The sequence below is a fragment of the Artemia franciscana genome, chromosome 14 (genome assembly GCF_032884065.1).
Source record: "Artemia franciscana chromosome 14, ASM3288406v1, whole genome shotgun sequence".
Taxonomy (NCBI): domain Eukaryota; kingdom Metazoa; phylum Arthropoda; class Branchiopoda; order Anostraca; family Artemiidae; genus Artemia; species Artemia franciscana.
The window spans coordinates 39,350,055-39,471,950 of NC_088876.1; the positions used below are offsets into that span (position 1 = coordinate 39,350,055).

General features: G+C 34.9%; 4 protein-coding genes across 6 annotated transcripts; all 4 read right to left on the reverse strand.

Moving 5' to 3' along the window:
- Nucleotides 1–2,419: 2,419 nt before the first annotated feature.
- LOC136035801 (putative ankyrin repeat protein RF_0381) lies at nt 2,420–4,090 on the reverse strand. The gene has a single exon (XM_065717772.1). The coding sequence runs from the start codon at nt 4,088–4,090 to the stop codon at nt 2,420–2,422; it is 1,671 nt and encodes a 556-aa protein (XP_065573844.1).
- A 10,937-nt stretch (nt 4,091–15,027) lies between these two features.
- LOC136035802 (putative ankyrin repeat protein RF_0381) lies at nt 15,028–16,782 on the reverse strand. Its single transcript, XM_065717773.1, has one exon. The coding sequence runs from the start codon at nt 16,780–16,782 to the stop codon at nt 15,028–15,030; it is 1,755 nt and encodes a 584-aa protein (XP_065573845.1).
- A 15,014-nt stretch (nt 16,783–31,796) lies between these two features.
- On the reverse strand, nt 31,797–82,019 carry LOC136035698 (coatomer subunit alpha-like). Its single transcript, XM_065717638.1, has 8 exons — nt 81,857–82,019; nt 65,552–65,716; nt 59,124–59,414; nt 51,669–51,901; nt 43,495–44,965; nt 37,032–37,309; nt 34,690–34,825; nt 31,797–32,966 (listed from the first exon to the last, which is right to left on the reverse strand). Exons 1-8 carry the CDS (start codon nt 81,894–81,896, stop codon nt 31,945–31,947), a joined length of 3,636 nt encoding a protein of 1,211 aa, XP_065573710.1. The 5' UTR covers nt 81,897–82,019; the 3' UTR covers nt 31,797–31,944.
- An 11,576-nt stretch (nt 82,020–93,595) lies between these two features.
- Nucleotides 93,596–113,713, reverse strand: LOC136035699 (zinc finger protein 271-like). Of its 3 annotated transcripts, XM_065717640.1 has the most exons (5): nt 113,644–113,713; nt 105,782–105,861; nt 104,040–104,204; nt 101,527–101,685; nt 93,596–96,973 (listed from the first exon to the last, which is right to left on the reverse strand). In XM_065717640.1, the coding sequence occupies exons 2-5, from the start codon at nt 105,849–105,851 to the stop codon at nt 96,090–96,092; spliced, it is 1,278 nt and encodes a 425-aa protein (XP_065573712.1). In that variant the 5' UTR covers nt 105,852–105,861; nt 113,644–113,713; the 3' UTR covers nt 93,596–96,089. The 3 variants fall into 3 exon arrangements, with proteins under 3 accessions (XP_065573712.1, XP_065573711.1, XP_065573714.1); XM_065717639.1 differs by lacking the exon at nt 113,644–113,713 and having other exon boundaries at nt 105,782–113,573; XM_065717642.1 differs by lacking the exons at nt 101,527–101,685; nt 113,644–113,713 and having other exon boundaries at nt 105,782–113,579.
- Nucleotides 113,714–121,896: the final 8,183 nt, after the last annotated feature.

Consider the following 121,896-nt stretch of genomic DNA (forward strand, 5'->3'; position numbering starts at 1 on the left):
CATTTCCAATATCCAATTCTAAGAAAGGCAATTGCCCATTATTCGAAAATTATTTACCATTTACGGTTAATTACCGTTTCGAATACAACACGTAAAATCACTGCACAAGTCGGGTAAAACCGCTGCATTTACCACACACCCACACGCAGATGACACACAGGCAAAAACACACAGGCAAAAACACACACTAACACGTATACACACGTACGTACACACACCCACAAACACACACACCCAAATATACACACACGCACGATCATGCACACACATCTCCAAAGGCACACACAAAATCGTGCACACACACACACGCGCGCACTCAAACGGTCACACTCACAAATAGGCACAAACACATACACGCACACACACACATGCAAACACACACGTATACACATACAAGCACCTGGCTTAACCTAATTTAACGTAACATAGCTTAATGTAACTTAACTAAACTTAATTTAAGTTGAATTTCTACAGTTACAACTAAGCCAATAGCTACAGGTACAAATCTGTAGGTGCATCTCTAATATGACGATAGATACAAAACTGAAAAGAGAACACATGCAGCAGATATCACAGCCCCAAAAGCTGGGCTTAATCACTACGGCAATATTACACATAAGACAAGTAAGACGACAAATAGTGAAATATAGGGCAAAAATAATAAAAATAGGACAACAAATACAGGTGAGCTTGTAGGGGGTTTAATCAATACAACAATATTACAAATAAAAGTAAGACCACAAACAGTGAAACACAGAACAACAAATAGTACAACAAAGACAACATCTACATGTTAGCTTGTAGGGGGTTTAATCAATACAACAACATTACAAATACAAGTAAGACAACAAACAGTGAAACATAGAACAACAAATAGTACAACAAAGACAACATCTACAGGTTAGCTTGTAGGGGGTTTAATCAATACAAAAACATTACAAATAGCACAACTAACACAAAAAATAATACAACATAAGACAAAAAATAATACAACCAAGACAACATCTACAAATGAGCTTATAGGAGGCTTAATCAACACAGAGCTATTACAAACAAGACAACGACAATAATACGACAACTTAAGACAAATAAGACAACTACGATAACAAATAATACAGCATACATTTTGTACATTTACATACATTTTGTACATTTACACATAGAAATGAAAACTGGTTCACTTACTACAAATAAGACAATACATAAACATTACACATAACATAATGAACAACTCAATGCAGTAAGATTATAAATAGGACAACTACAATACAACTAAGACAACAAATTCAACAACTAAAGCAGCTTAACAAGCAGCTGTGGATAAAATAGCCTACAGCTGGTATTACTAAGTCAATAGCTGCACGTACAACTAAGCTAACAGCCGCAGGAACAACTAATCAAACATCTACAAACACAACCTAATCTTAAACCTAAGCAAAAGCCTTAAACGTAACCTTACCTAGCCTCACCAACAGTGGCACGTAGAGCTAAGCCAACTGCTGCTGGTACAATCTAACATAACCAACTGCTCTAGGTACAACTAAGCCAACAGTTACAGGTAAAACCTAACCTTACTAAAAACCTAACCATAGGCTGCGGATACAACTAAGTAAAAATCTGCAGGTACAGCCTTAGCTAATCTAACCTAACCAACAGCTGCACCACAACGTAACCTTATCCAACCTAACCAACAGCTGTGGCCGCTGTGGGTACAACTGAGCCAAAAGGTAAATCTGATTCGTCTTGTAATAGGGTATCATTAATTCATTCTTTTGTCATTCATCAAAACCCAAAGCTCTTCCTCAAATGCCAAGTAGCTTTTTAAACACTATGGTACGTTAAACTGACCAACAGAGTCACATAATTTGGTCTGGTATATATAATTTACTATAGCATACCGGCATACGATTTCAGCGTATTAGAGTGTTTAAGCCAAAGTTGAACAGTATTGAAAACAAAATCATAGAAATTGCTTTTTTTTAGAAGATATTTTAGCGGTAACGAGGTCCCTCTTGAACAAATCTGTTATTAATGTAAACACGCGTACAATGTAGGAAGTTACATCCATGTCTAGATTATCTTCTCTGGCAACAAAGTGTAAAGTTTTCTTTCCACGATCCTCCCGATTGTTAACCTTCAAATTGAGGTTTGCTCTCTTTTTCAAAAGGAAATTAGTCACGGATATATCCTCTTCTTTTGCGGCCCAATGTAACCGAATGAAACTTCCTTCGTCTAGGGCGTCTAAATGTGCACCCTTTGAAAACAGTAACTGAAAAATGTCTAGCATAACTGCCGCAGCAGCAATGCGTAAAGGTGAAGGAGTGTAACTACTATTGTCTAAGCTGTGCACCTTTTGAAACAAGTAACTGACACATGTCTAGTTTATGTTTTGCAGCAGCATAATGTAAAGAGGTTAGTTTTAGTCCATTTTGTCAGCCTTCAAATTAAGATTTGCTCCCTTTTCTAAAAGATAATTAGCCACAGATATTTGCCCTCTTTTCGCAGCCCAATGTAAAGGAGTAAGCCTTTTATTATCAATAGCGTCAATATGTGCACCCTTTGAGACAAGGAACTGGCAAATGTCTAGTGTACCTTTTGCAGCAGCCAAGTGTAAAGGTGTTATTCCACTACCTTCCCGATTCTCAGCCTTGAAATTGAGGTCTGCTCCCTTTTCTGAAAAATAATAAGCCACAGATATATGCCCATTTTTTGCGGTCCAATGTAAAGGAGTGAAATTATTATTGTCTAATATGTCTATATGTACACCCTTTGAAACAAGTAACTGACAAATATCTAGTTTACCTTCTGCAGCAGCAAAGTGTAAAGGTGTTTTTCCGCCATTACTCCAACCGCTAGCCCTCAAATGTGGGTTGGCTCCCTTTGTTAAAAGATATTCAGCCACAGCCATGTGACCTTTTTTTGCAGCCAAATGTAAAGGAGCTAAAGGGGAGTAAGTGCTATTGATATGTGCACCCTTTGAAACAAGTAACTGACAAATATCTAGCTTACCTTCTTCAGCAGCAAAGTGTAAAGGAGTGTAACAATTATAGTCTAATAAGTTTATATTTGCACCCTTTGAAACAAGTAACTGGCAAATATCTGGTTTACCTTCTTCAGAAGCGAAGTGTAAAGGTGTTTTTCCATGATCTTCCCAATGTTCAGCCCTGAGGTTGGGGTTTGATCCTTTTTCTAAAAGATAACAAACCAAAGATGTATGCCCATTTTTTACGGCCATATGTAAAGGAGTGTAACCTTTATAGTCTAATAAATTTGTTTTTACAAACTTTGAAACAAGTAATTGACAAATACCTATTTTAGCTTCTGCAGCAACGCAGTATAAAGATGTTTTTCTGTGATTATCCCTATTGTCAGTCTTAAAATTGGCATTTGATCCCTTTTCTAAGAGATTACTTTCTACAGCAGCGTGATCTAAAGGTATTAGTCTACAAGACTCCCAAGACTCAAAATTGAGCTTTACTTCTTTTTTCAAATAATCATACTTCATAGTTTTTCTTCTTATTTCAATTTTCTCTTCTTTATTTGCTTCGAACTCTTTTTCGATATATACTGTATCGGGATCTTTAGTTTTTTTCTTTTGCTCGAAGAAAATTTTAAACTTTGTCCAGTATATTTCATCTTTTGTCTTGTCTGCATTTAGTGTATCTTCGGTTCCAACGGGTGAGATCTCACTTTTATCAAGTAATTGACAACTCTTCAGTTTATCTTTTGCAACAGCAAAGCGTTCTTTATTTTTTAAATTATTGGGCTCCGTAGTACTTCCCCTATTTTCAATTTTCATCTCTTTAGGTGCGTCAGGCTCTTTTTCTCCTTCCGCCGTTTTGGGATTGTTATCTTTCTTCATTTGTTTGTAGAAGCCATTAAGCTTTCTCCAGCAGCTTTTATTTTCTACCTGGTCTGCATTTAATGTATCCTTGTTTCCAATTGGTGAGCTTTGACTTTTTTTGGAAGTTCCATTATCTTTCACGTCAGAGTTCCTTTGAAAGCAGCCAATTATTATGGTTTTAAAGGCTGCCCATTTTTCTTTGCATTGGTTTTTTAGAGGAATTTTTGGTTCCTCACGTTTTGACATGTTATTACTTAAGACCATATTCGTTCAATGTTTAAATCTCTACCCATAAAATCTGGTATCGAGTTGTTTAAATAAAAAAAAAAATAAATAAAAAAACTAATCTAAAAATTTTCCGATATATTTCTAACGTGAAAAAAATAATTATTATCATTCCTCAGACGCAATAAATATTCTTGCAGTTTACATAATAACTTTAGTGATTCTGGATGAAAACGAATTAAGCCACAAAATGTTAAATTTCTACCCATGCAATCACACGTCATGATGATGAAATCGAACAAGAAACAGAACTACTTTTAATATGCTCAGGTATTTTTCTAGTGACGTCACAATCTTAGGTTGCATTAACTAGAAAAAAAACAATTTTTTTTCAACTGCAGGTGAGGAGCAACGTTAAAACTTAAAACGAACAGAAATTATTCCATATATGAAAGGGTTCTCCCCTCCTTAACGCCTCGCTCATTACGCTAAAGTTTGACTCTTTGTCACATATCTACTTTTTCAAACAATAAAAAACTTTAGCGTAAAGAGCGAGGAGCTGAGGAGGGTTAACCCCTTTCATATATGGAACAATTTCTGTTTGCTTTAAGTTTTAACGTCACTCCTTACTTACAGTTAAAAAAACTTGTTTTTATTTTATTTCTGGACGTTTTTGAATCAATGCATGTTTTGATTTTGGTTCACCGCACTTGAATATTTAAAAACAAAATTTGAGCTTTAATTTTTTTTTTTTTGCTTAATAGCTTTCTCATAGTTATGAACTGAAGATTTTAATAAAACAAAGGGGTTGGGGAACAGGTTTATTTTCCCTCAAATTGCTGGCTACTTAAAAATGAAACTAGAATTTTTAGTTTTTTTACGAACGTTCTTACGAATTGACTTACGTAATGAACTTCTATATTTGTGTACTTCTATTACGTATCTGAGGGGGTTTGCCCCCTCATCAATACCTCGCTCATTACACTTGAGCATCAATTTTGTCCCAATTCTTTAAGAATGACCCCTGAATCACAGATGCCATAGAATAAATAGTTGTAATTAATAAAAATACTTAATCGAAAAGAGCAAGGTATTGTGGAGGAGAAGAGCTCTTTATATATTTTCAGTTCGTTTCAAGTTTTAATTCTACTCGTTACTTCCAGTTGAAATTTTTTTCTCATTGTTTTTTTTTAATAATGCTAGAAAATCCTGCGCCCCTTTCATGGAAATTCTCTTCCCCCATGATATATTCCTCCATGGAAAAATCTTCCCAGGTAACTTCCTCCCCCACCCAAACGCAAAAACGTCCCCCTGAAAACGTCTGTACACTTCATAATAACCATCACTGTATGTAAAAAATGGCCAAAGTTTGCAACTTACAGCCCCTCCCCAAGGAACTGTGAAGTATGAAGTCGCTCCCAAAGACATAGTTATTAAGTTTTCGACAAATCTGAACAGAATGGCTATCTCAAATTTTTATCCAGTGACTTAGGTGAAAAAATGTGCACGGGAGGGGGCTTAGGTGCCCTCTAATTTTTCGGTAACCTAAAAAGGGCACTAAAACTTCTAGTTTCCGCTAGAACGAGCCCTCTGACGACATTCTAGGACTACTGGGTCGATACAATCACCCTTGGGGATTTTTTGTCTTCTGACAAAAAATGCAAAATTCCACATTTTTGTAGACAAAAATTTTCTGATACACTGAATCTGACGGTGATACACTGAATCTGAATCTGATATATTTCTAACGTGAAAAAAATAATTATTATCATTCCTCAGACGCAATAAATATTCTTGCAGTTTACATAATAACTTTAGTGATTCTGGATGAAAACGAATTAAGCCACAAAATGTTAAATTTCTACCCATGCAATCACACGTCATGATGATGAAATCGAACAAGAAACAGAACTACTTTTAATATGTTCAGGTATTTTTCTAGTGACGTCACAATCTTAGGTTGCATTAACTAGAAAAAAACAATTTTTTTTCAACTGCAGGTGAGGAGCAACGTTAAAACTTAAAACGAACAGAAATTATTCCATATATGAAAGGGTTCTCCCCTCCTTAACGCCTCGCTCATTACGCTAAAGTTTGACTCTTTGTCACATATCTACTTTTTCAAACAATAAAAAACTTTAGCGTAAAGAGCGAGGAGCTGAGGAGGGGTAACCCCTTTCATATATGGAACAATTTCTGTTTGCTTTAAGTTTTAACGTCACTCCTTACTAACAGTTAAAAAAACTTGTTTTTTTTTTATTTCTGGACGTTTTTGAATCAATGCATGTTTTGATTTTGGTTCACCGCACTTGAATACTTAAAAACAAAATTTGAGCTTTAATTTTTTTTTGCTTAATAGCTTTCTCATAGTTATGAACTGAAGATTTTAATAAAACAAAGGGGTTGGGGAACAGGTTTATTTTCCCTCAAATTGCTGGCTACTTAAAAATGAAACTAGAATTTTTAGTTTTTTTACGAACGTTCTTACGAATTGACTTACGTAATGAACTTCTATATTTGTGTACTTCTATTACGTATCTGAGGGGGTTTCCCCCCTCATCAATACCTCGCTCATTACACTTGAGCATCAATTTTGTCCCAATTCTTTAAGAATGACCCCTGAATCACAGGTGCCATAGAATAAATAGTTGTAATTAATAAAAATACTTAATCGAAAAGAGCAAGGTATTGTGGAGGAGAAGAGCTCTTTATATATTTTCAGTTCGTTTCAAGTTTTAATTCTACTCGTTACTTCCAGTTGAAATTTTTTTCTCATTGTTTTTTTTAATAATGCTAGAAAATCCTGCGCCCCTTTCATGGAAATTCTCTTCCCCCATGATATATTCCTCCATGGAAAAATCTTCCCAGGTAACTCCCTCCCCCACCCAAACGCAAAAAAGTCCCCCTGAAAACGTCTGTACACTTCATAATAACCATCACTGTATGTAAAAAATGGTCAAAGTTTGCAACTTACAGCCCCTCCCCAAGGAACTGTGAAGTATGAAGTCGCTCCCAAAGACATAGTTATTAAGTTTTCGACAAATCTGAACAGAATGGCTATCTCAAATTTTTATCCAGTGACTTAGGTGAAAAAATGTGCATGGGAGGGGGCCTAGGTGCCCTCTAATTTTTCGGTAACCTAAAAAGGGCACTAAAACTTCTAGTTTCCGCTAGAACGAGCCCTCTGACGACATTCTAGGACTACTGGGTCGATACAATCACCCTTGGGGAAAAAAAAACACGGATCCATCATCTGTCTTCTGACAAAAAATGCAAAATTCCACATTTTTGTAGACAAAAATTTTCTGATACGCTGAATCTGACGGTGTGATTTTCTTTTAGGGGGTGTTTCCTCCTATTTTGTAAAATCAGGCAAATTTTCTCAGGCTCGTAACTTTTGATGGGTAATACAAAACTTTATGAAATTCATATATTTAAAATTGGCATTGAAATGCAATTCTTTTGATGTAACTATTGGTATCAAAATTCCGTTTTTTTTAGTTTCTTTTACTATTAAGCAGATTCGCTCGTTACTGCAGTTCGTTACCACAGACTGTTTGAACCATATATGGTGTAAAAGTAAATACAATATTCCGGTTGCGGCAATAGCTAACAATGCTTATATAAGCTAGTTCAGGCAAGAGTTTGTTCTTCATTATAACATTTATCGATTTAAAGAAAACTACTATTAATAACTGCTAAATGAGATTCTCTTGACAGACAACACTTATTATGAACTTTATCAATTCTTTATGTAAAATCTTAAAAAAAAACTAATTCCAAAATTCTGAGGTATTTTTCTAGTTTGCATTGCTACTCCTGCTACTACTACTGCTAATAGCTCACCGCAGCATCAAGCTGCATAATACCAACGCAGCTACGCAGAGTCCTCCTTCAGCCTAATCATCTCAAGGCCTCCCTCTTAACACCCTCCCAGGAAGTTACCATTAATATATAAAATTATTGCTCAGGTACTTCAAATACTTTAGCAGTTTCTATGTTTGTACAATAACCTTTGCGATTCTGAACTGAATTTAGAAAAAATTAACTTGCTTGCGTCTTAAAAAGACATTTTTTATACTTAAATTCGTCAAAACCATTTTGATGACACTTATTGACGAGAACAGCTTGGCGTAGTGGAAGTGAACTGGCATTTAACCAAGAGGTAAATGGATCTAACCTCATCGAACCTCCCAGGGCAAAAAAAGTACTCTTTTGTTAGGTTCTCTGAAGCTGCTCTTGATAATAAGCCTTTCAGATATAATGGACTATATTCATATCTTTACTATTAACATGTTGACATTTACAAATGTCTACATGTTAGTAGTGCTATAGAAAAATCTGGTTTTTGGTAAAAACAAGAGCTAAGAGCTCATATGACACTTGTGAGTAGGTCGAAAGAGCCAGAAGCCACGAGCTCATATGGCATGAGCTCTATCAAAATTCAAAGCATCAACAGACTGATTTAAAAGGAAAATCAGAGGCTTAATGCCGGTTGGAATTTCAAATAAGAGCTCTAAGACACTAGGTCTTTCTAAATATCAAAATTCATTAAGATCCGATCACCCACTCGTGAGTTAAAAATACGTCATTTTTCTAATTTTTCTTCTCCCTTCAGCCCCCAGGTTAGTCAGGATGGTTCAGGAATGTCTAGTTAACCAGAGCCATCCCTTATGTGTTTTTTTTAGCGCAGTAACAAATATTTTATCTCCGATGGTACAATGGTAATTATATCCCCTTGTCAAGTGGAAGACCAGGCTTAGACAGGGAGAACCTTTAATGTATACAATTTAAAGTAATATTTTTTAAATTTGAAATTTAAAAAAGCCACAGGGTTCAATTCCTTTGGGCTTGAATTTGCTTCTTACTATAAGTATATGTAACTTGTTTTTCATAAAGTCTCCGATGGTAAAATGGTGAGCTTACCTGTTACCCTTTCACCGTTACTGAGAAAGAGTCATCATATTTTAGTTTTGTTTTGTTTTAAGGTTTAGTTTTTTTTATATAATTTTATCATTTTATTCTGCACTGAGGACGGTCAAGTGGAGTGTATAATTTTCAATGTTTTTCACTGGCTGTTCATTGTCCTCGTTCTTCTTTTCATTGCAATTTTGTCATGATTACCCACTGTCGTCTCAGAAATTATTTTTTAGTTTTCGTTTCTAGTTTTTTTTTTTTTTTTTTTTTTTTTTTTTTTTTTTTTTTTTTTTTTTTTTTTTTTTTACGCTGAAGACGCCTTGATATATACAAGCGAAACATTCGTTGTATTTTGTTGTTGTTGTTCCTCTTCGCTTTCATTTACTATCCATAGACTCGTTAATTGTCTTTAAATTAATTTCTTTTTGTCATGGCTAGTCAGTTCGGCTTTAAATTTTTAATTATTTTTGCTCCCTCCCCTGTAAAACAAGAAAAGGTCAACTTACGCCCTTCTAACAAAACACCACGGTAATTACCTACATCTATCATATTATTTTGGTCTTTCTACAACCTTTCCGTGGTTCAACATAGGAAAGAAAAATCAGCACGTCTTGCTGAAGTCTTTCTTTATGACTGCTTGGAAGACAGTTGGAATCTAAATTTCGGACGAACTATTTCCCAGAAATTTTGTAACACGCCAAAACAAGATCTATTTCTTCTGACAGAATCTTCCGGAGCAACATTATTTTTTATCCTATCAAATTTTTTCACTACTTTTTATGTTTTAGAGGTCAATAGGCTGTAGTTGTTATTTCATGAATATAAAAACTCTCAGTAGTGCCGCGGTTATTCAAGCCCCGACTACCCCAACTTATGCGGGTTTAATCTGCTCGCATAATTGCATGTTCTGAATAATTACAAAGTCAGTTATTTCAACGCTTTGCTAATTCTAAAAAAACAATAGAAAATACAGTACAATATTGAAATGGAAATCTAATATATTGTATTGGTGAGGGTACAGTAAATAAAAATAAAACTCTTTTCCTTGTCTATGGCACTACACAGTGCAGGGTCGCCACCATTGGTGGTAATCTTACAAAGCTACGGATCGTTACTTTTCATTTATAACCCAAAATAGAAGCTAATGGGTAAACAATGGAAAAAATAGCTACAACAATTAATTTTTATTAACTTACTCATTTTCATTCATTCATTAACTTACGAAGAAGGGGATGGAGCTGCTACAATCTCACCTCTTACCCAGAGGTTTCCAAATGGCAACACAATCAGCAATGCGAAGTACGATGACCTCATATATCTTCTTCTCATATCTCAGAGGATATCCATTGGTTTTGTAGAAACCGTCCGCATGACAGGGCACTTTGCGAGTATTTTCAACACGAAGCTGTTTGTATTTTGCTGGATTTTATTTTGTTTTCATGTTGAATTGATGATTTGTAAGTGAAAAGATAAAGTTTGAAATGATTTAAGATCACTTTCTGAATTTGAAAAAATGAAGTTTAAAGATTGTCGTTTTGCATAAAGGGCGTAAGTCCCTTATCTTCAAAGTAACAAAATATTAAGTGATTTGGATATTTCTAGTAATTTCAGTCAAATAAGTTTCATTGTTTTTGCTAAGAAACAAAGAAATGAATATAATCACGACAAACGGGTCTATGACAAGTAAACGAAAGCGAAGGAAAACAACGAAAATCCATCAAATATTTCGCCCGTATATAACAAGGCGTCCTCAGAGTAAGAAAAAAGAAACTAGAAGCTATATCTAAGAAATATAACTAAAAATATATATAAAACTAAAATAGAGTAACATAAAATATATAACATAAAATTACTTACATTTACAATTTGCAACTACCTTCATCAAACCACAAAAGTTACTGGATTAAAAATTTTCAAATAACAAATGAACTAGAAATATATTATTGCAACTTTATTAAAAAAAAAATTGATACTGCTATTCTTTTGGTTTGTTACTTGCACTAATCCCTTGGACTTTTTGCAATACTTTAGTTTTGAATATGGGTTCATTTTTGAAATAGTATCATAAATAGGATCAATTGTTATATTTCCAGCATTTTTGAAGGTTTAACTGATAAACCTGCAAAAATGTTTTTTTTTTTTTATTTCTAATGCTTCAAGCGAGTGAAACCACTTGAAGTCAATTCTATACACTTGCCCCTTGCCAAACTGTTACGTGTTACATCCTTTCCAGGATTTAGAAAGCTACTCAATGGTATGATTTATCAAACAGTTCGTGGTAACGAACTGTAGTAAGGAGCGACCCGGCTCAGTGGTAACCCAAACTCTAAAAAAAAACGAAATTTTGATACCAATAATTGCATCAAAAATTACGCATGAAAAGTTATGAGCCTGAGAAAATTTGCCATGCTTTAGAGAATAGGGGGAAACACCCCCTAAAAGTCATAGAATCTTAACGAAAATCACAAGCTCAGATTCAGCGTATCAGAGAACCCTGCTGTACAAGTTCCAAGCTCCTATCTAGAAAAATGTAACGGAAAGTTCTTGTGCCCTTTTTAAGTGACCAAAAAATTGGAAGGCACCTAGGCCCCCTCCCACGCTCATTTTTCCCAAAGTCGTCAGATCAAGATTCTGAGATAACCATTTTATTCAGCATAGTCGAAAAACCATGTAACATTGTCTTTGGGGACGACTTTCTCCCCCACTGTCCCCGTGGGAGGGGCTGCAAGTTACAAATGGTTATTGGGAAGTATACAGACGTTATCAGAGGGATTTTTGTTGGGAGGAGGGGTTGAGAAGAGGGGTTACGTGGGGGAAACCTTCCATGGAGGGATTTGTCATGGGGGAAGAAGATTTCCATGAAGAGGGCGCAGCATTTTCTAAAATTATTTTAAAAACCAATGAAAAAATAAATATGAAAAAGTTTTTATTCAACTGGAAATAAGGAGTAGCATTAAAACTTAAAACGAACAAACAATATTACGCATATAAGGGGTTCACCTCCTCCTAATACCTCACTCTTTACGCTAAAGTATTTTTAGTAATTTCAAATATTTATTCTACGGCCTTTGTGATTCAGGGGACACAGCTTAAGCTTTAGTGTAAAGAGCGAGGTATTGTTGAGTGGGCAAACCCTACGATAAATAATTTACCATTTATGGAAAATTATTTAGCATAAGCTACATTAGTGTTAAAGAAAATACAGATACAAACATACATACACGCTAAAATATACAAACCTATATACACATACACAAATATGGACATACGCACACACAGCCAAACACATACACTCGCGTTTACACATACACACACCCATATACACACGAACAAGCACACATAGACACACCTACACAATCAGATACACACTAAAACACATATACACACAAAAACACATATACACACACAAAACTCAAATATGCAGACACAAGCACACTTAAACATCGACAAACAGTCAAACACCTACACACACATACACACGCAGAAACGCACACACGTGAACACACACACAAACACAATCAAACACAAAAACAGACGCACACACGCCGTGACGCACACATACGCACGCACACACGGACACAAACACACACACGTGCACATATATGCATACACACACACACGAACACATACACACACAACCACACTCACATACACAAAAGCACAAACACACACACAAACGCAAACACACACACACACACCGACGCACAAACATACACACGTACACAAACACTCGCACACACATCGGCACGCAGATGCACACACACACACACACACACATCAACACGCGAAAACACCAAATGAAACGCAGACACGCCATAACACACACGCACAAACACACACCCACACGTGTAAACACGTACGCACACACACCCACAAGACGCACACAAATACACACACCCAGATATGCACACACGCACGAACATGCACACACATCCCCACAGGAACACACAAAAATACACACAAAATCGTGCACACACATACACGCACACACACACACACGCAAACACCCAAAAACACATGCAAACATACATACGCGCATATACACACATGCAAACACACTCAAACACACACTTATTCACATACAAACCCCTGGCGTAACCTAATTTAACGTAACATAGCTTAATGTAACTTAACTAAACTTAATTTAAGTTGAATTTCTACAGTTACAACTAAGCCAATAACTACAGGTACGTCTAAGTCAACATCTGCGGGTGCAACTCTAATATGACAATAGATACAGAAACGACAAAGAGAACACATCCAGCAGATATCACAGCCCCAAAAGCTGGGCTTAATCACTACGGCAACATTACACATAAGACATGTAAGACGACAAATAGTGAAATATAGGGCGAAAATAATAAAAATAGGACAACAAATACAGGTGAGCTTGTAGGAGGTTTTATCAATACAACAATATTACAAATAAAAGTAAGACAACAAACAGTGAAACACAGAACAACAAATAGTACAAAAACGACAACATCTACAAATTAGCTTGTAGTGGGTTTAATCAATACAACAACATTACAAATACAAGTAAGACAACAAACAGTGAAACGTAGAACAACAAATAGTGCAACAAAGACAACATCTACATGTTAGCTTGTAGGGGGTTTAATCAATACAAAAACATTACAAATAGCACAACTAACACAAAAAATAATACAACATAAGACAAAAAATAATACAACTAAGACAACATATACAAATGAGCTTATAGGAGGCTTAATCAACACAGTGCTATTACAAATAAGACAACTAAGACAATAATACCACAACTTAAGACACAAAAAAGACAACTACGACAACAAATAATACAACATACATTTTGTACATTTACACATAGAAGTGAAAACTGGTTCACTTACTACAAAGGAAGACAATACAGAAACATTACAAATAACATAATGAACAACTCAATGCAGTAGCATTATAAATAGGACAACTACAATACAACTAAGACAACAAATTCAACAGCTAAAGCAGCTTAACAAGCAGCTGTGGATAAAACAAAGCCTACAGCTGGTATTACTAAGTCAATAGCTGCAGGTACAACTAAGCTAACAGCCGCAGGAACAACTAATCAAGCATCTGCAAACAAAACCTAATCTTAAACCTAAGCAAAAGCCTTGGGCACAACGTAACCTTACTTAGCCTCACCAACAGTGGCACGTACAGCTAAGCCAACTGCTGCTGGTACAATCTAACATAACCAACTGCTGTAGGTACAACTAAGCCAACAGTTACAAGTAAAACCTAACCTTACTAAAAAACTAACCATAGGCTGTGCATACAACTGAGTAAAAATCTGCAGGTACAGCTTTACCTAATCTAACCTAACAAACAGCTGCACCACAACGTAACCTTATCTAACCTAACCAACAGCTGTGGCCGCTGTGGGTACAACTGAGCCAAGAGATAAATCTGATTCGTCTTGTAATAGGGTGTCATTCATTCATTCTTTTGTCATTCATCAAAACCTAAAGCTCTTCCTCAAATGCCAAATAGCTTTTTATGGTATGTTAAACTGACTAACAGAGTCACATAATTTGGTCTGGTATATATAATTTACTATAGCATACCGGCATACGATTTCAGTGTATTAGAGTGTTTAAGTCAAAGTTGAACAGTATTGAAAATAAAATCATATAAATTGCTTTTTTTAGAAGATATTTAGCTGTAACAAGGTCCCTCTTGAACATATCTGTTATTAATGTAAACACGCGTACAATGTAGGAAGTTAAATCCATGTCTAGATTATCTTCTCTGGCAACAAAGTGTAAATTTTTTTTCCACGATCCTTCCGATTGTCAACCTTGAAATTGAGGCTTGCTCTGTTTTTTAAAAGGTAATTAGTCACAGATATATCCTCTTCTTTTCGGTCCAATGTAACCGAATAAAACTTCCTTTGTCTAGGGCGTCTAAATGTGCATGCACCCTTTGAAAACAGTAACTGAAAAATGTCTAGCATAACTGCCGCAGCAGCAATGTGTAAAGGTGAAGGAGCGTAACTACTATTGTCTAAGCTGTGCACCCTTTCAAACAAGTAACTGACACATGTCTAGTTTATGTTTTACAGCAGCATAATGTAAAGAGGTTAGTTTTAGTCCATTTTCGTCAGCCTTCAAATTAAGATTTGCTCCCTTTTTTAAAAGATAATTAGCCACAGATATTTGCCCTCTTTTCGCAGCCCAATGTAAAGGAGTAAGCCTTTTATTATCAATAGCGTCAATATGTGCACCCTTTGAGACAAGGAACTGGCAAATGTCTAGTGTACCTTTTGCAGCAGCCAAGTGTAAAGGTGTTATTCCACTACCTTCCCGATTCTCAGCCTTGAAATTGAGGTCTGCTCCCTTTTCTGAAAAATAATAAGCCACAGATATATGCCCATTTTTTGCGGTCCAATGTAAAGGAGTGAAATTATTATTGTCTAATATGTCTATATGTACACCCTTTGAAACAAGTAACTGACAAATATCTAGTTTACCTTCTGCAGCAGCAAAGTGTAAAGGTGTTTTTCCGCCATTACTCCAACCGCTAGCCCTCAAATGTGGGTTGGCTCCCTTTGTTAAAAGATATTCAGCCACAGCCATGTGACCTTTTTTTGCAGCCAAATGTAAAGGAGCTAAAGGGGAGTAAGTGCTATTGATATGTGCACCCTTTGAAACAAGTAACTGACAAATATCTAGCTTGCCTTCTTCAGCAGCAAAGTGTAAAGGAGTGTAACAATTATAGTCTAATAAGTTTATATTTGCACCCTTTGAAACAAGTAACTGGCAAATATCTGGTTTACCTTCTTCAGAAGCGAAGTGTAAAGGTGTTTTTCCATGATCTTCCCAATGTTCAGCCCTGAGGTTGGGGTTTGATCCTTTTTCTAAAAGATAACAAACCAAAGATGTATGCCCATTTTTTACGGCCATATGTAAAGGAGTGTAACCTTTATAGTCTAATAAATTTGTTTTTACAAACTTTGAAACAAGTAATTGACAAATACCTAGTTTAGCTTCTGCAGCAACGCAGTGTAAAGATGTTTTTCTGTGATCATCCCTATTGTTAGTCTTCAAATTGGCATTTGATCCCTTTTCTAAGAGATTACTTTCTACAGCAGCGTGATCTAAAGGTATTAGTCTACAAGACTCCCAAGACTCAAAATTGAGCTTTACTTCTTTTTTCAAATAATCATACTTCATAGTTTTTCTTCTTATTTCAATTTTCTCTTCTTTATTTGCTTCGAACTCTTTTTCGATATATACTGTATCGGGATCTTTAGTTTTTTTCTTTTGCTCGAAGAAAATTTTAAACTTTGTCCAGTATATTTCATCTTTTGTCTTGTCTGCATTTAGTGTATCTTCGGTTCCAACGGGTGAGATCTCACTTTTATCAAGTAATTGACAACTCTTCAGTTTATCTTTTGCAACAGCAAAGTGTTCTTTATTTTTTAAATTATTGGGCTCCGTAGTACTTCCCCTATTTTCAATTTTCATCTCTTTAGGTGCGTCAGGCTCTTTTTCTCCTTCCGCCGTTTTGGGATTGTTATCTTTCTTCATTTGTTTGTAGAAGCCATTAAGCTTTCTCCAGCAGCTTTTATTTTCTACCTGGTCTGCATTTAATGTATCCTTGTTTCCAATTGGTGAGCTTTGACTTTTTTTGGAAGTTCCATTATCTTTCACGTCAGAGTTCCTTTGAAAGCAGCCAATTATTATGGTTTTAAAGGCTGCCCATTTTTCTTTGCATTGGTTTTTTAGAGGAATTTTTGGTTCCTCACGTTTTGACATGTTATTACTTAAGACCATATTCGTTCAATGTTTAAATCTCTACCCATAAAATCTGGTATCGAGTTGTTTAAATAAAAAAAAAATAAATAAAAAAACTAATCTAAAAATTTTCCGATATATTTCTAACGTGAAAAAAATAATTATTATCATTCCTCAGACGCAATAAATATTCTTGCAGTTTACATAATAACTTTAGTGATTCTGGATGAAAACGAATTAAGCCACAAAATGTTAAATTTCTACCCATGCAATCACACGTCATGATGATGAAATCGAACAAGAAACAGAACTACTTTTAATATGTTCAGGTATTTTTCTAGTGACGTCACAATCTTAGGTTGCATTAACTAGAAAAAAACAATTTTTTTTCAACTGCAGGTGAGGAGCAACGTTAAAACTTAAAACGAACAGAAATTATTCCATATATGAAAGGGTTCTCCCCTCCTTAACGCCTCGCTCATTACGCTAAAGTTTGACTCTTTGTCACATATCTACTTTTTCAAACAATAAAAAACTTTAGCGTAAAGAGCGAGGAGCTGAGGAGGGGTAACCCCTTTCATATATGGAACAATTTCTGTTTGCTTTAAGTTTTAACGTCACTCCTTACTTACAGTTAAAAAAACTTGTTTTTTTTTATTTCTGGACGTTTTTGAATCAATGCATGTTTTGATTTTGGTTCACCGCACTTGAATACTTAAAAACAAAATTTGAGCTTTAATTTTTTTTTTTTTGCTTAATAGCTTTCTCATAGTTATGAACTGAAGATTTTAATAAAACAAAGGGGTTGGGGAACAGGTTTATTTTCCCTCAAATTGCTGGCTACTTAAAAATGAAACTAGAATTTTTAGTTTTTTTACGAACGTTCTTACGAATTGACTTACGTAATGAACTTCTATATTTGTGTACTTCTATTACGTATCTGAGGGGGTTTGCCCCCTCATCAATACCTCGCTCATTACACTTGAGCATCAATTTTGTCCCAATTCTTTAAGAATGACCCCTGAATCACAGATGCCATAGAATAAATAGTTGTAATTAATAAAAATACTTAATCGAAAAGAGCAAGGTATTGTGGAGGAGAAGAGCTCTTTATATATTTTCAGTTCGTTTCAAGTTTTAATTCTACTCGTTACTTCCAGTTGAAATTTTTTTCTCATTGTTTTTTTTTAATAATGCTAGAAAATCCTGCGCCCCTTTCATGGAAATTCTCTTCCCCCATGATATATTCCTCCATGGAAAAATCTTCCCAGGTAACTCCCTCCCCCACCCAAACGCAAAAAAGTCCCCCTGAAAACGTCTGTACACTTCATAATAACCATCACTGTATGTAAAAAATGGTCAAAGTTTGCAACTTACAGCCCCTCCCCAAGGAACTGTGAAGTATGAAGTCGCTCCCAAAGACATAGTTATTAAGTTTTCGACAAATCTGAACAGAATGGCTATCTCAAATTTTTATCCAGTGACTTAGGCGAAAAAATGTGCATGGGAGGGGGCCTAGGTGCCCTCTAATTTTTCGGTAACCTAAAAAGGGCACTAAAACTTCTAGTTTCCGCTAGAACGAGCCCTCTGACGACATTCTAGGACTACTGGGTCGATACAATCACCCTTGGGGAAAAAAAACACGGATCCATCATCTGTCTTCTGACAAAAAATGCAAAATTCCACATTTTTGTAGACAAAAATTTTCTGATACGCTGAATCTGACGGTGTGATTTTCTTTTAGGGGGTGTTTCCTCCTATTTTGTAAAATCAGGCAAATTTTCTCAGGCTCGTAACTTTTGATGGGTAATACAAAACTTTATGAAATTCATATATTTAAAATTGGCATTAAAATGCAATTCATTTGATGTAACTATTGGTATCAAAATTCCGTTTTTTTTTTAGTTTCTTTTACTATTAAGCAGATTCGCTCGTTACTGCAGTTCGTTACCACAGACTGTTTGAACAAAAGTAAATACAATATTCCGGTTGCGGCAATAGCTAACAATGCTTATATAAGCTAGTTCAGGCAAGAGTTTGTTCTTCATTATAACATTTATCGATTTAAAGAAAACTACTATTAATAACTGCTAAATGAGATTCTCTTGACAGACAACACTTATTATGAACTTTATCAATTCTTTATGTAAAATCTTAAAAAAAAACTAATTCCAAAATTCTGAGGTATTTTTCTAGTTTGCATTGCTACTCCTGCTACTACTACTGCTAATATCTCACCGCAGCATCAAGCTGCATAATACCAACGCAGCTACGCAGAGTCCTCCTTCAGCCTAATCATCTCAAGGCCTCCCTCTTAACACCCTCCCAGGAAGTTACCATTAATATATAAAATTATTGCTCAGGTACTTCAAATACTTTAGCAGTTTCTATGTTTGTACAATAACCTTTGCGATTCTGAACTGAATTTAGAAAAAATTAACTTGCTTGCGTCTTAAAAAGACATTTTTTATACTTAAATTCGTCAAAACCATTTTGATGACACTTATTGACGAGAACAGCTTGGCGTAGTGGAAGTGAACTGGCATTTAACCAAGAGGTAAATGGATCTAACCTCATCGAACCTCCCAGGGCAAAAAAAGTACTCTTTTGTTAGGTTCTCTGAAGCTGCTCTTGATAATAAGCCTTTCAGATATAATGGACTATATTCATATCTTTACTATTAACATGTTGACATTTACAAATGTCTACATGTTAGTAGTGCTATAGAAAAATCTGGTTTTTGGTAAAAACAAGAGCTAAGAGCTCATATGACACTTGTGAGTAGGTCGAAAGAGCCAGAAGCCACGAGCTCATATGGCATGAGCTCTATCAAAATTCAAAGCATCAACAGACTGATTTAAAAGGAAAATCAGAGGCTTAATGCCGGTTGGAATTTCAAATAAGAGCTCTAAGACACTAGGTCTTTCTAAATATCAAAATTCATTAAGATCCGATCACCCACTCGTGAGTTAAAAATACGTCATTTTTCTAATTTTTCTTCTCCCTTCAGCCCCCAGGTTAGTCAGGATGGTTCAGGAATGTCTAGTTAACCAGAGCCATCCCTTATGTGTTTTTTTTAGCGCAGTAACAAATATTTTATCTCCGATGGTACAATGGTAATTATATCCCCTTGTCAAGTGGAAGACCAGGCTTAGACAGGGAGAACCTTTAATGTATACAATTTAAAGTAATATTTTTTAAATTTGAAATTTAAAAAAGCCACAGGGTTCAATTCCTTTGGGCTTGAATTTGCTTCTTACTATAAGTATATGTAACTTGTTTTTCATAAAGTCTCCGATGGTAAAATGGTGAGCTTACCTGTTACCCTTTCACCGTTACTGAGAAAGAGTCATCATATTTTAGTTTTGTTTTGTTTTAAGGTTTAGTTTTTTTTATATAATTTTATCATTTTATTCTGCACTGAGGACGGTCAAGTGGAGTGTATAATTTTCAATGTTTTTCACTGGCTGTTCATTGTCCTCGTTCTTCTTTTCATTGCAATTTTGTCATGATTACCCACTGTCGTCTCAGAAATTATTTTTTAGTTTTCGTTTCTAGTTTTTTTTTTTTTTTTTTTTTTTTTTTTTTTTTTTTTTTTTTTTTTTTTTTTTTACGCTGAAGACGCCTTGATATATACAAGCGAAACATTCGTTGTATTTTTTTTTGTTGTTCCTCTTCGCTTTCATTTACTATCCATAGACTCGTTAATCGTCTTTAAATTAATTTCTTTTTGTCATGGCTAGTCAGTTCGGCTTTAAATTTTCAATTATTTTTGCTCCCTCCCCTGTAAAACAAGAAAAGGTCAACTTACGCCCTTCTAACAAAACACCACGGTAATTACCTACATCTATCATATTATTTTGGTCTTTCTACAACCTTTCCGTGGTTCAACATAGGAAAGAAAAATCAGCACGTCTTGCTGAAGTCTTTCTTTATGACTGCTTGGAAGACAGCTGGAATCTAAATTTCGGACGAACTATTTCCCAGAAATTTTGTAACACGCCAAAACAAGATCTATTTCTTCTGACAGAATCTTCCGGAGCAACATTGTTTTTTATCCTATCAAATTTTTTCACTACTTTTTATGTTTTAGAGGTCAATAGGCTGTAGTTGTTATTTCATGAATATAAAAACTCTCAGTGTACAGTAGTGCCGCGGTTATTCAAGCCCCGACTAGCTTAAGCCGGTTTAATCTGCTCGCATAATTGCATGTTTTGATTAATTACAAAGCAAGTTATTTCAACGCTTTGCTAATTATAAAAAAAAACAATAGAAAATACAGTACAATATTTAAATGGAAATCTAATATATTGTGTTGGTGAGGGTACAGTAAACAAAAACAAAGCTCTTTTTCCTTGTCTATGGCACTACACAGTCCAGGGTCGCCACCATTGGTGGTAATCTTACAGAGCTACGGATCTTCATTTTTCATTTATAACCCAAAATAGACGCTTATGGGTAAATAAGGAAAAAATTGGCAACAACAATTAATTTTTATTAATTTATTCATTTTCATTCATTTAGTATTATTTATAAGTTCTATTCATTTATTCATTTTCAAGTTTTGATCAAGTTTTATACATTCTACTATATGCTTCCATCTCAATTGTTTTGATGTCCTTCTTGACTTATAGAGCGGCTCTACTGTATTTATTTGTAAAAATCTTTACTCGAGTTTAAAAATTTTAAACTCGATTTTTTTAACTATAATTTTTGGTACAGTAGGAATAATATAAGCGTATAAAGAGCGAAGAGGTGCTATAGAGAGGGAGAGTCTTGATGTCGCTGGTTATTTGGTTGGAACAAGGTCAGTGGCATGACTCTGTAAACTCAGCCAGAGCCAATCCAGCTTAAACAGGTACCCAGAGAACTACGGGGAGGGTTAATATGAAGGGTGTTCGAAAGCACTGGGTGGCTAACCCCCAGCCCCCGTTACACTTCCTGGCTGAATGGCCATGAAACGGAGATCAGCACTCTCGGTAGGAACTGTTTTATACCTTTTTATAGAGAGGGAAAGTTGGATCATTTGACTTAGCCTTTTGAGCATTTTTCCGATTTTAAATTATTCGTGTAAAATTAATTTCAATGTCGAAACAGCGTTCAATAAAACACAATAATTGCACCTACCCAATAAGCAATGAATTACAATCAAGGAGGCACACTCGTGCCTCTTTAAAGAGGCGAACCACGACAATGTTAAGCGATCTTCGGTTCCAGTGGTCGCAGAGGGATGGGGAGGGATGCATTTCGTAGCCCGAGCTCCAACTAAGAAACCTGCCAAATTTCATCCCCCTCCGACTTTTCCTTCATGGGGAAAATCTGGCCGAAAGTTTCGACCACCCAACCCCACCCCCCTTTAACGCTGTCCGATCGGGCTGAAATTCACAAGTTAAGGTCCCCTAGGGCCCAGGACCTTATCCGCGAAATTTCAGCTCGATCCGATAACTCCTTCCCTGTTTTCCAGAAACCACGCATAGCCACTTAATGTTCATATTCTTTTTTTTCTGCCACGCCTACAGGTCACAGCCGACATCGGATCTGGGTGTACGAAGACTCATTCGACGCGGAATTCTCCGAGTAATTTTCCTGGAAAGTTTCGTCGGAAAATCTTAACCCCCCGATTTTCTAGCTTAGAAAAACCCATTTCCCCATAAGAGCCCATGTTAATTTTTGAAATTCTTAAAAGTTATTTAAAAGTTATATTTATACACATGCAGGTATTTCGACTTCAAACATGCCCGGTTAGCTCAGTCGGTAGAGCGTGGGACTTTTAATCCTAAGGTCAAGGGTTCAAGTCCCTTATCGGGCGGTTTTTTGTCATAAAATATGAAAAAAACTTCGTTTTCTTAAAGAGTTAAAGAGGCTGCGTCCCAAAGTCGAACCTTAAAACGTACAGGAATTAGGAGAGGCAGTCCTAATTCCTGTACGAGGAGTACAGGAATTATTAAATTACATCCACCATGGATTGTAGAAAAACGTACAAAAATAATATGAAAAAAACTTCGTTTTCTTAAAGAGTTAAAGAGGCTGCGTCCCAAAGTCGAACCTTAAAACGTACAGGAATTAGGAGAGGCAGTTGGGGGGCTGCCGCCCCCCAAACCCCCCGCTTTTAAAGACTCTTTTGTACAGGTTTTTTGTTGTGGGGGGCTGCCGCCCACCTAACCCCCCGCTCTTGGCTTCGGAAAGGCCCTCTTTTAATTAACAAAAAATTGAAATGAATGAATAATGGAATAACTTCGAAAAATGTTACACAAGAGGACAGGAGAACCATTGCGCCGAAACTAGTAATTAGTAACAATGAAGTTGACCACTCCATTTACATTTTAACATAATTATTGAAACTGTTTCCCAGACACAGAGCACACAAGCTAAGAGCTGGGGGCGGGGGTAGGGTAGCAAACAAAAGCCTGTTTTGTTTTCTTTGTTAATTAAAAGAGGGCCTTTCCGAAGCCAAGAGCGGGGGGTTAGGGGGGCGGCAGCCCCCCACAACAAAAAACCTGTACAAAAGAGTCTTTAAAAGCGGGGGGTTTGGGGAGCGGGAGCCCCCCAACTGCCTCTCCTAATTCCTGTACGTTTTAAGGTTCGACTTTGGGACGCAGCCTCTTTAACTCTTTAAGAAAACGAAGTTTTTTTTCATATTATAAGCTATATGAAATGCAGGGTTGGTAAAATGAGATCTCAGGGCCACTAAACATATCAAAACTTATGAACCTCAGATTAAGCCCCTTGTCTAAGCCACCATTTCCTCCTGTCCAAAACACAGACGCCAAACTAAGGGCTAGATTTTTAAAATTATATTTTCATCTTCCTTGATGTCATCACTTAAAGAGAGTCCTTATGAACTGTCTGCAGTATTATATTTTAAGATGTTCTTCGACAATATGCGTAAAAAAAGACCCTATGCAACTGCCTACATTGCCCTAATTGATAATAAGGTATTAAGTATGTTTTGAAATGCCAACTTCTTCCTTTAAAGCATTAGGACAATTTTGTCACGCAAAAGCTATTTCTGATTCGGCTAATCCATTAGGTCAACCTTTTTCAAACAAAAGACGCCCCTCAATTAGTAATCCGAGTATGAAAATTTGGTCTAAGCATTTTCTCACTTTCTCCCTCTCTTTTTTTCATTGAAAATACCAAAAAGGGATATTCTTCGAAATAAAAGAGGATGGGAAGAATTTTTTGAGGGGTTGTTGGAAAGTTGTTCTCCCATTGAGGAGAATGGGAAATTAAACCAAAAGACAGTATGCTTGCTCATCTAGGTTGTCAAATGGGCGTATGTCCAGAATCTCAGAATGAACAAAAACCTTTTGTTTTGAGAAACAAAAGGATAGTTATAACTTAAAACAGGCTTTTGGTCAGCTAGCATTACTTTTCAGCCAATGAACCCCCTTAACTTTTTCGCATGCTTACCAATTGTATGCAATAAATGTTTTGCAATGTTTTGTTTTTGCAATCTCTTGATTCTCTGCCTTCGACCGGGGTTGCAATGCGTGGTTGGAGATGAGCTGTCCAATACTTCCCATGTTTTCCCCTCAGATTTCTCCAGGTACCCACTTGGAGGGGGTTCGACTTTTGGCTTAGCTTACAGAGTCACACCGCTAAACCCCGATTAAAACCAACTAACCAGCGACACAAGGACTCAAGCCCTGCCCTCATGATCAAAGGGGTTTATCAAAATAAACCCCTTAGCAAAGGCACAATGGTAAGTTACAAGAGCGGAAATTGGCGCTAATGGTCGAAAAAACCTCAACGCCATCAAGATTTTGGCAAAACTTTGTATTTTTTCAGTGTAATAATAAGAATGAATAATTTAATTTGTGGAGTCGGTAAAATTAGCGTTGCAATAAGTGGTTGATCTCAGTCCCTGAGATACAAAGCTTGACAAATGTCGTGTCGCCAAATGGTAGATGGTGTTGGTTTTTCCGACGTTAATGACAGTTTCCACTTTTATAAGTTACCCAAAACTTTTTAAATAAATATTTAAACAAGAAAAATCAATTCATTAACAAAACAATACCAGTAGAAATGAAATCAGATAGTTTGAATTGGATAAGTGCAAACTTACACAGCTATATATATATATATATATATATATATATATATATATATATATATATATATATATATATATATATATATATATATATATATATATATATATATATATATATACATTTTAAAAAATTAGGAAAAAACCGGGAATCCCATTTTTTAAAAGAAATTCCTACATCTGCAGTTACGTAGTTTTTAATAGTAGCGGGCCCCAAATTAAAAAAACAAAAAAGGTGTGTGGAAAATCAGTATGAATAAGTTAGAACTTCCGGCATCAAACGGCGTAAGAAGGTGTGGCTATGGAAATTAACACGTTATTCATGTTTGAATTTCCACTGCCGTAAATTTATTCTCATGGCTTTAGGTGGCAATACTGTAACAAATGAAAAATCCAAAAAAAAATCCTAAAAAATAGCAGTTTTCATGTAGGAATATATATAAGATGAGTCCTGGGGGCAACACACGTATTTTATTTTTATATGCTTGATACTACAAAATTTATTATAAACATAGTGAGAATTTAGGTAAGAATAGTTTGTACCTTTGAATTTTCACTAGTTCTAAAAAAAAAAAATTAAGCTTAGTTAACGCTAAAGATATTAAAATTATAGTATAGTTTGGCCAAGTCCCTCCATTTTTCAGACTACAACATTTGTAATTTCATTAAATTACAAAATTTTTGTACTAAAATTTTGTACAAAGAAAAAAGAAAAAGAGAAGCATAATTTTCCATTCAAAAAGACTTGATTTTCAGAAGTTTCCATGGACAATTGTTGTTAAAAAATTAATAATCAAAGTTAAGTAAGCTGTGATGATGATGATAAGAACACGGACTATTAGAAGTGAATCTTCGGGAAAATTGATCTCGAACGTGGTCAGTTACAACCTGAAGTCTTAAGACCTATTACTATCTAGAAGGGCCGTATCCAATGTGAGGGGATATGGGATTTGACCCCCACCCCCAAAATCTTTGTCCAAAACGTAAAGAAGAGCCAAGAGCTTATTCCCACCAAGTTTCAATACGGTCTCTCCAATCAAAGCGTTTTCCAAAATTTCCGGTTTCCCCTCCAACTCCCCCCAATGTCACCAGATCCGGTCAGGATTTAAAATAAGAGCTCTGAGACACTAGATCCTTCTAAATATCAAATTTCATTAGAATCTGACAACCCACTCGTAAGTTAAAAATATCTCATTTTTTCTAATTTTCCGAATTAACCGTCCTCCACTCTCCCCCATCCCCAAATGGTCAAATTGGGGAAGTGACTATTCCTATTTTAATCTGGTCAGGTCCATGATACGCCCGCCAACTTTCAGCGAGCACTTTATTGATCATGTATCTAGTTTCAGATCTTCTTCACGTAAAAATTGGGGTGGTCCGGGATTCAAATCTGAGACCTCTCGCACCCTAAGCAAGAATCATACCCCTAGACCACAAGCCATACTTAAGAAGAACAATTATTTATTTGATCGTCAAACAAAAATCTTCTCAAATATCTTGTTCCCTCACCCCCCCCCCATTATATGGTTGAATCGGGGAAGAGACTATTTCTAACACAATCTAGTCTTGTCCCTGATAGGCCTGCCAACTTTCATCATCCTTACTTTATCTGGAAGTGCCCAAAATAGCAATTCCCCCAAAGAGAGCGGATTCTGTCCATTTATTTCAGTAGCATAACTAGGAGATATAATTATTCTTCCCACCAAGTTTCATTCCAATCTCTATACTCCAAGCGGTTTCCAAGATTTCCGGTTTCCCGCTCCAACTGCCCCCAATGTCACTGGGTCCGGTCAGAATTTGAAACAAGAGCTATGAGACACTAGGTCCTTCTAAATATCAAATTTCATTTTAAGATCTGATCACCCGTTCGTAAGTTAAAAATACCTCATTTTTTCTAATTCTTCCGTATTAACCCTCTCCCACCTTCTAACTCCACCAAACAGAACTGGTCCGGTCTGGTTATGTCAATCACGTATCTAAGACGTGTGCTTAATCTTCCAACTAAGTATCATCATGGTCTCTCCACTCTACGCGTTTTCCAAGTTTTCCGGTTTCCTCCTCCAAACTCCCCCGATGTCACCAGACCTGGCCAGGATTAAACAAGAGAGCTCTGAGACACAAGGTCCTTCTAGTTATCAAATTTCATTAGGATCCTATCACCCGTTCGTAAGTTAAAATACCTCGTTTTTCTAATTTTTCCGAATTAGGTCCCCCCCAACTCCCCCAAAGAAAGCGGCTCAGATCTGATTATGTCAATCACGTATCTAAGACTAGTGCTTATTATTCCCATCATTTCATCCCGACTTTTCCACTCTAAGTGTTTTCCAAGATTCCTGGTCTCCCCAACTCCCCCCCAATGACACTAGATCTGGTAGGAATTTAAAATAAGAGGTCTGAGTTACGAGGTCCTTCTAAATATAAATATTTTTAAGATCCAAAATCTTAAATATAAAGATCTGATCACTCGTTCGTAAGTTAAAAATACCTCATTTTTCTACTTTTTCCGAATTACCCTCCACCTCCCCAAACTCCCCCAAAGAGAGCAGATCTGTTCTATTTATGTCAATCACATATCTATATCTTTTACTTATTTTTTCCACCAAGTTTCATCCTGATCTCTTCACTCTAAGCGTTTTCAAAGATTTCAGGTTTCCCCCTCCAACTCCCCCCAACGTCACTGGATCTTGTCGGGATCTAAACAGAGAGCTCTGAGACACGATATACTTCTAAATATCAAATTTCATTAAGATCCGACCCTTTCATAAGTTAAAAATACCTCATTTTTTCTAATTCTTTTCAAATTAACCGTCCCCCCACTCCCCTCCAGATGGTCAAATCGGGAAAACCACTATTTCGAATTTAATTTAGTCTGGGCCCGATACACCTGCCAAATTTCGCCATCCTAGCTTATCCACAAGTGGCCAAACTAGCAAAACTGGGACAGACAGACCAATGGAAATTGCGATCGCTATATGTCACTTGGTAAATACCAAGTGCCATAAAAACCGTAACAAAAATAATTTTTTTTTTGATTTGTTCTTTCAAGTTTTTCTTGTAAAATCCCCCCCCCCATAAAAAATCCTGCTATCCAGTAAATCACCACCACTAAGCAAATGCTTAGGGGGCTGACCACTCTCACCCAGTCTATTTTTCTTCAAATCTAAGCTTGGATAAAGACTTAAATTTTTCTAAGATCAATTTCCACAGAAAAAGAATAAAAGATCCTGGATAAAGCAGCACCTCAACACCAAACTCAAGTAAGTCATTTAAAAACAAATAACATTTGGAATGATGATGGAAAAATTCACCGAGACTGAATTTTCAATCCAGAACATTCTTTGCCAACTTCAACCACATTACAAACTTTACAAACAATTCCCTTGAACCTAGGGCAATAACTGGCTTCACAAAGAGAACACTTAACCTCTGACTTTCCTTTATAAATAGGAGTATACGAGGCAGGACATATCGCGAAAGGGTTAAATTCATCATAATCTACTTCGAAGCTATCGACTTCATTCTTCTCACACACTACAAGTATTTTTCGAATTTGTGCGCCAACCTCTGGGGTGGGTCCAAGCTCAATCAGTCGCCTTGCAAAATTGGCAGCAGTTTTGAAATTATTGATTTTGTAAAATAAAGTAAAAAACAGCTGTACGCAGAGTTAGAACTTTATGTGCTAGATGGAGATCACAATGGGTGAAATAAGCAGCCAGTTCGCATACCCTCTTCTATTCCTCCTGGGTAGCTTTGGGTAGTTCCTTTCTATAAGATGTCCATCCTGAGTAGCGTATTTCACGCCACTTTTCTTGTTTTTCAAGCCAACATATTTTCTTTGTTGTTCAAGCCAAGAAGAATTTCGAACATGTTGATTCTAATAGTGTACTTACTGTTTCGGTTTGACACTATATTTAGGAATTATGGGTTATTGTCCTTTTCACCGTTACTGAGAAAGGGTCGTCATATTTTTAGTTTTGTGGATTGTTTTAAGGTTTAGTTTTTTTTTAATATTTTTATCAGTTTATTCTGCACTGAGGACGGTCGAGCGGAGGTCTTGACCAAAATATTTGCATAATTTTCGATTTTTTTTCACTGGCTGTTCATTGTCCTCGTTCTTCTTTTCTTTACGATTTTGTGGTTTTTAATGATTAACCAGTGTGGTCTCAGAAATTATTTTTTAGTTTTCGTTTCTAGTTTCTTTTTTTTTGTTGACGCTTGATATATATAGGCAAAATATTCGTTGGATTGTTTGTTGTTTCTCTTCGCTTTCATTTGCTAGCCAAAGACCCGTTTGTCGTCTTTATGTTTATTTCTTTTTGCCATGGCTGGTCAGTTCGGCTTCAAATTTTTTATTATTTTTTCTCCCTCCCCTGTAAAGCAAGAAAATTTCGACTTACGCCCTTCTTGCAAAACGCCACGGTAATTACCTACATCTTTCATATTATTTTAGATTTTTCTACAACCCTTTCAGGGTGCAACATAGGAAAGAAAAATCAGCACGTCTTGCACAATTTTTTCTTTATCACTACTAGGAAGCCAGTTTGAATCTTAATGTTGCCTAGGTCGGACGAACTATTGCCCAGAAATTTTTTAACAAGCCAAAACAAAATCTATTTTGCCTGACAGAACCTTTCAGAGCAACATTACTTATTACCCAATCAAAGTTTATGTTTTAGAGGTCAATAGGCCACAATTCGTTACTTTCTGAATATAAAAACTCTCAGAGTAAAGTAGTACCACGGTTAATCAAGCCCCGACATGCCTAATCCGGTTTAATATTTATATTAAACCGTACAATTAAATGTTCTGATAAATTACAAAGCCAGTTATTTCAACGCTTTGCTAATTATAAAAAAAAAAACAATAAAAAAAATACAGTACAATATTTAAATGGAAATCTAATATATTGTATTGGTGAGGGTACAGTAAACAAAAATAAAGCTCTTTTTCTTCATCTATGGCACTACACAGTGCAGGGTTGGCACATTGGTGGTAATCTTACAGTGCTACGGATCGTTACTTTTCATTTATAACCCAAAATAGACGCTAATGGGTAAACAATGAAAAAAATAGATACAACAATCAATCTTTATTCATTTTCAATGATTTATTATTTTTAATTATTTATAACTTTTATTCATTTTCTAGTTTTGATCAAGTTTTATTTATTCTACTATATGTTTCCATCTCAATTGTTTGATGTCCTTCTTGACTTATAGAGCGGTTCTACTGTATTTTTTTGTAAAAATCTTTACACGAGTTTAAACTTGATTTTTTTACCTATAATTTTTAGTACAGTAGGAATAATATAAGCGTGTAAAGAGTGAAGAGGTGCTATAGAGAGAGAGAGAGAGTCTTGATGTCGGTGGTTATTTGATTTGGAACGAGGTCAGTGGCATAATTTTGTAAGTTCAGCCAGAGCCAACCCAGCTTAAACAGGTACCTGTAGAACTACTGGGGAGGGTCAATAAGAAGGGTGTGCGAAAGCACAGGGTGGCTAACCCCCAGCCCCCCGTTACACTTCCTGGCTGAAGGGCCATGAAACGAAGATCGGCACCCTCGGTAGGGATTGTTCTATACCTTTCTATAAAGGGAATTTGACTTAGCCTTTTGAGCAGTTTTGTCTAACCTCCCTCCAAAATTGTTCACCCATGAAGAAAAAATTATACAAACACTTCCAAAAAAACACGTGGGCATTCTGAACGCAATACAACACAGTAAATTTTTATGAGAAACTTATTTGTGGTGACCTTATACCAAATATGAATATGGTATATACAGAATCATTATAGCATAGGTAGTATCTTTGTGTGTGCTGAAATTTTGAATTCTGGAAATTTTCTGGTATTTGAATACTGGTATCAATATTTCAAATATATTAATATATTTTTCAAATAGGATTGTTAAATATCTTTCAAATAGGTTTCACATCGATTTTTAAGGTTAAATTTTCAATTTCAAAATCTGAAAAACAGCACATAAGTGGTAACCATACTTTTCGATATTTTGAGAAATATTGGTCTAAAACATTATTTTTAATTAGGATAGTAAATTGAAAATCAGTTTGGCTGACTATGATTATAAATATTTCTGTAAAACAAAATATAAATTAATTATTAAAAACAATATTAAATTTTACAAAAAAATAATATTGCTATAGAAAATCGTGTTTTTAGGAGGAGGAGGGGGCTACCCTTAATCCTGCTACAAAATTTATTCTAGAGCCTCAAAATAAAATTTACCCTCCCCATCATGTTGAAACCCAACTTCTCGAATTCTTGTACTAAGTACAATTTATATTATAATATTATATTTGCTTATATTATATATATTATTATAATATAATATATTTTATATTATTACTATATTATATACCAGATTTATGGCAAGATTTCTATCGCCTAATTTCAGTCATTGGTTTTTGTCAACTTTTGTTTTCCTCTCTCTCTCTCTTTTTGTAATAAATGTTTCAAATAATAAGTGGTTAATTGTTTAATATTACAATGTTCTAATGGTTTAATGTTTCAAACTTTCTTTCCCCCTCCTTTACCGGTCACAGAGTCTTTTTGGGGATTTGTGACTGTGTTTACAGGGTAATTTTGGTTGATTCTCTGGTTGGAATATATCTATCAGTCGCATCATGAACGTGCCGCGAGTTTTTAACCCATTTTCATGACTATGCTAAATACCGCTCGTGAAGCTAAAGTTTGAGGAGTCAATTGATGGATTTGACGAACTAACAGCGAAGGGATATGTAAGGGATATGTAACACTAAAAAAATCTTGCCTGAATAATTGAAAAACAACTTTAACATTTTTCAAGTCAAATACAAGTCAATGCTCCCAGATTAAGAGGAACTTGGCCATGGTAGACTTGTCTTAATTCACGATTTAACATTGCCCTTTTATGGTCAAACATCCCCACTCGTTAGATCGTTATTTTACAAATGCCAAAAGTGTAAGGGGGCTGACCACTCTGACCCATTCTATTTTTCTTCTGATTTCAGCTTAGACAAAGACTTTAATTTTTCTAAGATCAATTTCCACAAAAAAAAAGAATAAAAAGATCCTGGATAAAGCAGTACCTCAACACCAAACTCAAGTAAGTCATTTAAAAACATATAACATTTAGAATGATGATGGAAAAATTCACCGAGACTGAATTTTCAATCCAGAACATTCTTTGCCAACTTCAGCCACATTACAAACTTTACAAACAATTCCCTTGAACCTAGGGCAATAACTGGCTTCACAAAGAGAACACTTAACCTCTGATTTTCCTTTATAAATAGGAGTATACGAGGCAGGACATATGGCGAAAGGGTTAAATTCATCATAGTCAACTTCGACACTATCGACTTCATTCTTCTCACACACTAAAAGTATTTTTCGAATTTGCGCGCCAACCTCTGGAGTGGGTCCAAGCTCAATCAGTCGCCTTGCAAAATTAGCAGCAGTTTTGAAATTATTGATTTTGTAAAATAAAGTAACAGCTGTACGCAGAGTTAGAATTTTGTGTGGTGGCTGAAGATCACAATGGGTGAAATAAGCAGCCAGTTCGCATACCCTCTTCTGTTCCTCCTGGGTAGCTTTGGGTAGTTCCTTTCTATGCATTTCCATTTGACAACCTAAAATATATTCACGGCATAGCCAAAGGATTTCATTTGCTAAACTTGCCTCTTGTTTTGTGTCCACAATAAGCAGCGGAATAGACAGTAGCAAGCTGCGGAACTGTTCTACGGCTTCCAAGAATTTACCTAGGCTTGTTAATTTGTAGCAGACCTTTAACCTTTCTTGCAAATCGACTATGCTTATTGCGACAGCAGGCTTAGGGGTTGCTCCTTTTCTAGATGGGTAAGCAACCATAGAAGGAGTAGATGGCATGGCAGGAAAGGAAACTTTGGACCTAGAAAATGTACTCATAAACAAAGGTTTTAAAGGTTCAAAATTCACAATTCCAACTTGATTGTGAAGAAGTCGGAAAGCAGACTCGAATGAGCCAGCCAGTATGTGTTCAGCTGGTAACTGTGAATTGTTCACCCACGTCTGTGTAATGGAAGTTCCTCGAGCTGGAGCGGCGAAATAACCTTCAACGGTATGTAATGCTGGGCCAATGTCTACATCAACCGGGATATCTATGTCTTCATCGACATCCCATCCAGTGCCTTCGTCTGGAATAAAATATAAACATATACATATTGAAATATAAATATATATATATATATATATATATAAATGTATATATATATATATATATATATATATATATATATATATATATATATATATATAATGTATATATATATATATATATATATATATATATATATATATATATATATATATATATATATATACATAGGATGTAAAACACTAAATATCGTCTGTGGGCTACAGCTGGACAGATCCTCAGCAAGTAATTTCTACATTTTATAGGGAAGAAAAGTTTTAATTTACCCTTTATCCCCCCCCCGTCCCTAATTCTAGAGTCAACAAATGAAAAAAAATGAAAGTTGGTCAGGTGGAAGGATGTGAAATACTAAATACTGTCTGTTGGCAACAACTGGACAGATCCTCAGCAGTTAATTTCTATATTTTATAGGAAAGAAGGGTTTTAATTTACCCTTTACCCCCCTCACTACTTCTAGAGTGAACAAATGAAAAAAACTGATAGTCGGCCAGGTGAAAAGATGTGAAATACTAAATATCATCTGTGGGCTGCAGCTGGACAGATCCTCAGCAGTTAATTTCTACATTTTATAGAGAAGATTTACCCTTTACTCCCTCTCCCCTCTCTACTTCTATAGTGAACAAATGGAAAAAAACGGATAGTCGGTCAGGCGGAAGGATGTAAAATACTAAATATCGTCTGTGGGCTGCAGCTGGACAGATCCTCAGCAGTTAATTTTTACATTTTATAGGAAAGAAAGTTTTTAGTTTACCAGTTATCCCGCCTCCCTACTTCTAGAGTGAACAATTGAAAAAAAACCTGATAGTCAGTCAGTCAGGTGAAAAGATGTGAATTACTAAATATCGTCTGTGGGCTGCAGCTAGACAGATTCTCAGCAGTTAATTTCTACATTTTATAGGGAAGAAAGCTTTTACTTCACCCTTTACCTCCCCCCCCCCCCTTCCCCTCTCTACTTCTAGACTGAAGAAATGAAAAAAAATGATAGTCGGTCATATGGAAGGATGTGAAATACTAAATATTAGTATTTAGAGGGCTACAGGGTTACAGCCACTGTAACAGCCCTGAAATACTATATATCGGGCTACAGCTGAACAGATCTTCAGCAGATACAAGTTGATCTTCAGCATATAACTTAGAGGAGCTCAAATTTCTTTTATAGATGCGCTTTAGCTTACAACCCAATTGAAATCACAACCCCCAAGATCTTGAGGCAATTAGATACTCGTCGCGTTCAAAGAAGCAAAGTCCCGACCGTCGCAGATTGACGGATGCCCCAGCTTATACAGACCTAAAAATTAAAAAGAACCAAAATTCTTTCATTTACCCATTCAAGATTGAAGCCTACTAGAAATCGCTTTCCTAAAGATTTTTCGCCAACCAGAAATTCAGTCATAATGATAAAAATAACACAAATTAGAAAATTAAAATAAATCTCCCAAAAATATAGGATTCCAGAAATGGTAATTCAATAATAAAAACCGACCTCTCGCAAAATCTGGCTGCAATACCACTTACCACTGGCTTACCACTAAAAGTTTCATTCTAATTGGAACTACTATCTTTTATATTTTCAGCCAATCAGAAATTCAGAGTCATAATGATAAAAATAACACAAATTAGAAAAATTTAAATAAATCCCCTGAAAATATAGGATTCCAGAACTAATGGCTTTTACTAATCAAAATCGTTCATTATTGTAATACCTGGTTCAAGAGCATCCTGAAATTCTGTAATCTCAGCCTCATCTCCCACTCCAATAGCATCACTATCCCATCCACCTGCAGCAGGCACTTCTTCCATATCTTCAGCTACTAAAGCTGCATTAAGTTGACTCCTTCCCTACAATCATTAGACTGTGTTAACTAAAAGAATAAATAAACTTATTGGGTGTTGCAAGGCACCCAATTATTTAGCAGATAAATGTCCCCTTTTTCCTTTTCGAAATTTTCTTTTGATTACATGGCAGACTACCTTTAATTACACAGCTGAACCATCTATAGCTTTTTTGAGTAGCTAAAAACCCACATTTTCACTGTAAAAGTATGAGCAGAGCTGAGCCATCTGTACCCCCCCAAAACTTTGTTTTGAAGAATTTGCAGTCGTTTAAAAAAAAACGAGTGCTCTCGTGTAGCTATTACATTTAACACATATTGAATAGTAGCCAGTCAGTACGTTGAGTAGTGTTGATGAGTCGTATTGTCTCTTAACTTGTGTGGGTCTTAGAAAGGTATATGTGACATTTTTCATCTAATGAAATTTCCTAACCCCCCCCCCCACCCTTTAAAATCCAGGATTTTCACTGCAAAAGTATGAGCAAAGGTGAGTCATTTGTACTCCCCCGAGCTTTGCTTCGAAGAATTTGCACTGACATTTTTCATCTAACGAAATTTCCTTACCCCCCCCACCCTTTAAAATCCAGCATTTTCACTGCAAAAGTATTAGCAAAGGTGAGTCATCTGTACTCCCCCGAACTTTGTTTTGAAGGATTTGCACTCGTTAAAAAAAAAACGAGCGCACACGTGTAGCTATTACATTTAATAGAAATTTACATATTGAATTATAGCCAGTCAGAACGTAGAGTAATATCGATGAGTCATACTGTCTCTTAACTTGTGTGGCTCTTAAAAAGGTATAATGTAACATTTTTCATCTAATGAAATTTCCACACCTCCCCCCCTTTTAAAATTTTTGTGTACACTTGAATTCTAACTAAAATCCAGCATTTTCACTGCAAAAGTATTAGCAAAGGTGAGTCATCTGTACTCCCCCGAACTATGTTTTGAAGGATTTGCACTCGTTAAAAAAAACGAGCGCACACGTGTAGCTATTACATTTAATAGAAATTCACATATTGAATTATAGCCAGTCAGAACGTAGAGTAATATCGATGAGTCATACTGTCTCTTAACTTGTGTGGCTCTTAAAAAGGTATAATGTAACATTTTTCATCTAATGAAATTTCCATACCCCCCCCCCCCTTTAAAATTTTTGTGTACACTTGAATTCTAAATAAAATCCAGCATTTTCACTGCAAAAATATGAGTAAAGCTGAGTCATCTATAGCTTTGGTTATATCATTAAAATCAAGCATCTTCACTGCACTCCTTTTCATAGATATTCACACCGAATAGTAATTAGACTCGAACTTCATATAATCTTCTACCAATTAGCTTTTTGGCACGTCATTTAAAAATTCGTGCTCACTCCCTATTGGTCGAAGCTACGAGCATTGAAACTTGTAAGCATTGGATAGTCTTAATTTTATGCTAAAACTCGAAGAGGCCATAATATCTTTTTTTATTTATCACTGCTTACTTTTACCCTATTTTCTGGTCAGGGTGGTTGATACTTTAACATTAAAATTTGGTGTAATTAAGCAGCATTAGACTTGATGTTTTAGTTTGGTATTCTTCGGCAGGAAGAATAACAAGGAGCTATCGTATCGGAATTTAAGGAGTTTCGTCTCTAGGTAAAATTTCTGATTGGCTACACTCACGTATGCACACTCCTACTCCATGCCGACTTCCTGGCGAGGCAGTCAAAGGTAGTTTAAAGTTATGTCAAAATACTCTATTAGCTATTGAGAGCAATAAAAAAATCGAGATTTCCCAGGCAGTTTCAGGCTATATGTACTAGCGCTTATTTACAGCCTAGGACTATTTTCAATTGAACAGTAGGGAAGCCTTCATGTAGTTTGCTACTTTTTTTTCTAAAACTCCCATTATAACTAAAAATGAAAATAGAGAAGAAATGAAAATATAATAATAAATAAAATTTCTAATTAAAACGGTAAACATTGAAAAAAATATATACATACTAACAAAAAGTTGGAATATTTCAGCTTCACATCCGGAAGCCGTGTGAAAAATGGAGAAAAGACAAAAGATAGAAGAAACAACTAATATACAAAAGAAAAAAACAAACAAGGAAAAAGAAAAAAAGAAAACAAACAAAAAAAGAAAATAAGGAATTCACATCTAATAAACTACAGTGTAATACAGCTAAAAAAAAGAGAAAAAAGGAAGCCAGAATAAATGTTAAAAACCTTTGTGGCAATGGTTGCTTCAAAGAATCCTCGCGACATCGACAACATAGGCCAGTTTTCAGTCATTGGTTGGATTGGAGGCATTGGTACAAGCAACTTAGCCTCTGGATTTGGCACAGGCAATTTTTCGGCATCAATTTTGTGCAATAGATGTGCTGCTTCTTCCTCCAAACCATGAGTCCTGGCGGTGTGGTAGGCTAAAACGTTCTGCCCAGTTTGTTCAAGAATCTTTACACGTTCTCTAACATCACCCAGCAAAAGCGCGCTTTGAAATTGACCTAAGAATAAAGACAATATGTTTAATGAAAGTACTTTAAAAGCTGAAGCGATAATACTAGAAAACACTAATATAATTATATAACAACTTTCCTTTTGATTTGTACAGATTAATGGGAATATAAAATTAAATAAATAGAAGTATCCTCCGTGGGAGAAAGTGCTGGCATACTTCTTCTGCGGCACTTTCTTCCACAGAGGATACTTCTAACTATATATTATTCGTTGGTTTATCGATATATCTCCTACGGCTGCCTCCTATGGAGCAGCAACTTCATATCCAACTCATAAAACTTCATTAGCAACTTCATTATCCAACTATAGAAGAGTGCAAATTCTACAAAATAAAGCTTTGAGAACAATAGGTAGATATGTCCAGAATGTGCATGACACCTGTGCTTGCTTTACGTCGCTGAAGCTCCTTAATGTCGGTCAGATAAGAGATTACCAGACTCCTGTATTTGTGTTTCAGTGTATGAATGGCCTAGCCCCGGATGTCTTTAATAGTTTTTACCAACAAATAGTGATCTGCATAATTATGGAACAAGGGATAGTGATGATAAAGTTGTGGATTTACGTCATGGTACCAGGTCTTCATTCTCAATGAAACATCTGGGTCCAAGTGTATGGAATGAACTACCAGTGAGCATTAGGGCGGCGGAACACATACCTCAGATTAAAAAGAAATTAAACGATTATTTTTGGGGGATAAATGTTGAATTTTATTATGAGTGGTAGGGTGATAGGGAAGGAAGGGTGGGTTCGGGAGGTAAGGGTGGGCTAGGGAGCTAAGGGTGGGCAGGGGGGTAAGGTGGGGTTGGGAGGAAGGAAAGAGGGGGGAAGTGGGTATTAATGAGTAAGAGAGATTGGCTTTGTTATTATAGGTAAGTAGATATGTGGACTTTTGCGCGAGTACAAACCCTCATAGGTTTTCCCCAGCGTGAAAGTGTTGTATTTTATTTATTTATTTGTGAATGTTCGAATAAAAACTTGAACTTTAACAAATTTAACTAAGTAAACAAAAGCAAAAAGAAGGGAAAGGAATGAGCACACATAACAAAAAAAAAAGAAAGGAATAAGCACACGTAACGGTGTAAACTGGAGACACAATTAATTAGGCTGGAAACACAATTCAGTATAATAATTAATTATTAAGTAATACAACTAATTATACACAATTAAATATACGAATTCAGGAGGAATTTCAGAGGTCTTCTTCCTACGTCCAAGTCAAGTGTAGGCTATTCTTTTTATTAGAATAGCCTAGTTAAATAGCTATTCTAATTATTAGAAATCTAGTGTAGGCTAGTCTATGGCAAATTAGAATAATTAGACACAGAGATTAGCTTCAACTGAAAAACGCACGCTAGTTTTAATCATAGCTGAAAAGTATACAATGGCTCAATGGAAATTATTAAACAGTTTTGAGCTCCTGTTGTGCCAAAGCGGCTTCGTGCAGCAATGATACGCACATTATTTTTAAATAATCTGAATTATCGCGCTGCTGTTGTGCTCAAGCGGCTTTGTGCAGCAATGAGATGCACATTATTTTTTAACAATATGAACTATCGCGCTGTTAATGTGCTCAAGCAGCTTTTTACAGCAATGATATGTACATTATTTTTAAATAATGTGAATTATCGCGCTGCTGCTGTGCTCAATCGGCTTTGTGCAGCAATGAGATGTACATTATTTTTAAATAATGTGAATTATCGCGCTGCTGTTGTGCTCAAGCGGCTTTGTGCAGAAATGAAATGCGCATTATTTTTAAATAATGTGAAATGTTGCGCTGCTGTTGTGCTCAAGCGGCTTTGTGCAGCAATGAGATGCACATTATTTTTAAATAATGTAAAATATCGCGCTGCTGTTGTGCTCAAGCGGCTTTGTGCAGCAATGAGATGCACATTATTTTTAAATAATGTGAATTATCGCGCTGTTGTTGTGCTCAAGCGGCTTTGTGCAGAAATGAAATGCGCATCATTTCTAAATAATGTGAAATATCGCGCTGCTGTTGTGCTCAAGCAGCTTTGTGCCGCAATGAGATGCACATTATTTTTAAATAATGTGAAATATCGCGCTGCTGTTGTGCTCAAGCGGCTTTGTGCAGCAATGAGATGCACATTATTTTTAAATAATGTGAAATATCGCGCTGCTGTTGTGCTCAAGCGGCTTTGTGCAGCAATGAGATACATATTATTTTTAAATAATGTGAATTATCGCGCTGCTGTTGTGCTCAAGCGGCTTTGTGCAGTAATGAAATGCGCATAATTTTTAAATAATGTGAAATATCGCGCTGCTGTTGTGCTCAAGCGGTTTTGTGCAGCAATGAGATGCATATTATTTTTAAATAATGTGAAATATCGCGCTGCTGTTGTGCTCAAGCGGCTTTGTGCAGCAATGAGATGCACATTATTTTTAAATTATGTGAAATATCGCGCTGCTGTTGTGCTCAAGCGGCTTTGTGCAGAAATGAGATGCACATTATTTTTAATTAATGTGAACTTCGCGCTGCTGTTGTGCTCAAGCGGCTTTTTGCAGCAATGAGATGCACATTATTTTCAAATAATGTGAAATATCGCGCTGCTGTTGTGCTCAAGCGGCTTTGTGCAGCAATGAGATGCACATTATTTTTAAATAATGTGAATTATCGCGCTGCTGTTGTGCTCAAGCGGCTTTATGCAGCAATGAGATGCACATTATTTTCAAATAATGTGAATATCGCGCTGCTGTTGTGCTCAAGCGGCTTTGTGCAGCAATGAAATGCGCACTACTTTTAAATAATTTGAATTATCACGCTGCTGTTGTCCTCAAGCAGCTTTGTGCAGCAATGAGCTGTTATTATTTTTAAATTTAGTGAAGTGATATCAAATTAAATAAAACATTGTTAAGTAACTTAGAACAAACGTTTTCAGCAAAAGATACAACAAGGAAAAATATTTTAAAAGGGTAAGCCATAAACATATAAAGTAGATTTTCAATTTTGAGACATGACAGCAAAGTTTCTCCATAGATTTTATTGGATTCATTCATAGAGTGCATAACTTCAAAAAAGATAATCCAAATGACAGCAGTTTTTTTCTATACTTACACTGCAACGACAGCAAAATTTCGCCTGGATAAAAAAAAGATATTCCGAGAAAAATATATAAAAACAAAGAAAAAAGAACAGAAAAAATACACTCTGGATGAAAGCAAAGTTCTTTTAGCATATTTCATCTGCAATGACATCAAAGTTTCACCTGCATTAAAAAATATACTCCCAAAACAAAATTTAAAAAAAAGAAGAAACTATTAAAAAAAAAGATACTTGAAAAAAAGATGCTCTGGATCACTGTAGAGACATATAAACAGTACGATCATCTCCTATCTCAACCATTAGACAAAGTCGGACCGGGATGGTCCTCTCCCCCGAAAACATATAACCAATAGAAACATAAGCGACATTAGATTTTTGCATCGGTATTAACAGCCTGGAGAACAGGAAAAGAAATAAGACGAACCGATTGTCTAGGAGATAAGGAGGAATAAAATACGATGAAGAGATAAAAAAAAGAAAATAATTGGTAGGGCTGTATAAATGCAAAAAGTAAAGATAATATTGGTTTGAGAATGGAAAGAAACACTAAGAATGAATTTACAAGGATAACCAAGTTAAAAATAAGTTTTATTTGAACAATGCCATAACGTGATGACATTTGACTAGGAAATTTAGCGCTTCGCGCAGTTCCATAGTTTTATCAATTTTCGTTAAAGGGAAATTATGAGGTCTGCATGAAGGCAGACTCACAGATAAATTTAATTTAGTCACTTCCTTTTTTCATAAATGTTTATTGATATTGGGTTGATTTTTATTATCTGTAGTACTGAGAAGCTCATTAAGGAGATCCTCAAATACTAGTTTTTAAACAGCGTCTTTGCTAAAAAAAAGGAAACGAGGGGCCGACCCCCCCCCTTTGGCTCCAAACATGCCCTTGAAAAAACAAAGTTTGATTAGCGGCTGACAATAAACTTGGTAGCTCGAATGATAAAATAGTTTTAAATAATATTAACACAATTCTGAAACATTCCAAGCTTTATACCAAACTTGCAGGTAACCCGAAACTGGAAAGATAATGAAAAGAATCGTGAGGGTTAACTTCATGAGACATAAAAAATGCATTCTGATGAGAAGTTTTACTTAATTTGCAAGTTCGTGTCGGAATATTTACAACAATAATAACAACAAGTATTATTTTATATTCTTCTTATAATACAAGTACAATTCTTTTGATGTCCTTCAGTTTTCTGAAAACTCACTAAGAATTTGACAAAAAACAGTTCTTATAGGAGTTCACACTCCTATAAGGAGTATAGGAGTTATATCCTATAGGAGTTATACAGTCTCATTATAGGAGTTCACACTTTAATAGCTAGCTAAAGACTGTAATTTGAAATACTATGTTATAGGGATCATGTTTAGTGAAGTTCCCGGGATGAAAAGTCTGCAACAATATGGATTACTGCTACTACTGCTATCAACACACTGCGTCACCTAGAGGTTTCGTATTTTCTTGGATAGGGCTATTCCGCCTGTTGTTAGAAGGAAAACAAAGAAGACACATCAAGAGGGAAATAAAAGAGGAAAAATTCAAGGGAGTATTTCTCCTAGCCAAGAAGAAAAAAATTTTGACGCTCAAATGCGCAATATTATTATCTAAAACCATGGATTATTGTCAAACCTAAAAGATAATCTCTGCTAAAACTATTAGGTTACTCCTTTGTGGTAAAACATTTTGTGGCAAATTTCAAATAGTCCCGCCACTTCGTGGATCCCTCTTCTACTATTAATGAAATTCCCGCTATTTCCCTGTCGCAGTGTTGATCAGAAGTTAGCACCCATATCTGCTAAAATTTAATCCACCCTCCTCCTTTACAAATCTTGAATTCGCCACTAAGTAAAGTCATACCTCTGATATGGGAAAGTACCGAAGCCCTTCGTCTCCCCCTTGTTTCTGCTGTCGCAGTCACAAATAATTAAGGTTCGCACCATTTTCCAAAGTTCATCAAGGACCTGAGAAATATACAACGGATAGCTTAAACAAACGAAATGGGAGGAGCTTTCATGCGCACCTACACTGTAGGTGACAGAAATTTTTTAGGATGATCGTACTCTTTATATTTTTAAACACTGCTCTGGATGAAAGCAATTCTTTGTTGCCGTAGGTTTTATCTGCAACGATAGCGAAACTTCACAGACATTAAAAAACACACTCCCCCCCAAAAAATAGAATAATACAAAAAAGGAAAAAAAATTGATACTTGAAAAAAGAAACTCCAGATGAAAGTCCTTTTGTAAATATACATTTAATGCATCTATATATACATTTTATACATATGTAACAACAGCAGAATGTCAGCTGCATGAAAAAAGACATTCCCCAAAAAAATTACAAAAAAGAAGACAGCATTAACAAAGAAAAATAGAAAAAAAACGATACTCCAGATGAAAGTATTTTTTTTGTACATTTATCTGTAACAACAGCAGCATTTCAGCTGCATTAAAAACAGGTCTTTTAGGGTTTTATAAAAAAATCCCTTTAGATTAAAAAAAAAAAGATAAAATCACCTTGATAATCTTAAGACAATTAAGACAATAATAGACAATATTCAGAAAGAAAAATGAAAAAAAGCTACTTAAGATGAAAGTAATTTTTTTTACATTTTATATGCAATAACAGCAGCATTTCACTTGCATTAAAAACAGGTTTTTTAGGGTTTTATACAAGAAACCCCTTCAAATTTTTAAAAAGAAAGATAAAATTACCTTCATAATCTTTAAGCTTCTCAGCAACCAAGCGATTATATTATATTATTTTACTATAACAACAATAGAATAATACAAAAAAAGAAAAAAAATTGATACTTGAAAAAAGATACTCCAGATGAAAGTCATTTTTTAAATATACATTTTATCTGCAACAACAGCCGAATTTCACCTGCATTAAACAAGATATTCCCCACAAAAAAATTACAAAGAAACGAAAACAGTATTAAGAAAGAAAAATAGAAAAAAAAGATACTCCAGATGAAAGTAATTTTTTTGTACATTTTATCTGCAACAGCAGCATTTCACCAGCATTAAAAACAGGTTTTTTAGGGTTTTATACAAAAAATCCCTTCAAATTTCTAAAAAGAAAGATAAAATTACCTTGATAATCTTTAAGCTTCTCAGCAACCAAGCTCATTTTCTTCAGCTTGTCCAATTGACCAGTAACAAAATATAAATGGGACAATTTTGAGAAGTTCTTGGTTCGTCTATAGCACTCAGCAGCCACCTCATGGTTTCCTTGTCCCTTAGCAACCTCAGCCAATTTTTCCCAACAAGCTTTATTGTTGAGAACCATTGCGGCCTCCTTTGCCACTTGAATTTGAGAGCATTCAATAGCCAAAGCAAAGCGTGTTTTCTCATCACTCACAAAATGCAGTGCCACTTCTGGATACCCCTTCTTATGTAAATATGATATAATTGACTGGCCAACAAGTTTGGCGTTACGAACCATCTGCAAAACATCTTCATACTTCCGTTGAACAAGAGCTAGTTTTAATTTATATTCAGTTGGGTCAATGGTCAAAATTCTCGGTTTACATTCGCGATCAAGACAGTAGATTGTCTTTCCAATTACTCTTGTTAAATAGACGGGTAACTCAATTGTACGAATCGTGCCAGAATCCCCATTAGTCAAACAGTACTTAATATGATTCGATGTTGTATATATAAAAACTCCAGAATCGTCCCACGCGCCTGATTTCAATTTAGAATTGTCATGAATTTGACAAATTGTGTCTAGTTTCTTATCACAAATGACTATGTTGTGTTTAGCCATTAGTGCTACAAGATTCATATCAGATGACCAAACAACATAGCGACATTTTGCAAGTTTAACAGTGGCAATGACCTTTCTTTGCTGGATATCATGGAGGCTTACACCTTCAAGATCACGGACTAAAAGCATCCCTGGATTGGCTGGATAAATTTCTTCTGGACTTAGCGAGGAAATCGATACTTTTTTAGATGTTTCATTTTTCTCTGTTTTGATGATGATGCCTTGGCTACGATCCAAAACGGCAAAGCGGTTACGAGCGACCCAATACGCAGTCAACCCTTGCGATCTTTTTGATTCAATAGGTTCTGGAGGATTTTGGCTATCTCCTTCTCTTGGAATAGTATATAAATCGTATGATGAATTCTCCATACTGTCTCGAGTTGAAACTAGTATAGCATTTTCCGATTGGTTAAATGACAAGGACGTTGGATTAGTACGCCCCACTTTTACTTGCATTATCCCAACGTCTTTATCAGTTGTAAAGTCCAATCTTCTCAACAGCTTATCTTTGATGTAATAAAGGAGATTACCATGAACTGTATAAGCAGGCCTTTCTTTTTCCAACTTGAAAATCAGCATTCCTGAATCGTGACCAGCAGCGAAGAGGTTCAGTGTTGGATGAGCTGCCATTACCCAAAAGCGATCTGTATCACGACGAAATGTTTTAAGACATGTTCGCTTCTGCAAGTCCCATACTCGAATAGATCGATCTTCAGAGTTGGATATAATTAAATCTTGACGAGGGTGAAAGAGACAACAGGAGACGTTATTGTAGTGACCACGGCAAGTATCAACCTAAAAAAAAATAGATTAGAGGTCTTTTCCTCAGACAAAGCAGATTATACACTCAAAATCTGGATTGCAGATAAGCCGTTGCTCCGACACTCTAGATCCATGATTCCCAACGTGGGGTGCAGGTTACACTGATGGTGAATGGTACTATTTTGGCGGATCATGGGCAGGACATGTACTCTTTGGCTAACCATACTTTAGAGTCTTAAAAAAAAAAAAAATATATATTCTTCTAAAGACACTCTAAAAAAACACAATATATATATATATATATATATATATATATATATATATATATATATATATATATATATATATATATCTATATATATAAAAATAAGTTGTCTGTGTGTGGATCTGTGGATCAGGTGACGTCACCTGAAAAAACTGGATCAGGTGACGTCAAAACTGAAAAAACTAAAAAAAGGCAAAAACTACAAAAAAAACTAAAAACTAATAAAAAAAATAAAAAAGCTAAAAAACTAAAAAAACTAAAAACAGGCAAAAACTACAAAAAAAACTAAAAACTAATAAAAAAGCTAAAAAAAACTAAAAAAACTAAAAAAAGGCAAAAACTACAAAAAAACTAAAAACTAATAAAAAAAATAAAAAAGCTAAAAAACTAAAAAAACTAAAAAAAGGTAAAAAACTAAAAAAACTAAAAACTAAAAAAAAACTAAAAAAAAGGAAAAAACTGAAAAATAAGCTAAAATAAAGGTAAAAACCAATAAAAAACTAAAAAAAAAAACTGAAAAAACTAAAAAAAGGCAAAAACTACAAAAAAAACTAAAAACTAATAAAAAAAATAAAAAAGCTAAAAAACTAAAAAAACTAAAAAAACTAAAAAAAGGTAAAAAACTAAAAAAAATAAAAAATAAAAAAAAACTAAAAAAAAGGAAAAAACTGAAAAATAAGCTAAAATAAAGGTAAAAACCAATAAAAAACTAAAAAGAAAAAAAGGAAAAGACTAAAAAAAATTTTCATCTAAAAAAACTAAAAAAAACTAAAAAAGGTAAAAACTAAAAGAACTAAAAAAGAAAAAAATAAATGACGACACTCAAAGAGAAAGCGACCAGGACAAAAGGAATGTTCGATTAGCAATCAACAAAGCACCGGGACACAGGGAGTATAAATGACGACCAGGACATAAGTAAAAAAAAAAACTAACTAAACTAAAAAGAAGGTAAAAACTACAAAAAAACTAAAAAGAAAAAAACTAAAAAAAGGCAAAAACTACAAAAAATACTAAAAACTAATAAAAAAGCTAAAAAACTAAAAAAACTAAAAAAAGGCAAAAACTACAAAAAAAACTAAAAACTAATAAAAAAAAAATAAAAAAGCTAAAAAACTAAAAAAACTAAAAAAAGGTAAAAAACTAAAAAAACTAAAAACTAAAAAAAACTAAAAAAAAGGAAAAAACTGAAAAAACTAAAAAAGGCAAAAACTACAAAAAAAAACTAAAAACTAATAAAAAAAAGTAAAAAAGCTAAAAAACTAAAAAAAATAAAAAAAATAAAAAAAGGTAAAAAACTAAAAAAACTAAAAAATAAAAAAAAAACTAAAAAAAAGGAAAAAACTGAAAAATAAGCTAAAATAAAGGTAAAAACCAATAAAAAACTAAAAAGAAAAAAAGGAAAAAACTAAAAAAAAATTTTCATCTAAAAAACTAAAAAAGGTAAAAACTAAAAGAACTAAAAAAGAAAAAAATAAATGACGACACTCAAAGAGAAAGCGACCAGGACAAAAGGAATGTTCGATTAGCAATCAACAAAGCACCGGGACACAGGGAGTATAAATGACGACCAGGACATAAGTAAAAAAAAACAACTAACAAAACTAAAAAGAAGCTAAAAACTACAAAAAAACTAAAAAGAAAAAAAAACTAAAAACTAATAAAAAAACTAAAAAATCTAAAAATCTAAATAAACTAAAAAAGAAAAAAAAGGCAAAAAATAAAGGAGAAAAACAAAACTAAAAAACGAATGTATATACAGACCGGGACACCGGGATACAAATAACGACCGGGACACAGGGAATATAAATGACGACCGGGACACAAGGACACAACTATAACGGGGACACCGGGGGAAACAGGGGGATATAAATGACGACCGGGACACCGGGACAGGGAATGGTCGATTAGCAATCACCATCAACAAAGCTCAAGGGCAATCATTAGAATCATGAGGTATAGATCTGAATACAGATTGTTTTCCCATGGACCATTATATGTTGCATGTTCAAGAGTCGGTAAACCTGACAATCTATTTATATGCAAAGACAATGGGACAGCAAAGAATGTTGTATATTCGCAAGTTTTACGTAGTTAAAACCATATATATATATATATATATATATATATATATATATATATATATATATATATATATATATATATATATATATATATATATATATATATATATATATATATATATATATATATATATGGTTTTAACTACGTAAAACTTATAGAATCATGAGGTATAGATCTGAATACAGATTGTTTTCCCATGGACCATTATATGTTGCATGTTCAAGAGTCGGTAAACCTGACAATCTATTTATATGCAAAGACAATGGGACAGCAAAGAATGTTGTATATTCGCAAGTTTTACGTAGTTAAAACCATATATATATATATATATATATATATATATATATATATATATATATATATATATATATATATATATATATATATATATATATATATATATATATATATATATATATATATGTATATATATATATATCTATCTATATTCACAGGTGGGACATAGGGACACAACTACAATGGCGCGTAACTATTATGGCGCATAACGACTTACGCGCGCGGGGGGGGTTGGGGTGGGGGCGCGAAGCGCCCCCACCAACTAGGTGTTGGGGTGGCGCGAAGCGCCACCCCAACAGCTAGTATATATATATAAATAAGTTGTCTGTGTGTGTGTGTGTGTGTGTCGAGTGACGTCATGTTTGTGTGTCGACTGACGTCATGTTTGTTGACTGACAAAATTACAGACCGGGACATCGGGACACAAATGACGACCGGGACACAAATGACGACCGGGACACCGGGACATAGGGAATATAAACGACGACCGGGACACTCAAAGAGAAAGCGACCGGGACACAAGGAATGTTCGATTAGCAATCACCATCAACAAAGCACCGGGACACAAATGACGACCGGGACACAGGGAATATAAATGACGACCATGACATAAGTAAAAAAAAACTAAAAAAAAAGGTAAAAACTAAAAAAAAACTAAAAAGAAAAAAAAATAAAAACTAATAAAAAAAACTAAAAAAGCTAAAAAACTAAAAAAAAACTAAAAAAGAAAAAAAAATAAAAAAAGGAAAAAAACTGAAAAATAAAGGAGAAAAACAAAACTAAAAAAAATAAAAATAAAAAAAACTAAAAAGGTAAAAACTACAAAAAAAACTAAAAAGAAAAAAAAAACTAAAAAAACTAAAAAAAAAGTAAAAACCCCCAAAAAAAACTAAAATGGAAAAACGGGGGGAAAAACACAAAAATTTATTTCATCATATACCAATTCAAAAACGAAAGTACATACAGACCGGGACACAGGGAATATAAATGACGACCGGGACACAGGGACACAACTACAGCAGGGACGCCGGGGGCACAGGGGGATATATAAATGACGACGGGAACACAGGGAATGTTCGATTAGCAATCACCATCAACAAAGCTCAAGGGCAATCATTAGAATCATGAGGTATAACTAAAAAAACTAGAAAAAAGGTAAAAAACTAAAAACTAAAAAAAAGACCAATTCAAAAACGAATGTATATACAGACCGGGACACCAATGACGACCGGGACACAAGGAATATAAATGACGACCAGGACACTCAAAGAAAAATTACAGACTGGGACACCGGGACACAAATGACGACCGGGACACAGGGAATATAAATTACGACCGGGACACAGGGACACAACTACATCGGGGACGCCGGGGGGCACAGGGGGATATATAAATGACGACGGCGACACAGGGAATCGTCGATTAGCAATCACCATCAACAAAGCTCGAGGGCAATCATTAGAATCATGAGGTATAGATCTGAATACGGATTGTTTTCCCATGGACAGTTATATGTTGAATGTTCAAGAGTAGTTAAACCTGACAATCTATTTATATGCACAGACAATGGGACAGCGAAGAATGTTGTATATTCGCAAGTTTTATGTAGTTAAAAACACACATATATATATATATATATATATATATATATATATATATATATATATATATATATATATATATATATATATATATATATATATATATATATATATACATATATATTCACAGGTGGGACACAAGGACACAACTACAATGGCTCGTAACTAATATGGCGCGTAACGACTTACGCGCGCGGGGGGGGCTTGGGGGGCGCGAAGCGCCCCCACCAACTAAGTGTTGGGGTGGCGCGAAGCGCCACCCCAACAGCTAGTATATATATATCGACCAGCCCTCTACAACGGCCGCTGATCTCCAAAGACAAGCAGACTGTCTCAACGAGGCCACAAAACATTTTGGCATGCAAATTAACGCCAAAAAAACGAAAGCTATGGTCACGTCACGCAAAAAACAAGCAGCTACTTCTTCCATAATGATTGACGACCAGCCAGTTGAAATGGCCGACCAATTTGTCTACCTGGGTAGTCTGCTCACAGCGGACAATTGTCATACCTCCGACATCAAACGCCGCCTAGCTCTTGCTAGCTCCAGTTTTAAAAGGCTCACAAATATCTGGAAATGCCGAAACCTGTCGAACCAGCTGAAAGTTCAACTTTTCAACAGCCTGATTGTGCCAATTGCTATATATGGGTGTGAGATCTGGACCCTGAAAATCGAAAATGAGCGCAACCTACTTGCATTCGAGATGAGATGTCTCCGTCGCATCGCAGGAATCACCTACACTGAACATGTGACCAATGAGGAGGTGCGAAGACGGCTGAAGTCCCCCGACACAATCCTAAATAAAATCAAACGACAACAACTGCGATGGCTCGGGCATGTCAAGAGAATGGACCACGACCGTCTACCAAAAATCTCCCTCGAAGGACCATAGACGGATCTCGACCACGAGGAAGACCTCACAAGGGGTGGGTTGAAAACTTTGACCGAAAGCGCATCGTAAAGTTGACTCGAACTGCACACGATAGAACAACGTACCGAGCCCTAGTTCATGCCCTGTCAAAAGAAGTGGCCCCAAAACGTCCCGCAAGGATGGACGGGACTTAAGTAAGTAAGTAAGTACATTTGGCCTACTTCAATTCTAGCTGAGGTGTTAAACTCATTCTTCATATGTAATTTCTCCCCTAAGAAATTATGTCAATCTTTCACTAAACCGTAGTATTCTTCCATTGCTCTTAAATTCGTTAAAACATTATTCTATACAAAAGCGCACCAACAAATGGTCTAGCAAATTCCAAGCGCTAACCCCCAGTTACCTGCATTTAGAGAAAATTTGAAGTTATTGTTCTTTCTTGCAAAAATTTTTTTCATGGATTTTTTTTTTTGTTTTCGAATGAAGGACTCAACAGAGTAAACGTCTTTAAAACTCCAGAGAGTTCATAGTATGAAATAAACACAGGAGTAAGTTTTTGAAAAATATACTTTGTTTTTGGATACTGGATTAATTCCTGGATGTTCACAGAATATTTAATTTCTTAGCCCATAAATTTTTTCTAACAAACTTATTTCATTTTCGTACAAGAAGAAGTGCGTTTTCTTGGTTCGAATACGACATATAAATATGTTTTTGATATGTTGTTGACAATTTACTTTTTAATCCCTCCCCTGAACAAAAATCCTGGGTACAACCTTGGATGTGAGATCCCAAATATCCAGCAAACAATAGCAAATTCTATTAGTATTTCACATGCAATAGTAAATAGTTCTTATCACGAAAGGTCGTGCATGGCATATTCATACTCTGAGACGGGTATGGCGAGGATTACGACATATGATTTACTGTGCAAGAACAGAGAAACAGAGTTGACTGGTAAAAATTTTTTTGTGGTAAAGGCAAGGCTCACGGTAAATGGTTTTCAGTGAAAGAACAGAGAAACAGAGAGTTAAATTGTAAAAAATGTTTATGGTAATGGCGAGGAATGCGATACATGGCTTACGGAGCAAGAACAGATAAACCGATTTTACACGTATAAAAAATGTTTATGGTAAAGGCAAAGAATACGATAGATGGTTTAAGATGCAAGAACAACAGAGAGTTAACTTGTAAAAAACATTTATGGTGATGGCAATGAACGCGGTATATAGTTTACGGTGCAAGAACAGAAAAAAGAGCGTATTTGTAAGAAAAGTTAATTATAATGGCAAGAATGTAAGTTTAATCACAGAGAGATGAGAGTTAAGTATAAAAATGTCGAATCCAGAACTCTTGTTCTTTTCTAATGTTCAAAATCTAATATTAAAGGAAAAAAACAGGCTTTGCAGTCTTTTTACTGAATAAAAATATGACATACAAAACAACGAGTGGACAAAAAGGCGGGGCTACTTAGTTTCTCTTTCAGCTAAGGAATAACATTATCGGCTGAAAAAGTGACGACTGACGTCAAAAAATTAAAAAATGGCTCCTAGAGGGCAGTTTTTACCAAGGAAGTATGAAACGATAATTTATCTTTCTCTTTTTGGTTCAATGCTCACCTCCCAGGCTTTAGTCTCGTTCATCCTCCACAGCTTTACAATACGGTCATCAGCACCAGAGATAATCAAGGGCAAACTAGGATGGAAAGCAGCCCAATTTACACCACGATCATGGCCTTCAAGAAGATATTTGACAGCTACATCAGCTTGTCCAAACAAGTCTGGAGCAGCAGGGTTTCTCAGATGCTCGTCCATACCTCCCATTGATGGAGCTATGTTTTTCTTCCTCAAGCCTAAAATTTATACAGTCATTTAATAAAAAATGTATTGGGTTCATTAACTGCAGATGACTCGTAACCAAAAAATTGTATCTGCAATCTACAATATGATCATGGCCTTCAAGAAAGTGATTGACAGCTAAGAGCAAAAGTATTCGTCAGATGTTCGACTATTCTTCCCATTAATGGAGCTGTTTTTCTTCCTAAAACCAAAATTTTAAATACTTTAATGGATTAGGTTCGTTAATTATAGTTACTGTTGTTATGTAAAAATTGTGTGTACAATTTACAACACGGTTATGGCCCTCTAACAGGTGTACTTGACACGTTTCTCCGATTCTCGTTCATTCCTCCCAATGATAGAGTTATTCTTTTCTTGGTCAAACCTAAAATCTACACGGTAGTTAAATTGTAATTTAATAGGACTATTAATTGTAGTTGACTCTTGTTATCTACAAGTTGTACATACAGTTGCATTATCTACACAGTTGCATTATCTACAGTTGCATTGTTATCTACAAGTCATACAGTTGCATTATCTACACAGTTGCATTATCTACAGTTGCATTGTTATCTACAAGTTGCATAATTTACAGCACAACTATGGCCTTCATGAAGGTACTTCATAGCTACATTAGCTTGCCCTAACAGGTCAGAAGCAACAGCGTTTCTTAAATCGTTCATTGTTCCCATCAATGGAGCTGCAATTTTTTCTTCCTTAGAGGAGCTGCAATTATAAAAGGCATTGATCAGGCCTAATTTGGAGTCTGGCATGTGTGTTGCTAGCCTCCTCAACAAAGGTGACCAGCAGAAGTTAGAAACAGTTCAGAGACGGGCTACGAAAGCAATCGAGGGATGCAAATACTTAAACTACTCATCCCGTCTGAAGGAACTGAAACTCCCCACTCTTGTCTACAGACGTAAAAGGGGTGATATTATTATGACGCATAAGCTCCTGAATTATAACTCTCCATTAAATAAGCTATTTAAACTTGACCAGTCTGCCAGAACTAGGGGGCATAGTCGGAAACTATATCAGAAGAGAGCTGCCACTAGACTATGCAATAACTTCTTCACTTACAGAATAGTGAGTTTGTGGAATTCTCTCACCGAAGAAGCGGTCACTACCCCCAGTACTGCTGCCTTTAAAAGAGCCGTTGATGGAGAATGGTCATCAAAGCCATGGCGAACTGAGTGGGATGCCGTTGAGACGTCCAACAACCGTCATCACTAACCAGCGATTCTACAGGATTTAATCCTTATTTCGCTGGACAATGCGATTTAAGGTAATTTAAGGTTAAACTTGTTACAGTGATGGAATTGTTCTGTAGTAGGTTTGTTAATTGCAGAAAGCAGTGGTTATCTATTAATTTTATGCACAGTTTTAAACGCAATCATAGCCTTAAAGAAGAAACCTGACAGCTACTTGTCCAAACAGGTTTGCAGCAGCAGCAGCAGCAGTTCAAAAAATTTTCGTCCACTTCTCTTGTCGTTGGAACTAGGCTTTTCTTCCCCAAAAATTAAATCTACATAGTCATTCAATTATAATACCATACGATCATCAGTTGAAACTGACTGTTGTTATCTCAAATTGAATACGTAATTTACACCAAGATCATAATCTCAAAGAAGGTACTTGACAGACACATCAGCTTGACATAAAAGAGGCTTGGAGCAGCAGCTATTCTTAAATTGCAGAACCCTTAAACGCTTGGAAAGCTATACTTGTTTAGTGTATTATGTTTAACAACTAATATTGTAGTAATAGGACATACGAAAGAGTCTCACAAATTTAGAAGGAAAACATAAATCTATTTTTGTGTATCGTAATGATAAAATAAAATCCACGATAATTCTGCGAAAATGTGCACGTGTTCCATTATCACTTGTGTAATGTTTTAGCTTACTGATGTGGCTAAATTTGATTTTTTTTTTTTACTTTTTAGAAAATGGCCTCATTTCCTACCTTAACCGCAGCAATGTTATCCTCGTACATAGCACCAATCACTTTAAAACGTTTATTGGGTATACCCTAGTGATAGGACCTTCGCTAAAAGCTCTTCCGTTCACTAAATCAAACGCTTGCTGATAATCTATAAGGCTAAGGACAAACAGGGTGTGATGATTCACACACTTAAATTATTAGTCTCAGAGTGAAAACTTGGTCGACACATCCTTTATCATTTCTAAAACCGCGCTGTTCTCCTCCAATCACTTCGTCTATAGCATCTCCCAGTCTAAAAAGTACCATATTACTAAGTAATTTGCTACCTAAAGTGACCAGGCTAATGCCTTGATAATTACCATGCTCACTCTTACTACCTTTCTTATACAGAAGCTTAATTAGAGTTTTCACAAAATCGCTAGTTACTTCCCTTTTTTGAAAAATTATATTTTGTCTACATCATCTCTAAGACTAAAAAGTATCATCAAATTAAGTAATTGCTTCCTAGAAAACTGCTAGATACTTTTTCAAAAATCATATTCATAATACTCAGTAACTAATCTCAAACTTCACAACGACCATATTAAAAAAACACTCATTCTCCACACTATCAGGATCAGGCCTTCATCATTTTTAACCCTTTTAAACCTCGAATTCCTTCTCTCAAAATAAATCATGTTTCACTTCCAAGGTGTCACAAAACGTTCTGCCCTTATTACTCTTCCATTATTACTAATTGTGGCTATATTTTACTACAATGTCGTCTCGCTGCATCTTCTAGATCTTCAGCAATTTTATCCATCCATTCATATTTTAATGCTTTCTCTAATTTCCTTGCATCTGGCACGTACGCAGCGGGGAGGGGGGGGGGGGGGCTTCGGGCCAGCCCCCTCCCCCCGAAATTGTGTGAAATGTTTAATTTCCCCATGGTTTCTGGATTTCAGGAAAAAGTAGAACATTTATTAAGAATCTAGATACATGTGTGAACCTTTTTTGGGATTTTACAGCATGCAATTATCTGGTCAAGTCACTGTCCAATTATTAACCCATTTTCTGTCTAGTTTTTTACCATGTAATTGGTGATTGTATTGTTATTATTATTATTTTTTTGTAAAAGGAGTCTGCTTTCCAAATCAAAACAGAATTATCCTTGATATTAGGGCGTTTATCTCCCCTTTTAAGGATAAAATACATCTTTTAATGGATTAATTTTTAAAACTATCATTTTTCATTAACATCTATGTATTCGAAATAGAAGAACTACCCCCCACAGCACCCATATTGCACTGTTAGCCCTAAAATTTTCCTTTCAGTGGGGTATAATAGATCGATCACTGGTTCTAAATCGCTATGAACATAACCTGAGCCTAAAAATACTTTTGAGGCTTCAGTCTTCTTCCCCTTATCCGCTACAATACTACAGATTAATGCTAATCTGTATTTTCAGATATACGTACTCCTTGCATTTATTTAGTTACTAAATAAAAAAGTGCTACTTTATATACATACATACATACATACATATATTTATTTCCCATCAAAAGAAACAGATGGAGTATAAGATAATAAAGCAAAAAAAACAAAAAAAACTCACTACAAAAGAATACACAACACACAAGAAAAATAAAGAACAAATGGGTATCTAACTACAAAAAACAAAACCTATTGCCTCAAAATAATTGCCCAAGGATGAGTAACAATATTAGAGTTATATCTAGCGATCTGGGCTAATATTGCTTCATTAGGGTCGATAATCCCATACCGACTTGTCACAATACGGTTACTTGTCCATGGTGGAAGCCGTAAGAGGTACTTTGCATATTTATAATATGTAGACCGCAATTCTTTCTTATCTTCCTTTTGGAAAATCCTCCAAAAAGGACTTAGATACAGATAATGGGGTAGTGCCATTGCATTATATAGATGGGCCAAAATCCGCCGATCAAACTGACGCTTATAAACTACAACACGGCTATACGCTAAAGAGATCCGCTTCTGCAGATGACTCTGCAAAAGATGACGTGTTTCAAGCATAGACCGACCAATAGGGATCCCCAAATAAACTATGTGTCCGGCAAGCCGAACAGTAGCACCACCCAGCCTAACATCAACAGCAGACCCTTGCTTAGCATTAAACAACAACACATCTGATTTCTTTTCGTTAAACTGAAGGCCAATTTTTCCATATTCTACTTGAAACTGGATAAAATTCTCCTCTAAACCGCGAAGGAGGCGGCTCAAATTAAGTACATCGTCTGCATAGCTTATTAACGATAGATCAATTCCTCTCAGAATGTATGTCAGATTTGACTTAGATTGCGGTTTAACGATGCTGTTATTAAATGCGGTAGGTGATGTCAATGCACCCTGCCTTACACCTTTTTCAACGGGGAGTACCGGGATGTTTGTCAGGTTTGGTGTTATTAGTAGCTTAAGCCTAGCTTTTAAATTTTTATACATATCATATAAAGGGGTTAACATACTTGGATCAACACCTACTAGGCCCATATCTAAAATAATCTGCTCATGAATTAGTGAATCAAAGGTTCTTCTGACATCATGTGCAGCGAGAGCTATGGTCTCACCGCTTTTCTCAGCATCTATCAAAGCCGAAACAAGAGCAGAAAGAGCGTGGCCACAACCAAGACTAGGCTGAAAACCGAATTGATGGTCTGGGACTGTGCATTTTGACCGCAGTTCATCGACAATAAGTGCCTCAAATAACTTACAAAAAAACTGTAGCCACAGTTATAGGTCGGAAAGACGAGCACTGACTAAGTGGCTTTCCCTTTTTAGGCACAGGTGTTAATATTCCTATTGAAAAAGAATCAGGCACTATACCCAGGTTAAAAATCATTTGAAAAAGCAGGGCAAGGTGCTCAAGGAACAACTCGCTGCAAAACAGCAGGTACTGAATTGATATACCATCATAATCGCGCGATTTCTTTTTTTTTAGTTTTCTAATAGCAGAACGGATAGAACACCTCGTAATTATAACACCTGGACTGTTTTCTTCTCGCTTACGTGAGAAGAAATCATCCAGTTTCACACCGAAGCTTTTTTGTAGCTTGATATCAGGAGCCGAAAATTCATTTGTATAATGCTGAACCCAATTATCTCGAGATATTGAGGTCATTGTTACATGAGATCTTTCTTTAAACAATGAAGACCAAAGTTTATTAGGGTGGGTAAGGATAGCCTGAGATGAAGAACGAATAATTGCACTACGGTGTAGTGAAAGTTCTTTCGCGAATTTGCGTTTACTATGAATTCGAAGCTTATTCACCCACCCGTCTCGAGGACACCCAGCCTCACGCCAAACCGAAAGCCAGAATTTTGCCGAACTACACGCGTTTTGAAGATTAACATTTGCAGACCAGCCTGGTACTAATATCTGCTGGTTCGAAGGTTTTGGCCCACCCCCGAAAAAAAAATCCTGCGTATATGCCTGCCTTGCATTGTCGTTATTTTCACATAACATATCACTCAAATACTTCTTTATAAGCTCCTCCTCTTCTCTACTAAGATTAAAGCATTTCCACTACTATTTCTAGCTGTTTATCTAACTCTCTTCCTTAAGACACAACCTGCTACTACTGCTACTTCATAAACTATATCATAAACTTCATATCTACTTCATATTACACTATATCTACCTCATAAACTTCATTGACACTACTGCTACTTCATAAACTATATACCTAAAATCATTCCATTCATCTTGTACATTGCGAAATTCTTTACTCTTTAGTTTAATGTCCAACTGTTCCTTGACAGTTCCTATCAAACTCTCATCCTAGAGTCAACTAACGTAATAACTTCATGGAAGGTTCGTAAAGAAAAAAAAATGTACCCAAGTACAAACCATAAAAACCATTTTTTTTTCTAGCTTATACTTAAAACTTAAGCTTGGTTTGCTTTTTTTTAAGATTTTCCCGGCCGAAATTTTTTTAGCTTATACTTAAAACTTAGCTAATGGTTTACGTAGCACAAGTACCAATCTTCTAACTCTTTGCCTTCGGCCGGGACTGCAATGCGCATTAAGGAGTAAATCATCTGACACTTTCCATGTTTTCCCCCAAGACTTCTCCAGGTACCAATTGGAGCTGGGTCAACTCAGGCTGAGTTCACAACGCTGACACCTGTTCCAAAAAAATAATAGACAACACCAGGATTCGATCCCCAGTCTTTACAGTTACCAGATTTTAAGTATAGTTTGCTAACCACTCTCCTAGTACGGCTTAACTTATTCTGCTACTATTTCTAGCGTATCCTGATAGATAAATACACCAAGAAATTTTCTACCTTTAAAAAGATGGACTGCATCTTATTGATCTTTGAGGCGTAAGGAGTCTGCAAAATGTTACTATAAGTTACTATAAATGTATGTAAGTACTATAAGTTATAAGTACTATAAGTACTATAAGTTACTATAAATGTTACTATATAACGCGCTTTGGGACATTCATCCCATAACTGAAACCATTTCTTACTAACACAAAAAAAATAAAATAAACAAAAAATGGCAATAAGAGATATTCAAAAATAAGATACCACACATGAGAATAGGGCTTCACTATGTTTTTATGGTAAAATTATAGCAGTTCATATAACTGAATTACCAATAAAGTGAACATACCACTCGATGATTTTATTTTATGCTCTTTACAAATATAATAACCGCTTCTACCGTAAATTCAAATTTAAGCACTTTTTGAGCTCTTAAAAATGGCAAATTAAAAAAAAAACGCTGACACTTTTCCAAAAAAAGTGAACATACCACTCGATGCCTTTTTTATGTTCTTTACGAATATAATAATCACTTCTACAGTAAATTCGAATTGAGGCACTTTTTGAGCTCTTAAAAATAACGAATTTTTAAAAAAAATTATGGCAGTTCATATAACTGCCTTACCAACAAAGTGAACATACCACTCGATGCCTTTTTTATGTTCTTTACGAATACAATAATCGCTTCTACAGCAAATTCAAATTTAAGCACTTTTTGAGCTCTCATTTTCCACAAATTAATACTACGTTTTCTCAGCGTCGTCTTTTTTGGTCTTTTTCAAAAAAATAATGCTACGTTTTCTCAGTGCAAAAATTATTTATTATAACGTTAGTTTAGGTTAGGTTAGGAAGTGCTTAAATTTGAATTTACAGTAGAAGCGATTATTAAATTCGTAAAGAGCATAAAAATAGGTATCGAGTGGTATGTTCACTTTACTGGTAAGTCAGTTATATGAACTGCTATGAATTTACTGTTTTATTCAAGACTATGTTAAATCTTACCAGTAAAATCCCAAACCCGGACAGTCTGATCAAGTGAAGCCGATACAATCAGATTCTGAGTTGGATGGAATTGGGCACACATTACATAATGGTTATGGCCAGTCACAACAGAGATACAACTTCTACTCTGCCAATTCCAGATACGGATTGTTTGATCGTCAGAGGCACTCAAAACCCATGGACATTCATTGTGGAAGAAAGTTGTTCTTATGTAGTCTAAATGCCCAACAAGCGTGTATAAACATCTCTTTTGTGTATAGTTCCATACCTTGATCTTATAGTCATCGCCACCTAAAATAAAGAGAACCAAAATTTTGTAAAATGAAGTCTTGTTTTGTTACTCATACTTTGAATTCTGCTAAATCGGATATTAATAACTTATAAAATATCCGTTTATCTGTGATAAATTATTCCTTATAAGCACCAATATTATTTATTTGTCAGCAAGCAGTATTTTATGCAGGGGTTGAGTAAGAAACCTGAAAGGCAACTCAGAGACTTCGTTATCCAATTTGAAAAGAAAAAAAAACACACACAAATACATAAATTTTGCAATTCGAAAATATAAACAGTCTTAGACAATCATTTTGGCTAAAACTGATAAATCAACACATTACCTTATTAAATCGAGCTCTCTCAAAAGATGCTATTTTATATAATGTAGTATACACGAAAAATACACACCTCCTTTTAAGAATACCTTTCTTACTCAAAATAGTTGTGGTCTAAAAGCATTGTTCGTAATTTTTCTACTCAGGGAAAATCCTCAGATCCCACACCATCCCTTAAGGGTTGAATATGTATACATATATATGTTAAAGCCCTGCATCAAAATTGGACGTCTAAACATACCCATAAAATTTCCTTACAACAAAACTCCCATTGCCTATTATAGAATCAGCCTGGGGCTACTTAACTGAGGGCAAACAGATATAATCTGTTTGCTACTTGAAGATATAATCCTCTCAGTTTAATATGTACATTTTTACTTCGAAAACCGCATCCAAACGAATGATTTTGCAAATAATTAGTTTCAATTTTAAAAAACACCTATTTGTCTTTTCTCAAATTCATATTCTTCAAATTCTTTTCTTCAAATTCTATATTTGATACAGGTGTTTCCCAATATCCACTGACGAAGACATGGACGGTATTTAATATTGTGAATATTTGAAATACTGGAACACAGGAAAAACTTATACGGGATGTCCTGGAGTGGCGCAGTGAGTTTGACCTTAGCCTCGTAATATGGGACCTAGATATCAAACCCGGCTGTACCAACACATTGCAGGGCCGAGTAGCAGGGAGCTTAATAGTCAAGAATCGTCATTAATCCAATTCCTTTACATTACAAATATGGTGATAATTATATTAGGGAGGGGGTTACCTGGCAGAATCTTTCCATGGAGGAATTTATCATCAGGGAAGAGAATTTCCATGAAGGGGGCATAGGAATTTCTAGCACTATTTAAAAAAACAATGAAAAATTAAGTAAAAAAAAAGATTTTTCAACTGGAAATAAGGAGCAGCATTAAAACTTAAAACGAAAGGAAAATATTACGTATATAAGGGGGTTCGTCTCCTCCACGATACCTTGCTCTTTACACTAAAGTATTTTTAGTAATTTCAACTATTTATTCTACTGCCTTTGTGATTCAGGGGGTCATTCTTAAAGAATTGGAATGAAATTCAAGCTTTAGTGTAAAGAGCGAGGTACTGACGAGGGGGCAAACACCATCATATGCGTCATAAAAAAAATACAAATATAGAAGTTCGTTATGCAAGTTACGTATATTTATTACTAATAAAGACGTTCGTAAAAAAAAATAAGAAGTTCTAGTTGCATTTCTAAGTAATAAAAAATGGGAGGGCAACTAGGCCTCCTCCCCACCTCTGTAACAACACACTACAGGGCCGAGTAGCAGGGAGATGTAACAGGCTATAGCAGGGAGCTTAATAGTCAAGAAGCGTCATCAATCCAATTACTTTACATTACAAATATGGTGACAATTATATTATATGAAAATATAAGTGAATTAAAGTGTATTGACAATAAAAAAAAAAAATTATTTTTACTCGCTTCATGCTGTGTATTGGAGTTTCACTTGTAGTTTTTCTGGTTTTTTTTTTACGAGTGCACATATTAATAATTTTGCTTGCGTTGCTAAGCTCATACTGCAAATCCTACTAGAACTGACTTTACAAATCCATCAATTAACATCATTGGATGAGTTCTACTACAACTGAAATTATAAATCAGTCACCTATCGTAATAATACAGCGTCATTCAATAAACATATTATGATCATAACACATCAACTGAATTCTGCTAAAACTAACATAGTAAATAAATAAGTTATTTGTTTGATTTATTCAACATACACATAGTTAATTTAGCCTCACCATGTTTATGTCAGACTGTGATCATACCTAACCAGATGAATTCCTTCAAAATTGACATTTAAATCAATCAATTATCTTTATTAGTTTTTTTTTTTCAGAGTTTAAACGCGTTTTTCATAACTGCAACTATATATGTGTTGCAGTACTAATGCATCAGCGTTGAACGTAACAATGAATACCCCGCTTCATTCCACCAGGCGAAGGGCCCACATTTTATTACCTCCCAGGAAGATTTTATGAAGTTTGGGCTGTTTTTAAAGTCCCCTTCTGGTTCAATCTAAGACATCTGGATTTTCTCTTACCTGACGTGAGCTGTTTAGTAAATTGTAAGAAGTACTTACAGTCCGAGGATACCATCTTAGCCTATATTCATGCTGGGGTTTCAGACATCATTAATTCAAAGGCTGGGTTCAAACAAGATTTTTAGGTTTTTTTTAATCAATATTTCATGTCTCTTAGTGGATTAGATCAAACAGAAACATCGGAAGTTTTTTTTTGATAACTTAAAGGTATAGCTTGATAAACATAATTACATCAAACATATACTATTACATCAAATTATTATAAAATATTTAATATTTTCTTAGTCGAAAACCTAATAAATGTGTCTTTGGGGATGACTTATCCCCCCCCCCAGTCACCAGGGGAGGGGCTACAAGTTACAGACTTTGACCATTGTTCACATATAGCAATTGCTAATTATGAAGTGTACAGACGTTTTCAGGGTGACTCTCGCGTTAGGTGGGAGTGGGTCGCAGGGAGGGGGTTATGTGGGAGGATCTTTCCATGGAGGAACTTTTCATGAGGGAAGAGAATTTTTCATGAGGGAAGAGACTTTCCATGAAGGGGGCGCAGGATTTTCTAGCATTATTTAAAAAAAAAAACAATGAGAAAATAAATAATTTTTTTCAACTGTAAGTAATGAGCAGCATTAAAACTTAAAACGAACATGAAATATTACGTATATAAGGGGGTTCGTCTCCTCTACAATACCTTCCTCTTTACGCTAAAGTATTTTTAGTAATTTCAACTATTTATTCTAAGGCCATTGCGATTCAGGGGTCATTCTTAAAAATTTGGGACAAAATTCAAGCTTTAGTGTAAAGAACAAGGTATTGACGAGGGGGCGAACCCCCTCATATACGCAATAAAATTACACAAACATAGAAGTTCGTTACTTAAGTTAATTCGTAAGGTACGTATGTTTATTATTAACAAACACGTTCGTAAAAAAATAAAAAAAAATCTAGTTGCATTTTTAAGCAACCAAAAATTGGAGGGCAACTAGGCCTCTTCACCCACCCCTTTTTTTATCAAAATCGTCCGATCAAAACTATGAGAAAGCCATTTAGCCAGAAAAAAAATATTATGTATATTTCGTTTTAATTATGCATGTGCGGTGAGGCAAAATCAAAATATGCATTAATTAAAAAACGTTCAGAAATTAAATAAACAAAACAAGTTTTTTAAACTGCAACTAAGGAGCGATATTAAAACTTGAAACAAACAAAAATTATTCCGTATATAAAAGGGGTTGACCCCCTCCTCGACGCCTCGCTCTTTACGCTAAAGTTTATTATTGTTTTAAAAAGTAGAGTTGAGAGAAAGGGTCAAACTTAAGAGTAAATATACCAAAAATTAAAGAATGCAATGAATTTGTCAGACAAAACTAATAGTACTAATTGGCAAGAGTGAAATATAAAATGGCAAAATATATGAATTTTCTAAAAAAAATAAAATAAAAATAGGAGCATAATTTCTAAGTATCACCCAGTACACATGCCCAAGCAAAGAGATTGTGGACTAGTTTACTTTGTTCATTAAGACCACAAAAACGGTTGTCAAATCTGATAAATAATCAGATGCGTACCTTTTATGACAGGCAGTGTATGATCCATTCTATTAAGTAAAATCGAATATTTTTATTACATTGTTTAAGTTTCTTCTAAGGTTGATTCTTTTAGAGAATTGACCATAATTTAAGATGAAATAGAATAGTAATACTAATACTAACAACTCACTGCAGCACCAAGCCGCCTGAGGCCAACACAGCTATGCGTTTTCCTCTTCCATCCCAATCTATTCAAAGCCTGCCTCATTATACCCAAAGGAAGTTCCCATTTCCTATAAATCTTTCTTTATGACATCATCCTTGACATCATTCTTTTGACATCATCCCACCTCAACTGTGGATGACCTGCTTTGCACAAATAGACAACTCAATTTTTTGTGCTTGTATATATTAAAAACTAACATGTCAGTTTTTTTGCCTTTTTTTAATGATAGACATAGTTCAAACTAATGTTGAATTTTTTTTTAAACAGTTCATCCTACTGTCAGTAAGGAGCAACCTGGCTCCATAGTAACCGAAATTCTAAAAACAGAATATTGATACCGAAAGATACATCAAAAGAATCGGATTTTTATGCTGACTTCAAAATATACAAATTTCATCAAGTTTTGTCTTACCCATCAAAAGTTACGAGCCTGAGAATATTTGTCTTATTTTAAAAAAAGAGGGGAAACAGCCACTAAAAGTCATAGAATCTGAATGAAAATCACACCATCAACATAGTTAAAAACGTTCCTAAATTAAATTAAAAAAAAGAAGTTTTTTAACTTCAAGTAAGGAGCAACATTAAAAGTTAAAATGAACAGAAATTATTCTATATATGAAAACGGCTGCCCCCTCCTCAATACCTCGCTCTTTATGTTAAAGTTCGACTATTTCTCACCACTGTACTTTACAAAAACAACTTTAGTGCAAAGAGCAGGGCGTTGGAAGGAAGGGACAGCTTATAGGAGGTTATAAGTTATAGGAGGTTTTGAATGCTATGGGTTATAGCATATTTATAGGATGCTAAAAATGTATGGGACCCAACAGCTTAAGAAATGATAAATTTCCTTTGAAGGTAAATTGTCTTTAGAAATCAACAGGTCATTCATATTTGAATTTTAGAGACAAAACAGCATTGCCAACTGTAAATAATAACTTTTGCTTATTTATTTTGACAGTTCAACATTGCAAAACTGACAAAAATGTGATACATCGCCCTATAAATTTTGAAACAAACAAAAAGAAAAACCTTAGAATATTGCAGGTTCCAGGTATGAATAGACTTGAGATCAGCCCAAGAAGGGGGGGGGGGGAAACTATATTTCTATACTTTTGTTTTACTATATTTAATATACTATGTTACTATATTTTTATTTTTGCTATACTTTGCCATATTACATTTTACTAGTATATATATTTTAATTATATGCTTTTGTTTTACTATTTTTATATTACTATATTTTATTTTGGTACCCTTTGATGTCCTATGATAAGACTATGCCTGTTGAAGTAGCAGCTGATAGGTGCAGGCAGAGGCAAGAATTGGGGGACAGGAACTTTGGCTCCCTATATTCAGAATACACCTTTTTTGTATACAGTATTCACTGAAAATGAAATATATCCACCCTTTATTTTCAATAATTTACACCACAGGGCATATGGTTAATTACTTTATAACAAACTAAAATGGGGGAGTTAAAAGTAATCAAACAAGCAACCATATGGATGCCAAATTTTTTTAAAATATTCAAATAAAATAAATGAAATTTAAATAATGTAAAATTAATAGTTTGGCCTATTATAAATAATACAACACTAGTCATGGTACTTACGTATTATATTGGCCAGACTGTTGTTGTTGATCTGTTTAAAACCTGTTTCTCCGTGTCCACTCAAAGATAATCAACTTGCCCTGAGTGAGATAAACTACTATGAAGGCAAATTTTAATTAAATATTTAATATATAGAGCTGGTTAGGTTATGTATTTAGTATAATGTGTTTTGGGCAGCATGCTTACCAAAATTATCTGTTGTAGTTTACTAAAGTTATATACTTCCATCAGATTTTGGTACATTTCATTATGATTAAACCAACTTCACTTCTTGAGTGTGGTTAGTATAATACATTGCAATTTATTATTTTTCGAAAACAACTCAGTCAGTTCATTGGAAAAGTTGTTTGGCATACCTGATACAAAAAGAGGTTGCTGGTTGTGAAAATCAATCCCTCTAACAGGGCCTTCATGTTCTTCAAACTTGTCAAGCATTGCACACATTCTGTAGTCCCAAAGCTGAATAGCACCAGTATGTAAACTTGCAAGGACCCATGGTCGCTTGTGATGGAATGTGATTCCTAAAATATATAAAAAAAAAATAAATAAATGATAGACAATCAATTGTCAGTACAAAACTAGGGAATCCCCCGAAAGTAAAATTTTGGCAATGCTGCAATTGAGTAGCCTACATACCATAAACTACTTACACCTGGTTTGGCTAATATTTGGTAATGTACTGGTAATGTAGTACTGGAGGGTTTTTTGATGGAGGGCCAGAAACGTAATAAATTTGTATTGTTAAACCTGGGTTTAAAAAAAAAATTGCCAAAAACTTGTTTTTGGCAAGCAAAGAAAAGTACAAATTTCTATTTTTTTTTTAAAGATTCAGACAAAAATGTCGACAAATGTGATCCCTGAAGTTAACAACAATATTATTCAGCATAATGTTGGTACTATTTACAGAAGTTCAAATTTCCCTACCTTAAAGAGGTTAATCCTTCAATTAGCAAAGTCTATTGATAGAAAAACAGTACTGAGAGAAACCTTTTGATAGTTAGGGATTTTAACTTACCTTCTGTCCAGTGCCTGTTAGTTTCTATAATTACCTTAAATTGTAGCTTGGAGCAATCTAAGGATTTCCTCCTTGTAGGCTCCGTGAAGAATTAAAGACGAGTTAAAGACTCATAGGCTGCTCAATCATACTTCCACTCTAAATCACTCTATTCAGCATCCACTCTTGATTTGAAAGTTTCAGGACAAGTTGCAGAGACAGCATATTCTGACAGTCTATTCTAAAGGCTGGTGACTGTGTTTGAAAAGATCTGATTTCTCTGGTGGAGTCTGCATGATGTCTTAGACAGTTTCTTTAAGTGACATCTGGTAGAAGAGGTGGTGGCAAACAAAAATAAGTCAGGGACAATGTTTGTTGAGATAAGTTTGAAGGCAGTTATGACATCAGTGTGTTTGCGCTTATATGTTAGGCTTGGTAGTTTGAGGTGACAAAGACGCTCACAATAGGGGACTGTTTCGAATTTGCTAATGAGTTTTGTTGCTCGCCTCTGGACTGCTTCTAGGATGAATTTGCATTTACAGAAATCAATTGTATTATCTCTCACAAGTCAAATTAATTCATTTTACCAAGTAGTAAATTTCCTGACTAGGTCCTGGAATGGCCCGTCCTCATAATTATTGGACCATGTAATGGTTTGTGAGCCCAAAGCACTTCTTGATGTTGATGTTCTGATGAGAAGCACTTCTACTGCCATGCTTCATTCAGGGCAAGCAACTAAACAGCCATACAACACTCCATTAGTATATATTACAAATAGTTCTGAGAGAAGTATATAGTAGTAAAATGGATTTGAAAATCCTAAACACAATTATCCATAAACATGGAATTAAAGGGAGATCCAGAAGGCTATTTGAACAGGATGAGGAAGTCCCTTCTACCTGTTGATATATATCCAAGGATTCTTAAAAATCCATATTTCAAGTATTAGGCCCGCTCACTCCCCATTCTTCAGATATCCCTTGATGAGCAGTGTATCATGCAGGATTGGTATACATCCCAAATAGCATTCATACACAAGGGTGGTAGCAGAGAGGACATAAACAAATATCAGCCAATCAGCATCATCCCTAAAGTTTTCTGGGAATAAGCAAAAACAAGACAGAGGACAAGTTCCTCTCCAATACAGTTATCAGCTTGTGGAAATCCCATAGTAAAAACAAAGTAGCCTCTACAACCATGAACATGTGCAAGTCATTAGTGGACACTTAATGGCTCAACAAATTTCTATTCATTTTCACAGATACTATGGAAAATAAGCTAAAGTAGCACAATCCATGACTAAAGCAGGTACAAATAGGATTCATTCCTGTTATAGGCTACTAGGTGGAATAGTTCAGCTATTGGCCCCTTGAAAACAAGCCTTGACTTCCAATAAAGATAGTTTAACTTACAGGCTACTGAAGTTTCTCCATTATTTTCATTGCTGGGTTTGGTGTATTTCTTCTTTAACAGATATTCGTATTCTTAACTTGCCAACAACATTATCTTGTACAAAAGAATTGAGATCAGTTGGATAAAAATATTATTTAACAAGAGCTAAGAGCTCATATGGCACTTGTGACGAGGCGAGAAGAGCTAAGAGCCAAGAGATCATATGGTATGAGCTCTAACAAAATTCTATGCATCAATAGATTGATTTAAAAAGGAAAATAAGAGGCTTAATGCCGGTCAAGATTTAAAATAAGAGCTCTGAGTCACAAAGTCCTTCTAAATATCAAAATTCATTAAGATCCGATCACCCACTCGTAAGTTATAAATACCTAAATTTTTCTAATTTTTCCTCTCCCTTTTGCCCCCCAGATGGTCGAATCTGGGAAAACGACTTTATCAAGTCAAATTGTGCAGCTCCCTGACACGCCTACCAATTTTCATCGCCCTAGCACGTCCAGAAGCACCGAACTCGCCAAATCACTGAACCCGTCCCCCCAACTCCCCCAAAGAGAGTGAATCCAATACGATTCTGTCAATCACGTATCAAGGACATTTGTTTTTTCTATCCACCAAGCTTCATCTCGATTCCTACACTCCAAGTGTTTTTTCAAGATTTCCCCCTCCAAATCCCCACAGTGTCAAAAGATCTGGTCGGGATTTGAAATAAGAGCTCTGAGACATGGATTCCTTCTAAAATCAAATTTCATTACGATCCGATCATCTATTCGTAAGATATAAATACTCCAATTTTCATGTTTTCCAAGAATTCCGGTTCCCCCCTCCAACTCCCCCGAATGTCACAGGATCTGGTCGGAATTTGAAATTAGAACTTTAAAGCACAAGATCCTTCTAAATATCAAATTTCATTAAGATCTGGTCACCCTTTCGTAAGTTACAAATACCTCAATTTTCAAAATTACCCCCCCCCCAATTCCACCAAAGAGAGCAGATCCGGTCCAGTTATGTCAGTCACGTATCTTAGACAGGTTTCTATTCTTCCCATCCAGTTTCATCCTGATCTCACCGCTTTAAGTATTTTCTAAGATTTCCGGTCCCCCCAACTACCCCCACCCCCCAATTACGCTTGATCCGGTTGAGATTTAAAATAAGATATCGGAGTTACGAGGTCCTTCTAAATATGAAGTTTCATGAAGATCCAATCACTCCTTTGTAAGTTAAAAATACGTCATTTTTCAGAATTCCCCCCCCCCCGCAATTGAGCGGATCCGTTCCAATTATGTAAATCACGTATGCAAGACTTCTGCTTATTTTTCCAACCAAGTTTCATCCCAATCCCTCCACTCTAAGCGTTTCCCATCATTTTAGGTCTCCCCACCCCAAACTTCCCCCAATGTCACCAGATCCGGTCAGGATTTAAAATAAGAGCTCTGAGCCACGATATCCTTCTAAATATCAAATTTCATTGAGATCCGATCACCCGTTCGTAAGTTAAAAATACCTCTTTTTTTCAGAAATACCCCCCCCCAACTACCCAAAAGAGAGCGGATCCGTTCCGTTTATGTCAATCATCTATCTAGGACTTGTGTTTATTTTTCCCACCATGTTTCATCCCAATCCCTCCACTCTAAGTGTTTTCCAAGTTTTAGGTTTCCCCCTCCCAACTCCCGTCCCCATCACCAGATCCGGTCGGGATTTAAAATAAGAGCTCTAAGACCCGATATCCTTCTAAACATCAAATTTCATTGAGATCCGATCACCCGTTCGTAAGTTGAAAATACCTCATTTTTCTAATTTTTAAGAATTACTCCCCCCCCCCCAACTACCCCAAAGAGAGCAAATCAGTTCCGATTATGTCAATCATGTATCTGGGACTTGCGCTTATTTTTCCCATCAAGTTTCATCCCGATCCTCTACTCTAAGTGTTTTCCAAGATTTTAGTTTTCCCCCCTCCAACTCCCCCCAATGTCATCAGACCCAGTCGGGATTTAAAATAAGAGCTCTGAGACACAATATCATTCCAAACATCAAATTTCATTAAGATCCAATCACCCGCTCATAAGTTAAAAATACTTCATTTTTTCTATTTTTTCCGAATTAACTGGTCCCTACTCCCCCCCCCCAGATGGTCAAATCGAGAAAAAGGCTATTTCTAATTTAATCTGGTCCGGTCCCTGATACGCTTGCCAAATTTCATTGTCCTAGCTTACCTGGAAGTGCCTAAAGTAGCAAAACCGGGACTTTAGGTTTTCCCCCTCCAACTCCCTCCAATGTCGTCAGATCAGGTCGGGATTTAAAATAAGAGCTGTGAGACACAATATCATTCCAAACATCAAATTTCATTAAGATCCAATCACCTGCTCATAAGTTAAAAATACTTCATTTTTTCTATTTTTTGCGAATTAACCGGGCCCCCACTCCCCCCCAGATGGTCAAATCGAGAAAACGACTATTTCTAATTTAATCTGGTCCGGTCCCTGATACGCTTGCAAAATTTCATCGTCCTAGCTTACCTGGAAGTGCCTAAAGTAGCAAAACCGGGACCGACAGACCGACAGAATTGGCGACTGCTATATGTCACTTGGTTAATACCAAGTGCCATAAAAATGTGGATAATAATGAAAGGAATCACGAAAATCTTATTAATAGAGCCTTATTACAGGTAAAACTACAGGAGACTAGCTCCTTTGAAGGAAGGAGTATCATAAGAGAAGACTAGTACAATTCAATTCCCTAACTGAAGCAATTTTCAAAAACAATATTTGTAATTCTGACAAAATTCCATCTAACCCCGCATAAAGGTCCCAAATATAGCCCTAGGCTATACACAAAAATAAAACACTGCAAATGACACTCTAGTATGGAGGCCTACAAAGAAGCTGTGGACAAAGATTGGTTGTTTCAAGCCATGGCTACAAGAGTGGGATGCAGCCAACATATTGGATAAAGATAATTCACCTACAAGATAATTCCTTATTTGCTAGACAATGCAATTTAAAGTAATTTTAAAACAAACTTTAGCAAACATACAATACATTCAGCATCTATAGCTATAATCTTTTTGTTTTTTGTCAATGTAGAAAGTACAAACAAGTTTAAAAATGTCTTGAAATATAGATAGTGAATGTATTGTATATTGTGCTGTGACTCAAATTTTACATATTGACATACATGAACTCAAATGACATTATTTTATTTAAAAATTAGTTAAGAGCATAATTTAAAACAGAAAGAGATAAAAGAATGATTAATAGTTGCATGTTAAGTGATGATACATTTTTGTGAACAGGGCTTGATGACTTTTTTGAAAACTGTCTACTATTTCTTACTTATTTGGAATAAGATAAATTGTCAATTTTAAATTTGATTGGTTCCAATTTAGAATTTGACTCATTCTTATTGAAAATATATTAGAAAAAGGCCATCAAAGACACTTCAGGTGGGAAACTTTCTGCTGCATGCCTGGGGGATGCATTCTTAATTGCAAGGAGTGAACTGGTGTCATGCACTATTGCCAGCAGAGCATCACATGGGGTAGAGGGAACTGGCATAATGTATTATATTTGCCAGCAGAACATCTCATGGGGACAGGGGTACTGGTATAACATACTACACTCGCCAGCAGAGCCTCACATGGGGGTAGGGGGAACTGGTATCATTTACTTAATTTACCAGCACATTATATGGAGTATAAGGAACACATTATAAGGAACTCATATCATGTACTATATTTGCCAGCAGAGCATCACATGGGGATAGAGGGAAAATGGTATCATACCTTAAATTACCTTAAGTCACAGCTTGGAGCAATATAAGAATTTTCCATCCTTGTGATGCTCCAGTGATGAAACAAAATTAGTTTGGTGCAGATTATGGTTGTTGGTCTGGAGTATTATCAAAGACTCTGTAGCTTCCCAATTGTAAAGCAACTCCTGGCAAAGCCATTCCTCATCAATGTGAGACTTGAACGAGTTGGTTGAAGTTGCAGAAACTGTTTCCTCAGACAGTTGATTCCACAAATGATGACTCTGGCTGAAGAAATGACTTCTATGTCTACCCATGGAATGCTGCATGGGAAACTTTATTGAATGTCCTCTAGTACCAGAATGCAAGGGTTGTGCAAAGAGACTGGGAAGGGTGTTTTTAGAAAGGATACTTTTTGTTAAAATCACATCACCCCTTTTCCTTTGGTATGTCAGTGTTGGCAGCTTCAAATGATATAGTCTTTCTTCATATGGAAATTTATTCATCCTACTAACCATCTTAGTGGCAAAACGCTGGACATCCCAAAGCAACTTCTTATATTTTTAAAAAAAGGGGCTGCCAGTGACATTCTGACCTCCAAATGCGGTTGTACAAGCACCTTATATACCTTCATAAAAACTCTTGGGTGTCAGCAGGGGATGGTTCTTTTTAAAATACCAAGGGATTTATTTGCAGAAGATGAAACAGACTTAGCATGGTGACTAAACTTTAATTGGTAATCAACAATAACCTGAGGATCTCTTTCATGAGAAACAGCAGAAAGACAGTTGTCTTGAAAGAAATACTTATGATGCTTGTTGTGTTTGCCAAAATAGATGAAATGGCATTTGTCAACATTAAAAGCAAGGAGCCACATGTTGGCCCATCTTCCTAGACTGTCAAGATCTGTTTGAATTGATTGGTGGTCAGAGGGAGTAGCCACTTTTCCAACTAGTTTTGAGTCATCAGAATAAAGGGTAATAAGATTTGAAAGAAGGGTTGGTAGCTCAATGGATCAAAATTTTGAGATAACCATTTTTTTCTGCATAGGCGAAAACCATAATAACTATGTCTTTGGGGATGACTTACTCCCCCACAGTTCCTGGGGGAGGGGCTGCAAGTTACAAACTTTGACCAGTGTTTACATACAGTAATGGTTATTGGGAAATGTGCAGCCGTTTTCAGGGGGATAGCATTAAAACTTAAAACGAACAGAGATTATATTACGCATATGAGGGGGTCTATAAATACTTTAGCATAAAGAGCAAGGTATTTAGTCTCCTCCACAATACCTTGCTCTTTACACTAAAGTATGTTTAGTAATTCCAACTATTTATTCTATGGCCTTTCTGATTCAGGGGTCATTCTTAAAGAATTGGGACAGAACTTAAAGATTTAGCGTAAAGAGCGAGGTATTAACGAGGGGACAAACCCCCTCACATACATAATAAAAATATAAGAATATAAAAGTTTGTTACATAAGTTAATTCTTAAGTTACGTATATTTTTTACTAATAAAAACGTTGGTTGAAAATTAAAAGTTCTAGTTGCCTTTTTAAGTAACCGAAAATTTGGAATTAATTGGAGGGGTTAAAATTGGAAAAATTGGAATTAATTAATAATTCGAAAAATTGGAGGGGTGGCCCCTTATTTCTCAAAATCGTCTGATCAAAACTAAGAGAAAGCCATTTAGCCAAAAAAAAAAGAATTAATATGCAAATTTCATTTTAATAATTTATGTGTGGAGAGCCAAAATCAAACATGCATTAATTCAAAAACGTTCAGAAATTAAATAAAAAAAACTAGTTTTTTTTAATTGAAAGTAAGGAGCAACATTAAAACTTAAAACAAACAGAAATTACTCAATATATGAAATGGGTTGTCCCCTCTGCAATCCCTTGCTCTTTACATAAAGTTTGACTCTTTGCCACAGTTCTACTTTTAAAGCAATTGAAAACTTTAGCGTAAAGAGCAAGGCGCTGAGGAGGGGACAATTCATTTCATATATGGAGTAATTTCTGTTCATTTAAGTTTTAATGTTGCTCCTTACTTTCAATTAAAAAAAACTAATTTTTTTTTTATTTAATTAGAGAAAAGGCACCCCTGCAGCCTAGCCTATTCAAATACAATTATTCTGTTTCATAATGCTTGTTTAAGAAGAAATCTGTCCAAGATTGAGTCTGTCTGTGATTTAGATATGTTGCTCTACTTTTAAGATCATGTGTCCAAGATTGGAGCATTTTTCAAGATTACACTCAAGCTTAATTAGGCTCTTTTGCTGTCTATCAGTATATTTGAAATCGTAACTGTTGTATATGATTAAAATATTCAAGATAATCACATACATATTAAGGAAATTTTGACAAGTCCAATGGTGAAACAATGTACTTTCTAGGAGACACAATAAAGATTTTACAATAATTTAACTTTTGAAGTGGTTATTAGCTATTTGACTACTGGGTATGTTACCCTAAAGACTATTCTACACCGCATATGATGCCTACATTTAGTAGTAAAATAGATTAGCCTATTGCAAAATTTCTTTTTCTCCATAATTTTTATTTGTTATACTTTCTCTGGTACAGTCTAGAATAGCAGCTCTCTTGAAGGAGACATGTAAGAACAAAAAGAGACATCTTTAGATTATTGATTTCACATTCAGTTTTATTGTTTTGTTTACATTTATGACAATTCATTACCAGCCCTCTCTGATGGTCTCATATAGCCAAAAAAAAACTAGCCAAAAATGAATAAATTCTTACTTTTTATTGTACAATAAGTATCAAAGAATCATATCTCTTCCCTTTTCCCTATTTCTTAATCAGTTTTCATCAATTATTATAGACAACTTTGAATACCAAACTTCCTTTCCATAACAAAAATATAAAAGTTCAAAATAGGGATGAAACCTTTTAATTGACAGTGAAACAAAACATAAAATTTTTAACTGAATATTTTGGACACTTATACAGTGTCCAATATATTCAGTTAAATATTTTATATTGTTACACTGTTGACTAAAAGGTTTAATCAATATTTTGAATGGTTATATTTTCATCAATTATTATGTTCTTTTATATAACCTATGAGACCAAAAGGGGGTCTGGAGATTAAGATTGTATAAAGGCAAACAGAACTATAAAAATGAACACAACATTAGCAATCTTGAAGTGTCTCTCTTTGTGTCCTTTTATGTCTCCTTTTAAAGAGCTGCTATTCTAGATCTTTATCTTGCCTTGTTTTTGAACCACTTTTAATTTATTATGAAGTTATTTTTTTTACATTGACTAGGTCTAGTCCCTGTATTGGGGGAGGGCTATTTCTCAAGTATAAGTAAAATCACAAAATTGAGCATAGAATTAGCAGTATAAAATTGCCTCTCTTTTTGTTCAAGCATGACTCCTTTGAAAGAGCCACTATTCTAGACTTTTACTTTTTCTCTTTAGTCCTTAATTTTTAGGTGTGTGTGTAGGCAGACAGAAGGGGGTAATATAACTTTCCTGTGTGGCAGATTTTGGTAGTATACTAGACCCCAGAAAAAAAAATAAAAATATGTAACTTTGGTTAGCCTACCCTATAATGTAAATATTGAGCAGTCCACGTTTTCAATCTACAAATAAAGTGAACATAACACTTGATACCTTTTATTATGTTCTTTCCAAATATAATAATTGCTACTGGTGCAAATTCAATTTTAAGGCTTTTACACAGTGACATCACTTCAGGGGTCTGGCTATACGTTCAGAGTGGGGTTATAGCCCCATCCTGACTTTTGGAGGAACCCCAAATTAGTTGTTACAATTTCTATTGATTTGAAGTGTGAAAAAAATTACATAAGAAAGTGTTGTCAATTAAAACAAGCCTACTTCTAATAGAATTGTACTTCACAACAATATATTGTTATATAAAACACTAGCTGTTGGGGTGGCGCGCCACCCCAACACCTAGTTGGTGGGGGCGCTTTGCGCCCCCCCCCCAAGCCCCCCCGCGCGCGTAAGTCGTTACGCGCCATTGTAGTTGTGTCCCTATGTCCCACCTGTGAATATAGATAGATATATCTATATATATGTTTTTAACTACGTAAAACTTGCGAATATACAACATTCTTTGCTGTCCCATTGTCTGTGCATATAAATAGATTGTCAGGTTTACCGACTCTTGAACATGCAACATATAATGGTCCATAGGAAAACAATCCGTATTCAGATCTATACCTCATGATTCTAATGATTGCCCTTGAGCTTTGTTGATGGTGATTGCTAATCGACCATTCCCTGTCCCAGTCGTCATTTATATCCCCCTGTGCCCCCGGCGTCCCTGTTGTAGTTGTGTCCCTGTGTCCCGGTCGTCATTTATATTCCCTGTGTCCAGGTCGTCATTTGTATCCCGGTGTCCCGGTCTGTATATACATTCGTTTTTTAGTTTTGTTTTTCTCCTTTATTTTTTTCCTTTTTTTTTCTTTTTTAGTTTATTTAGATTTTTAGATTTTTTAGTTTTTTTATTAGTTTTTAGTTTTTTTTTCTTTTTAGTTTTTTTGTAGTTTTTACCTTCTTTTTAGTTTTGTTAGTTTTTTTTTTACTTATGTCCTGGTCGTCATTTATACTCCCTGTGTCCTGGTGCTTTGTTGATTGCTAATCGAACATTCCTTTTGTCCTGGTCGCTTTCTCTTTGAGTGTCGTCATTTATTTTTTTCTTTTTTAGTTCTTTTAGTTTTTACCTTTTTTAGTTTTTTTTAGTTTTTTAGATGAAAATTTTTTTAGTTTTTTCCTTTTTTTCTTTTTAGTTTTTTATTGGTTTTTACCTTTATTTTAGCTTATTTTTCAGTTTTTTCCTTTTTTTTAGTTTTTTTTTAGTTTTTAGTTTTTTTTTGTAGTTTTTGCCTTTTTTTAGTTTTTTAAGTTTTTTTTTTAGTTTTTAGTTTTTTTCCTTTTTTAGCCTAACCAGGATTTGAACCTGGGACCTTCATTCTCCGTTCTGACACCCTCTCTCACCGAGTGACTACTCCAGCATGTTCATCTTGGTGTTTTAAATGGTATATTATTAACCAAATTAATGTGTTTTACAATATACTAAGCATCATCATAACAAAAATGACGACAACTAATTTCATGACGTCAGCCGACATAGAAACATGACGTCACCTGATCCACAGACAGACAACTTATTTTTATATATATAGATATATATAATGTATGTTATACAAACATATTATGTTATATAAAACAATATATATATATATATATATATATTTATATATATATATATATATATATATATATATATATATATATATATATATATATATATATTTGCTGTTTTTTTTCTTTCATAGGCATATATTTTGGGGGTGATACCTGATGCGGGGATGCCATGGATATTCTGTGGTAGCCACAACACTGTGCTGGGTAGAGAATTTAGAGTGGCGAAACCCTATATAGGCCAGCGTATTCTCCTGATGAGCCCTTATGTTGGGTGTTGCCTCTGAATTATTTGTCTATATTATTTTTTCTATTGTTTGGTAAATGACGACTTATACTTATTGACGACATGACTGCCTGTCCATGGATTATTCTTTATGGTTGATTGTGTGTGGCTATGCTGTTTGACCTATGTGATTGTATGGATGAGTAGGGTTAAGGCCTCATTCAAGTGCTGGTCTATATTAATCACTCATTTAGGAAAACAGTCTTCTTTTTTTCCTTCTGTCTCTTTTTTTTTTTGTTTTTTTTTGTGTTTGTGCTATTGCATTGGTGATTTCTCTTTTCATGATATATATATATATATATACATGGGTGTGAAACAGGTGTTCTCTGTTTCTGAGCTTTGTGAATAAAATACCAATTTGTATGACAACATACTTTTGTGTTCCTAGTAGCTATGGACACCAGACCACATGGGTATACTAAACCAGACCACCAGACCACATGGTAGTATGTTAATAGACACCAGACCACATGGGATTTTGCAAATTCCTTGCAATTTTTCATCTTTGCCTCCAGTCAAAATGTTAAATTTAAGATTTGATATCATTCAAAATGAATAAACGATTTGCAGTAACAAATGGTATTCTACTGTGAGCAAACCATGCATTGACATGCAAACCAACAATTCATTCATAACCTAGTTGTACACAGTTGTACACATAACCTGTATATATATATATATATATATATATATATATATATATATATATATATATATATATATATATATATATATATATATATAATATATATATATATAAAATATATATAATATAAAATGTTAAATTTAAGATTTGATATCATTCAAACTGTTTATTTCATTAACATTGTTTTCTTGAATTGTCTTGAAATTTAGCTTCTTGAATTTGGAAAAAATGAAAGTTCAAACTTCAGACCAATCTTTTTTTTTTTATGTCAGGAAATATAAGAAAAATATACTAGATAAACAATTCAAAGAATCAATAAAAAACGTTGAAAAAAGATCTTACACACCAAAGATCATAACAAAATGAGAATAAAATAAAAGTTAAAGATTTGTAATAAGAGACTTGAAAAGAGAATTTAAAAACAATCAAAGCCCACATATTTTGACTTCACAGACAAAGGCTTTATTAACAGGGTGGGGGGAGCTGAGCTTGAACCAACTTATAAAAAAAAGGGTGAGAAAAACATGAAAAAACAAAACAAACAAGAGCTATACAAGAATAACCTAAGCAATAAAAGAGAAACTCAGACCCATCAATTGGTATCAATCCTGGAAAATTTAGGATGGGGGCAATTTTACTGTTCAACATCCATAGAGGGGGATATTTTTTCCAATTCCTCTGTGAAAACACTAAGCAGGTGTCATAAGCAGTCACTTTTCAGGTGCTCAATATGCACAGGTGCCTATATTAAAGCATTTACATCACATGCAATTTAATTAGCTGTCATGCTCTTAGACTCAACTTTGTGTTGGGTAAAGTACACATGGCTTGAGATGAATGGCATCTTTCTTCTCCATTGTTTGAGAGCTGTATTGTTTTACTGCAAATAGCAATACACACTACCAACTGTTTTTTAATGCTCAAAAAGCAACTGGAATAACCATTCTTCAGCTGGAGAAATCATCTTCTACATGATGGGCATACCAGTAGGCCTAGTGATCAGTGGACAAAGTACAGAATATATATAAATGTACTTTGACTGTTTTAACAATTACTAAAACACCTAGCAATGAGGAATTAGATGCTCTGACCCACTGATATGCAACTAGATTTCAGATGTTTGAAATATTTATACTCTATCTAGCTGAAAATTTTTTTGTGCCATGACCTCTGTCTGAGGAGCAGCAGAAGGTAGATCTAGTTTTCTCTAGAGCTACTGGTCTTATTGCATGTGTGCAAGATAAAATTATAGACACACAAACTGACAAAGGTGAAACCTTTCATAAAGAAAAAGAATTTTCAAGTGCAGCCTCACTGAAGACCATATGCAAAATTGTCAGAATTCTGATTCTTCATGTATAAGACCAAAGCATGCACAGCAAGTAGCTTTTTGCTTATGTGATTTTGTAACCATGTCAACTTTGGGGAAAAAGAATCAATTGAATCTTGCTGAAGTGAAATTATCAACTAAAATGCTTTCAGACAGGATGGCAACCTTTAGAACATTTTCATGGAAACCATGTTAACTTTGGGAAAAAGAATCAACTGAATCTTGCTGAAGTGGAAGAATCAAATGAAATGCTTTCAGAAAGGATGACAGCCTTTAGAGCTTTGTCATTAAAACCATGTCAGTTTTGGGGAAAAGAATCAACTGAATCTTGCTGAAGAGAAAGAATCAAATGAAAATGCTTTCAAAAGGGAAAGCAGCCTTTAGAGTTTTGTCATGGAAACCATGTCAACTTTGGGAAAAAGAATCAACTAAATTTTGCTGAAGTGAAAGAATCAAATGAAAATGCTTTCAGAAGGAATGGCAGCCTTTGGAACTTTGTCATGGAAACCATGTCAACTGTGGATAAAAGAATCACCTGAATCTTGCTGAAGTGAAAGAATCAACTGAAAATGCTTCCAGAAGGGATGGCAGCCTTTGGAGCTTTGTCATGGAAACCATGTCAACTTTGGGTAAAAGAATTACTTGAATCTTGCTGAAGTGAAAAAATCAACTGAAAATGCTTCCAGAAGGGATGGCAGCCTTTGGAACTTTGTCATGGAAACCATGTCAACTTTGGGAAAAGAATCACCTAAATCTTGCTGAAGCAAAAAAATAAAATGAAAATGCTTCCAGAAGGGATGGTAGCCAAAGGCTTAGTGATTTTGGGCAACAAAAGGCTTAGTGATCTTATGCTGATATTTAGTGAAAAGGCTCTGGAGAAATTGTTGAATTTTGATCCTATGGTTGATAGGTATTTTTTGAAAAATGAGACCTTGTAAATTCCTAGTGTTACAAAAAAAACTGCAAATTACTTTCCAGCTTATGTTCATGGTTCATACAATTATTAGTTGTTTTTAAGAGAGGCCTGGGTAAAATTCTAGTCAATTGACTTCTTGCTATCTCTGAAAGGGTTTAGGTTAGGAAAATGAAACTTTCAGGGATAGGTCTACAGGCTAAAGTATGTCCCAGGAAGGTATTTTAAAGTACCTATCTCCACTCCTCCCTCTAGAGGGCCCTGGAATTTGCCTACAAGACAGGTCTATACCTATTGAAATTTTGACAAAACAGCATTTCACCTTAATTTTCAGTTACTAGTTGCTTTTTCTCTGCCTTTAGTTCTGAAAATACAATTCCTGTTATTTGAGTAGAATTTTGAGCCATATCAATATTTTTTTTCAAAATTTAGGAAATGCATTTGCATATCTTTAAAACCTTATAAAATGGAATTGATCAAAGATATGAAGCTGAAAACAATTTTGTTGTACTTCAATTAAGCAGGAGATCTATTTTGCCAGGTTTCACTTTTATAACACACATATTTTTAAAGGTCATCAAAGCTCAGGGCCCTCTAGAGGGAGAAGGAGTGGAGGTAGTTGCTTCAAAATACCTTCCCAGGACATACTTTAGCCTGTAGACCCATCCCTAAAAGTTTCATTTTCCTAAACTATACCCTTTTTGAGATGGGAAGAAGTCAATTACCTAGAATTTTACTGAGGCCTGTGCTATCCACTATGAGGGAATAGTCTATTGCTCTTAAAAAACTCTTAGCCAGTCATTTTAGGGGGCTCACAGAGGTTGCTTAACCCTCCTATAGCTCAGAATGAAATGAAACTACTGTCTTAATAGACCCTTAAACATGATACCCTTTACTCTTAAATTAGATATAGTTTATCTATCTCTGTCACCATCAGTCTTGTTAAAACCCAGGTAAAACTGGTGCAAACAGTATTACTTGCTTTCATATAAAGTGAATATACCACTTGATGCCTTTTTTAATGCTGTTTACAAATATAATAATTGCTTCTACCACAAATTCAGATTTAAGCACTTTTTGACCTCTTAAAAATGACCTATATATGGGGTCATTGCAAATCTGTAATAGTTTAGGAACAAATTTGGGCTATATTTATTTATATTTGCACATCAGGGGGGTGGGGGTAAAGCATAGCATGTATTAAATACATAAACTAACCATTGCTGGTTTTTTTTATGTGTTTGTGCTGGTGCAATGGTGATTTCTCTTCTCATTAAAATTCAATGCGCACAAACACAAAAAAAAAAAAAAACAGCAATGGTTAGTTTATGTATTTAATATATGCTATGCTTTACCCCCATCCCCCTGATGTGCAAATATATAGCCCAAATTTGTTTCTAAGCTGTTACAGATTTGTAATGACCCTATATATAGGTCATTTTTAAGAGGTCAAAAGTGCTGAAATCTGAATTTGTGGTAGAAGCAATTATTAAATTTGTAAAGAGCCTAAAAAAAGGCATCAAGTGGTATATTCACTTTATATGAAAGCCAGTAATACTGTTTGCACAAGTTTTACCAAAACCCATTTACCTGTAAATTCAATTGGTGGTTACAGAATTGAGAATCAAATAACATAGCCTATGCAAAATATATTATATGGGCTATATATTTGAGTAAGGTTAGGCTATGCTAAATTGAATTTCAACCAAAAACATTTAGCCTACTATTTTCAGAAAGAACATAAAACAGATGTCTAGTTGTATGTTCACATTATTTGTAGGTCCAAAATGTGGACTGCTCAATATATTAGAGATGGATGGGGTAAAGTATGTTGAAGTGCTTTTAGGACTGATTTTACAATTTTTGTCAGCAGAATTTTAGTGTTTTCTTAGGAGGAGCCATTGTGCTGTGGAGTGAAGATCATAAAATTAACAATCTCAAAATACCTCTCTTTTAGTTTTGAATGGTTCCTTCTAAAGAACCGCTACTGTTCTATGACCTTGAATTCATAGCAAATTGTAAATCAAGCAAGCCTATATTCATTTCATGTCAAAACCCATTTTAAGTTCAAATTGCCACTAGCCAACTGTTAATTTTCCTGCAACATTACAAATAGACAATATAAGAGGCTCACACAAACCTTTCACTCGAGCCGATTTCGTCTCAAATTTTGTTAGCATTATTATCAGGCTAGGCTCATAAATAAAAAATTACAAAAATATGACAGTCCATAGGCTAACTCAAGCAGATTGTTTCTTCCTTTTATTTTATATTAGATGGCATTGTTACATATTAGGCTGTGCCCACAACAAAAGGCATAAGATACAAAAGTATATGCGTAGTATCTTGAAATATTAAGATCATAGATTTATAAATTTGTAATTATATTTCTATAACCCTTAGTTCACACTGCTGCGTCAATCCCGACACGATTTTTGTCTGTCGGAAGAGACGTACGACAGAATCGGATGGAGTGTTCACACTGAAACGCAGACTTTTGCGTCGCTGCGACAAGCTCTATTCCATAGTTCCCACTGCTGCGTCAAATCGGACACGATTTTTCAAATCAGATTTTCAAACTGAAGCAATGAGAGCATTAAGCCAAATCCAGAAGAAGGCTTTTGCACTTTATCTACTGAGTAAACGAAGAAAGCAGGCAAGTTGTTGCTTTTAGGTTTATATAGGATATATAGCTAAAGTTGGATCACCAGTTTTTTGGAGAATCCTGTATGACAGGGATGACTGAAGCTGGAAAATAGAAATATTTCAGCTCTCGACAGTGGGGTCCACAAGTTTTTTGGGGTAACCATTCTCTTGACAGGCCATTATTCTAATGGTTGATGGCCTATTCTTAAAATCTGGGTGATCTCTCTATGGACTGATGACCTAGTTTGGAATGTGGGTGATCAGTCTATAGAGTGATTGCCTATTCTCTAAATCCTCTCTATAGACTGATGCCCCAGGTTGGGTTATCAGCTCACAGAGAGGTCACCTAGTCCAGGCCACCAGTTCTTAGAGAGGTCACCTTAGATTTGGACAATTGAAGGATGGGCTATCAGTCCTTGGAATTATTACCTATCAAAAAAGTGGTCATCGAGAAAGTTTTCCTTCCAAAATAAAATTATCCCAGACAGTAATTATTTAATCCTCTATGGATTTTCCCTGGGCAGACGAATCATCCAAAGAACCTGGTGCACAACTGTTGGTAGATGGATAAGTCAGTTTAACAAGCAAGAGAGAAAAAAAGTGCAGCTATGATCTTAATTCGCTAATATTACTTGCTGTATGCACTTAGTACTGTACTTGTAATTTTCATAGTTTCTTGTTAATCTTCTTCTCAGTTCTTTTTTAACTTAATTTTTGTAATTTTCTTGTTACTTTACCACTGCAATGGAATTTTACGAACCTGTTCTTTGTCTTTGTAATATGCCTTTACTGCATTTTGGATATACCTGTCAGCTTCTCTTTGATACTGTACAATAGCATCCTTATTCAGATCAGGTTGCATGTAGCTTTTTCTAAATGTTAGCAAGTCACTTGTACCTTATGCTGTCTCTGCTGTTTTTACTTGGTTGGAAAAAATCCAAAGAAAGTTCCCATTGAAAAGAGCCCAAAAGTCAGATTGAATTTGTCAAAGCTTCGAGGTTTCCCCCTTCAGTTTCTTTAAAAAAAAAAGATTCATAATTGCAGCTTTGTTCATTTCAATCTTAAGAGTGACCTACATTTGTGACAATTCATTAAATGATTGTAAAGGGATATTTTTATTTATTTCTCGAGTTGTTTTCTGCATGATTTTTTTTTAATCTTTCAATTGATATACATTCCTTACACATTAATTAGTCATATCATTTGCAAGTTTTGACCTAATTTGTAACCCGTGTTCTCAAACTTGCATATAAATTTATTGAAGCTAGGAAACATAGAACTCCTGTCTGTTTAAAGAAAATGGATGGACATAAAAAGGTTTTACTACACTAAAGTCCTAGGGCCATGGCAATAAAAACAAAACAATGAAGATCAACTTGAAAATACTTGACATTACATAAGTATAACAGTCACAAAGAAAAACCATCCACAAAATTTTACTTTTGTGCTCAGTTGCCAACCTGAGCAATGCTCTAAATTTTTAGACCTTGCAAAACACTCACCCCCCATTACATTCACCAGCCATCTCTCATGACCCACACTCTTGTCTACTCATCAACAATTCATTGGAAAGGAAGACCTCTGTACAGGCATTTCTTCCTTTGTACATATATTTAATGGGTTTAAAAGAAAGCTTCTATGGCTAGGTCTGTAGGCCAGTAAAGGACCAGGTGTTCCTTTAGCCAGGAAGTACAATAGGAAGCTAGGTGCCAGCCATTCTATGCTTTTGCATGCCCTTCCTGCTTACTGTCCCCAGATTTCTCTAGGTACCCTTTTAAAGTTGGGCCAATTCTGGCTGAGCTTAGAGAGTCACTGACCCCTGTCCCAAACCAAATAAACTGGTGATGCCAGGAATTCAACATGCGCCCCTTGGACTAAGGATTCTCAAACTAAAGTGCTAGCCACGTTAGGAAGGATCACAAATGTGACCAGAGAACAACAATTATTTGAAAAAAGTAAATATTGAAAAAAAACTCAAATCATGTTTTTCTGCCATTTTCACTGTTGTCCCATAAACAAAGTTTATTTTATTTAGACAAATTAATTTTAAGACAGGTATCAACAAAACTCCATCAGGGATTGTATTTACTTAAGACACAATCAGCAATATCAATGCTTAGTTTTGAGATATTCTAGTCTTGAAATAATAAAAAAAAGAAAAATTTTATGTTCTATCTGTTTTCCACCAGCTCATTTGAGCAAAATTATTTGTGGCAGCAATATGCCCATGGATGGTTTAGAATCTCTCTAAAATGCTTTAAACAGAAGGAATTTAAAAAAAAAAACAATTATAATGATCAGCAAGAAGAATATTAACATAGCTCCTTAGAAGAATTTAAAACTCTAGAAGAATTCAAATCACCAAGCTGAAGCAATGAGAGCGTTAAGCCAAATTCAGAAAAGGCTATTGCACTTTATCTACTGAGTAAACGAAGAAAGCAGGCAAGCTGTTGCTTTTAGGATTACGTAGGATATATAGCTAAAGCTGGGTCACCATTTTTTTTTTTAGAATCTTGTATGACAGGGATGAATGAAGCTGGAAAATAGAAATATTTGTTCTAGACAGTGGGGTCCACAAGTTTTTCTGGGTAACCACTCATTTAACAGGTCATTATTTTAGGGATTGGTGGCTCATTCTTGAAGTCTGGGTGATCTTTCTATAAAGTGTTGACCTAGTCTGGAATATGGGTGATCAGTCTATAGAGTGATGGCCTATTTTCTAAATCTGGGTAACATCTCTATGGACTGATGACCCTGTCTGGGTTATCAGTTCACAGAGAGGTCACCTAGAGCAGGCCATCAGCCCCTGGAATTATCACCTATCAAAAAAGTGGTCATCCAGAAAACCTTCTGGACCCCACTGGTTCTACAGACCTAAGAAAGTATTAACTTGATCAGTGACACCTCCCTGACCTTCTTATAGTTCAATAGAATAGGTAACAGGACTTACAGTTTTCTAGACAGAGATATTCAAAGGTTTTCCTTCCAGAATCAGATTCTCCTAGACAGTAATTATTTACTCCTCTATGGGATTTCCCTGGGCAGAAGAATCATCCAAAGAGCCTGGTGCACAACTGTTGCAAAATGGATGTGTTAGTTTAACAAGCATGAGAGAAAAAAAGTGCAGCTATGATCTCATTAATTTGCTAATATTACTTGCTGTATGTACTTAGTACTGTACTTGCAATTTTCAAAGTTTCTTTTTAATCTTCTTCTTAGTTCTTTATCTTAATTTTTGCAATTTTCTAGTTTCTTTACCACTCCAACGGTATACTATGAACCTGTTCCTGTAGGTTCTTGTTCTTTGTAATGTGCCTTTACTGCAATTGGGATATACTTGTAGGCTTCTCTTTGATACTCTACAATAGCATCTTTATTTAGATCAGGTTGCATGTAGCTTTTTCTAAATGTATGCAAGTCTCTTAAGTCTTGAAAGTAAGTTACTGCTTTACATCCCGGTATAAATCACTAAACAAAGCAGGGTACAGGCTATGCTAAATGTATGAAAGTCTCTTAAGTCTTGAAAGTAAGTTACTGCTTTACATCCCGGTATAAATCACTAAACAAAGCTGGGTACAGGCTACGCTAAATGTATGAAAGTCTCTTAAGTCTTGAAAGTAAGTTACTGCTTTACATCCCGGTATAAATCACTAAACAAAGCTGGGTACAGGCTATGCTACAAAAGGCTCATAATAACCTCATCTTCAAAAAAACAGCTAAGAAAAATAATGGATTTAAAAAAATTGTAGTTTGCCCTTTGCTATTTTGCAACAATTATAAGTGTTTCCTGTTTCACTATGCTTGTCAAGGGCTTGAAAATGTTCACTATCAAAGACCTATTCCAGCTTTCTTTTAATAGAGACCTATGTTTATATTCTTTGTTTCTTATAGGAGCAGCTATATGGAAGTGCAAAATTAGCTACACGGAGGTGGTGGGTCAGACCAGTCCTTAGAAAAAGAGAAACAGATGGTGCCTTCAGCAAATCCCAGGTCAAAAAGGGAGAGGGAGATATGGTTTTAAGTTTTGTTTGATAGCATAGTAGTGAATGGAGTGCCAGATTTAAATGAAACTTGAAACAAAGATGCCTGACACCATTAATAATATTAAACTCTGATATGAAGACCTTAAGTAAAATCAGGCAAACGCTGAGTCTTTCAGTGTGTTTGCATTACTTTTGAAAGGAGTATCAGATTTGAATGAAAGTTGGAAGAAAAATTCCTAGCAAAATGCCACTCCACTGGGTCCAGCTAGAATTTGCCACACTCGTTTAATCAGAAATAACTAAAACAATTTCTCCATGTTTATTATCATGGTAAGAAGTGTAAAGTAGGGCATAATTTTCTACCTTCACATCATATTTACTAATTAACAAACTGCTGAATTTACTTACCCTAATTGGTAACTCAAAGTTTGACTGTGTTGGTCTGAAATATGGTCACTCAGGAAGATCATGTGGTTGTACCATTTCCAGGGCTTCTTCTCCTTCACTGCTGCTGATCCACTCTTTGTCAGCATTTGAGACCGTTTCTCTCTCATATATCCATCTCTTAGAGAACGCCACATTTTTTGACATTCTTGCACTGAAACAAATGATAAAGAATGTCAACTTTAGCAAAAGAAAACCAGCCATACTGCCAGGGGTAAGCTGGCTTTTGTATCATCCATGACACTTATTATTTGAATTACTTACATCCTTGTTAAATATATTTAAATCTTACACTATAACAAACATTTTCCACTAGTTTTTGTGCTATAAGTGTTGTGTATGCAACTTTTTCCTTTCTGCTTTTCAGCAGTTTTCAAGACTTATGATGAAGCAGGAAAGTGTTTCCAGGAATCTTACAAAAACCTGCCTCATGTACAAGGCACAAAAAGAGTATTTTGGGCTAATTCTGTGTACAGGGCAGATATTAGATAGAAAACAAGGAACATGGGTAGGCCTACTTATAGGATAGAAATTAGATAAGGGAAAAATGAGATATTCTTTACATCTACTATTTAATTCCCTAAAATAGTAAGAAATAGAGCTAGGGCTCCTCTGAAGGAAACATATTAATACAAAAAAACTAGTGTCATAAAATTCCTTACTTTATGCTCCTTCCAAATATCATAGCTACTTTTCTAACAATATACCTCACCCCCTGAAGGTTCCAGGTAAGTTTTGTATTTCCCTAAGAAATATACAACTAAAAGAAAACAGTAAAATAGCAAGATTCTTATTTATGATATGCAACAAATTTTCTATTAAATAAATTATAAAATTTCCTTCATTTATTTAAATCCAATATCCAATAGCCTACATAAAAAAATAATAATATGCAATTTGATATAGGTCTAAAGGTTTTGATATGCCAAGAAACCCATTCACAAGAATAGAATTGATTTTGTAGATTTGCTACTTAAGGTTTACTATAGGGCAGAAATCAGTTAGGAGGAAAATCATGTATATTATTAGATTATCTGTTCAGTTCTCTTTTCAAATAAAATAACCACTACCATTGCAATTAAACAACATACTATAGCATACCCTAGAATATGCTACTAACATTGCTGACTTTGTCAATTTGCTAGCTAAGATTTAATATAGGGCAGAAATCAGATAGGAGGAAAAACATGTATATTATTGCTTTATCTATTCTGTTCTCTTCTAAAATATAACAACAAATACCATTACAATTGAACAACAGCACCCTCTAAATGCAGCTAAGTATAGCTCCACACTAGGCATATACAAGGATTAACTGTTCATTTTACCAAATTAAGGCAATGTAACAAAGAAAAAAAAACATACACAAAACCTATGCATTTAATCTCTGGTTAGATCTGGCAGTTAGGGCCAGGGATGGATCTAGAAAAAAATCATGGGGGGGACTGGACCAAGTGCACCAATGTGATGGATATATCTTGCAATTGGAAAACCCTATGCCTAATGAAAAATATGTTAACACAGAAAATTGATAATTTGAGTAACACTTGGAGACCAACTAATCAAAATAAATCTCTAGTGGAGTAGGTCAGGGTCCTGGTGCCAGAAGGCCATCAGCATTTGACATGGAGTATCTAAAGTTGGCAGTGGGGCCCACAACTTTCTTATGACAGCAATAGAGATCAAAGGTTGTCACTAGATTCAAGGGTTGAATTTTCTTTGACCATTAAATCTATAGCAACACCTGGATGGCAGACCCTTTACTGGTATAGCCATTAAAAGCAGGTTAGGCTAGGAGCCAAATAGAAATGGTGGCAATCAACTGATGGTTTGAGGTTTCCTGGGACATCACTCCAAGATCCAGGTAAAGTTACAAATCTACCAATATATAGTCTGAAGATTATCTGGTAAAATTATAGTTGGGTGACTTCTTGTTATCTCAGAAATCAGTTAGGTTAGGAAAATGAAACTTTTGGGGATGAATCTACAGACTAAAGTATGTCCCAGAAAGGTGTTTTGAAGTACCATGCTCTACTCCTTGTCCCTCTAGAGAATTCACTTTACCAACCTAATCACTTTCTAAGATAGCAAAAGTTATGTGAGATAAGCAAAAGTTTCTAAGATAGCAAAAGTTGTGAAGCTGAAAACACTTTCGTTGTACTTCATTCAAGCAGAAGATCTATTTTATAAGATTTCACTTTTATAACATACATATTTTCAAAGGTCAGGGCCCTCTAGAGGGAGAAGGAGTAGAGGTAGGTACTTTAAAATACCTTCTCCAGATATACATTAGCCTGTAGACCCATCCCTGAAAGTTTCATTTTCCTTACCTAACCCCTTTCTGAGATAGCAAGAAGTCACTCAACTGGAATCTTACCAGTGTTTTGTACAAGAAAAGTAAAAGATGACTCACTTAGGGTTCCCCAATGATAATAGCCTACCGAGTATCTCTAGCTACCTATAATAGTAAGACTTGTTAAGGAAATAATTGTATCAATAACTAAGTGTTGATTATTGACTTACATGAATAAAGATAATGACTATACAAGAATTTAAATAAAAGGTTGTAAAATATATGACAGATTTTATTGGTCTAAATACTCAAGACCTATAAACACAACTGCTTTCTAATCTCAATTCTTTGTGTTTCTGATTCTTAGCAGCAGCTTGGCAATGGAAAATCTCAGTTCTATTGGCCTACTAGATATGGTCTGGAGACATTAAAATTTTATTTTCTCTACAGTTAGATTTAGATATAAGGGGATATACATTATGTTACAAATCTAGTGAAATTGAATATACCATCCGTAACTAAAGATAGCTATTTTTTTATGTGCCTGTTCTTCAAAGTGGACCAACGCTGGAGAAAGCTGTTTAAGTTATTACCATCGGGGAGGTCTTTCTCATTTATTAATAACATGAGGAATCTAGTCAAGAATGAACCATGAAAGTTCTCAGCAAATTTTTGATAAACTTGAGCTTGTTAAATGTTCTTTCGGCAGCAGTTACTACAACAGGGGGTGTTACAGCCAATTTGCAAAGGCGATTGGCTTGCTTAAGCTGGTGTTACCGGAAATTTTCTCCACCTAAGACTTCTTTGAAGCAAGTAGCGCCGTGGCAAAACCAAAAGAGTACTTCCACCTCTACTTGAAAAGCGGTAGAATGTGGATGTCTTGATTTGAAAATAAACGCAGGTAATTACTCAAAATCTGCAACAGAAACCGTTTTTTTAAAGCAGGGTAAAGTTGGGATCAAAATTGTTGTAAAAAGTAAAGTGGAGTTGGATAAAAATTGACAAAGCAATCTGTGATATTATCTCCCGCTTTTGAGCAGGATTCTAAAAATGTTGTCTAACTACTACTTTCATGGTTTCAGCCCTTGTAGTTCACCGAGTCCGTGATAGTTTCAGAGAATAAGGCTTTTTCAATCAAAGAAAATGGCAAAATGGTTTTGTAGAAAATGAGAAGAATATATATGTTTTGTAAAGGATCTTGAAAAACTAAAATATGCAAAAAGATGAAAGTCACTACCTTCGGTAACATTACTAAGGTTGTGGGCCTTTCAGAAAATATAGGGCACTAGACGATTATGAAGCTCAGATATTCCTTGCTGGGTTCCTTTAAATTGACGAGACATCGCACTTGCATAATCATAAGACTGGAAAGCTAATTTTTAAGAGAAATTCCTCTCATTGACAGTGTTCGTATTATACATTTTGCCATGCCCTGTCCGGTTTTGTCATTAACCTCTCTAACATCTAATAATATCTTTTTAGGTGTCTCTTCCTAGCTGGTATTCCGGATTACGTCCAAAAGCTTATTAGAATGTGAAGCATTGGGTATCGTATCACAGAATAAAATTCTGAATCCAAAACTTCGTCGATGGTCTTCTCGCCGACTTTTGCTGAAAGAATGTCAGTGAACTCGTTCTGAAGGTAAAGTTACATGGTCTCTATGGAGTATTAAGAGCTGCCACATATCTCTGTGGAAGTTGAATAGTTTGAACAAATTTGCTGCCTTGTTCTTCAGGTATCCCAAGGGCTATGCCCTGTCTCACTAGGGTCCCTGAAGGGGCAAAAAAATGTTCGCAATTTTCCTGTTTGTCTCTTCACGTTTTGATTGCTGCAAAACCTTAGTTAGAGTGTTTAAGATATCCCCATGACTACGGTTATTGACGAACACTCAACAGAGGAGAGAGAGAGAGAGAGAGAGAGAGAGAGAGAGAGAGAGAGAGAGAGAGAGAGAGAGAGAGAGAGAGAGAGAGAGAGAGAGAGAGAGAGAGAGAGAGAGAGAGAGAGAGAGAGAGAGAGAGAGAATGACAATCAATCAATTCAATATAGGCAATCACATATAGAAGTTCACAGGCAATATATTTATAAGGGATACAATATAAGCAACAACCACAAGGAGAAGAAAAAAAAACATAGAGAACATTCCTGAGGCCTGGGAACAAAGTGCAGAGAGGAAAACCACACACCACTAACAAAACACAGGGGCCATCAACTCCTCAGAGGAAAAAAATTAATCTATTTGATTCTTTATTATCCTCTGTACTTTTCTATCATGTCCTTGTCCACTTTGTGGAAGGGAGATGCAATTGACAAGCCAGTTTCTAGCCTTGGTCTGACAAGACTCTTGTATAGCTTGGTGATTTTTCGTTGAGATCTAGTCGTGAATGTCCGTTTAATTGTCCCTAAAGCGCGGTTCGGGTTTTAATTGTCCCTGTTCTTTTTGACCAGTTATTTGGTTTTGCATGGTGTAAATATGCTTTTGATTTTTATTGCCAAATTGTAAAATTTTACATTTACTTGAATTAAATTCAAGTAGCCATTGTCTAGCCCAGTCATCCAGCTTGTTGAGATCGGCTTGGATTGAGCCAGCCTCCGCCCAAGATGATGCTGCCCTGATTAGCTTAGAATCATCTGCATATAGTGTGAGAAGGTTTTGGAGTATTTCAGGAGCATCATTAATATAGATGTTGAAAAGTGATGGCCCAAGCACGGTTCCTTGGTCACATATTCTAGGTCACAATGTTTTCTTTCACTTGGAGGCAATTCCTTGATTATTTTGGAAACCGTATAATTCTTGCAATGATTTTTTCTTCTAAAAAAAGGTAATGTGATTATTTTAAAAAAATATATTGTTTAATTTCGTTTTACGTCTGCTCAAGCTTTCCTGAGAAATAAAACTCAATACCATTCCCAAAAGATTGTCACCAATTAATCATTAAAAGGAGCTATTTAATTTCCTTTCAATTCTGAAATTAATTAGGAAATAAATTCTTGGAAATTAAGAAAAAGTGCTTGATACCTGAACATGCCTTCTTCTTCTTTCTCTATAACTAGCCGGTCACTGGAACATTGTAGGGAGACCTTCGGATGTCTGAAAACCATCTGAGGTTCTCGGAATTAGTGTTTTATTTCCCCAAACCCATAAGGCTGTGCATTAACTTGTGGTGGTTTGGTGTTACATAACATGCTTCACCGGAAATTTCCAAATAAAATGACGGTTAGTTCATTATTCAAACCTGATTACAAATATAATAATCGCTACCGTCACAATATTTTTTTTAGATTTGTTTTTTCTTCAGCAGCAATTTTTGAGCCTTCAAGTTTCTTCCCAATGCCTTTGAATTTTTCCTCAAATTCTTTCTGAACTTTTTTTTTCATAAATTAAACACTATATCCTATTAAAAGTTAAGTCCCCCCATAGTAAAAGCTATTCCTTTTCTTAGAGCTGAGGCCCAGAATCAACAACCCTCCCTGCTCAAAGGAACAAAACAAAATAATCATAATATTTTACCAAGTACGGAAAAAAAAAAATCAAAACTTGTCATTTAGATGGAAACTGGATTAAGTCCTACTTGAATGGAGTAAATGTTAACTTTACCATGCATAAAAAGATACACAAAGGACAACCTGACAGAGAAGCATTTTAATTGGCTACCAATGATTGCAATCACAGCTCTGCTGTTTCTGTCTTTGTTCCAAATTAGTTTAGCTTGCCTAAATGGGTAATATAAGTTAGAAATTCCAACGAAGACAGAAGCATATTTTGAGCTTCTAATCAGTACTACTTCGAACTTATTCTTAGGCATTGGGTTAAGTTCAGTAAAACAAGGCTTAACTTAAAAATGGGTGAATTACATAAGGGTTAAGTCAAAAGAGAGTTGATTTAAATGGGGGTCCAGTTGAATGACGACTTAGTTAAACCGGGTTGAGTTGCAGGGGATCTAGTTGAACGGGGTTCAGTCGAAGGACGACACGCTGCTTGAGTTGCACAGGGGTTTAGCTGCACGAGGATTCAGCTAAATGTCTAGAGTTGAACGTGGGTCAAGTTAAATGAGGATTCAGTTAAATGTGGTTGATTTGTATGGAAGCTCAGTTACATGGTTTCAGATACATGATCACCCATTTTGTCCAAATTATAACGTCATTTGATCACTATCATGTTTTTCTGTGTTCTTTAAATGAATTTGAATGAGACGCCATTTACATGAAAAATGTTTGTTTTTTTTAATAATGGCTCTAAAGTAGTCAGGCGAAGAGTGCACGTCCTTCCCGTGACCAGCCAACATATTGCAATTCCCCATTGGTGGGGCATGTGCTCCACGTTGGGAATCACGGGCCTAGACCATCAAATGTGGCATGATCAATCCAAGCAGCTAAGACAAAGGGTGTTTAAAAAATATCCAAAGCAATAATAAACGATAATGAAGAACAAAGAAATGTGCTGTTAAAAGAAAAGTGAAAATTTCAACGAAACAAAACAGAAACTGAAGAACAAAAAATTATTTAATTACAAGACACATACAACTGGATGTAAAAGTGTCAACATTTTGGATGTGCCCATTTATATAATGTGGGAGGATGGAATTTTTTTGTCTTCATAGAAAACACCAGAAGGGACATGTCTTTTTTCTTTTTTTATCCTGTATTCAAAGATTGTCATATGTTTACTAAAGTTGATTTTTAATTCGCTCTAGCAACTGATCTCGAGAAGATAATCCTAAATTGATGAAACCAATTCAAATTTGGGAATAATGTGCTTTTCAAATTTAACAGACGCCATATTTGTGGCTTACTAGGCTTTGAATAAGTTGAAAATTACATTTTTTTCATCTAAAAAAAAAATTAGAAATGTTATGTAATATACAAAAACTCGTGGCGAAAACGAAAACATTTCCCCCTCCCTCCTTGAGTAAGAAAACAAACAGGCAAATCCTAGCTATACATACTATATACTAGCAGTATATACTATTCTCAGTAAAAAAAATTTCAGTTATTTTTTTTCATAAGATACAAGTGTGATTTGTATGCTAAATACGAAAACCTATGTAAATAGTTGTCCCATTTTGTAAATTTGTTAATGACCAAAGTCCCCTATGGTTGTTAACGAGAAAATAGATGCCATAATCAGCAAAACGACTACTGGACCTCAGAAAATATAATTTGTATTACCCAGTTATGTTGTCTATGGAGTCAGAAGCCCCTATTTTTTTTTCTCTGAAAGGTAAATGTGAAATGTAACGATTAAGATATTTCAATTGAAAAATAAAATGTGACATAGCTATTTTTAAAAATGATATAGAGACTAGATTCATTGATATGAAATTCATGTATTCATGATAATCAGATTCATGATATGAAAAATGTTTGTTTCACAATTTCAGTACAATATATCACAATTTAATCATTTAATCATTTCAGACACATTTTACAATTTAATCATTTCAGACACACCGATTTTATGTTGAAAGATATTAGTAAAATGATGTGCAAACATGCAAATGTGCAGATATATAGCCCAAATTTGTTTCTAAAGTAACGAAGAAATTAACCAAGAAACCGGTTTGTTCTCGAATTTTACGTATTGCAAACTTGAAAGACCGGCGTATAGTATACAAGTACCGGAAATTTTCATGGATAAAGAGCCAGAATTGCTGGTATTTTTCAAAACGATCGCTAGTTAAATTAAGAAAAAACAAGAATTTTCAACTGAAAGTAAGGAGCAACATAAAACTTAAAACGTACAGAAATTATTACGTATATAAAAGGAGTCGTCCCCTCCACTTCGTTTTAAGTTTTGATGTTGCCCAAACCGGTTTCTTCAATAGTTACTTTGTTATTTTAGAAACAAATTTAGGCTTTAGATTTGCAAATTAGGAGGTGGGTAAAGTATAGCGAGTTTGTATGCAAAATGTGTTAAGTACAATTATTCTACATGTTATGAACTAAGAATTGTTATTGACTTCAAACTGTCCAAACACTTTACCTCTCCCCCAAATGTGCAAATATATAGCACAAAGTATATATTTCCCATCTATTCTGTCTAGAGTATGTCTATGCCTAGGGTAAGGTTTTTAAAGTATAACCACAGCCCCTCCCCCCTGCCCATTCAACGAACCAGAGTTTTGAGCTAGTCGAAATGTTAGAACTTTTGGCCAATTTTGGAGAAAAATGAACTGGAATAATGGGTCATAATTTCATCAAATCATCTGGATATTTCTTCACACATCATTTTGTTGCCAAGAAACAAAACAGAACAAATTTGTTTCCAAAGTTCTCACAATAGAATATACAGATTTAGGAGCTTTTGAACCTGATTGTATGGATTAACCAATATTTCTCACTTCTTTATTTTCACAAGATTTTAAAGATTTAATTTTCTAAGTACAAACTTAAACCTACAGAAACCATTACTCACAATGTTTTAGTCCAAAGAATATACAGGAAAACTTTCAAAAAATTGGGAAAACATTAAAAGAAGAATAAAATAGCCTTTACAGGGGTTTTAGCTCAACCAGGCCTACAAATAAAGACTTTACTTGGGGGGGGGGGGGAGAGGAAGTCATAGCCAAATGAAGGAAAAAGTTAAAGCAAACGGCGAAAGAAAAATACATCAAGAAATCAACACAAATATTCCATGAATCAATGGATCCAGAGGATAGGTTAAGAAAATTGGGAAATATATTAAAAGAAGAATAAAATGGACTTTACAGAGATGATTACTCAATAGGCATACATAAACTGGGTTCTTTTTTTGGAGGGGGGATGCATAGCAAAAGGGAATGAAAAAATTAAAACAAAAAGCAAAATAAAGGTTCTAATAGTTCCGGGAATTTCTTTGTTTAGTAAGGTTCCCAGGGATGTAGCCAAATTTGTCCCAACAGCGTTTCTTTTTAGTTTTCTTTTTCTTTTCAATCTTGAACAGAGGATATGTTTAATTTGGCCTAATTGGCAAAATAATACAGGGTTCAGCAAGACCGCAGAAATTGTTATTGTACGAACTTGCCCTTTTTCTAAGAATGGGTTGTTATATGATTATTAAGATTCAATTTAGAAGAATATTTCATCTTGCATATACCACACTGAAACGGTTTCTCCCCAGTGTGCACTCTTTGGTGCTTAGTCAAACTGCTTGAATCAGAAAAAGCTTTCTCACATATATCACACTTATACGGTTTCTCCCCAGTGTGCACTCTTTGGTGCTTAGTCAAACTGCTTGACTTAGAAAAAGTTTTTTCACATATATCACACTTAAACGGTTTCTCACCAGTATGTATTCTTTGGTGATGAATCAAATTGCTTGACTGAGAAAAAGTTTTCTCACATATATCACACTTAAACGGTTTCTCACCAGTATGTAATCTTTGGTGCCTATCCAAACTGCTTGAATCAGAAAAAGTTTTCTCACATATATCACACTTATACGGTTTCTCCCCAGTGTGTACTCTTTGGTGCCTAATGAAGCTGCTTGAATCAGAAAAAGTTTTCTCACATATATCACACTTATACGGTTTCTCCCCAGTGTGCACTCTTTGGTGCTTAGTCAAACTGCTTGACTTAGAAAAAGTTTTTTCACATATATCACACTTAAACGGTTTCTCACCAGTATGTATTCTTTGGTGCGGAATCAAACTGCTTGACTGAGAAAAAGTTTTATCACACGTATCACACTTATACGGTTTCTCACCAGTATGTATTCTTTGGTGCAAAATTAAACTACTTGAATAAGAAAAAGTTTTCTCACAAATGTCACACTTATACGGTTTCTCTGTCAGCTTCTTATGACTTAAGTGACCAGCCTTCTTTGTCAGCTTCTTCACCTTCACAATTGGTTTTGGGCCAAAGAGTTTTGGTTGATCAACACCATCAGAACTGCACACAGTAGAATGAATTATCTCTATAGTAAACAATTATTTTACTAAAATTAAATAAGGTGAAAACGATTCAATAATTAGACATCATAGCAATTACAATGAAAGGCGAACATTCGACAACTGATACCTGTTTGGTATCTAATTGCCAACCAATTTCGAATGAAAAAAAATAATAAAGAACAAAACTTGAAATTAATTTCACTTCATAGACCAATTAGAATTGGAATAATAATACAGAAAATCTTTATCAGCTTTACAACTTGAAAGTCATACGGGATTAAAAAAAATATATAGATTATGATAAATAATTTCCATTTCTACCCCAGTCCCCTAGTTGAACTTACATCCAAATTGTATCATAATTACACTTTGAAAACTAATTTAACAGCAACTTTGCATAAATTAGGAAGGCAATTGTACCAAAAAACTCACAGACAGCCGAAAATAACTATGTAGTTCTATAAATGGAAATCTACAGGGAAAAGCGTCCACCATTACCCCTTTCACCGTGTTTTCCGGACAAAGTTAGGTTTAACAAACTGAAGTTTCGACTAAATAGACGTACAGCTTTCATTTTTAGCCAATAAACATCATTGTAGAGTTGAAATGTATTTTTGGTACTTGTGTATTATTCAGAACACACTCAATAAGTGAAGTTAGGTTCTTTCGTGAAACAAACTACTGCGGATGAAGGATGACAGATTGCCAAAGATTGTCTTTTCCGGTCAACTGTCTAGGGTTAAACGGAAAGCAGCTCGTCCGCGATTGGGGTGGGAGGACCTCATAGAGAGTGAGACTGAGAGAATTTATTTAAAAAACACAAGAAAATACGTAAAAAGAAAAATTTTCCAAAAAGTCTTATGGCTTGTGCGGCCATTCTCGAAACTACAAAACAAATTACTTATCAATGGATTCCCCTAAAAAGCAAAAAAGAAAACATAAAAAAGCAAAAAAAAGTCACCACTTGAGGCCCTGTACTACACTAACCTAATATAACAACACTTTTATCCACTATTTCCCTACTTTATTTATATATAAAAAAAAGAAAATCATAAATCATAAATACCAAAACAATGGTCTCTAAGCAGCCCACAAAAAGTAGGACTATCATAATTAGAACTATATCAAAAGGAAGGGACTCCCTTATAGAAGGAAGAACATGGCGAATCGAGAATGCAGACCTTGTAGACCTTTTAATCGGTTTTCTAATCGCTGACAAATTCCTTGTCTCATATTCAGGCTCATCTCTCAAACACACCAACCAAAAATTCAGGTGCGTGTTCATGCAATATATCAAACATAAATAGAGCCATATAAAAATTAAAAAGACCTGAAACTGGTAAAGTATTAATTTTTGTATAACTATCTCTAACTCATATACGATTATCACAATTAACAAGAACCCGAATCGCCGAATTTTGGAGAACACATAATGACTTCAAATTTGTTCCAAAGGTAGATGACCCCACCGGAAAACAATAGATCAAATAAGGATGGACAATAAAAAATATATCACTCTAAGTATATTAAACAGGAAAATATATTTCAACTTCCTCAGAATCCCTGCATTCCGAGGAAGTTTAGATGATATACATTGTATAAACTTTGAGAAACTAGGAGTCCCATCTATTATTACTCCAAGATATTTCACAGATGGTGCACGCTTCATAAAAAAGACTTAACAGCAGAAAGCATAATAACTGACACCATTTTTTGTTGCCACATTGCACTTTATTTTGGCGCTACCATAGACAAGGTTTGTATAACATTTATATAATAATTTGAATTCAATCGAATAGTTGTGGGCATCAAGTATTGGCTAATTGTAGAAAAAGCCAAGACAGATAGTTCAATTGAGAGAGAGTTCAATTTACAATCCTTATTAGGATTGTATAAAAATTATGTTAGTTCATTTATTAATAGATAGATATGTCTGTCTATTATCCGTCCATGCGTCATACCTAGGGCAGTAGAACTAAGGTAGACAGTCATAGAGCTATGAAAGTCATAGAACTTATAGTTTTCCAAGTGTTTGGTTAAATGGCACGGGTAAACGGTGGGAGTAACTGTGCCTCTTATTGGACCAATACTTCCTTGTTATCTTTTAGCAAGTCACACCTGCCTAGTCTCAGGTAGGTTAACCAAGAATTTAAAATTGATATAGGGCCATTAGATTGCCTGGAATGAGAGGTAAAGGCACGCCTACCTATGGTCATAGGCAGGTTGAACCAAGAATTTAGAATTGACACAGGACCGTTAATTTGCGTGGAATAACATGCAAACAAGCGCCTTAAGTCCAAATTGGGCCATTCTGCAATGAGTTTCAGGCAAGGCGATTCATTCAATTTTTTAAACTTAGACAATTGCAATAATAATAAAAGTTAATATAAACTTGTGTATATATATGATATATATGTTGATGTTATGCTTGTACAATTTACAAAAACTTTTCTGTTTGACAAACTATTTCCTTTTTCAAACTAACTGATGTTAAATTGGTTATTCTGGATGCAGTACCCACACGTAGCAGTTGATGCTCAGATGATGGAGTAGAAATAGAAGTTTCTCTGATCGTTTCAGTTTCTATTGATGAGATACCTCTAGCTTCAACAACAAAAATGTAAAATAAACAAAGAGATAGAAATTAACAAAAGTAGGATTGAATATTCTCAATAATTTACCAATAAATAATGAACCCTAACAATATAAAAAAAACAGACTACAAGCATGAAAAATGACACTAAACATTAGATCTGAATAAATCTAAGCGTTATAGTTTGATGGAACCGTGATAATATAGTGTGATAATAAAAGGTAATTAGATTAATAGAAACCCAATTTTATGATTTGGCACGTTATTCAAAAATATTCATATCCAAATGAGAGCTAATTAATTTATCGAAATAGAAATAACTAGAGCTAACTTATTTATACTTATTGAGAACCAGCCTCTGGGGACTGGAAAGGCATAATAGCAAAGTATCAGCGTTTCTACCTTTGGCTTATTAAAAAAAAAGGTCGTAAAGCTATATAGTTTCAAAATCACCTTTTGAGTTTAAAACTTCGTCTATGCTGCTCTAGTTTCTTAAGGACTCTAGAAAAACTTTCCTGTGGTGTTATAGAGCTAATAAAATCACCCATATTCATAGTAGCGAAGGCACCGTTGCACTAAAATCTAACGTATTTATATCATAAAAGCAGGTATGAGGTTACGACGTTCTTTTTCTTTTTAAACAAGATCCTTTGTCACTAGTCTCTTTGTGATTATTTGTCTGTTTTATAAGCATGGGACTACTCGGATACCAGAGTGGGGTAAAACACACACTTGCAACAACTTATTTTTTGGGGAAAGGGCTAGGATTTGGGGAGCGCAGAAATCAAAACAACATCAAGCTATCAAAATCAACATTTTCACAAATTTTAACCATTATCAAATGTTTTCAATCCCCTTTTGAAATTCACACAAAATAGTTGGTAATAATTTGCAATTTTATATAAAATTTACAATTTCATTTAGTTATGGCTGGTTAAAGTCTATATTATGGGCTCGACCAAGCTCAACTGTTACTTGACTAGCTATGCTGTACCTTATAGCAAAGTACAATAATTTTATTTTGAAAATAATAACAAGAATACAAAACCGAATAAGCACAACTTTCTTACAGTTATAGAGCCGTATTAAGCCAATGACAACCACAATTAAAGTCACACAATATTCCAAACTTAAACGACCTGAAATAACAATCAAAGAAACAAGAAAGGAGGAGACCCAAAACAAATAGGAAACACATACATCTCAAAAGCCATCAAAAGCTCAGACTATCATTTGTGCTTAGGTGGCAACATTTCTTTTTTTGTGTGATGTGTTCTTATTTTTCATTACACCAACTAAAACATAGCAACAAAAATAAAATCTCAAGGCTTTTCAAGTTTAACAAATATTATACTTAAAATATATTAAGTAATTTTAATTTTTATTTTACTTTTTTTTTATCTTGGAAAAAAATAATTCTTTGATTGCCCTTCAAAAGCCCAACAGCATCAACTACTCATTGGTATAAAAAGCAAGGTTACCGTCAGAAGCAGATTCCTTTCTGAGTTTAATGAATGATCACCTTTCCGTGACCTGAATATTTTAACTGACTATTTTATGCCTGACTATTTTAGAAAATGATGGGAATTATGTCTTTTAACTTTATGGATTTTTTGTGAACATAGAACTTAAAACAGAGTTGAACAAATAATAAAACCTGATAAATGATTTTATAACGTCCATGGTGCCCTGGGATGAAGGTAAATCGATTCTATGAGCTCCAGGTTTGTGACTCATATCATGTGGAACCGCAGTTTCGGAGATGTACTATCTATCAGTGTCCTTGCCTGCTACTGGTATCTTCTTTTCTCTTGAAATTTGGCATTAAATATGGCATGTATGGATATAGCATGTAGTAATCAATTTTTCATTGGAATGTGTGGGGTAATGGAAGATAAGTATTTAAGTTGGGTTGGGCGAAGGGTGAATTAGAGAATTTCCCTTTTCAAACTAATTTTAAAACGCTATTATTTTCAAATATACCTTCGTCTTTGCAACCCAAATCCTGTGAGTCCAACACAGATGTTAAATTAAATATTCTGGAAGTATTACTCAAAGGCTGCTGTTGATGTTCACATGATAGAGATGAAATAGAAGTTCCTTTGATCATTTCGACACTGTCTGGTGAAGCATATGCAACTTCTGTAACAAAACAAAGTAAGAGAAAGAAAACAAGCAAAGTATGATCAAACATTCTCAATAAGCAGTACCAAGACATAAAAAACAGACAACAAATGAGAAAAAGAACACAAAATACAAAAATGAACAAAGTAAAGCATGATAATATGATAAATAGAATTTTCACAAACTAGAATTTTATTTGTAGATTAAATTCGGGCACTGAATAAAGTGCAGAATTTGAAGCTTTGAATATGTGTTTTTAAGTATAAATCATTCCAGTGTATTTAGCTAGCTAACACAAAAGCCTTAAGCTTTAGACGCTTCTTAATATAATTCAGAAGTATTACATCGTTAACCGTTTTTTCATTGAAAAAACTTGTTTTTTACTTAATTTCTTTTTTTTCAAATAAAGCTGGTAAAGCTGGCTCACTCTCAATGAAACATTCCCTCCCCTTACAGAAACTCCTCCATGGAAAGTTCCTCCCACAAAAGTGCTACAGTTCCATTTGTGATACACTTGTGTGCTAGTGCATGTAGAGTATAGACACACATTGGTCTGGACCTTAGGGGGAAGACAAGATAAGCTAAATTGGGGGAATAGATCAAACAAACAAACAAAGAAGTGAATATCAAACCCAGTTTCTGTATTTTACAGAGGGGGATTGCTCTGGACCCACTATACCTCATTCTGCTTGTAGTGATGAGAACATGGATGATATGTCTTTTGTATTCAGATTTTTTTGCCAACTGTGTTCTAATCTAGCCTGAATAGGTCAGACTGACTTTTTCTCAACTGGATTGGGAGTGATTTCCTCGTTGTGTATATATCCCCCCCTACTACTTTTCTAAATGGGAAACTGCATTTTCTAAAAATGATAATGCAAGTAAAAATAACGAAAATTTGAGTCACGATACTTTTTACAAGTAAACTCTTTAGGAGACAAGGAAACTTCTAGGAGAGAAAAGCATCTATACTACTCGTTTAACTATCGTTGAATTTAATAAGAATTAAATTCTAAACTAGGGCCCAGGGACTTGTTTTGTACCTGGTTCAGCTGCTTCATGAATGGTAATACTCAGAAATCTGGTATTTCGTTTTCTTTATCTTTTCCTACAAGATAGGGCTATGAAGGGTCAAATAAGCAAATTCTTATTTTAAACCAAAATAGCTTAGGTTCAGTGGAAAAACTACATGGTAGGTATACTTCAGAAGAAACCTGACCTTCCACTTTCTTCTCCTGGTGTCAACACCTGGAGTGCCATCATAAGTTGTCCGCACTGCCAGATTATGCCACTGACATTACTGTGTTTAGGGAGAGTGGCTTAAACGTCTGAAGAAAAATTTCATGTTCCATCATTTTATATTATGAAATATCTTAAAAAAAAAAAAGTTTTTTTTTATATCAAAGATACTATGATAAGAAAAATCTCAAAGCTCATGTGCATGTCATTGCTTTAAGTAGTTTTATTTTTTTCGCACCATTTTTTTCTTACTAATAATATTGTTTTAGACATAACGGAAATATAGTTTTCACTTCTTCCATAGAAAATTCTCTTCCTCTCTGACTTACTCGTATAAATGCTGGACATTCTTTTATAACTGAATATTTATAATAACCATCTCACTATTTAAAATTTTATTTACTTTACTTTTGTTTAAACTGGCTTTTGCTTAAATTGTTTATGGAAGTTTCTACCTACGATATAATCTATATCGTAGATTATCTCTTTAATGATTAATGAGCATATCTCTTTATGATTTGCAAACACCATAAATAGAGTGCTGATTTGCATAATAATTTTGTCTTTCTTTTCAAGAACAGGGGTCTATTTTGGGGGCTTGTTTGACACTGACTGAATTGTTGTGTTTAACACTTAAATTGCTTTGATGAATTTTCCAAAATTCAGAAGGCAAACTGAATCTTACTATAAAAGTTTAGTAATGCTATTCGAAAGCTTTATATAATAATAATAATATATTTTCTGCTGGATTTACAACATTGGAGATAAGCAATCAGAGTGAAAAAAGGATCACAATCATATATAATACTTACTATTTGCTACCACAGTACAAGACGACACTAATGTTCAATTTCACTTTAGAACTTAAGCAAATTCTTTGAACAAAAGTTGTGAATTTTTTATACAGAAATTTGCAAATTCCAAAATTTGCAGGAATTGTTGTCTACAATACATTGCATAATTCGAAGTCCTTTTGACTTCACCAGTTTCAAATCTTAAGATGATGAAGTTCTAGCAAACTCTAATTTGTTCTAGTTTTCCCCAATAAAATATTGAAACTGAATCAAATGAATGGGTAATAAAATATTACCGATATATTTGATTATAAAAAAAAACAAGTACGTGAGATGTACCTTCACTGTCAAAACACATGGAGCCCACTTCCTGGGTGTCAGGTTCAAGCTTACATGGTCCTGAAAAGCCACAACCCACAGGAACATCTTCCCTTTTAGGAGACAAAACATGGGTTGAAAAGTCAAAAAACTCCTCATTGTCACTTGATAAAGCCTCTTTAACTTCTGAAAGAAAGTATAATATAAAAGAGACATCAAACACATTCATCAGAAAAACCTGCAAAACAAGCCCAACTGCTTCCCCTTTTCAACCCATTATCCCAAAATAATGGATAACAATCCTTACAAGGACAAAAATCATACTATCTTTGGCAAATAACCAAAACCAAATCTCAGGATTTAGATTTTAAAAAAGGAATCCTAAAATTCTTCCACAGGTTATGTGGTCTAGAGGCTAATCAGTTGGCTAATTATCTAGAGTAAAAAGAGTTGCAAAACACTTGGTGGCAATGTTGTTTTTTCCTTTTAATGCTAATCCCAGTTTCCATTAGTGTCAGATAATGAAATCGTTCAATTAATTCCATTTTTTGCATCTTCAATTCATTTCTTTTGAATTCCATTTGTTAAAGCTTCCATTTGATTTTGAACAACAAATACATATATAGGAAAGAAAATAGGTACCCCACTTACTATTTGATAGAAACATTGAAAAGTTATAGCTGATCTTATACTTAAAAAAATCTTATATTTTAAAAGAGTTTAAATTGACAGAAAATATAGCCTGAAGGCAAAATCGCAATTATTAGACACATCTACACACACACACACAAAAAAAAAATAATCAGACTTTTTCAGTTCAAACTATCATCAGATTCAATGGGGCTTAAGCTTAAATCTACGATAAGTATTGGTTAAAATCAATAACAAAACTATGTTGTGAAAATAATATTTACAATAAACATAAGAACAATATTTCTTGGAAAATGAAACATGGAATATCTTTAGTAGGCTAACTATTAGATAATCACGCTTAGCTATACTGAACAAATACCACGTATTTATGAAATAAAAAAAAACAGTATTTGCAACATAAGTGAATACGTGCAGTGGAAAAGAGGAAGTTGAATAAACTCTATTCCCCAGAAAAATCGAAAAAAAAATTTGCACCCCTCCTACTCAAGATCTATTTACAGAAATATATAAAACTAGCAAAACCTGGACATCTTTTAATGCATTTGGGCAAATTGACAAAATTGACAAGTAAGGAAAATCTGACTGAATTATGTGTTTTTTGCCAAGGAAATAATAGAAATAATAAACAAGAAGACAAAAATAAACACCACAAAATAAAAATCAATTGTTTGTTGGTTAGGTACCAAGAGGGGTGCTCAGTTACCAAGAGATAATTTGTGTTGCTGCTCCACAAAATAAATTCTTTGGTAGGAATGACTTTTTTTTATTGCAATTATTATTTACGCCTGCAAACAGGAAAGAGTAAACTGTTTCTCTGAATTGAAAACAGGAAAGATTGAACTGCAAAGAGTGAGAGAAATTTGTCAGCCTGGAGACTTGCTGTCTCCCAAACTGGAAAAATTATGGAAAAACTTCTGTGTTATAAAATAGCCTTTTCATTACCCTCAGCTCTTAAGGACTAGATCCAAGCTTTTGCACAGAGTATGCTCTTTCTTTTTGTTATTTTTATTAGGGAGAAGCTTATAAGCAAGAGGAAGAAAGAGAAAATAGTTACTAAAGCAAAACAACTTTGTTTTTATTTGTTACCAAAATTTAATATGATGACTTACCATTTTTAACAACAGAAGTCTCAGGAATGGTGCTAAGTCCAGCCATATTTGGAATTTCAGACAACTCCATAATATTCGCTCTGAAATAAGTTAATGCCACTTATAAAACATACCCTACTATCAATAGAACTTGGAAATGGCACTCCAGTTTTATATTTTGTCTTCAAAAGCTGTAGATTGTTCTGTATTCACTGTGATGGATTTTCAATATGGTATTTTGTTCATTTATTCAAAACTTTAGAAACTTTTCTTTTAAATTATTTTTGTGTCTTCGAAAAGTATGTCTTAAGGTAAAACAAAAATTGTCTTTTATTTTTTGTGTTGTTTTTAGTGCCTTTACTTTTGTTGGAATAATTTCAACTTTTATTTGTAAACACATGTTATTTGTAAACAGCTTAAAGGAGTTTAATGGCCAGGTTTCCACTCAGACAGCATTAACACTACTGATCAACAGAACTATAGCAAGCTAAAGAATTTCGGTTTACTAGAAAAGTGATGCTTTAGAAAAAATCAGAATTAAATTCTGAACTAGGGTCCAGGAACTTGTTTTGTACCTGGTTCATTCACTTTATGCATGAAAAACCTCAAAAATAGGGTGTTTCTTTTTCTCTGCCTGTTCCTACAAGATAATGGTATGAAGATTCAAATCACCAACTTTTTTATTTTAATTTTGAATAAAATTTGTTACTTGTTAATTATCCAGAACACACTTAAGAATTCTGATATGTAAGACTGTCTATATTTGGAGACAATTAGCTTAGGCTAAGTGGAAAAACTACATTGTAGGTTAATGTCAGTTAATATTGAATATAGGGTAAAGGCACCAATGATTTGACTGTGCAATTTTGGAGCCACTGTAAAAAATTTTCTTCAAAACTGGATAACTCTGCTTAGTCATGACTTGGAAAACAATCTCTTGATGCTGTCATTATATTTTGACAATGCAAACATAGACACCATCTCCAACACACCCACATAAGAAGAAAATATTCAATTCTATCAGTTTCCTGTTTTTGACGAAAATGAGCTCCCAATAATTTTTTACCTATGTATTGTTCAATTTGTCATTACTTGTTTTTTTTTTTTTTTTTTGCAAAAAATAAGTTGGGAACAGCACCAATGCATCAAGATACATCTGATCTTCTCTAAAATGTAGCCACATTGGGTTTTTCTTGATAAAATCAAGTTAAAATGGCAAGTAAAATTATATTGACAAAACTATGTTCCAAGTGCTAAAATTCTTGTCTGATGTAGCAGAATACCAGACCAACTAACAATGTTCCTTCAGCCAAATTCTTATGTAGATATTGGCTTTGATTATGAAATTCATTTCTTTTGTAAATATCTTGTTGTAAACCTTGTAAAAATTTTTGACAGACAGCAACAGACCCTATCAAAATATAGGTGGCTCTGTCAAAACTTCACTGAACATGTAAAACAGATGAGAAACAATTGGTGTTGAAATTCAAGGGTCCTCTGATGAAAATTTATGGGTACTTTCTCAACAACAGTAGATTTTGATAATTATTTTTTTAATAATATTTCACATGAAAAAGAAACATTAATTTTTTTGTTTTTTTTTTCAATTGTGGTTTTACTGATTTGCTAGATTTTTCTATCATCTGAGGAACTGCCACTTGGCCTCATACTATGTTCATATTTTTAAGCATTTGATTTGGTTGATCGCAACAACCTAATTCCTTTGTCACTGAATAAATTTGAAGTAGACCATCTCTTTGTAAATTTTATATTTATTTTCTTTAAAATTTATCCCAAGCTGTAAAATACAAAATATTCTCTCTGAACCCCTCCCTAAATAGCATGGAATTCCTCAAGGAACCTTGTTAGAACCACTCTAATGTTTAATATTGATTAATGAAATTGGTAAGATTCTCTCAAATGTGTTAATATGTAGATGACCTAATTATCCTTGATGTATGTCATTGAACTATTAGAAATAACCCTACCCATGTTTTGGACAAAGCAAAGAATTTACACATGAAAGTAAATTTCACTAAGTCAAATAGAAAGAAAATAAACTTCTCAAAATTCTTGAAATCCACTCCTGTTTTCTAAGACCCAATCTCACCCAGTATGCTACTGAAACATGTTAAATTCCTTGGTGTCACAAACTTCAAATAATCTTAAATAGGACATGTATACTTCAAGATTTTGACCTTCCAGACAAAGGATAGTCAAAACTATTTTTTTTTAAGTTGATTAATTTTGATTGGCTTTGAAATGGCCAAATGCTGACAACACTTTCAATATGAACAAAAAAATCTTTGCTGGACATTGAAGCTAAGAAGAAGTGGGCCATTCTAGATAGCATTTATACAGACCTATATCATACTGTTCTATCACACATTAATTATGGAGACCTAGGTCACACTCCATTTGATTATCAAATTTTATCCCTGTACTTGGGCAATTTTTTCAGTTTTTTGCTTCTACTATCCAAATAGTGTTTTACACATTTACTACTGTAATCAAATAAAGTTGAAGAGAAACAAAAATAAAGCAAACAGAATAGACATGTCAAATGCACCAGGATCTACCCACAAGTATTTTGACACATGTCAAATTGGGTTCCAACTTATGTCAAAAACAGGTAACTTTATTGTTCTGTTGAATTTGTAGGTGAAGATGCTCCAACTTCAGAAAATCAGATTTTTGTTCCCTTTTTTGAAAAAACTTCAAACTTTTAATCAAAAAGTTAGATTTGTAGATGTTTTTCCTACATACTGAAACCCTTTTGAAACCAAAAGTCATTAAATTAACCCTTCCAGAGAAAAAGTGTTTTTTTGTTGTTTTTTTTTACAAAAACTGTCAAATCCCTGGTATCTTTACCTTATATAGTTGGTGTTTGTTTAGGTCAGGTTAAATGAGGTATTTAATGTAATGTGTTCTGTGCAGCCTGCTTCAACCCCCTCTACAAAACAATTGTCAATACTATTGCTATTTATAATGGACATACTGTTATTGCAACTGCAGCACACAACTGTAGGAAGAAAATAAGATAAAACAAAACCACTGCTATCAAAGTTGCAAGATGTAAGTCTTTTTATCCTGAGCCTGTATTATTTATGTGTTGCATTCATAGAAGGATTAAGGGAGAATTTTTTTGATATTTTGATCAATACCAGATTCCTTCCACCCCATCCTAGATTTTGAAAGTACCTTTCATGGTAACTATAATGAAACCTCTGCTTTGCACTTTCATTGAAAGCAAAACCTCCATGAAGAAAAACTTTTGTGAAGTGACACCTCTCATTATGCATTTTGGTCTCATGTTTAAAATGGAGAGACTACAATATTCATATTCATCTAATGACACAGTTACCAGATCTTATCATAATAAATCCATGCAGATACAAATTTGACAGTGAAACATCAACTTAGCATTGGATTTTGAATTACATGGTAGATTTTTATCTAAGTTATACCATATACTAAGGGGGACAGGATTAGGAGCACAGGAATCTTTATCATTAATAGGTAAATATTTTAAATGCCTGTTACCAGTATATAATATATAATATAAGCATGATATAGTATATAATATATTTCACTATTATTATTATTGGACACTGTTATATTTGGAAGCCTCTTTGTCGAAATGAGTTTCGTGTAGTTTATTGATTTGACACTATCTAATGTGTTTTTTTTTTCCAGCAAGACATTTCTCAAAGGCAAAAAAAGATAGTTGCAAAAAAAAGGCAAAACCAGCTTATAATACAGACTAGTGAAAATTGTACCAGCAAGTTTATAACCAAAAAGTAAATTTTTCCTAAACTGACCAGTCTTCCATTGTTGTAATTTATTTATTGTAATTTATTTATATAGCCTAGCCTATATATTCATGTATGTGAATTTCCTTAGGTAATTGTATGATATACCCACTACTGTTCAATTTGTTCATGCATTGACACACTATAAACCAGTTTCTTTGGCTAGTTTCTTTTACCTTAGCATGAAACAAGACAAAGAGAAGTAACAGAATAGATGGGAAATATACAGTTTGAGATATATGGGGAGTGGGGGTAAAGTATTTGGACAGCAGTAAGTAAAAAAAAATCTTACTTCATAATATGCAGAATAATTGTAGCTAACACATTTTGCATGCAAAATTACCCACTGCACTTTACCCCTCTCCTCCACTTAATGTGTAAATATCTACCCATATTTGGTTCCTATGCAATATATATTTACATACTTAGGTGTACTTTATTAGGATTCACTTCTTGAGTGGTAGTGGGTATGTCATACAAATACCTTTCATTTTTAAGTATGTAAACCATTTGTTGGTTTAAATTGGTTACATACAAAAGAAAATTAGTTTAATAATTGGTTACAGTTAAAATATTGATTGACTTTCGAAAATGCTGCTAGTGTCTTCAACAAGCTGATAAAAACTTGATGAAAACAAAAGTCAAAATTGCAAGCTTTAACATGTTCATGAGACAACTAATTTGAAAATTCTCTAACCACCAGCATTCAGGTTTTGCTTCCAGAATCTAATCAATTCTTTTCTTCCAAGAATGTCTTCTTGTCTTCCTAATCAATTATTGTCTTCCTATAATTGTCTAATGATATCAAAAATATTGGGGGGAGTTGGGTACCTTGAACCAGGGGCATATCACCCATTTCATGTTGCTGAAATTCCTCCTCCCTTTTACCCAATATTGGCATCAAGTCTCTCTATGTTCTGAGGTACTTTTGTTCAGTTTGGATCAGGACATAAAGTAACAATTTTGTTTTTCACTTGCTGTTTACTTTTCTGGGGAAGAATTTGTTAGATCCCGCTGATTATTGCATATCAAATGAACTGATATCTTGGCTTTAAGATTGTGGTTTGCGATTTATGTTCTATTAAATACTTTTTTAGTTAGCCCTTTTTTAAGAATTATTATGCCATGGGGGATTGATGAGCCTCTTGCCATGGGCAACAATGAACCAGTGGTTGATCATGCTCCATAGCTTACTTAGTACTTTGACAGGCCTACCTTTTACTTATATGCCTATAAGCTTACCTTTTACTTACTCTTCTTAATTATTGTTTTTTTTAGATGATTGAAAAATTTGTGTCATATTTTCAATTGTTGATTATACAATGAGAAATCCTACAAGGAAAACCACTAAAGGCTTGACTCCTGTAAATGTGATGAAGAAGGCTGTCCTAGAAGTTGTTGAAGGAGCAAAACTACAAGAAACAGCTTATTTGTACTGCATAACTCATTCTACTCTCTTACAGTACCATAACAGACACAACAAGGATGAACATGATTTCTGCCCAGACTAAGGAAAAACCAACAGGATATTCACCAGAGAACAAGATGGCTTGCTCAGCAAGTACCTGGTAACAGCATCAGGGTGTGACAAAAAGACAAGCAAGGAGGCTAGGTTTTGAGTATGCTTCCTCTATTGGAGCAACAGTGCCCAAAACATGGAAGGAAAACAAGCTTGCTGGAATTGACTGGCTTCAGAAAACAAAACATTGAGATTTCCCTTAGAAAGCCTGAGCCTACCAGCCTAGCAAGGGCTACCAGTTTTAGTAAGCAGACTGTGATGGAGTTTTTCCAAAACTTGAGATCTGTTTACCAGAAGAAAACATTTGAGCCACACAAAATTTGAAACATGGATGAGACCAATGTTACAACAGTTCACATTTCTCCCAAAGTTTTTGCAAGTAAGGGAGCAAAGCAGGTAGAACAGACTACCTCAGATGAAGATGGGCCTCTGGTAACAGTCATCACTGCAGTCAATGTACCCAGGACTTTCATCCCCCCTATGCTGGTGTTCCTGCAGGCTAAATTTAGGCCAATTATGCTAACTGGAGCCCCAACTGTGTTGATTGGCACAATAAATCCCAGTGGCTTATTTTTTACATTCCTGGACCACCTCAAGAAGTTCTTGGGTTGTAGCAAAGAGAAGGAGATTTTGCTAGCTATAGACAACCATGACTCCTATATTTTGCTTTCTTCTCGTCAGTTTGCCAAAGACACTGGCATAGTTTTACTCACTATCCCCCCCACACAAGCAACAAACTTCAACCATTAGATGTTTCAGTCTTTTATTCATTCAAAGCAGCTTATAACAGGGCCTGCAACTGTTGGATAATAAACAATCATGGAAAAGTAATTTATATTTACATCATTGCTAAGATTGTAGGAACTACTTTCCCAAAAGCATTTCAACCCATAAACATCAAGAGTGGTTTCCAGAAGACAGGGATCTGGCCTTTCAGCCTGCAAGTGTTCTCTAAAGATTCTTTTCTGGCAGCCCACATGACAGACAGGGATGACCCTTCTTGAAGTGAGTCAGCAACCCTTTCTGCTGATCCTTTGTAGGAAGAAGGAATTTCTGAATCACAAGATGCTTCAATGTCCTCTGTAAATTTTAGCAGTGGAAGAGCTACTCTGTTGACTCCTCAAGACTTTGTCCTCATCCTAAAGCTCCTCCTAGGAAAAATGCCCCTTGGAAGGGTTGCAAGAGAGTTGAGTTGACTGTGTTAACTGATATTCCTATTAAAAATTGGCTTATGGCAAACTTGATTGAAAGGGAGAAGAAAAAGAGCAAAATAAACAACAAGCATCAGCAAATGTGAAAAAGCTAGGAAAAGCAAATGCAGGAAGTAAGAAAATGAGCAAATCTAGTGATCCTGCTGATTGCTCATTTAAAGGTTTTAGCAAAAGCACAAAAAGTTCTATCTTACATGTCCAATAGCAGATCAGAGGAAGGGGATGAACCAGAATATTGTGGAAGCAAAGATAGTCTTACAATGGATTTCAAAGAAGAAGGCATTGGCAGCTTGCAAAATACTGAGACAGAGGTGGGAGACTATGTGCTTGTTGCAGCTCAGAAAAAATCACTGGTGGTGCATTTTGTTGCTGAGATATTGCTCATTCACAGTTTAGAAATTGAAGTGAAGTTCTGGAAGCATTTGGGCAATGAGAAATATATTCCTACAGATAAGGTGTCATTTGTTATGAAGCCTGATGTGGTACTTTGCCTCCTCAAACCATTTCCTGTTGGTGCAACATCCTGCCAATCAGGGAACTTTGCTTTTCTTATAAACCTTGCATCATTTTCACTTAAATAAGATTTTTTTTTTTATGTTTTATGCTTTTTATAGCTGATTTTTTATAACTTTGTACCTTTATATAAAATCAATCAATAAAAAGATAAATAATACTGGTTCATCATACCCCATGGGAGGAGGTGCATTATTTAGTCTCTGACTTAGATCTCTTTTAAAAGTCTCATTTTTAAAGTCTCTGACTTTAGTTCTGAAAAAACAAATTCAATTATTTAGAGTAGAATTTTAAGCTATATTAATTGGTATTTTCTCAGTTTAGGAAACATGTCTGCACATTTGCTTTGATGCTTGGTATTGAGCAAAGCTGTGAAGCTGAAATTGGTTTTATTGTGCTTCATTTAAGAAGAAAATCAATTTTGCAAGGTTTCACTTAGATAAAATAATTTTTTTTTAAAGTAATCAAAGATCACTACCCACTAGAGGGAGGCGTGGAGGTAGGTATCTACTTCAAATTACCTTCCTAGGAATCTCTACTTTGGTCAGTAGACCCATCCCTGAAAGTTTCACTTTCTTAACCTACCCCCTTTCCTTGATATCAAAAAGTAGCCAAATTATAATTTTATCACTAGCGTTTTCAGAGAGCTTGTTTGAAATGATTATAAAAAGTGCACAACAATAGGGAGAAGCAACAAAACTTCTGACTGGAGGCAAAATAAGTCCTTGGCTGTTTAAATATAAAAATATATAAGAATACATTCTAGGCTAAATTCAAATCAAAACATAAATCGATGAGCAGAAAATAAAATCCTAGAAGTTATCCTACCAATAAAGTACTAATCCTACATGACTTTCATTAAATCATTTCTTCTCTGATATCAGAAATCACATTCGTCGAAATCCCTTCAAATGTCGAAAAGAAATCTTTGTTTTCAAATTTAGCCGCAGTTGCTGTAGATGGCTTATTGCTCCGATGGAAAACACACTATAGTTAACCAAATCATAAGCAGCGCAATAGCACTGCCTAAGTAAAAAGTGATGGGGGCACAATATATTTTTTCTGACCAAAGCACTACTTACAGAAGGAGCTTACAGAAACAGAAAAGAGATAACAAGATTGGAGCATAAAAGTTCTAGTGTTTTTTTTAAGAGTCAAATGGATTGAAGTGCAAGTAAAACCCCACCTCCATCAATTATCCGAACACATCACATCAAAATTTTGAGACAGCCATTTTGTCTAGTAGAGTTGAAAATTCCAGTAATTACATGTTCGGAGATGCCCCCTAGCCCTCACACCAAACGTTAGAAGTTGTGTTAGTTATTTATTCTAAACCTGTAATTTATTTTTAGAAGGGGTGGTTTTAAAAGCTTTGGAGACGTCTGATTTGATTGGAAATCAGAAGTTCAAAGAACTGGTATTAAAGTCAAAAGCAGATTGGCTCAAAGGATCAAGGTCAGGGAGTGAGATCACGTATTTTAAACGACTCCTAGGTCATATTAGATGACTCGTTATAATTTAATATAATTAACATTTACCATTTAAACTTATCTACGGAGACAAAAAAGAAGCTAAAATTGAATATACCATCCGTAACTAAAGATAGCTATTTTTTTATGTGCCTGTTCTTCAAAGTGGACCAACGCTGGAGAAAGCTGTTTAAGTTATTACCATCGGGGAGGTCTTTCTCATTTATTAATAACATGAGGAATCTAGTCAAGAATGAACCATGAAAGTTTTGTGCAAATTTTTGATAAATTTGGGCTTGTTAAATGTTCTTTCGGCAGCAGCTACTACAACAGGGGGTGTTGCAGCCAATTTGCAAAGGCGATTGACTCGCTTAATCTGGTGTTACTGGCAATTTTCTCCACCTAATACTTCTTTGAAGCAAGTAGCGCCGTTGCAAAACCAAAAGAGTACTTCAACCTCTACTTGAAAAGCAGTAGAATTTGGATGTCTTCCGTTTTTTAAAAGAAGGGTAAAGTTGGGATCAAAATTGTTGTAAAAAGTAAAGTGGAGTTGGATAAAAATTGACATAGCAATCTGTGATATTATCTCCCGCAATTAAGTCAGCCTTTTGAGCAGGATTCTAAAAATGTTGTCTAACTACTGCTTTCATGGTTTCAGCCCTTGTAGTTAACCAAGTTCGTGATAAGTTTCAGAGAATAAGGCTTTTTCAATCAAAGAAAATGGCAAAATGGTTTTGTAGACAAAGAGAAGAATATATATGTTTTGTAAAGGATCTTGAAAAACTAAAAGATGCAAAAAGATGAAAGTCACTACCTTCTGTAACATTGCTAAGTTTGTGGGCCTGCCAGAAAATTTAGGGCACTAGACGATTATGAAGCTCAAATATTCCATGCTGGGTTCCATTAAATTGACCAGACATCGTATTTGCATAATCATAAGACTGGAAAGCTAATTTTTAAGAGAAATTCCTCTTATTGACAATGTTCGTATTATACATTTTGCCATGCCCTGTCCAGTTTTGTCATTAACCTCTCTAACATCTAATGGTATCTTTTTAGGTGTCTCTCCCTAGCTGGTATTCCGGATTATGTCCGAAAGCTTATTAGAATGTGAAGCATTGGGTATCGTATCACAGAATAAAATTCTGAATCCAAAACTTCGTCGATGGTCTTCTCGCCGACTTTTGCTGAAAGAATATCAGTGAACTCGTTCTGAAGGTAAAGTTACATGGTCTCTATGGAGTATCAAGAGCTGCCACATATCTCTGTGGAAGTTGAAGAGTTTGAACAAATTTGCTGCTTTGGTCTTTAGGTATCCAAAGGGCTATGCCCTGCCTCACTAGGGTCCCTGTAGCGGCAAAAAAATTTCGCAATTTTCCTGTTTGTCTCTTCACGTTTTGCTTGCTGCAAAACCTTAGTTAGAGTGTTTAAGATATCCCTATGACTACAGTTATTGACGAAATGACGAACTCTCAACAGAGCTATTTTTCGTGAATTGGAAGAGAAATAACTCGCCATTTTTTTCGTGGCCTTTTCTTTGCTTTTTTATTCTGTGATATTGCCGCTGATTGGCTTCCACCCACGTTTTTTTGAATTGGTCGCTCCAGAGACCAATGTAGAAAAAAAAAGACAGGACGAAGAAGGCAGCAAATTTCTCGATTTAATTTATTCTAAGAAATGGTAATCTTCATACCATCCCGGAACACCTCTGTTTCATTTTTCATACTGAAGAATTAATTGGGAGACGCAGAGCTTTGTGTGATTCAAACCACATGAAATAAGATACTTGTCTTGGTTTTTGTTAGAGACTGGCTTTCTTATTCCTGAAACTTGTGAAAAATACTTTCAAAATCGTCACTGCAACGTTCTACAGCAACTCTACTAATTGTTGAAATATTAAAAGTTTCTTCAGTGAAATCGACTGTTAAATCTTTACATAGCTCAAACACAAAAGATGATGTAGATTGTATTTCCGCCGTAATATCTCTTACATTCAAAGTAAAATGTTCCCATTTAGTCTTAACAAGTAATGACATAATGTATTCGAGATCGGTAAATCATGTAAAAATACTTTGTTGTGTCTTTGATCAGACACGTCTTGCCTTAGATTTGACTGTATTGACATGTTAAATTTTTCCCTTTTTTAACTTTAATAAATCAAAAAAATTATTAAGACCATAAGGAATAAAAATGAGTTCATGTATATCTAACTGTCAATCCATAGATATATTTTATTTCAGTTAAGTGTAAATTATGTTATGGTTTTCAAAAGGCATGGGTGTTGTCAGCCCTAAGTTTTATTTCTATTTGTTTTGTTTTTCATTTATTCAATGACAGTAATTTTGGTAGTATTGCGCTTTGAAAATTATTAGACTTTATTTTTGATCATTCTAGGTTTAATAAAGCTCTTTAATCTTCTTTGGAAAAATTTTTCCATGGAAAAAAAATTTCTGAATTGTTCTCAATTCATTTATTATTGACATTGTCTTTTCCATGGAAAAAGGAAGTATTAGTATTTTTTCGATTTTTGCTATTTCTATGCTTGAGAAGACTTTCCTTTGTCCTTTTCATCATATTGAAAATTTTGAAAAAATGGTGGTAATTAATTTAGTTTTATATTTTCTCGAGTTGTTGTGAACAAGAAAGTTCAATACCATTCCAAAAGCATAGGCAGGGAGCTGCCCTGCCTATGCTTTTGCTATATATGTCCTTTTGAAAACTCGCATGCATATAGTTTTATCTTTTAATAGCAAATACTTAATTGTTCCCTAAAAGCTTCACATTAATACCCTTGCCGCCATTAATTACAGTAGTTGCAGCAACATTATTAATGGTATACATACGGTACCTTCTGGCTAGTTTAAATATTTCAGAACTTCTCCTGAAAGATCCAACTTAGCTGTTCTTGAGATATTGACGTGTCATCCTTTTGACAATCCTTGTCATCCTTTCTATTTAATACGAATAGCTTTAGCAGCAGCAATTTTAGTAGTAAAATTAGTAGTCATAGTCTTAGCTTTTATAGTGGTAGTTATAGTACCACCAGTAAACGTAGTCGCAGCATGAGGAGAAGTAGTGGCATTAGGATTTAAATCCTGTCTATTGGTTAGTTCAACATCCTCACAACAAACCTGTAAGTTTTGACTTCACGTACCAAACTGTTCCTAAAGCATTGCTGATATACCATTTTGACAACCAGCATACAGACAGCCGGTTGCGATTGATCTCGTCTTTCCACTAAAATATATCGGAAAATGCCATCTTCATATCATTAGGCATAGTTGCAATAGCAGTCAAAGTAGTAGTATTAGTACTATTTGTAGAACTTACAGCATTAAAAATAACACTAGTAGCACAAGTTGTATTAACATATTGCTTTTGGTCAATTAAAAAATCCCTCTCGTCAAGTCCTGGAAGTTTCAAGTTAAAGACATTACCGATATGCCTTCTTGATAACTTGTATATTGATTTACTTTTTGAAATTTCACCTTTATTTCAATCAAATGAGCCTCCTCTAAGGCTTATACGATCACCCTTTCCGTAAAAACTTTATACGTCCCCTGGGCCTTTAATTAAAACCCTTGCCCACAGGCTCCGGGGGTTTGTTTCAACCGAAAGACATTGTTATATGCTCTTTAGACTATCTTGAACTAAATTAGCATCTCAAAATTTTTATCAGTTTTATTTGGGAAAAAGAGATCAGTTGGGGGAGGGGGAAAGCTAATTGCTCCCTGATAACTTCAAATCATAGAAATTAGATCTGGGAACTAGAACTTTGAATTTATAATCAAGTGAGCCTCTGTCAAAGCTCATACGACCATCCCTTCAATAAAAACCTTTTATGCCTTGGCTGTCTAAACTTAATACCCTTGCCCCCAACATTACTATATGCTCTCTGTATTATTTTGAACAAAATGACTTTCTCAAGTTTCGATCAGTTTAATTTTGGGGAAAAGAAGGTGGTGGGGAGGGCTAAGTGATCTCCGATAACTTTTGACTCTAATAAAGGCAACTAGAACTTCCTATTTCCAGTCGAATGAGACCTATCCAGAGCTCAAAAGACCACCCCTTCAAAAAAACTTATATATTGAGAATTTGTCACTGAAATTACTTCTAGCACTTGGCACAAGGGCTATATGTGGGGGAGGGAATCCCTAAAGACGTGATTACCTCGGCTTTTAACTATGCTGAAAGAACGGCTATCTCACCGCTTTGATATAATATTTTTGGATAAATAATGGATGTGGAGGACCGGTCACCCTCCGATCACTTTTGATTCTTAAAAAGGACGCTAGAGCCTAATATTTCTAATTAGATGACTTCACTGCAAAATTTCAAGGACAACTCCTTCTGTACTTAGTACTTTGGTCAGAAAAATAAAATAATACTTTGTGCCTACGTCACTTATTATTTAAGGACGGCTCAGATGGCGTTCGTAGAGTTCTTAAAGTCGTTCGCAAAGTGTGTTTCCGTAGAGTTTTGACCGCTCATATGAGCCTTGTACTTTACGTGCGTTTTGAGCAGCACAACTATTCAAATTTCTGAAGCATTTCATATTTCGGAGAAAAAGTCTTGAGGAAACAATTAGCTTGATAAATGAGTATAGTTTAATGAGGCACGAGGGCTTGTTACATATTCTGTTTTCAGGAACAAGCATATCAAGATTCCCTGGTTTTTCCTATTTTCTTGTGAAGTTGAAAGTGGTTCCAAAAATCCTGGCAAGAGTTCAGTCCCATAGAACCCCAAATATTTAGTGTAAAATATTGAAACTAAATTCCAAACAACTGCTTTTTTGCAGGCCTTTCTCGGACTAGAGAAATCAGCATATCTTCAGTTTTCCGATTCCACGTTGCCAGATCTGTTTAAAAGTTTTGCTCTGGAACTCTTTCCCTATCGGTCAACTTTATGAACTTTACGAACGACTTTACGAACGCCACCTGAGCCGTCCTTTAGGCAGTGCTATTTCGCTGCCTGTGATTTGGTCAACTGCAAAGTGTTTTTCATCAGAATAATAAGTCATCAGAGCAACTGAGCATCAAAGAAACTGATCACTAGAGCAACTTGTTTTCCATCAGAGAAACTAAGGCTAAAGGACGGCTAGTATTTGTTATTGTGACGTTTGCATTCATTTTCTGGTGGAGACAAATTTTCTGATGGGAGTTTTTCCACGGGGGAATTTTCAATGGGGATGGAAGTTTGTAAGAGGTGAGCTTGTCAGGGGAAATTATACGCTGGAAAAATTGAATTGTTTAGAAGATACTGCCGTGGGAAGGGGGATTGTCTGTAAAGGTGGAGTCAGATTTCCTCGTGGAATTTAACAGAGGATCCGAAATTAAATAAAAAAGAAAATGCTTTCGACTGAAAGTAAGGAGCAACATTAAAACTTAAAACGAACACAAATTAGTATGTACATAAATGGGGTTGACCCTTTCTCAGCACCTTGCTCCTGAGGCTAAAGGTTGGGTTTTGTCCCAATTCATCAAAAGTTACTCCTGAAACACAACGGTCGTTTAATTAGAACAATAAGAGGTTTTTTGAAAGGTACTAAGAACTTTAGCGTATAGAGCAAGGTGTTGAGGAGGGGTGAACCCCCTTGCATATACGTAATAATTTCTGTTTGTTTTAAGTTTTAATGTTGCTCCTTACTTTCAGTTTTTCAATTTTTTTTTTTATTTAATAGAAGGAAAGTAACAAGGGAAAAATTTGACCCGACCACAAGCAGTTTTAGGAAGACATAAAATGAAAAGAAATTATTTAGTATTTGAGGTTGGTTTTCCCCTCCTAAATAGCTTGCTCGTTACGTTCAAGTTTGACTTTTCTCCCAATTCCTTAAGAACGACACCTGAAACACAAGGACCCTTCAATTAGAATAAGATACTTTTTTGCAATACTAAATAGCTTCAGCGTAATGAGCGAGTTATTTAGGAGGGGGAGACCAACATTATAAATGGAATAATTTCTGTTCCTTTTAATATTGCTCCTCATTTTCTGTTGAAATAACTTGTTTTTTTATTTTTTTCAATCAAAAGAACATCAAGAGAGAGAGAGAGAGAGAGAGAGAGAGAGAGAGAGGGAGAGAGAGAGGAGTTTATTAATATTAAATAGTAGATAATACAAAATACAATTCAAAATCGAATTACAATATACATAATTCCCCTCGAAAGGCTCCATGGCAAGGGATACAAGGGGAATAAGAAAAAAAACTATTATACAAGCAATAAATTCAATATAGTCAATCATATATACCAGTTCACAGGCAACATATTTATAAGGGATACAATATAAGCAACACTTACAAAGAGAAGAAAAAAAAAGATAGAGAACATTCCTGAGGCCTGGAATGAACAAAGTGCAAAGAGGAAAACCACACACCACTATCAAAACGCAGGGGCCATCAACTCCTCAGAGGAAAAAAAATAATCTATTTGATTCTTTAGTATCCTCTGTACTTTTCTATTATGTCTTTATCCACTTTGTAGAAGGAAGATGCAATTGACATGCCAGTTTCTAGCCTTGGTCTGACAAGACTCCTGTATAGATTTGTGATTTTTCGTGAAGATCTAGTCGTGAATGTTCGTTTAATTGTCCCTAAAGCGCGGTTCACGCTAGCTACAATCTGTTCAGTATGACTTCGAAACTTTAACTGACAGTCAACTATGACACCCAAGTCTCTTTCCTCTGTAACTGCTACTAGGGGTTCTCTTTGACCAGTTATTTGGTTTTGCATGGTGTAAATATGTTTTTGATTTTTATTGCTAAAATGTAAAACTTTACATTTACTTGGATTAAATTCAAGTAGCCATTGTCTAGCCCAGTCATCCAGCTTGTCGAGATCGGCTTGGATTGAGGCAGCCTCCGTCCAAGATGATGCTGCCCCGATGAGCTTAGAATCATCTGCATAGAGTTTGAGAAGGTTTTGGAGTATTTCAGGAGCATCATTGATATATATGTTGAAAAGTGATGGCCCAAGCAGGGTTCCTTGGGGAACTCCGCCAAGAGCAGGCATAGGTGATGATAGTACACGTACTTTTTTATCATTATTAACAGCAACTCTTTCGGTTCGTTCTCCCAGGAAGTCTACAATCCATTCATTGATGTCCAAATGGATGCGACAAGATTGTAGCTTTCTTTTCAGCCTTAGGTGTGCGACTTTGTCGAATGCTTTTGCTTGATCCAACAAAATCATGTCAACGGGTGTCCGTTTTTCCAGTAGTTTGGTAACTTCATTGTATGACTGTATTAGGTTTGTGTCCGTGGAATGGCCATTTCGGAAACCATGCTGATTTGGAGACATGATGTTGTTGTTGTATGTCAAATGCTTAGTGACAGCATCATTTATGATTCCCTCGAGAATCTTTGAAGTTACTGGTGTTAGACTTAGTGGCCTATAATTTTCAGCTTTGTCTTTGGAGCCTTTCTTGTGTATTGGTATAACAGTAGCTTTTTTCCAGTCAGAGGGGACAGCTTTTTCCTTTGGTAATTTCTTGAAGATTTTTGCTAAAGGTGAGGATATTAGTTGAGCAGTCTCTTTGAGCAGTCTTTGGTGTATACCGTCTGGTCGTTTCGACTTCTATGCATCAAGCTTTTTCAGTCGTTTTTGGACATCTGACTA

Bases quoted from the DNA above. Each gene is read 5' to 3' on its own strand.
- LOC136035801 (XM_065717772.1), bottom strand. From the start codon at position 4,090: ATGTCAAAACGTGAGGAACCAAAAATTCCTCTAAAAAACCAATGCAAA.
- LOC136035802 (XM_065717773.1), bottom strand. From the start codon at position 16,782: ATGGTCTTAAGTAATAACATGTCAAAACGTGAGGAACCAAAAATTCCT.
- LOC136035698 (XM_065717638.1), bottom strand. From the start codon at position 81,896: ATGCTAACAAAATTTGAGACGAAATCGGCTCGAGTGAAAG. The intron at 59,415-65,551 runs GTATGCCAAACA...TCTTTATTTTAG, and splicing joins GCAACCTCTTTTTGTATCAG to GTGGCGATGACTATAAGATC. The intron at 51,902-59,123 runs GTAAGATTTAAC...TATAAATTTTAG, and splicing joins CCGGGTTTGGGATTTTACTG to GCTTGAGGAAGAAAAACATA.
- LOC136035699 (XM_065717640.1), bottom strand. From the start codon at position 105,851: ATGGAGTTGTCTGAAATTCCAAATATGGCTGGACTTAGCACCATTCCT. The intron at 104,205-105,781 runs GTAAGTCATCAT...ACTTTCTTTCAG, and splicing joins GACTTCTGTTGTTAAAAATG to AAGTTAAAGAGGCTTTATCA. The intron at 96,974-101,526 runs GTATATTTGAAA...TGTTTACTATAG, and splicing joins TTTGGGTTGCAAAGACGAAG to AGATAATTCATTCTACTGTG.